The following is a 144,179-nucleotide window of genomic DNA, read 5'->3' as shown; positions in this document are numbered from 1 at the left end:
AACCCCAAAGCATTCTTGACCAAGAGTCTAAACCTGATGGCTTATTAGTGAGACTCACATTATTGCCATGACTGCTGTGTCAAGAACCCTCACTAAAGAACACCTTGGGCTTATCTCGAAAACACCAAAGGCAAGATGGCAATGTTTTGCACCCCAGAAAATGGCGAGTGTCTCCTGGTACATGCATTTGTCCATGTACCAGTGGAAGTTGTGGGTGAGTGGGGCAGGGCTTGTTTGCAGAAGTGAGTGCAGGTAGGATGCATGTAAGCTGTGTGTGGAGTAAGGTGGGGACCAGTTTGTATGGTCACAGAGCAGAGTACAGTAGATTTAATGAGATAAAAGTGTGGAATTAAATCTATACTGTAAGACTTTTTAAAGCTGAAGTGTCTTTTTTTCACTTTAAAAAATGTAAATACGCAAATCTGATGAAAGAACGGAGACAAAGTGAGAAGTTATATCAGAGCTACAGTGTGACTGCTTTCTTTCTTCCTTTGGATGAGTCATTACCACCGTGGATGGTTTGTTTTTAGTGTCACTTGGATTGTGTTATCTAAGATATTAGCAACACTGAGCTGACCCATGACTAATTAGTCTGCACTGGTCTTATGCATGCATGCTTTGCACCCATATTTATCAGGAACGTCATGCCTGATGTATTCCTGACAACAATATGTTTATGTGATCTTGCTGCACTGACACAGCAGGGGCAGATAGACTGTGCCAGTCACTCATTATGCCACCCGATCTTAATATACAAGCTTTATAATAATATGGGTGAATGTTGCCTTGGATATGGGGGAGGCTCTCTTGCGGAGACGTTCACGTTGTGCTTTAAACTAGGGGGCAGTGTTACTCTTCTGAAACAGAGAAGCAGTGTCTTTGTATAGCAAGTGCAAAGTTGTGATTGATGTGTTCACGGACACAATTTAAGATGCAGGCTTGGTAAAGATACAGTACTAGTAATTTGATAAGGTGGAAACTTTTAACGTTTTGCCGATGCACTGTTAAGGAGCGATCCAGTGCTGTATAATAATAGTTGTGTTGTGATTAAGATGCACTTGCCGCCTTTGTTACATGGCCTCCAGGTTCAGATGTCTATTTACGCATTTGTGACAAAGTTTAAAGATTCACATGGTTCTTTTTTTGGGAAAAAGCTGCCACATTAATACCTGTGCCGGCTTTTATAATCAGATTATGGTCCATAAAGCCAAGCTGTACTTTCTGAGGAGGAAAGTGGGGCAATGTTAAAGTAAGATAAAAGCAGAATGGGATATGACTGCTTCTCCCACACACATATTCTCTCTCTCTCTCTCTCTCTCTCTCTCTTTTTGAAGACTAGTGCAGTGGCACTGTCACAGTCATGTTAGCATCCGCAGAGGTGGATGTCATGGCTTTATTTAGAAAGTATGTTTCTGAACTGTGATCATACTAGGGTGCAAGTACCAATGGAAGAAGGACCTTAGCTTATGCTAACATACCTGCGACAGTAGGAACTGCATTGTGTCCTAAAACAACAGTTAACCTGGTATTGCCAAGTGTAAGATTACTTGATAAATGAGACTTCAGCATCATTAGTGTGATATAGCATACATCAAACTGATAAATATGATGTATCTGTGAAGGTTTCAGTCATCCAGGTCGTTGTAGTCTAAGGAGCTTGGAAGAAAAAGTGTTTGGACTTCTTTAAGTTTCCATGAAGACGTTTCACCTCCCATCCGAGAAGCTTCTTCAGATCTAAGAGCACCTGGTGGAGAGTCCCAGATTTTAAGACCTATGGGAGTGTCCCCAAGAGGGTCATGGACCCCCTATTGATCCTCTACCTAATCACATGAGCCAAGGGGTGAAAACGGGTGTGGGTCACAATCAGTCAGGGTTTCGGGTGAGCTCATTGTGAAACCTGGCCCCACCCTATCATCTGATTTCCTGAGGTCAGATGGCCCAGGATGTGAGTGGGTGTTAAGGCGTCTGGGAAGGGATCTCAAAACTGGATTATAGATGGCAGAGAGTTGGTGTCGTAAACCCCCGCCTCTGTTCAAAGACGGTCGCTCACAGTGGACATAGATGGCTTCTTTCACTCCTCTTTTAAACCATCTGTCTTCTCTGTCCAAAATGTGAACACTGGCATCCTCGAAAGAGTGACCTTTGCCCTTTAGATGCAGATGGACAGCCAAATCTTGTCCCATCGAGGAGGTTCTTTTATGTCATCACCCAAAACCATGGCTGATTGTGACCCACACCCGTTTTCTCACCTTGGCTCATGTGATAAGGTAGAGGATCAGTAGGAGGGTCCATGACCCTCTTGGGGACACTCCCATAGGGCTTAAAATCTGGGACTCTCCACCAATTGCTTTTAGATCAGAAGTAGCTTCTCCAATGAAATGTCTTCAAGAAACTTAAAGAAGTCCAGATGCTTTTCTTTCAAAGCTCCTTAGACGATAAAAATGATGAATACTCATATATACAATGTTAATAATATTTCATTTCTTTTTTGGTGATATGTCAGAATCTGTCACTTATTTTAAGCTGCAGAGTTTCCTGTGGTGGGCGGGTATTTGTCACATCTTTTCTTCACTTTTAAAATGTTCATTTATTGCCTGGTATAAATGCAGATACCAGTGTATTGGCAAATACAGTGGGGCAAAAAAGTATTTAGTCAGCCACCGATTGTGCAAGTTCCCCCACCTAAAATGATGACAGAGGTCAGTAATTTGCACCAGAGGTACACTTCAACTGTGAGAGACAGAATGTGAAAACAAAATCCATGAATCCACATGGTAGGATTTGTAAAGAATTTATTCGTAAATCAGGGTGGAAAATAAGTATTTGGTCAATAACAAAAATACAACTCAATACTTTGTAACATAACCTTTGTTGGCAATAACAGAGGTCAAACGTTTACTATAGGTCTTTACCAGGTTTGCACACACAGTAGCTGGTATTTTGGCCCATTCCTCCATGCAGATCTTCTCGAGAGCAGTGATGTTTTGGGGCTGTCGCCGAGCAACACGGACTTCCAACTCCCGCCACAGATTTTCTATGGGGTTGAGGTCTGGAGACTGGCTAGGCCACTCCAGGACTTTCAAATGCTTCTTACGGAGCCACTCCTTTGTTGCCCGGGCGGTGTGTTTTGGATCATTGTCATGTTGGAAGACCCAGCCTCGTTTCATCTTCAAAGTTCTCACTGATGGAAGGAGGTTTTGGCTCAAAATCTCACGATACATGGCCCCATTCATTCTGTCCTTAACACGGATCAGTCGTCCTGTCCCCTTGGCAGAAAAACAGCCCCATAGCATGATGTTTCCACCCCCATGCTTCACAGTAGGTATGGTGTTCTTGGGATGCAACTCAGTATTCTTCTTCCTCCAAACACGACGAGTTAAGTTTATACCAAAAAGTTCTACTTTGGTTTCATCTGACCACATGACATTGTCCCAATCCTCTGCTGTATCATCCATGTGCTCTCTGGCAAACTTCAGACGGGCCTGGACATGCACTGGCTTCAGCAGCGGAACACGTCTGGCACTGCGGGATTTGATTCCCTGCCGTTGTAGTGTGTTACTGATGGTGACCTTTGTTACTTTGGTCCCAGCTCTCTGCAGGTCATTCACCAGGTCCCCCCGTGTGGTTCTGGGATCTTTGCTCACCGTTCTCATGATCATTTTGACCCCACGGGATGAGATCTTGCGTGGAGCCCCAGATCGAGGGAGATTATCAGTGGTCTTGTATGTCTTCCATTTTCTGATGATTGCTCCCACAGTTGATTTTTTCACACCAAGCTGCTTGCCTATTGTAGATTCACTCTTCCCAGTCTGGTGCAGGTCTACAATACTTTTCCTGGTGTCCTTCGAAAGCTCTTTGGTCTTGGCCATGGCGGAGTTTGGAGTCTGACTGTTTGAGGCTGTGGACAGGTGTCTTTTATACAGATGATGAGTTCAAACAGGTGCCATTCATACAGGTAACGAGTGGGGGACAGAAAAGCTTCTTACAGAAGACGTTACAGGTCTGTGAGAGCCAGAGATTTTCCTTGTTTGAGGTGACCAAATACTTATTTTCCACCCTAATTTACGAATAAATTCTTTACAAATCCTACCATGTGAATTCATGGATTTTGTTTTCACATTCTGTCTCTCACAGTTGAAGTGTACCTCTGGTGCAAATTACTGACCTCTGTCATCATTTTAAGTGGGGGAACTTGCACAATCGGTGGCTGACTAAATACTTTTTTGCCCCACTGTAACTAATACTGGCTGATGTAACTTTAATGCTGATATATTAATCAGATGCTACATAAATAAATAAAAACACATCTTGACCTGGGCCCTGGCTGTTATCTACATCTTTCTGTGAATGCAGATGTACTTTTAAAAAATCTGAAAAACTTTAATTTGACTATAAATGAAGGGTAGCATGAGCCAGAACCCAATACCTTGTATGTTACCTGCAGATTCTGCACATTCATATACAGGCATCTGCATAAGATAAGACACATGTGATCTAAAATGATAAAACAAGACTTAAATAGGGCTGCACAGAGAGCTGGCACAATTTTAGCAATGTTACAATAATCATGTAGAGCAATAAACAAACCGTTGTTTAGTTCGTGTAACATGTAATGTTGCCAAATTCACCAGATTGGTGCTCTTTTCTCTCTGTGTGAAATTTGAAAAGCAAGGCTCATTATATCTGCCATATGACTGCAATACTTTAGTGGACGTTCACTCTCCAATTATTGACTGAACAAACGCCTGCCTGGACATAAATGCACAAACTCCACCCGAGCCGAGCCATCTTTGATCACAGTAAGCATTCAAAAGACACAAGATTACTCTAAAGGAATTCATAGAACTACTCAGCAAACTATCAGTTAGTTGTCAAAGCTCGTCATGCAGACCACTGGGACTTAAAGAAGGGGTTGAAATTGAGCCCCGGTGATACTCAATTATAGCAGGACAAAAGCATGCAGGGCAGCGACATATCGTAGGGAGGAGAAATGCAATAGACCAAAGCTTTAGTGACATAAAGGACACAACAGTGCAAAAAACCCCCCAGTGATTCTGTTTTTGGCGTGCTGGTAAGCTTTTTTGAATGAAATTCACATGAGGGTGGGCATCGCCTGGTCTGTTCTTTTCTTTTTCTCTCTCTGAGAGGAAAAAAAATCCTCATTATGGCAGTTAATAGAAAGCTGTTAGGCCTGCAGCAGGAGCGACACTTCCATGTGGTCAGTTTTCCAACTTTCCCCATCATTAAAATTTAATCTGCTAAACTCCCATAAGAACTGGGAACCAGCTTGCGCATTAACAATCTTATCTAAATGCATCATTATGAAAGAACCCAACTTAGCTGTGGGAAATAAAAGCGATGACAGAAATGTTTTCACTGAATGATCAAAGGCAACACATTCACAGTCTGCTCCTGGCTGGATGATGACTCACTCCGCTAGATTGTGTCTTTCTGCCTTGCAAACTTTTCTCTTTGAAGTGGACACAGATGAGATGCTAATTAGTGGATGTGACTATTATTACAGTATGCATGCCTTTTCATTATCGCTTTCTATATTATTATAGAATATTATACATCCTCCAAAGATGGCTCCATCACCCCATGACCCTGACCAGGATAAGTGTTTCTTTATAAGCTCCAAAGCAGTTTCTCTTCTTGTGTTAATATCAACTTTATCTGCTTTTGCTAAGCGAATTTGCCTTTACAACAAAACCCTACTCTTTTCTCAGACTTTGTAAACAAGTCAAGCTGAATTATAAGGCTCGAGGAAACACACACAGACAATTGCATGTAGCTGTGTAAACACCGCGTGCGAGATCCTGGAGCTGGAGCAGCTCATTTACCTTTATTGATGGAGCCCACACTATGGGTGTGCTGTGTGATATATATATATTGTGTTTTGTTGGAGTTATGGATCCGGCTGAAATAAGTGAGAGCGGTAAAAGAAACAGACGAGGACGTAACAAGCATGTATTCCACACGCACACATGGAGAGATTAAAGTAGGACACATTCACTGAGGGAGAAAGCCTTGCAATGCTTTCTCCAGTTAGTTATTAAAGCCGTACTTTATAAACCTGTTTTTTCTCTGAATGGTAACTAAAAGCAGGCTGATGGATGGTTCGTCCTGCTAACTTGCTTGAAAGCTCCTTAATGGCGAAAAAGAAAACTGACGAAAATATAAAAGTAAAATAACAGCACGTATTTGAAGCAATGGATCTCTTAACAAAACACTCATGTAGTTGCCAAAATACGCATTCCTCACCAGCAAGCTCCTATTTTATAAAAACACCTATATATTATATACTCTCGTGTTATAACTGGTTATAACTGGTACTGATTTATTTATTTATTTTTTGAATGAAACCACAACTCTGTTGCGGCAAATCTCGAAAGCCAGCAATACACGGGACTGTTATAACAGTCTATGTGTTTAAGACAGCTGGAGGCATCGCACCAAAACATTTCCTGAGAATAAAATTTTGTTATGTCTATAAATGTTTCCAAAACACTGGAAGGGTTTGTCAAGATCGCTTTTAAAATGCAAACATCCTGCAAGGAATGTTTCCCCGAATAAAGGAAAAAAACATGGCACGACAGTCATCCTTCACAACGGACCACTGACTATAACCGAATCATATTATTACAATATTATACTGTCCAACTTCAACTGCTTAAAAAAAATCAAGTATTTTCAGTTGCATCCATTCATTTTATTGAGACATTTTTTTCTAACCTTGATTTCATATGAACCCAGGCCAGTGGGGCGATTTTTAGGAATGGCAACGTTGGTGTGGCAGACCTTGACAGGATGAATAATGAAAAAGCCCATATAAATAAATCCAATAATGCAATATATGACACTATATCTTATCTTTCAGTGCGCTTTCAGCTAAATATTCATGTTAGTTTTGTGGGACCTCTGGATGGTTTGTGCCCCAGAGAAAGAGAAAAAAAGAAGTCATATTACTAATACATCTGCAATAGTTCCTGTGTGAATATGAATGTAGTTGTATTTAGCTATCTTTTACATCTGCACTACAGAAATCAGGATCAAACTTAATAATAGTCCAAACTAAGAAGGCATTTGAGCATTAATTTCCACCAGGTGTCGATTCGCTTAAAGTCCGTTACATCATGTCTTTGAGGTAAACAACCTGCAGAGGGCTTTATTGAATCCTCCTGCATCTGTGTGGCTAAAGTTTAAGTCAGTGTGTTCAGCAAAGCAGTCGGTGGCCACAAACATTTATCTAGAAGTGATATGGCCTCAAAATGTTCTCAGGAGTAAAGATGTGCAGTAAACAGGTGATACTGAATTGGAACAGCTTGTAAAACACCGCAAACTGTCCTGCAAGTCAATATTGACCTCTATATTTTAATGAAAATGTTCCAGACTCATTTAGCTTGAGAGTAATGATTTTCCATAAAAGTTCTCTTACATAACGTGTCATATAGAGATTCATAATTCATAATTTGCAGCTAGTCATTCTTTTTTTTAACTGATTAATTAAAGCCCAAGCATGGTGCAAAGACTCTATTAAAAGTGCTCTGTTTGTCATTTAGCCTAATCCTGCAGTAACAGCAATGAAAACAGTGCCCAGTATCTCACATGGCTTGACCAAGGGGGCAACCAGAGGCTACAAAAGTAAGCGAGTAAAATACAAAAATGTAAGAGAAAGGACTCAAACCTCTGTTGTGTCCTTTCTCTTTCTGGTTGAAGGTTGTGTTGTTCTTCCTTGAGGAAATAAATGCTAAATGTGCGTCTCATTGCACTGCAGAACAAAGCTGAGGGGGTATCCACTGAGCTCAGAATGAAGAGTCAGGATGTGATGAGCTTGAAGCAGAAATTTTAAACTAACGCATTCTTGAAATATGTTGTAGCTTTATTGCTCCAAAGCACAAACATCAGTTTAAAACTGAAGCCTCTAAAATTGTGAGATATTTATCTTTTCCTCTTGTTTTTTGAGCATTGCTCCAAAAGACTAGGCTTTGTATCCTGTCTGGTACCCTTAAGCTTTTTTATATTATTTATATTGCTTGGCATTATTTTGGGGAGTTTGTTTCCTTTTCAGCAGGTGATGGATTAAAGTAAAGGAGTAAAGTTTTCTTGGTTAAAAAAGGGTTAGGGTTAACTTTTTTTTTTTTTAAAAGCTCAGTTTCCAAATCAAGAACATCATTTGGTTTTATCATCACAAAGTTTTATCAGAAACCTTTAAACCTTTCAAGCTATTGTATTTATGAACAGAGAGAATGAGACACGTGCACACAAGCCCTAGAAAAGCATAACCTCCTTGGCAGAAGTAATATTTTCAACATATCAACGATTTTGCTCCATTAAAGATAACAATTTGAATACAAGCCACAATTATAGCTAAATATTTTTTTTGTGTGTGTGTCACTGTAGTTTTCTGCAACACCAGCTTTATCTATCAGCCGGCGCACATTCATCACAATGAAAACATACAGCTGAGGACTGTCTGTGGATGGAGATGAATAAAAGTTGGACCAACAGAGGTGTCGTCTGAACTAGAAAGAATAAAAAGCAAAGCATGCGTTATCTTCAGTTCAAGGGGTACTTAGGAAAGCAGTAATGTAATTTGCAATCACGAGCACTTCAAATGGCACCTTTTAGAAGGTCAGCGGCGAGAGAGGACTAAACAGTCCCGTGTGGCACAATCAGACTGAGGAAAAAAGGCCTCTTGAGACTAGTGGCCTTTTAGGTTAACGGCATGTTTGCGAATCAATATCTCAATTCAACTGTAAATGGCATCACATCACCCTTTTCATGAAAATTAGTGATGGCGTCGATCAGTGCCCAGACCTCAATGGGAAAAGAAAGAAACAGCTCATGTGTTTTGGGGCGTTTTTCTGCAGTTTTGCGGGTCATGAGGTGCAGGCAAAGACAACCTGCAAACATACTGGGACACAGATGAGATGAGTTAATAACAGAATGGGGACAATGGGGCGACAACCTACTTTAGTTTGAGTAATAGGCTTGCTCATTAGGAGTGACAAGGGTTCCCCTGCAAGAATTCAGAAACATGGGATAGTCATGAAGCTTAAAGATCAGCTTTTAAAGGATGATTCTGAAAAAAGTCTCTGCATCCCTTCACCTCTCCACCCACCCACCCACTCTATTTGAAATTTCAATTTTCCCCCCTTGAATGGTTGGATGCCTTTCCTGCAAGGAAACTGTGATGAAACAGAATACTAATAAGATGACAAAATGCAATGCATGCAACCTATACAACTGATAGAAACGATACACTGAAATCACACATGCAGATCTGCATCTGTGCACGAGGGTATGTCGAAACGAGGCAGAAAGCAGTCGGGAGACAGCCGTGTTCTCGCTCGTATGATGGCAGATGTCATTCTGTGTCTAGAGACAGCTTCTCCCTGCAGTTTTTTCATTTAGAAGGTTATGCAAGCTGGCATTTAGAATATGGCAGGATATCATGTTTTATGTGCTTATCACACAGATTTATTTATTTAGTTAGTTAGTTATCAGAGTCCCAGAGGTCACCAGGCTTCCAGATCTAATGAAAGTCAAGAAGCCTTCTCTGATCACTGCCCAGAGTCATCTGTAACCTCATATCAACCAGATTTGTCTTTTCAGTAACTTTTTCTTGGCTTTTAAATGTGACTGTTTTATTCGCTGGTAGAAACTCGTAAATGTCAATGTCAGTAACTTTGTATTTATATAATTATTACCTGAAAGAAGGAAAGTAACACCTTATAATAATATCTTTAAAATATAATATTAACAAAATGTTTGTGTCGGGTTAGATGGAGTGTTGGGTTTGGTATTGAAATGCAGATGATAAGAGGCCGACCAATTAACAGGAGGTGAACCAGGGCTCTACAGGCCTCAGTTAACATGTTAAATGTTAAAGTTTGTGACAGTACAGTTAGAACATGACTGAACTGGCTCGTTTGAAAGGGTTGGCAGAACAAAGCCCCTCTCCTCTCTCTGAAAAGAACTTGGCAGCACAGCTTAGGTCTGCAAAGTTGCATCTGAACAAACCACAAACCAGCTGAACGTAATAACCACAGATGACAACACTCAGGACAGAAAAGTAGCCTTTAAATGAAATGAACAGAGAAGACATGAATACTAATACATGGCAAGACATATGACACAACAGACAAGGAAACATAAAGGAACCAAAGGAACCACAGAGGGAGGAAGAGATAGAGAAAGAGTAAGGGAACTAAACACAATTAACAAACTGAAAGTGGGAACTAAGGCTAATTCAGAGCTAATGCTGCAACGAGTAGAACTCAGAGGCTACAATAAAACTGAAACGCCATTGTGCTAACAAAGCAAACATGAACCAGAACACAGAAGCAAAGCGCTACAAAACCACAAAGTTAACAACAGAAATTGACGAATAGCAAACTCAAAACAAAAAAAGTTCAATAACAGAAAAGTTATTGAATGACAGAAAAGCTCAAACACAAATCCCAAACTCAAAGAATTCACCAAGAAATGATCACATGCAGAAAACTCCCAGGACCACGATGGTTCACTTCGTTACAGATGGTTTATTTTAAATCCAAAATAAAAACAACAACTGGTGAAGTAATTCATTACAAACTACACGTGGCAACAGTGCAAAATTACTATTCATTCTATTTGGCTTAAAGGAGACCCTTTATGCTCACTTCATATGTTTATCCTCTACAGTAGCTTTGCATAATTCATAATTCAAAATAATCCTTCTTATTCTTGGGCTTGGTGGAGCCCATCAGTTCATCTGCTGTTATGGCTCCTCTCTCTGTGAGCCAGATTTCCTCATTTTTCCCCTCATTTTGGCTCCTCCTTGAAACTAAAGGTTTGATCAGTGAGTGGGCGGGGCTTCTGGGCTCTCAATTACATTATGCAAGCCAAGAGTAGAAAAAACTTTTTGAAACTGACCATTCAGAGCAGTCAATCATAGGGATTTCTGGTGCATACAGTGACCTCATAAATAAAGACTTTCATTATGTATAATAAGAGCATCAACCACACCGTTGTAACAGTGTGCATATATAACCCAAAATAAGGAAACTCATAATAGGCCACTCTTAACTTGATTATGCTAATAAAGAGGTAGTTAAGCTGAAAGAAACCCATTAAAACACATCCTTATTTACTGTAAATGGCATGAGTATTCCTTTTTAAACGTTTTATTGTATAATTCATCTAACAGTAAATAGTCAGGCCACCATAATTTGTAATGAGCTGACTTTTATATTCTGGCATAAATCGCCCTCATTTTCTCTCTGCATTTGTCTATTCTGTCCTAGTCCCTTATCCAAATCTCACAGTCTCTCACATCTTATTAAAACACTCTTAATTATGAATAAAAGGATTTAGGCTCACCCTGAACGGCATGACCATTTATTGCTCATGTTAAGCCTGATATAATCAAAATTTACAAGGCAGTCAAAGCTAAAAGAGCAGCAGAGTTCTTTTAACTGTGGTTCAAAGCAATATTAAGTATGGGAATCAAAATTGTTTCTCCTGAGACTAACATCAGGAAGCACAATATCATCCTCTTGATCTTTCCTAAGGCATGTATTCCTCTACATTTCTCCCCACCATCATCTGACTCATCTATCGCTCCGTTCTCCTGAGAAATCATGCTAATCAGGGCAAGCGAGATATTGTTAAGCCTCAGCAGCATCCAGAGAGGTGGAGTGCAGAGATAGGTTAGCACTTCTCATTTTCAGCTAATTATAGCCTTGTCTCATCAAATGGCATGCATACTTAGGTGACTGGGGATTATCCTCAATAGTTAACATAGGTGGGTTCAGGGAATATGTTTTTTCCATATATGCAGAGCAGCCATTGCATAATTTATCCAACTACCATTTATCCTTTTTTACCTAAATGTTGACAAGAAAAGCTGGTAGCGTGAACTAACTTGGGATACTGGGAATTTTCACACTAAAACACTGTTATAACACCGTTATAAAACAATAATGCACAAATAAATTTAGAAATGTGTCAAAACTCTGTTTAAAACTAAAAATACAAGATGCTGGTTTAGCTCAGTGGGTGAGCAGGCGACCACTGTCGAATAAAGTGAAATGCCAAAAAATAAAACAAAAATGAAACAAAGAAACAAAGAGCCGACACGCTGGAGTTCTCTGCGAAAGAGTCTGAAAATCATTCTGTCACTGCTAATGAACATTAACATAATATTCAAATAACTGTGATTTGGCATCTTACTTCTACCACTACTGCTGCTAATAACATTAAAGATAAAGTATGCTCATCATAAAGACTCATAGTCAATCATACAGTCAGACATTCATTCCAACATACACGGTACATGCAAACTATGTCCCAAACAATGGCAGAAAGAATTAGGGAAAAACTAACCAATCAAAATGAGTTTTCAGCTGTTGTTTAAAGATTCAGCCGACCTGACAGGCTGAGGCTCAAATATGTGTTTTAAAGTAAGAGCACAGAACAATAAAGAGAGCTTGATCAGATGATCTGAGAAGTCAGTCGCAGTGATCAGGTCTCAGTAGCTTTGATTTTTAAGCAGGAACCTGTCCTGCTTATAAAAATGCGCTTTAATATTAACATTTTTGACTGCTTTTTTCTTCTTCTTTTTTTTGTAAAACAGGGAATTTATTAGAAATAATTAGCGGTCAGAAATGAATCAAGCTAACATTTAACCACCAAACTAATTGTTCTTATCACAAAGAAAACATCTAGCTGTAGCATTTAACATCAGTGGTGTTCTTGAAAGTACCAGCACCTGGATAGTTCCCACAAAATACACCAGAAAAAGCTCAAATTGACATTTTTTCCACACTTTAACTATGAGATATGCCACTTTAGCCATTTGTACCTATGCTATCGAGCAGTGTATTTATCTTCACCGTAAGTAATGACTTTGTATGCAGTATTCAGACTAGAAAACAGTACCCACTGTACCAACAAAAATAGCACTTTCTATAAAATGTTAACAATTTCTTCTAATTATTACAGATACTATATAATAAGTTCTTAAGAATCTTAGAGTCTGTTAAATTGGGAGCTATAAATGTCCTCACTGCAGTACTGTTTACCACAGCACGTTCAAATCTGTTGTGGAGATTTCAAGCACCATTTGAAAACTCTTAGATATCTCAAGAGGATGAAAAGACATCTGTGCAAAGTGCAAACTGTACTGTTTGTGAAGAACGGCTCAGGGACTGTGCATGCTGATCAGTGCAGCCAGGCTGTTCTGCATCCACGCAATTCACTGAAGATGAATGCCAGTTTCTAGACATCCAGAAGCCTTTCTCCACTCTAAAGATCTTTTTAATAAATCTAATCCTCTCAGATACACAAAGACACCTGAGACTGGTGCACACAGTTCAATCAATATCCTCCCTTTCTTTGACTCATGTCAAGGTCATGCATACAGCAAAGCCGTTGGCTGAAACATAAAAAAATGACTGCTGGGGCATTGAAATGCATTATGGCAGAGGGGAGCTTAAAGTTTTATGTATTTATAAGATATTGGATTGGAATAAATTAACGTCACGAAAGTCATTCTAATCTCTTATATCATATTAGCTGTCTCCTACGATATTGGCACAGAGCTAGGTGAGCGATGATGTATGAGGGGATAAGAAAAGCTCATCACTGCTAAACAGCACCTCTAGGATTTTGCAAATATTGAGAAACTCTTTTCTGTCCCATGCAGCGCAGATGGATGTGTCAGTAAGCCCGTGTTATTCAACCCACAAAGAAGATTTCTTTCCATTTTATGGTGATTGCGTTAAAAACTCTTCAAAGGAAAACATCTGTCTGTGTTTGCCTGCTGACGTGTACCACTTTTAGGCTGGCAGTGTTTAAAAGATGGTCATGAGATGCAAAAAAGAATCAGCGGTTTTCTTCTTTTAGACTGTTTTCCTATATTTAGTATGTCTTTGTGTCGAAGCGTGCGAATCCCATGAGCTTGGCAACCAAAAGCATGAATGATGACTGTTGTTTTTATGTTATGAGAAGAGATCCAGAGCACATACAGATGAACACGCAAGAAAAGTTTCAAACAACATTGAATTTCATTAAAGCTAGTGCAGTCTCGACATAATATGAGTCCCTGTAGAATATTTTTAATTATGATAGCTGAGCCCACCTCAGCTATCATAGAGAGAACAGAAGGACACCCCCTGTACAGGCTGCCAGTCTTTTGTAGGACTAACACAGGTAAAAACAACCATTCACACTGATACTCGCACCTGTCCTGAATTTTTAATAACCAGTTAACCTATGACCTGCCTCAACCCACTACACTATTCTCCCTTGCTAGGTTTGTTTCCTCCATAAAATCCACAACCTGCACACAAGACACTGTGTACTTGTTGGTCCAAGCAGCCTCTCCATCATCAACAGTTCTATGTCCACGGGGTCCAGTGAGTCTTTTAAAATTAGACTTAAAACTAATCAGTCATTTGAGTCCATCTGATTGCTCTTTGTGTTTCCTGTGACTTATTTGGACACAACTGTATATGTTTAGCACCCACTGACACACATTTATTTATTTCTTTTCTATTCCCTTGGTGGTTTTTTGTATTTTTTTTCCCATTCTACCTTTTTTTTTTTATAACACTTTGATTAATGTGAGTTGTTTTTTTTAATGTGCTTTATCCATCCTCCTTCCCTGAAGGAGGAATACTAAAACAAGAGACACAAGAAACTGACACAGATTCATATTCATAATGTAAAGGAAAAAATCAGTCATATAAAACACCCTACATTTATCACAGCTTCAGACCCATTGCATGAGAATCAGGCACTCAGATTAGAACCTCTGACATCCAGAGCCTGTGACTCTCTTTGCTAACAAAGTCTTTTGATGTCAGTGTGGCAAGATATGAAGAAATCTCTAAAGTTGTCAGGAAAAAATGGTAGGGGTCTGGCATTCGGGGATCTAAAAATTATTTGAAATGAATGAGTCGCTGTAGGGAAAAGTGACATTTCTGCTGCTCTGTAGTCTGAGTGCAGATTTGACCCCTTTAATGCAAAGAGAAGTTTTCAAGCACTCTCAGATATTATCACAGGATCTGCAGGTCACTGCTGCTGTTGGTGTCTAAGTTTCAGAAAGAGACTGCACAAATTGGATGGTTTTATTGTCTGAAAATAATATTAAGCTTGCTATTGAACATACAGGCGAAGACTGCTTACAATAATGTTGTCTAGACATAATAAAAGATATACTTTTGTGGTTACAATAACAGAGGATCTGTTGGGCATGGACAAAAACAGCTTTTCCAGGGAAGATGTTTGTGAAGCATGTTGGAGGAATTGTTGGTTTGGGGTTACTTTGTTGTGGGTAATGTGTAGATTGCAGTCACTTTGATTCAGTTTCACATCAAAGAGCTTTCAGATCTTTTGAGCCGATCTGTCTGAAAGTTTAAGGTGAAGAGGAAGTGGACCTTTTACCAGCATCATAATCCTAGGCACTGTAGCAAATCCACCATGAAATGGTTGAAAAAAAGGACAAATGGAGAGTGATGGAATGGCTTATAGTGGTCAAAGCCAAGATTTAGATCCCAGTGAAATTTTGTGGGATGTTTGTGCATCTGACTGCTTTCAGTCGTGAGAAGTAAGAGAAGGAATTCTGCTTGGAAGAGAGGTCAAAAATTACAGTGATCTGAAGTCAGAGACTGGTGGACAGTTATGCAAAATTCCTGCAGGTTTTTTTCCTGCAATTCAGGGACAACATAAGCTTTATATTGCATTAAAAAAAAGAAAAAAGCCGAGTTACTTTGGCTTCTTTCGATATATGACTATAACTCTTTAAATACTGTCACCTCACAACGGGCTTGAGGCACACAGACTAAAGCCTGATGTGGATATACTTACTTATGAGAAAAGCTTCCCTTTGTTAGTGGGTTTGTCAAATTTTAAAGTGAGTTACATAGCCTTTGAAAATTTCCCTGCAGGGATACACACTTGACGATATGCTTTAGAGCACCGCGTCAAATATGTGACTCGGACGGCAGTACTAGCCTTCCAAAGGCTCCAATTTGTCCCACTGGGTGTCTTTGGAAATTGTGAAAACTGCAGTGAAATAATTACATTTTTAAATAAAATACACTGCTTTTCGTTTTATTTTGTCAGCTTTACTACACACGAGTAAAGAAAGTCCACATGTTAAAGTTTTGTGCTCTTCAAATCAATCTTGTATACGGAACGAGAACAGAAAAAATAACATGTTTTTTTGGAAATCGCAATTATTTTTAATGAAGATTTCTCAAATTGTTCATCCGTTAAATGAAAAGAATAATTTAACAAAGAAAACCCAAAACAATACCTTCTGTCGTCTGGAAAATATCAAGGGGAATTGAGTAAGTGGTGTCTTTCTCTGATGCTTATGCTTTCTTAAGTACTTCTTGACAGCTAAAGAATGGAAACAGTTTAGATGGGTGTTGTTTTATGCAGAGGTTTTACTGGTCTGGCCCACGTGAGATCAAACTGGGCTGTATGGTATGGCCCATGACATAAAGTAAGTTTGACAACCCCACTGTGGACACACTGTAGGGTACACAGACAAATTAACATCAGACTATTTTTGTGTGGGCCTTTCAAGTTGTATTCTATAACATATGTGCAACCCTGTTACTGAAACCTATTCAGTGTGGAAAATAAAAAGACAAAACAGGGAATTACTTGACAATAAAAACATTATAAAAAAAATAAGTGACATGATTTAGGCAATTACTAACACCATGTATAGTATAAAGGTCAGACCTCTATGACATATTTTGTATTTTTCCAATGTTTTCTTATAAGATTGAGTGTCACTCTAACAATTACACTACATTTACTACATTTATATTCCATTTCAACTGCCAACTAACAGTGATTTGCAACACTGTACATAAAAGAAATGTATAGAAAAAAACATCACAAACATATAAATATTATTAAACAACATGTTATTTTTCCTGAGTATTTATTTGTCACACCTTGAAAAGTTAAGGTAGATTTTGAAAGTTGCATAAATTAATCTAAATTAATTATTATTGTAATGTATTGAAACTGAATGGATATTCAGTATGACAGTAACAGGGTTGCACAAGGCATACATACATTACATAATGAGCAATTTATATATATTTTTTTGAAACTGATTTAATAGTAATTATATTTGAAGCTCATATACAAGCTCACATACGGTTTTCCTTTTTACTCGTTTTTCTCCATTTGTCCTCGTCGGCCGCCGTAGGGTGTCGTGGCGTTTGTGTTGTGAGCAGACGTGCTACAGTTACCGGATCAATCAGAAGTCGAACTTCCTTCTTATTTTGTCTTTTAACATAAACCATTGGACAGTGTTAGCTTCGGTCGGGTCAAAATGAGGCGCGCCGGACTGGGTAAGAAACAAACAATTAAACCAAAGCTTCTCTTTTCTCATACGTAGCATTTGTTGCTAACTAAAGCTAGCTTATGTTAACAAATGTTTGTTGTTTGGTACTCTGAGTACTCTGTTGTTCATGAACGCTTCATTAATGCTTAATGTATTTTAACACAGGTGAAGGAGGCTCTGGGAACTATGTGGCTAGTGGATATAGTGTATACGAGGAAGAAAATGAACACCTACAGGAGGGACTCAGGGCTAAAGTCAACGCTTTAAAAAGTGTAAGTAACTGCTGATTACGAGCGTTTTGTTGTTATGTTTAACAGTCAGTAAATATTGCAGCAAAGAGTTTAATATAAATGACTCAACGGTTTCTGTATGTACTCAAAATGTAACCTAATTTCTTCAATTACTGTGTTTTACAAGTCACGTAATCATAATGAATTGATTTTTACAGCTCTCCATTGACATTGGCACAGAAGTCAAATACCAGAACACAATGCTGGACGATATGGTGAGTTTTACTTTGGAGTACGCTGGACCACTTGCTGCTACAGCAAAAAATAAATAAAAAAGAAGCAACATTTAGTGTTGTCTGAGGTTGGTAGGGAGCTATTTTTTTCTGCTTTATGTGTTGTTTTATGTTGTCAAATCAAATCAAATCACTTTTATTATCACATCACATGTGCAGGTACATTGGTACAGCACATGTGAGTGAAATTCTTGTGTGCGAGCTTCACAAGCAACAGAGTTGTGCAAAATACAATAATGTAAACAAGCAAAATGCAAGAATGGCTACATCAAACTAATAAATATATGTACAATATATAATAGTATATGTATTCCTGGATGTGTATACTAAATATTTTTCTACGTGTGTGTGTGTGTGTGTGTGTGTGTACACATATTTTACAAATTAAATAGAGTAAACAATAAATAAAATATATAAAAATATACAAAGTTGAGACATGTGCAAAAATGTGGCATTACTGTACAGTATGGAGTGCATAATGTTAAAGTTCCAGTAGTGAAGGTGAGGTGTCTATGACATGTTCAGCAGTCTGATGGCCTGGTGGAAGAAGCTGTCTCTCAGTCTGCTGGTACGGGACCGGATGCTGCAGAACCTCCTTCCTGATGGAAGTAGTCTGAACAGTTTATGGCTGGGGTGACTGGAGTCCTTGATGATCCTCCCCGCTTTCCTCAGGCAGCGCTTCCTGTAGATGTCTTGGAGGGAGGGAAGCTCACCTCCAATTATCTGTTCAGAGCACCGCACTACTCGGTTTGACTTATTGGTCAGAAGTCACTAAGAAACCCCTCAAAACTAAAGAATTTGAGTAAATGATTCAGATACCATCACTGTAAACTTCAGAAATGTCTCCTAGCACTTGGATATTGTTCTCCACTGGACTTCTGTAATCATGTAGTCAGGGTGGCTGTAGCTCAGGAGGTGGAGCAGGTCATCTACTAATCAGAAGGTTGGTGGCTTGATCCCTGGCTCCCCCTGGTCAGCATGCCAAATATCCTTGGACAAGATATTAACCCTAAGTTAATGCATCATTCTGACCCATCCATTGGAGTATGAATGTTTGTGAATGTTGGTTTGTAAGCACTTGAAATCATAGAAGAAAGTGCTTGTGTGAATGGGTGGATTTCGCATATTGTGTTAGATGGCAGAAAATGTCGATAACAAATCGACTAACCCTACCTGGCGTTGAATACTCAAGAGTAGAAAGGTGCTATATAAGAATCAGTCTATTTACCACTTTTCTTCTCTGCATCTCACTTTAGGACACAGACTTTGACTCCACGGGCGGCCTGCTTGGTGCCACCATCGGCAGAGTCAAGAAGCTGTCCCGGGGCAGTCAGACCAAACTGCTGTGCTACATGCTGCTCTTCTGCTTTTTCGTCTTCTTTGTCCTGTACTGGTTTATTAGGTTGAGGTGATAGGAGGATCTTATTGGACTTTGCTCTTCCAGTTTGTGCTTCAATGACACATCTGAACCAGACCAGGATAATAAAGAGAAAAGGCAGGGATGTTTTTTTTTTTTGTTTTTTTTAAAGTCATTACACTTTAATATGTGCCACAGTGTCAGGCTTTCAAACAATGACTCGAGAAAAAGTGTAGAAAGGCCTACCAATGCTTTTTAAAGGAGTACTAAAAAGTATAAGTGGTTTAGGACAATGTCTGAGAAAATCAATAATCACAGGAAATGTAGTGCATACTGTATGCATAGATGAAGCAGACAATATCAGTATTTACGGTGTTTATACTTAATATCTGACCAGTTAACCTGGATTGAGAAGAGCATGATTTATGACTATAGACGATACGGCAGTGTCGAGAACTGTAATCCTCAGCAATCAGCTGAGTTCAACTTGAACAAGTTATAGAATGATCTGCATAATCTAGTGTATGCGCTAGATTATGACATTCTATTGTCATAAGACGACCACACGTGCGACAGTAGTGTACGTCATTGTTTCATCTTTATTGTAAAAATATTAATGTAAATAAACAAATTTTATGCTCTGGATTAGCTGGTGTAACTTCATGCTGTTGGATGTGCTGAAATGTCTTCAGTGCGAAAATCTCAAACATAAAACAATTTTTATTAAAGAACATTATTTTTCTTAATTCTAAACAATAATTACATAAGTAACAAATTACATACAACCAAAACTGCATTGTTGCACGTGTGTACAGACAAGGAAGGGGGGGGCTTCATTATTCTGTGTGATTGACCGTATGAGGATGTCTTTATGACCACATACAGTATTGTTAAAAAGGCAAAATCTCCTCATCTGAGTAACTGATCAAAGTGCACAAATCAGAAGTGATTTTCCCACTGGGGTTAGCGTTGATTACATCACTTGCCAGGTAGTGTGTCCATGTACTTGCAGATGATTCCCAGCATTACCTCATCAGCTCCTGCACCAATTGACATTAACCTGGAATCCCTGCAGAGAAGGAAAATTTCTTGTTTGTTTTTTTCTGTCACAATTACAAACAGGAAGCTGCATGTAAGTCATTTAAATGACCCAAAGTTCAGTCACTTTTGGTTACACAATCCGGTTGCATTATTTGCCCTGTCACTAGATGTCAGCATCGTGCAAAACAAAGACTTAGGAATCTGAAACTAAGTGTTACTTGATTAAGCACTAAATAACTGAACGGGGCCTCAGAAGTTTTCAAACATTCCGTAAAAGTTGCTTCTGTTCATCTGGTTGTAGCGTTTTCAGTGGGAGAAATGTTTCGTGACTCATTCAAGGGACTTCTTCAGTCTCCGCTGACTGCAGGTTTCCCCGACCTTATAAACAGAACATTTGCATAATGATTTAATATCATTTTTGGGATGTCCTTACCTGGATGATTGAGCATGCATCGAGAATTTTCAAGCATTATTAATAAAGTGAAGCCAATCATGTTTGCAATTTTAACATTAATTATTAAGAAATCACATTAAATCATAAATGATATACATTAACTATTATATTTAAACAATAAACAATAATATACATTAATCAGAAGGCTTAATTAAAGACCTGCAACAAAACTGAATGCTGGTGCCATAGAAATAATATATCCTAACAAAGTGCATACAGTAGCTGCTGAGTCATGGATTTGGGTTAGATATAATATTTTTTTTCTGTTTTGCAGAGAGTAGTAACTTGTGGCTACCTGGTTACGTTGCATTTTTATCATTTTCAGATATGACAATAAGGAAATCCAGATTAGTTACGTTAGAGTGAGCGTGTCTCATGCCTCATTTCATCTTACCTGTAAAATCGGCTGACTAGCACATCACTGGTGTAGCCCATCCCTCCCCAGTACTGGAGACAGCTGTCGCCCACTTCTCTGGCAAGGCGTCCCCCCTTTAATTTGGCCATGGATGCCAGCTTGGTGACATCGTTGCCTTTAATATACAGCGCTGCAGAGGGAAAACAAAGGATAGCCACGAGCCGGGAAGAGTGTAAAAAATGTCCAGGTGGACAGAATGAAAAGAGGAAAACAGACAATAAAACAAATGTGTTTCAGTTTCAGATGCGTCTGGCTCTGATTCAATGTTTTGCCCCATTCAGGCCTTTTCCCAGTGCAACTGATCAGTGCCTCTATTGTAGGAACCCTCTAGAGGAACATGTGTGAGCCGCATGATTTCTCCTGTTTCAGCGTCTAAAAAAAAAAGGATTTGTGTGTCTGTGTGTGCGCTTAAACACCTGCACCAAACAGTCGCAGGGAGCTCTGCTTTCTGGGCAAGCAAATTTTGACTTGAACTGTTCCCAGTCTGATGAATTCACCCAAAGCTACTGGCCACTGAGGGGGTTTTAAACTGAGAGACAAATCACAAGAGCTTGGACAGCGACCCCACGGATGCAGACATGCATTCGTATTATAAAGATGGCCATGTGAAGCACTTGGACTGCATTCTGGCAGAGCTGGGCACGTGCCAGAATGCAGCCACTGCTGTCCACTAAGCTTCATGCACTCTCAACCTGCTATTATACAAACACAATTCCAAAAAAAGTTGAGAAACTTTTTTGGAATTGGGTTTGTCTGGTTCGTTCCAAGGCGGAGGCACAAATCTCTCGGGGGGTTGCATCACAAAGGACATCCGGGGTAAAAACCTGCCAAATCAAGTATGTGGAGCTCTGGGTTCTGTGGTGAGCCCTTGTAGGGAGCAGATGAAAGTAGCTTTCTTTCATTAAAAAAAAGATGGCAGGATCTGACTGTGACATCACGTACTTGTCTTTCAGAAATGCATAAAGAAACATTTAAAAAAATCAGTTAAGAAAATACAAAACAGAAAATACTACTTAGCATATTAAAATTGGAAATAAGCACGTTAATAAACAGAATGCAAAATTAAGCTAAAACGCAAATGAATAGGAAAACGTCACATCATATCTGTGCTTACATTTATTAAAATCTTTAATAATACTGTGATACCTTTAATGGTATATTATTATATATCATATCGTTTAAGCACTTCTATAGAAAATGCCATTAATCATATTCTTTCCTGCTGGTAAGCTGATCATTTTCCAGTGGACATCCATGGGGATTCACTCACTCTTGGAGTTGGCTGCTTGAAGCCAAACATAATAAAGCTCCTTTGCACAGTACTTTATGCTTTCAGAGTGCAGTTTCTAAAATAAAATAATAATAAAATGTCATTGTGGTACACTAGTCCAAGGTTTTCTTATTAGTAATGCAAACATACAGCTATCACATTTCCTGCGTCTTCCATATATCCTACTGCTCTGAACTTAGGACTAATTAAAAGTCACCCAGGTGCCTACATTACTGAGCTAATATTAGCATGTAGCTTTATGTTGTCTATTAAGTGAAACTACCTGTAGCACGGTAGAGGAGAGAGCGGAGCAGCTCGACCTCTGTCTGCAGCTCAGCCAACCTGAAGTGAACTGCCTGGTGATGAAGGACGGGATGCTTGAAGATCTTCCTCTGCCGTGTGTACTGGATGGTCTCCTGAATGACGTTGTCCATAGTGGTCAAGACTGGAGGTGACACGGGATTATTTTTAACACCTCCGCTAAAATGTGTTATCTACCTTTGCTGAAGACACTCTGGTTTGGATCAACCAAGCCAGACAGGCTAACATGAGCATCAGATCCAGTAAAAACAGCACAAATAGTTTCTTACGCATTCTGCCCAAGGCAACATTGATTCAAATCAAAAGCAAACAACTGCTTTACAAATTACTAGAACTATGTGTCCTGAGCTCCTCATTTATCTGAAAACTAAACGTGAAACTGAAATAGAGCATAAACTGCGCAAACTTCCAGTAAAATCCGTAGGAGGCTGATGTGGGGGAGAATGGGTGAAAGTAAACTTTAGATGACATCATATCCTTGGAGTAATAAGTAAGATAAGCTTCACTGAGTAAAGTCCACTTACTATTGGCCACTGCCCAAAGCCTCTCTTCCTGGAACTGAAGCATCTGATAGGTAAAGCCCATGCCTTCTTGGCCGATAACATTCTTACAGGGCACGTGAACGTCATCGAAAAACACTTCGGCTGTGTCAGATGACCACATACCCAGTTTATCAATCTTTCGGGCGATGTGCACTCCTACGGTGGAACAGACAGGAAACAGAAAGAACGTCAACATGCAATACAATATAATAAGTTGTTTTAGGGCGCAAAATTAAACAATCTATGTGCTTTCCAAAAACAGGCGCAATCGTGAACTTGGAAATGAATCACAGATAGTGGATTTCTGCAGAAAATGTCTTTTGCCAACTAAAACAAATCAACTAACCCTACCTGGCAAGTTCATGGGTAGACATATGAGTGATTTGTTCTTATGTGGGGGCCCGTCACTGGTGTTGGCGAGGAGACACATCCAGTCAGCCTGGGTACCGTTGGTGGTCCACATCTTTCCCCCATTGATCACATACTCATCACCTTTCCTCACTGCCTTGGTCTTGATACCTGAAAAGTGGTTGAGTGTTCAGAAAACTGGGGTTTAAATGGAAACCTCAGATTAAAAGACTAGACATGAACCCTTAGTGGAAATTAAAGATACTGGAGAAGAAGAAGATATAATATTAAACGCACTCGAAACATCAGAGCCAGCTCCAACCTCACTCACTCCAAGGCAGGCCACTTTGTCCCCACTGATGGAGGGAAGGAGGAACTCCTTCTTAAGCTCATCCGAACCAAACCTGCAAACACAAACACACAATGACTATGTGACGCCGTCTCTTTGTTTTTCCATCCGTTGTTTTATTTTCTACCAGTATTTTTAGGACAGTGTCAAATGAGAGTTTCGTCAAACTCGTGTAACTGTGGCAGATCGTGTGCTTTAAAAAAAACACTGCCATGTTTGAGGCAATTACAGCTCCAGTGGGAGTGAGCTCACACGGTATCACTCCCACTCATCTGCAGCTCTTTTATACTACTTAAACCTCATCGCAGGCGAGAGTAGATCCTCTAATTAAGCTCCCGAGACTCTGACTGTCTGTTTCACTGAATTTTTGTCTTGTGTCACCAAGAGTTAAAGTAAAGGGATATCACGTAACAAGCCAAGGTCCTGTATGCTTGGTAACAGTTTGCTTCACACCAAATGGGCAAAACAAAGTATTACCAAGCATATTAATTAACATACAGCTTAGGGAGTGTAACTCTGATCAATGGCTGCTCACTAGAGGTATTTACTAGTTTAATAATAGTAAAAATATAAGAAAACTGTTTTACATGTTACATAAAAGAAGGAACGATTGACTAAAAGAAATAAAAAAAAATAATGCCGTTCACACAGTTCATGTACTTTTCCATAAATCTAAGTGTTTTCTATCTTTGATCTAAAGATTATTGACAAAAAGTTACTACGATATTATCCACAGTTTTGACAGGAGTTTTATTTTCTCTGTTCCCGTGTGACCATCCTCCCCACTGCAGGGAATTAGTTACAAAAGCAAGCAAAGCACCAACGTTCGTTGTAAGAATGGATTCAGAGAATGTGACGCTAGGTTTGCAGGCTTGTACCTGGCCAGTGCCGGAGTCGTCATGTCAGTTTGTACCCCGATGGCCATGGGGATTCCTCCACAGCGGATGTTGCCCAGCTCCTCTGCCACTGCTGCACTGAAGCTGAAGTCGAGGCCCAAGCCTCCATATTCTGCACAAGACAAAACACATTTAACGCTTCAGCGCATTGTGTGTATTCATGAGTATCACTATTTTAGTCATTTAAACTTAAGAAAAACAAATGTGGATCCTTACTGCGAAGCACAAAGAGGCAGAAAGAATGGCTTACAAATCCTTTCCTGTGTCACTTCCATCTATCCTCTATCTCTAAAATCACCACGCTCACACATGCACGCGCAATATACGCCGGTATACATACATAACATTGTGATCTGTTGGCACTGGAGCATGCACTCAGATTAATTAAAGGGTGTTATGATTAACGGTGTTATCTGTAATTATGTGTAAAAAGCACTGCTGGGGGATCAGTAGCTCATGTGTTCTACTACCATCTCTAATCGGATCTTGATCTCTTCAACAACCCATTTGCAAAAAAGAAGTAAAGAAACCAAAAACTGATGTCTATTTTCTTCCATTGTGGCAGTGGGGATACTTCCAAAGAGCAAAGGTCTGTAATCGAGCTGAATGCTGTATAATAAACGTGTTTAAAACACACATTTATGTCAGTTGTCCTCACCAAGACCCATCCCTTATCTTTATTTTGCCTTTTATCCTCAATTAAAATGAAGCACCTGGTGTTATATTACATATTTAATGCGAAAGGACCAATTTCTATCTGTTACTCATGGAAGCAGGAAGCTGATGTACCCGCATTTATAATGAATTTTCTCTCAGCTTGGTTTGGCAAACAAATCCTGTCAAAAGAAAAAACACAATGAAGATAAACTGTCATTCTGCAGTACAAAAATATATATAAATAATTAAAAAAATCCCTCAATTATCATGCTGGTCAAGCAGATTTAACCTGACAGTTATTCGTTTAGGACAAATGTCCTGATGATAATGACCAGACAGTCAAATGTAAGAAGACTAAGCATTCGTGAATGTTCGATGCTGTTTTCTCATTACTAAATACAGCACAGCAGCCGCTGAATGATGGATACCAGCACTGACTGACAATGAATAATTATGAGTGAATTTACCACACAGAGGCTGGCAACTCAAGAAAAGTGGTTTCATATCACCTGCCAGACTAGTTGGGGAATAATGGAAAGCGCAGTCTGTCAGAACGTCGAAGATGGACAGCGAATAACAGAAAGAGTCAAATAAATTGGGACAGAGAAAAGGGAAAATATATAGGGACAAGCAAACAAGGGAGTGGGGGAGCCAAAAATAAGAGGAAACAGGTGCAGCTGTGCAGAGATAAGTCCCTGAGCCCTGGAAACCCTGCAGCGGTTAATGTGAACGAAGGGAAGCACCGAGGTTTATCCCACTTTAAACAAAACAGCAGGCTGTCTGGTTGAACAAGCAAGCAGAAGAAAAACAAAGCAAAATCCTGTCACAAATGTCAAACCCATACACATATGTCTGCTCAGGGAAGCAGATGTTCCTCGCTATAGGCTCCCATAGGGTGGAGCGCCACGTGAAGGAGAAACACAAGGATGAAGAATCTGGGGATTGAAGGTGCAGCACAGAGACACTGCAGCGATGATGGGTGTAACACACTGTTATTTCTTTTATTTCTCTGAACTTAATATTGATATGAGGAACCCGATAATAAAACAGGTCACTTGTCCCTGGATAGGAAAGATGAATCACCATCATAAGCCCTTCTGCAATACTGTCCTGTAATAACTATTACAATGGACACAGGTGCCACTGTGCTGCTTTGTCGAGTCGCGAACGCGTGCATCATTATCGTCCTCATTACAGTGTCACGTCATATTAAAACCACTATGCTAATGTTTCTGGACAGAAAAACCTTCTGTAAGGTATTCATCAAAGTATAGGCGAAGAGAAAAAGTGAGAGAAAAGTAACACCCTGGAGTCTCACCGAAAGGTTACTCCTTTCAAATCCTGCACGAAAAACACTCAGTGGAAGGGGAAAACGCACGGGCTGCCAGGTTCTATCTGTCAGGCAGGACACAAGGCCATTTCCACTGTACGGTCAGCAGATACCTCTCTGTCAGGGAAAAGGAAAATAGTCAGTGAGCCAAGGGTCATCCTCTTCTTCTTCCTCAACGTGGCTGCCTTGGGAAAACTTCCTGTTCTCGTGTTTTGAAAGGTTAAAATGTCTTTCCTTGTGCAGGGAGAAAGAGCAGAAAGTAAGTCTTCTGACTGCACACGGGGGGATTTTCTTTATGGCTTTTATTGATTCCTATTTTTAAAAAAACTGAGAATATGAGATTCAAGCCCTGCCTTAGATCTATTTAGTCAACAGTGTGTAATGCTTCTTAAATGTTAAGCTACCACTGTCACTACTGCATTTAAATAATATTCTTTAATTCCTATTTTAGGCTTCCTGTTAGAGTGATTTGACATTTTCCTGCACAGCCCTTTAAAACCTACAGTTTGTAATGTCAACACCAACTGCGGAAAACTAACGAAAATGGTGTCACAACATTTCAACAGTTCATGCAAATCTTTTAGTGACTGCTTTATATTTACTACGCATAAGATACCTTTCAGTTGTTTGCTGTGCAGAGTTTTGTTCCCGTGCATTGAGGAACAAGCTGCCCGATCGCAACACACTTTCACATTTTTACTACAAATATATGTTTTTGCAATGACTGACTCTTTGCTATGTACTTCTGAAGAGTTGTATTGCACTGTATTTAGCTTAAGCGCTTTTCTCATCAAGGGCAAACACGTCTCTCTTTCACTTGATGAATAACATCTAAATTAAACAGACTCCTAAATCCCTTTTTCCCATTCCTGTAATCCAAGCGTCGGAATCAATTAACACAATACAGAACTGTGTGAGAGTCTGCTTCATTAGTCGGCAGCTTATTGTAGTTTTTCTGACAGCATGCATTTTCACAGAGTGGAATCGTTGATCTTTTTTCCGTTATTATTAAAAGATATTCAGCAAGACGAATGAGTAAAGGTGTAAAATGCATTGTTTGTGCAGAAAACAGATGTCAGCCATGTTTCCTGGGGGATTTTAAAGAGATGCACACTCCACAGACTGAAAACAATTATATGATACGTCATGATGTCTGTGCAAATGAGGAGCTAATACCCCTTACATGACACAAAAGCAGAAAATCACTGCGTTGTGGTGACAGTGTGCGTAGTTAAGCATGCTTTTTCAGTTTTAATCATTTCTGAATTTAATTAACTCTCTGCAGCACCTCGAGGAGTCATGAAGCAGTCACTGTGGTAAGACAAACTGGGCAGGAGTATCCTTTTCTCTTTATTGCAGGAGAAAGCAATATTGATGTTAGCACCACTCCAACTATATGCTGCACAGCAAGAATACATTTTCGACCATGCCAGTTTGATGCCCTTAACAACTGTCATTTAATGACTGTTGCTGACGCTGTAGTTTCAAATGGCATCTCTTAAGCATGTTTCTTGCACCATACGTGATTGCAGTTAATCTACAACCTGATCATACAGTGTGTCTTCTCACTGCGAGGATTCTCCGCTCTAATCTTGTCAACTAATGCTTAATGCTTGTGTAGTCAGCACATTTTAATTCCCTCACCCTCCCTTCTCTCTGACCTACAGGCTTGTGGTGCAAACGTCTCACTGTCCAACAATGTTGCTCACATGCTTTTCTTCTATTCGCCGTCAAATGTCAGAAAACGAACGAGATCTCGAATATGCCAAAAAAGACCAGACGTGGCTAATTAATTTAGAGAAACTGACCTTATACTGTGGGAGTAATGCAATACACTAGACATAAAACATCTGCTTTTGATTATCAAACACTTCCCATAAGTCTCGCTTCATATTCATAATGGATTACACATAGAACCGCACACATTTCGTGGTCCTGTACTGTAAATTTCTCACTGCCTCCCACCATCTCAGCGACGACCCAGCTGGATATACATCTGGAAAAAAGGATAGTCAGTTTCAGACAGCTGTAGTGGGATGCTGCTGTGACACCAGCACCCATCATCACAGTGGGAACGTTTGTAAGCCCGACTCATAATGAATGGCTGTCAGAAGCAGAGAAAGGCAAACGGACCATGAATTCAGCTGTGAAAGAGATGTGCTGCATGTTTGCTGAAGCAGAAATGGTCAAAATGGGCAGACGGCGGAGGATTCCTCGGTTTGGAGTGCACTGTGGGATAATGTTAGCTATGTTACAAATTCATCATGGGGTTTTTGCAATGGCAAGATAAACAGCTTGACCAAGCAGCATTTATCATGTAGACTGAGGCCTGGATGATTAATCAGTCTTCACGTCTGCATGGATTACCAACGGGAAAGAGCAAGAAATATAAATGGACAAAAGTCTGCGTCGCGACATGCCCTCTAATACTGCCAAAGTCATTCTTGTGTAATAAATACACATATTGCAAACATAAGCCGAGCACCGATTGCCTTTATACTTTTAAGGTCAATATAAAGAAAATAGGAAGCAAGTAAAAACCACGCCAGTTTGTTTTTTTTAGCACTTTGCATGCTTAGAGAAAGTCATTCTTTCATCTTTTTATTATTATTCATTTCCTAAAAATACCCTTGTGTGTAGGACGCAACAAAAAAGCAAAATGCTCGCCGTAGAAAACAAGCTTTCTCCAAAATAAAGGCTTCTGAGGCTTTTGATGAAACAAAGCCTTTCCTTATCCCTCTCCTCCTAACAATGCATGAACCCCACCAGATAATTAAACTCGTCGTTTATCAAAATCACAGGTGTTGGAACCCATCCCAGCATACACTGCAAGTCTCTAAGAGATCTAACAACAATGCAGATGGTTTCATTTCACTCATGTGCCATTCCATGCCAAACCTCACAAAAAACACGAGTGAGGACTGGACACTATCCTAGAAACTGATATTAGAAGGGTTTACTGCATTACCCGAAAGATAATATTAGGTGTCTTACCAACTGGTTTGTTGACTCCTAGAAATCCTGCATTTCCTAAGATCTTGAAGAGCTTGTGGGCTGGAAACTTCCCTTCTGCTTCCCATTGATCGACGTAAGGGTTGATCTCCTGGTCGATGAGCTATGGCACAAACACCACAGAAGAGAGGTATGATGTTGTATCTGTACTTCTACTTTACGGTGCACATGAAATCTTTATATCTGTTTCTTTGAATTTTAAGCATTTGTTTTGTTTTGCATTCATTTCTTCCTTGTTGTTGTAACCATCATGTGATTCTAACAACAGCTGACAGCCCTGCTCTTTTGTCTCCTGTGTCATAAGACCTAAAGGACATGAGAGTGGGAAAGCACTTAAAATGATTTTTATATATAGTCGGCTTCCTGCTGTGTAGTGCACATATATTCTAAAATCTACGTAACCTACTTCAAGCAGACAGAAACAGAAGGTATCACATATCAATGAATAGAAAAAGTATTATATGGTTGGCCCACAATCATGATGAATATGGCGACAGCATGAAAGGCATGCTATTCTCAACATGTATATGCTATCAGTGCACGCTTGCGTTTTGAGGGCTTATGCTGAGCACTTTTGTACTGATGCAGCTGGAAGCTAATATTGTGCAGATCTTTAGTATGCACTGAATGCCAATATTTTAATGACTCAGTGTTCTCCCCCATCATTTTGTTCTTGGCACTGCAGGAAAAACCTCCAAAGTAATATTTAGATCAGCATGCAAAACTAAATCTCAGTGCTGAAACCCATACCAATGGCATTCTTTTTGGGTTAGCAGCCACTCCATGTACTCAGCCACAAAGCCCGGGATACAGCTGCCTCAAAATGAAGGATGACTGTGGCATGGTTTTATGATTCTAGAGTGGAACGAAAAAGCTGTAAAGCTTGCATCTGTGGTCAAGGGACAACTTTCATAATCTAAGAGGTAAAATGATGACTTGTTGAGGTACATGCTAACATATCATATATATACATACATACACACACACAAAAGTGAGCCTAGCTTCATGCTATTTTTTTAAACTAAACTTAACTAAATAATGATTTATATGCGAAGAACAAATGTTTTGTGGTCATCTTGAAACTCAAATTTACATAATATCCATCAACACTGAGAGCAGCTTTTGCTTTTGTCTCCTGAATCCAAATGAAAGCTGCAGTGTCCTCTAACAGTGTTTTCTGAGTCATCAAAGTGTCTGTAGTGAGTATAGACCAGGTTGCACCCTAGTTTTTCAAGCAGACTGTGAAATCATTGAACTCTGGTGCCATGATTCATTTCAAGCACCTGGAAGTGGTCCCCAGATGGTGAAGCACCAATGAACTCAAATACTTCCCAGAGAATAGCTACATCCATAGTGTGGGTTACAGTTCATCTGGTACCATGTTTGTCAGTTTCTAAAACAATTCTCCCTCACACAGCAGGTCTAACAGAACATCAACATCTTCTGCAAAATAACCTCAGCATCAAGTGCTGCCAGGCAAGCGAATCAATTAACACGTAAACACAGAAAATAAAAACTTATGTGGTGTAACTGTACCCGTCCATTTTTTAATGTTTCTAAAAATCCACTGAGGCATCTTCACTTGCTATTTGTTAACAAGCTTTCTTTAATGGGCCATGTTTTCAACAGAGCCATGACTATTTGCTCCTTCACTGTTTCTCTGCTATGTACTGTATGGTGGAAAAAGCCAATAAAAAGTAATGATTAACAAAAAAGACATATTAGGTAGAAATGGGAATAATTAGATTCAAGTCTCGGCCAATAAAACTGAGCTCTGAGAAGTCAAAACTATTGGATTATTTCTTTGTGTTTCTTTGATTAAATGTTCAGTATTAAAGCGTTCAGAAGTTGTTGTTTTTTTCAGGATTGGAAAAAGTCACGCACACGGTCATTCTCAGCTGCCAAAACACCCAAACCCAAACCTGCCAACTACTGAACAAGCCAAAAGCAACATTCTGGGTGAGAAATAAAGAAAACACGACCATCATCATTTCACCGTACAGAACAGAAAACAGACGATACCTTTGACACTGATACAGTGCGCATACCTGGGCTGTACTCTTTTAAAAAAGGCTCACTTACAGAACTTTTCAACACAAGAACCAACATTTAAAAAAAGGAAGCACTAGTTCTTTTTAACGTTCAGAACCTGCGGAGGGAAAGGGAGTGTCCATTTGTCGCTGGAAAGGGAAACATAAATGTCATCTGGGAGCAACCCAATTCTTACGAAGGTTATTGTGTAGTCCCTTTGCAACATAACAGAAGAATTTCACATCACTGACCTGACATGTAGTTAGGTCAGGTCACAAACATTGCAACAAAAAGTCTTACTAAATGTCCAATTTGGAGAAAAAGTCTTGAAAGAGTCTAAAGTCAATGGAAGTTTAAAAAAAAACGAGGTGAAGGTGCATGAAAATCCCTGACTCATTATTAAATGGGAACAAAAATAATAATAACAGATGACTCATTCTTGCTTTTGACCTTCTGAAGGGGTATTTTTTCTTCTTGCGCCTTGACATACATCATAATTGAATGTCATACAATTGGGGCTGCCACAAACGATTTTTTTGATAGTCGACTAGTCACCAATTATTTTTGCGATTAGTCGACTAATCAGATCATGCATCCATTGGACATAAAACGTATAGATTATTGCACCAGCATGCATCTGCTCTTATATAACCATCATTAGCTTACAGCTTGAAGTGTTTAAGGTATGTGCTAACTAAAAATAAAGACAAGATGATAGTTTATTAAATTTTAATGACATCTGCAGATTGTTTCGGTGAAGTTTAATAAACTCAGCCGTCTGCTCCTTGCTATCTAAAATATAACGGGACACCGGAGTATATTCTCGAGCATCTCACACTTCTGATAATCAGTTGTCTGCTTGACGTTTATTCAGCTGTGTAAAAAATATAACTTTAATATCAGCCAAACCGATTTACTCAGGTACAAATGAAATACTAAAAAAAAGCCAAACAATAACATTTTTAAGTTATCTAAGTGACTTATATATCATGTTTAACCTGAGTAGCGAAAGATGGCGGTGGGTTGAAAACATTTGCCGGGAGTCCGGTCTTCTCACGGGCTCTAGTGAGCCTTGCCCCCGGCTAGCTATCGAGCTAGTGGGTAACAGACGTCTCCGAAAACGTCAGAGCTCTTTTGAAAATATGTGGCTTGATAAACTGAGCAGATATTTGAGGTTTACACAGCTACATTCTCGCCTGAAAATATGCTAAACTTTATTTTGTGACCCAGAAAGAATAATAAGAGTAATATTAAAACAACTATCTGCCGCCATTGTTGACAACTGCGCTGGGCCGCGCTATGAATTCTGGGACACAGCTTCTTCTTCTTCGGGGTTTAACGGCAGCTGGCATCCTTGTACATGCAGTGCTGCCATCTTCTGTTTCAGTCCGTTATTACACTCTTAAATACTACTACTTATCCCTGTGTCTTTTGGGATCTTACAAAGCTTCAAACGACGCGTCGACTACTAAAACAGTCGTCGACGATTTTAATAGTCGACTAATCGTGACTAGTCGACTAATCGTGGCAGCCCTACATACAATGCAGCCCATATCAAAAAATCATTGTATTTTCATAATACTGTTATTGTTGATCATAATGAATTCAAAACTTATCAATACATCCGGCAAATTACTTTGATTAAGTGTGACAAACCTTGAAGCCTATGAGCAATCTGTCTATCTTTCTGCTGCTTAATTAATATTCAGAGTGCAAAATGTAAAATTATCCTCTATGCAAAACATCAAATATATTAATAACAGACTACGTATCACGGGCTTTTAAGGTAACTGTAAGTAAACATTTTTCTTCAACCAGCTGTATCAGCTAATTATAATGCCATTTCTATCCTTCATTTTTTTCAAATGCTTATTATTATTATTAGAAGACATTGAATATATGTTCATTGCTATGCAGATGACACTCTATATTTGACTCTATATGAAGCCAGATGACACAAATCAAATCCAAATTCCAAATTCAGACAAAAAAGGGTTTTTATAATGGGTCCTAAAGACATCCTAAACATGGTGACTAACCTGATACTAACTCTCGATGACATCACCTTGGCCTCCAGTAGAACTTTAAGAAATTAGTCATTTTTTCACCAGGATATGTCTGTCAGAGCACATGTTAAACAAATATGAAGGACTTGCCTTCTTTTATTAGATCACAGAGACCATATTTCTCCCATACTGACATTCTCATTGGCTCCCTGTTAAATCCAGAATTCAATTTAAAATCTTTCTCCTTACATACAAGGTCTTGAATAAACAGGCCCTATATTAGTGTGCCTTTTGTCCCATCTCTCTCCCAGTAGGTCTCAACAGACACTGCCCCTCCCTGAGCCTGCCAGGGTTTCTTCCTGTTAAAAGGGTGTTTTTCCTCCACACTTTTGCCATGATCTTGCTTATAGTAGGCTATCTGATTGTTTGTGTTTCTGTTTAATATTGTATTAATATTACCTTACAATATAAAGTACCACGTAGATAGGAAATAAATGTAAAAATTGACCAATTTTACAAGACAAAAATAGAAAATAAAAAAGCCTTACTTCTTACATAAAACAATAAAAGACATTACAGGCCAATCACCTTCATTGTTGTTGTGTAATATCTCAGAAATATTTGTATTTGTTGACCTGTCAGAAATTCCCGTCTGACAGGTCAATGTGAGTAGTCTCTTCCTATAATTTTTTGCTAATTTTATCTGTTAAAGCACTTGAACTTCCAGGCACTGAAGATGTAGTCATTCTAATTCTGAAAACTAATTTCCCGGCAAGATTCTAAGATGTAAACGAACCCACTCGTATTAAATTAGTTGTGGAAACATTGGCGTTGTGAGCGTCTAACCTTCAGCAGTAACAAAAGGATTTCCTAAAACCCCGTTTGACACCTCTAAACAAAGACAGTACGGCTCTTTTAATAAACTGCTCCCCCTTGAGTTCCCTTTCCAGCACTTCCAACTTATTGTCCTGTATTTCCTTTTAATTTTTATAAACCCTTCCCAGTTTTCCCAGTACTATTTTATTTTTGACCTTCTGGCATCCTTAAAAGGTTTAGTCAGACAATAAACTTCCTTCTATTTACTACAACAGCTTTGCCTTAAATTAAGCTCTTATTGTTATTTTTTCAGACTTTGTTGCCAATGTCACTATAGTAATAGAAATTCTAAATGAGTCAGACTAATTACTAATGGTTCCTATCATTTTTTTTAATACCATCATTTGGAGCTACTAATATTTAGGCCCTTAAAAACCCAAAGCTTTGAATGCAGGAAGCACAAACTGTAACAAAGGGACAAAAAACCCAGAAATCTCTGATAAGGAAGGCCAATACATAATTGTATTGGCATCAAAATGAATCCAAGACACCCGAGGCCCTTTAAATTATCTCAGTTAAAATGTAAAACCCTCACTTAATGTGTCTTTACAACCTACCCTTGCTTAAGCAAAGAGCAAAACAGTCCATCTCACCTTCTCTGCCTGGCCTTTTAGACAAACTTAGCAAATAGAAACAAACTAAATCAAATCAACAATCCAAAGTTCAGGTCTTCTGTACAAGAGAATATTTCAGGGGCTTGTCACTGAAAATATAAAACTGGACTAACAAACAGATTCTCCCCCATCACACAGCTGTGACTGTTAGTTTTCAACAACCTCAATAATAATTCTGAAAATGCCAGTGTTGGGTTTATCTAGGCACAAACCCCGCTGGAACACGAGACCAACTAACTGCACAACAAAACAAGGCAAGACAGAGCTCTTTGTCTTTGTGGCTCGCGAGGTTAGTCAGTCAAAGTTGAGGAAAAGATTCCTTCACCTGAACTCAACCAACTTCAACTGATTCCTTTGGCTACTAGGGGTGGGGGAAAAAATCGATACTATTTAGTATCGTGATATTTTGTTTGCTAATAATGTATCGATACAGGGACAGCAGAAATCAATATTTTGTTACAAAAAAGGTTTTTGTGCTCAGAGCATGTTGATCCTTTTTCTGAGCAAGAATCCTGACATTCCTTCACTGTCCAAATGTGTTTAACTTGTTTTTTGGCAGCAATAAACATGACAGTTTACTTCTTTTAATTTAAGACATGTTTTATTTTAATTAAGTTTAAAACTTTTTTATTTAATGTAAAATTATATTTTGTTTTAATTTACTTTCAAATTCTTCAGTTGCTGAAGGGGCTGCATAGTTTTCATATTGCATAGTTCAGAATAGCTATAATTGTACCAGATGGTTGCATTCAGTTAAATTGGGACTAAACTGTAATACAAACCGTTCAGTTTGTCAACAATAAAACTGACTGAAATGAGAGAAAGACTGAGTGTGAGACTTTGATATTAGATAAAATGAATATTGATAAAGTTTACCTTTATGTACAGAATCTGAATATCGCAAAATATTTTAAAAAATTGCAATAATATCGCATCGTGCGTTAAGTATTGTGATAATATCGTATCGTGGGATGTATGGTGATTCCCACCTCTATTGGCTACATCACTTTTTATTGTCAGCAAGCAATCATTCTTGAATATGCAATTACAAATACTTTCTTAAGTATTCTTAAGCAACATCACTGTCTGTGGTGTGTGTGTGTGTGTGTGTGTGTGTGTGTGTGTGTGTGTGTGTGTTTCCAGCCATACATAGACATACGAATTTCAATGAACTTAAACTGTATGCAGAAGTAAGCGTCTTGCTAAACTATAAGACATGACCTGTTGCAGGTCATGTCTTATAGTTTAGCAAGACGCTTACTTCTGCATACAGTTTAAGTTCATTGAAATTCGTATGTCTATGTATGGCTGGAAACACACACACACACACACACTCAAAGACATATTTAAAGGTGTGAACTCTCGAACTTTTAAGAAAATGGAACAGTGTGGTTTCAAAAGCTATAATGGAACTATAACGTCGAGACTGCTTCCGCTCATCTCATGGTACACAACTGCACACAGACTCTTATCAGACCTAATAAGGATAGGATACTTTATCAGCATACAAATGATTAAATAAGCATAAATGACAATCTTAAATGATTAATTCTGACAGCCAGCCTCTATAGCCAGAGGAAGAACACCAGCTCTGGCTCCTAGATAAGTGATACGCACTATTTGATTCCCAGCCAACTATTTATTTGATACAAACAAAAATGTGGTCTGTTTAGGCTAAAGTACATTGGCCTGATTACCTGTTTAATGTGAAGGCCATGACCCACTCATTACTCCAATCACCATCAGTATTTATCTAGACACAAAAATAAACCACCAACAAACCAACTGATATCAGGCATTTGGGGACTTGTCCCCTCAAACAATGGTTTCATTGTGACCCCAAATGTGACTTAAGTCAGAGCACAGTCATAACTGTCCTTCAAAATTGCAAAAAGTACAACATAACATTTCTATAAAGATATTTCAAGTGGCCAAAAAGGACTGTATTGCTTGCACTAGAACACTAAGTAGGTACATTAACGCGGTCTCTTGCAAAAGAACGTGGCTTATTGCAAAAACAGTTATTTCTTTATAACACATATAACCTATTAGTAGTTCCTGTTAACTACAACCTATTTACCAACATGAGCAAAGATATTAGACATTAAAAAAAAAACACATGGAAACACCGGAAATCACCTTTTGACACAACCCCGGCGGCTGTGTTCGTCACTGTAAACAGAGTAGCCTTAGCCAACCTGGCGTTCTGTCTTGTTCTTCTTCTGTCCTTCAAAACATGCATTATTTGCGGACACATAAAATAAAACTACTTTTCAAATGTAGCGGTAACAAGCACTAAAAAGCTGGACCTAAACACTGGCGCCTGATTCCTTTGTGTGGGCATGAAGAGCAGACAGGAGACGTCAACGCAGCTTAGCGGAGGAGCAAGCTAGCACTGACCTCTCACCTACTTTTACTTTACTGCCCCCCGCGCTCATTTTAGGGTCATGTTAGGGAGAATAACACTGCTGTTGCAACTGTCTCTTCGCTAAAAACATGCTGTGTTTTCGTTGTTGTCTCAAAACTTCCTGGTGTTAGCAGTCCTGCATACCTTTCTGAGGGACTCCTTTAATGCAAAGTGCTCTTGTGTGTAGATTAAGTGGTCGGCCGCAGTCTCTGGGGCACTGGACTTTACTTGTTTAGATGACACTTTCTCAGTCAACGAGCGGGCACCAACACCCAGTGAAGTTAACTTGTAAAAATGACGGCTTCTGACCAGCACGTTTAAACGCAGGGCTCCTTCGCGCAGCGCCATCTCTGTTGACAACAATATGTACGTGTGTACGCATGCGCTGGTAGGAAGTTCTCACTGGGTCAAATATTAACCCAGTGGGAAAGTAAAATATTAGCAGAGCTTGACTTCCCACCATTATTGGGGGGAAATTTTGTCATAAAATATATCGTAAATTGGGTACCCTGGTGTGTAAATAATTACTCTATCACCAGCAAGCATTGAAAGTAGCCATGTAAGTTATCTAACGTTGTTACATTGTTACTATCATCAATGTAATAGCAAGATTTACTATCGCTTTTGGCTGTGGGTTTTGTTTTTAAAGTATTTTGAGCCCAAATGCAATTGATTTTTATTTTCATTATGGATTAATTTTACTAATAATTATGCTGTCTGACAGAAAGCGTGTTAAAGCATGTTGCAGAATAGGAAAGAAATGAAACATATTATGATACTCATTTTATATCCTGGAGGGCTTTATAGCAGAAATAATCTGCAAATTGAAAGCGGCTTTGGAGAAAGTCCTATTTTCCACAGGATTGGTTTTAGATAGACACAACATTTTCTTTTTCTATCAGTGCTGCATCTAGTCTGCTGTGTTCAGTTCAAGTACTTGTATTAATAAAGCCTTAAAACTTTTTGGAGTCTGCCTGAAACTACAGAAAGAAGATTTAAAATAAATTCAATCTACAATGAAATGAGCAAAAAAAAAAAAAATAAGGAGAAGACTCGCAAACCCGTCGTACTTTAAGGAATAAAATCTCAAATTTGATGTTCACCATCATTATTGGAACAAAATAGCAATGATCACATAAAGGCTTGGAGAGAAAAAAACCCTCTGTATGTATGCAAATGAAGTTATGAAGATTTATCTGTTTCTCTACTTTCTCTACAACCCTTCAGTGAATCACAGAGACAGGCTGAATTATAAATGTGCACATTTAATGACAGTTGCTTCTGTGAATGAAACAACATATGGGCCCATGTGCTCAGACTATATACACCACATGAGAGAGAAGCATTATGTAACACTTGCCAAATACAACTTTTAATTAGTGCATCTTTCCCAAAACAAAACAAAAGAAAAAATTTTAAAAAAGAATTAGAAGGCTACAAATCTGGCCCCAAGATGAAGAATTGTTTTACTCGGGAAATCATAAATGTTTTCTTTATTGTGTCCTTCTAGTCATCTCAGTCTGCAAATCCATTTTACAAGGGCTGGGTGAACGTCCTTGGGTACTAATCTGAGATATGAAAAGCTCCTTAGGTCCAGTCTAGCAGATGACACAGCCACCTTTCTCCTTGAAGGGGTTCTTCTCCTCTGATATGCCTTTAACGAGGGTGTCCTCCTCCACTAGAGCCTGAATATAGTCCTTGATTTCCTCACAGCATTTAGATGTCTGAAAGCAGCAGACAGAAAGCGTATTTCAGTTTTGAATAGCCTTTGTGATGTAATTAGTTTGACTAAATAAATTGAAGCTGTCTGATATTTACTTTTGGATATAATCAAAAATGCATACTGAGCACACAAATCACCACAGTGTGGAGAACTTACCAACCACCTCTCGAGTTTGACTTCAAGTTTAAGCTGGTTTACTTCCATCACAGCCTTGTCCTTATCTGTCAGATCCTCCACATTTATGACCGGCATTTTCTGTCAAAAAAAAAGGAAACATTTAACCTTTTTGTTAATGCTTACTTCCACATGATAAATAAATAATCTTAAATAAAATGTTCACAATTCGTAAGACTTAGCAGAAGGGATATGAATGCACTTACGAACGCTTACAGGAAGCAGTCCTTCACCCCTGAAATCCTGCTGAAGAATCCCTCTCCTCTCTCTCAATCTGGGTTATAAAGTAATCAGCATAAACAATTCTAATCCCCTAATCTGATTAAAACAAGGCCCCACTGAATGATCATACCAGCAGCTCAAGTACACAAAGGAAGGGGTGGGCAACTCACACAGGTGTCCATTTGAGCTCCCTTGATGTAAAAAACAAAACAAAACATGGTGATGTATCTTTTTGTCTTTTATAGATTCAATTTGTAACTTTTGTTCTATTTTAACTCTGAGATTTCTTGCAGGCTCATTTGGATATGGGTTAATCAGGTTAATTTTGATAAGACGGCTAATCTGTGTTTAGCCTCCACCTGTCAAGGTGGAGACACGTCGTTCTTCTAAACGTGAATGCACGGCAGTTTTCCAGTTAATATGCTTCATAAAGGTAAAACCAAAGCAGTGGGATGGAATTAAGCTGCTGTGTTAAACCAATACAAATACAAATGTTAATGTGAGTTTTAACTTAACTTTTAACTTAACAGATAAGGCTGATTTCTCATGGTAGGACATCGTGGAAAGAAGCGCTTTTATCATGAAATAACATGAGCCACAGTACTATTAATGTGACTCTGAGTGGAAGTACGTGTGTGTGTGTGTGTGTGTGTGTGTGTGTGTGTGTGTGTGTGTGTGTGTGTGTGTGTGTATTCGGATCCGGTCAGACGGGTATTCTGGTGGGGACTTGCCTGTGTGGCTCAGACAAGAAAGATGTGTTAATGTTTCACAAGCGTGTGTGTCCCTAGATACAACGCAATATTGGCTCTGTGGAAATTTTACAAGGATGCTGTGTGTGTTACTGGATTGGTGCACATTCCCATCATCATCATCATCATCACTAGAACCAGTGGCCTGTGGCAGTGAAAATATCTGACTCTCTCAAGCAGAGCAAGTTCCTCCTCATATTTTATTAAGACTTAGTCACATGATTTAGCGCTCCTCCAAGTAATTCAGAATTTGACGTCATTAATCAACTGCAATAATTTCTTTTCTTTGGCGCGCTGACTCAGTACATGCCCGTCCCTCTTCCCGACTGTGCTATAAAACAAGGTCTGAGTGGGGATGGTAGACAGAGCGGAAAAGTCTGGATCTCGACCAAAACTTTGCACAATGGAGCTTTGCGCATTTGCTCTGTTTACAATAATTTCCTCGTTTTACTGCGTTTTGGCGCTGCCACCTAAAGGTAACTCCACATCATGTTTTGTTTTTTAATTACTTCTTCGCGCTTCTTCAATGTTTTCATCAACTTTTTTAAAACAGCAGTTCTGAGCTTGTTGGTTATCACATGACCTCGGGCGTATTACAGATCCAGTTTGGCGCATGTTGTTAAGCACTGCTTAAACTTTCTTTTCCGTGTCCTTGCAACGGTCCTCGGGTATTTCAATAAAAATCTGCTTGGTGCTTTTCAGGCGTGTGCCTTCTTCAAGTGGACGAGGGACCTTGCAGAGGCAATATCCAGAGGTATTACTACAACACCATCACCCAGAGGTGCGAGGATTTCGAATATGGAGGCTGCCAAGGGAATGACAATAACTTCAAGAGTTTTCAGGAGTGCCACAAGACATGCTACAAAATTCCCAGTAAGTAGCCTGACCCGTGAGTTATTAGAGGTGGGAGTCAGACAACACGTGACATAATATTATCACAATACTTCCCTAAACATGTGATATTTTTGCGATTTTTACGATATTGTCATATGCTGAGTATTGCATTAACATATATTGCTGTTTACTTACATTTCCAACAGCCATCTATGTCCTCAAAATGAAACTTTGTCAAAATCAGTTTTGTCCAATAAGATAAAGTTATCTCACTTCACTTTTTTTTTTTACTTCTAAAACCTAAAGGATAAAGCCAAAGTCAGTGTAATATATCAGTTTGTCATTGAATGAGGTCAAATTGGGAATTACAGTGGGAGAAATAATGTTAGTAAAGTATGTCAAGTTTGCTTAGAAAGAAATGAACAGACTCTGTTCATTTCAATGGAGAGTGAGACAGAATATCAATCAAAACTCCAGAAATAACACATTACACAAAAGGTATAAACTGATTTGCATGTCACTGAGTGAAATAAGTATTTAATTCCCTACAAACCAGCCAAAATGTGTGCTGGATGGGTTTCCAGTTGAGCTGATTTAATGCAGGTTTGTAACGTTAAAGTCAACTAACATTATCTCAGAATGGGGATGAATGAAGTGAGCCTACTTGTTCAGATTATTTGAATTTATTTACTTACATATCTATATACCTATATACATATCTATATACATGGTATTCCTGTATCGATATGATACATGGATCATTAGGGATGAAATTCTGGGCCAGTACGCATGTTTTAAGTAACAATTTAGCTGATCTTTAGCTTTTGATTTTCCTACTAAGCCTGCCTTCTCTTCCAGGAGAAAAAATATTGTCATTAAACACGAAATTATTTATGTTATTCTAAAATTTTTCAGCTCTTCTTTACATCATCTTTGAACATTTAGCCAGCCCACAACACATAAGTATTGGGCATTGACACAGATAAATTACATTTTCTTTCAGTATCAACTGACATTCGGCAGATACATCAGTGATGGTGACCTTAGGCATGTCCATTTTATTTCATTTTTAGGAAACTAGCCAGTGCCTCTCTGGTTGTTAACCTGTTCATATGAATTAATTAGTGTTGTTTCACCAGATTTCACTGTTAAATGTTGATTTTTTTCCCATTCTTCTCCACAGAGGTTCCCCCAATCTGCAGATTTCCTAAAGAAGAGGGACCCTGCCGGGGTCTCATCTCCCGCTACTTCTTCAACATGACCACCATGCAGTGTGAGCCATTTAATTACGGTGGCTGCCAGGGGAATTCAAACCGCTTCCTTAATCTAGCCTCTTGCATGGAGTACTGCAGTCCAAAAAAAGGTGAGCAGATTACCCCCCTGAGTCATCCCTGTGAGGATACACAATAGACAAAGTCATTGCATTCACAAGGAAATGATTAAACAATAACTGGCGAGCTCTTCCTTGTGTTGTGTTCCTTGTGTTACAGCAATCCCCGTGCTCTGCCGGGATCCTCTGGACAAAGGGAAGTGTTCAGCCACCATACCTCGCTATTACTATAACACAGCCACCAAGACGTGTGAGGAGTTTGTCTACTCAGGCTGCGGTGGGAGCAACAACAACTTTGTCTCGCGGCAAGCCTGCATGGACGTGTGTGCAAAAGGTGTGCAAACCTGAGCCGGGCGGGAAGGGTGCATGGGCGTATGTTTCACAGCTCATTGTGAAGTCTTTATCTGAAGATGATAATTTCAGGAGAATTTTCTGACTGCTTAATTCAATAATGGCAGCATTCGAATTGCCACTCAGACCCACTTAGTGGATGGAAATAGGAGAAAATTCAGAAAGTCTGGGGGGAATTGGAAAGAGACCAAATTATGCTCAGTTGATTTATTGTCAGGCATAAAAATGCTTGGTATCTTGAAAAATTAAAACTACTGCTTTGACTCAGGCTGGATGATGCTTTCCAAAGCATTCATCCACTGCTGCCAATCGCTGTGCTATGATCTGGAGGAAACCAAGCAAAATCTGTTCCTAGAAAGCCAGTTTGGTTAAATGTGAGACTAAAAAGTGCACAATTGTTAGTGTTATATGTTATGCTAATCAGCTGTTATGCTTTTTTTTTTTCTTTTTGTTTTTGTTCCAGGATGGAAAAAGCATCCAGGCCAAGGAAAAATTCTGCGAATGAGAAAAAATAGAAAACCCATCACTTCCTTGCAGGTGTAAATGTTTGACACTTGTACTAAGGAATTCGCTCTTGGAGAATTTCCACATGGAAGCTAATGTGTGTTTGTTTATGCTGAAATATCGACCAGGCTGCCTATGCCCTTTTGTGACAAATTTTGACCACATTTGTAATGTCATTAGAGCATTTTTCTGCATTTTTTATTGACTGTATGCTGTCAGTAAAGTTCAAGAGGATGGATTGCTGCTGCTGATGCTGTTGATTCATGTCCAACATTCCTGATTATGTATTTTAATACCGTATGAATGTAATGTATGCTTTTCTTTTGTTCAGTTACACTTTTTTACATGAAATATCCTGAATTTGTTCAGGAATTCTGCCTTTTCTGTATTTTGATAACACTGTGTTAAGCAAATTACTGTACTGTGCGGTATTTTCATAAAAGTAAAAACTAAAATTATGCGGATTTCGTCTTCTTCAACCATTACCACGCACATAAACCCACAGAGTGTCTGCTTTTACCCTAAAAACTTGGCTGGTTTCTTCACTTTCCCTCAGTCACTTGCACTTTATCTCCAGGCTGCTCTTCCGTTCCTTACTAATGTTGCTGTCTTCCCTCCTTATCTGGTAATACTTTTCAAGGCGCTCGAGCCTATCTCATTCGTTTCAGCGCAGCCTTGAATCGGGAAGGAAGCAATCATGGGGCAGGGAAACACTGCTGTGGCAGGTTCATTAGAACAGCACTGCATATTTAGAGGAGAGCAAGCTGCAGGTTTACAACACATGAGTCATGAGCGTTCAGAAATATTGTCTGCAAATGTTTTAGCAATTATAATGTAATTATAGTGGAATACACACAATAACACGCCCCATAGCAGAAAGCATCCATGCAGGAAAATGAATGCACATGTATATTTTCCTCCCAACCTCAGTTATTAAAAAAGAGTTTTAACAATTGTGTTTTGGTCAGTAGTTTTTCAGATAATATACTCTCTTTATCGTGAAGATAAATCACAATGGTCTATAATGTCATTAAGGAAAGCAGGCTGTTAGTATGAACATCCTGACTGCCTTAAATCTGTGCTCTGCTCCATCTCTTGTAATACAATAAGAAAGTGCTGTGTGATTCTTCAGACAATAAATATTTATTGAAGATATAAATGGAAACTACTCATCCATCTGGCTCAAATATAAATAGTAATAAAAGGGAATGCATTTGGCTCGGGATATTGCTTTGAGTACCAAAGCTAAATCATCTATTGAAAGTATGCAAGGGAGCAGTCATCCTAACAGTATGCAGCCGTTAAAAAGCCACACTGAATCATCACTGCTGATCATTATGAAACTGGTGGGGGAATTGCTGTTGATAATATTTCAACTTCCTGCTCTTTAGGATAAAAATTTATGGATACAAAATTTCAGGAATGACAGAAAATTTGATCCTAAGGGGCTATATACATATATTAAAGGCATTTGTATGAGGCCTATATATATATATATGGAAACATGTTTACCTTCTGACTGTTAAATCATAATTGCACCTTGCAGCAGCATATTCTTCTGTGGTGCCTTTAAATCAACAAATGATGTGACAAATCTTTGAAACGGCAAAACAAGAAGAAAAATGGACTCAGTTATGAACTTTAAATCACAACAAAGCTCAGTCTACGACTATTAGCAAGTGTCAGTATCACACTGATTGCTGATTTTGTGCAGTTCAGGTGAACTGAGATGAATTGATCATGCTCGGTTATTTCATTAGCTGCAGTACATTAGATAATGTAAGTAATTTTGCTCCTCATTCTCAATAGTGATTAATGAATACTTACATTGAAACATGATCATCATTTAAAAGTGCATCAATTCAATATAGAAGGCTTCTTTTCACCATGTGTCAAACAGCAATGTTGCTCTGTGCCAAGATGCCTGAGTGTACTGGAGGTGTAGGTGAACGCCAAGGGGAGAAGCTTCTCAGACGCCACCTGGTGGCTGATTCACAAATCTAAGAAGAACCAAACACTTAGTATAAATATACTTAATACTACTATATTACTCTATTTACTTCTACTAAATGAGCAAATCAATATTTAATGAACAATGTGAAAGCCACTGGGTATATCTTGGTGCTTTAATCTAAGCTTTAAACTTTAGGTACAACAGTAGCTATCCGTATATTGGAGGAACCCGTGCCAAGCATCTTAGAGTGTTGACTCAGCAGCATTTATTCTTTTAGAGCCTGTTTCTGTAAGTGCATCAAGTTTCTCGGGGTGAGGGGAAGCTTTATGGTTTATAAATGTTTTATAAATTTCTTTTTGGGCACCAAACCAAATCATTTTGTGTTCTAGGAAGTCTGACACTGGTGGATGGTGAAGCAATGTAATTTGACAAGCACGGCCTCTCAAAATGGGAACACTGTCCTAAGCTGATTAATCTTGTCCACCGTGCAAGTGTTCCCAAACCCCGAAGAGGTAATCCATTATAGCTATTTGTGATATTATCAACAAACAAAACAGCCTTCTCTGTGGATTGATCGCTAACTTTGTTGTTGCTCATGCGAACTCCCGAGCTAACATAACAGGATGTGAGCACAGCTCTTGATACTGAATAGAAAAAGGCATCAGTGGATGTTATTTTTCCTTTTTCCGTAACTTAAGTAGTTAGCCTTTGTGATGTGGGCCTTCAATAGGGAAACAGTATCACATCACAATTAGCATATATCAACTTAAATCTGTTCACATTTATTTATTTACGAGCAAATCACACCAACATTCACCTCAAGGTGCTTTATATTGTTAGGAAAAAACCCTCCAATGATACAAAGAAAACCCCAAAAGTTCAACGACAGCCTTATTAGCATGCCCTTGGTGACAGTGGGAAGGAAAAACTCCTTTTAACAGGAAGTCATCTGTCACAACCATTTAAAGTTGAAGTCACCTTGATAAGATTGCTGCAAAGAGTTGCAACAAGTCTAAATTTGTATTAGTTTTGTGTTGTCCTTTTCTGACTTACCTCATGACCTCTTGGAAATATCCTCAAAGCCTTTGTTGAGGAGCCCTAACTTCCAGTAGCGCAAGTGTGTTATTATGTTTAGAACCGTGACTACAGGAGTAATGTACGTCACACGCGTTTTCTATTTTAAGAGTCGCCATTTCTTTTGCTGTCACATCACAGAGTTGGTCTGTTTCAAGCGTAGACCAAACATGCCAGCTGCCCTCTGTCTCCCGACATGTCATCAGAGTTTCCCCGGCATTCATCACCGTCTGCTGCATAAAGTGAGACGTCTCTGTCCCTCTCCCCTCACATACTGAAGATTGATGTGTCTGTTGAGGAGAATCTGGACTGTTCTTCAAGGTCCATCTGGCTTCCAAACACATGTATCTGTTGTACAATTAAACAAGTCAGGCAACTCCTTGTGCTTCTGACATGTTTTGGAAGATTTTGAGGTACAAATTCTGAATCAATTCCCAGAGATAATGCCAACAGAAATAGACGGAAAAGAGCTGTGTGTGCAGTGATCTGCACACCTCACTACTCCTGTTCATCGTGCTGTGGCTTGGGTAGTGGTGCGGTAATTAGTTTTTGAGGTGAATATTAACTTCTACAGTTTCCATGACAGATTTTAGTTTTAGTAGTAACTGTAAGAGTTAATCATTGTTTAATAGACTTTAAGCATGCCCACCATCCACAGGTCCTTGCAGTAACATCTTCCTCTTGTTGTTTGAGAATTGCATCTCTTTTGCAGCAGATGACTCACAGCTGTGAATAAATCATTTTCTTCCACCTACCTGCAAATGTGCTACACTCCTTTTTTATTAAGAAAGATTAAAAATGATTTGAGCATAACGAACAAATAGAGAGGATGAAGTATTAAAATCGAATAAATAAAAATTACGATTTCAACCTGTGAAGGAGCCTTTCTTTTTCCCCTTTTCCTTTTGTGTTTCAATTATCAGCTTCCCTGAGGTCAAAGACTTTATATTAAGCCAGTGTTCAGCAGTTCTCTGAAGACAAGCCGACTCAACACATCGGCACAGCTGAATTTGCTCCCTGATAATGATATTTTTTGCTTTATATATATATATGTGTGTATTGCTTATGCTCACCACTTTGAGGGCTGAACAGCTGCAAAACCTACAAATAAGCTGTGAAGTGAAGATCTGAAAAAATGGATGCAATTATGACATATTCATAGAAAAAGTGCAGGCTAAAGAGCATAGTCATCAATCAATAATTATGAACACTGGGAAGTAAAACTATTTGGATGGTATCAAAATAAACTAACTTATAAAATTGCAGTACAGATTTATGTTATTATCTCCCACTAGTTCATCACTAAATGCAGCGTGTTAGTGTTGTGAATTTTTCACAGCACACATTTTGACTTTTCACAACAGGAAAAGCAAAAGCATTACTAAAAGCATTAATGATGCTTCTGTTCTGCTCGTGTACCTTGGTAAAACCGTGAAATTTGAAATATTAAAAGCACATACACACACACAAACACACACACACACACACACACACAATCTGTTATCTGTCAGACATTTGTGAGAGATCTGGTAACTCAGGTGTGCGCCGAAAAGAAGGATGCTGAGGTAAGTAGAGGTTCAGTAAGACCGTGGCAATAAGAAGAAGCAAACTGGTATACATGTGAAAAGCTAAATAGAAGCTAGCTGTAGATGGCAAACACATAACAAATAAGGCAGATGGCAAGGTTGGGAAGCAGCAGCTGAAATGGACTGGATGAGCTGATGAAGAGAACAAGTGAGTGGACTCCTATATACAGTGAGTAGGGGGAGACCGGCGATAATAGCAACACATTCGGTTCCTCATAACAAAAACAAGCTAAAGTGATAACAATTATTCTGCACACACTCATTAGGATTCACTCTGTGACTGTGGAAGAAGTGCAGAGTAACGAGGACAAAACTGATTTCGACATAAAGAAGTCACTTTTTGGATGTTGACTATTTTCTTCTGCAATCTAAAGTTTAGATGACTGTGAATTTTGAAGTTATATCAGCTTTACCCCCTAGACTATCTGTTAAAACTATACATAAACAACCCATGCTAATATAGGTCCTGCTAGCTAGAATACAAGATTGTAACATGGGGCATTTCCCTGCAAATAGTAACAGTTAGAATCTGGTCTTTAAGTGATGACATATGAACCCTGCTTCCGGGTCCAAACTCTGCGTTTATTAAGGTTGTTGTGTATCTGTTAATGCTTTGTATCTTGTTCTATTTAACCTGAACAAGCCCCTAAAAAAAGTCAGTCATCAATGTTGCCTCCCTTGGTTTTTATTACCAAAAGCTCAGTTTTTAACAACAGCCCAGCCCATGCTGGTAAGTTTACCATTTAGTTTACCTGCCATGCGATTGCATTTGTCCCTAAACATTGGGAACCCTTGCATTAACTTTTATCGAGTGGAAAAAAATCAGCGTTCATCCTCCAGCTTCACTACATTTATATTATGCTAACATAGCTGTGTCGCTAGTGAGCACATAGCAAATCATTATATACCAGCTAGTGCGACTTCAGTAACCCTACAAAAGTCACTGTTGTTTAGTTTTCTGTCTTCATTTATGTGATAAATAGCAGTGATAGCAGAGCTGTACATTTTTTCTTTCAGAAATGGTTTTGTAAATGGTATGTTATGTTTAGGTGGAAACTAGCGAGCTAACTCCCTGCTAACTTCTAACTCCGGTAAACCATCATGGATGCCTGGATGTCAAACTTAATTGTTACACCTGGTAGAACAGTCACACTGATCATTTTATTAAAGATGAAAGAATTTAGAGAGTTTTTAACTCTCAGTGATGCCGCAGTGTTCGTTTGACTTTGAGACCTGAAGCAGAGTTTGGACCCGGAAATGGCTAATGATGTCAGGCTTAAAGACCAGATTGCAGGCATCTTATTTCTCTATCTTATTGCCATAAAGGTAACTCTAAAACTCTGACTTCTTGCATTAAGATGAATATTAAAGCCTTGTCCTTGGTAGTGAAAATATATTAGTTGTAGTATTAGTGCACAAAAAATGGTGCTTTTCTCAAAAGATGAGTAGTGTAACTCGAGTAGTCTTATGAAGTAAACTGTAAAAAAAAAAAAAAAAGGTTGCCCCGGGTCTCACCAGCTATTTTTGTGATTTAAATACAATGTTTTTTAATGATTACATTCTGAAAGTATAGTTAGCACTCAGGGAAAAGACATCATTGCGCAGCCTATGGCGAGAGCACAGCGAATGAAAGTCTGTCCTTGATGCTGAACCTGTGGCAAAGGTGGTACTGAGGGATAGGTGCAGGATTTTCTACTTAATGCAGTACTCACACATTGATGTGAATGCTGAGATATTTGTCACTGTACGTGCACCAAGTAACGCCTGCATAAAACCATTCAGATGCAGGAAAAAATGCTCAACCTCTAAACATCCGAAACCACTATGTGAATTTGGTAGATCAAATGAATACATTAAATTAAATGAAGCTTTAAAAAAGAGAACACATCATGAATGGAAGTCTGATATCCGTTGTCTTAATGTTTTAGCTTTTTGCCAGCAATGTCAGGTGGATGAGTGATATATTTTGCTTTTAGTTGCTTAGTGCCCAAGTATGCTCACAAGAGTGCTGCTTACTGTTTGGTGCTGGGAATTTAGTGTGCAGAAAACAGTATCCTGCTCTCACAGCAGACAAGCTTCTTTAGTGTGAACCTGGACTGTCACATAGGAATATTGATTTGATTAAAACCTTATGTATATCCCATGTATATCTCATGCACACATCTTTCTACGTAGCACTTTTAATTCTTATCCCTACTTTTATTTTTTTTCATGTCTATTTAAGTGCTATTTATGACACTATGTTTGCACTGAAGCACCGCAGCAATTTCCTAATGTTGTAAACCTGCTCAACATTTGGCAATAAACCCCTTTCTGATTCTGATTCTGATGTAAAAACAAATAATGACTGTATTTATTCAGGGTCATCTTAGGTTTAAGCACAGATAGACACAAAAGTCATTATGTCATCAAGAAACAACCCTTGAAGAGGCTTTGGTAGTGTATAATTTTATTGATATTTTATTTTGTGATTCACAGCTAGCTGGAAGCTGGATTAAAACCAACATATTTATAGATTTAATAAAGTGTCTCCATAGTGTAGTCCTGTACATAGGGCGGTCACAAAGGGCATCTGGTATACAAATCAGCCATATCAGGAATATGCAATGCTACCTGCAGTACCTGAAAGTTGCCTTTATTTCTTTATTAATTCCAGTGAAAAACTAAGTACACCCTTACCCTTGCCAGGTGCCACTAATCAATCCAGTTGATTACATGATCATCAATAAGTGAGCCCCTCTGTAAAAGCACAAGCACTACAGTCTTCCCGGGAGTCAAGATCCCACTAAATTCAGTGTGAGGCCATCTGCGTGACAACTAAAGTTTGTTTGAAACTGGGTCATGCAACAGGACAATGATCCCAAGCACAGCAGCAAAACAACTGAAAAAAAAATGGCCCAATCAAAGTCTAGACCTCAACCCAACTGAAATGCTGAGGCAAGACCTTAAGATAGCTGTGCATAAATCAAGCAACACTGCAAAGACAAGCGGGACAGATTTCCTCCACAATGATGTGAGACTGATGAAATCCTACAGAAAAGAATCACTTTATGTTATTGCTGCTAAAGTAGGTTCTAAAAACGATTGAATCGTGGCGTGTACTGTCCTTTACACTTAACTGTATATGAAAGAAAGGGACTCTAACACACGCATCTACTTTTCTTCTATTGTGTGTAATTATTCCTTGCAGTCTTTAACTTGCAACGCTGATGAACATTCAGTTTCCAATGCGTCGAAGACAAAAAATTATTGCATTTGTTCATGGTGGGATGGGATGCGGTGGCGTCACGTTAAATGCAGCACACAGATGTCGCCAACACTGGCGTCCAAACTTGTATGTTCTTTGGTGTGGCACCATTATCCTCTAGGTTTACATCACAGTGGATTCCATGAAACGGGCTTCACTCCAGCTTCGTTTTCATCATCCGTCCTCCAGCGTCCATCATCACCACAGCTGACCATAATGAGGGATTCTCTGAAGAGGGCTTGCTTTTTCATGGAAGTGTCCTCTAGCCGCAGCACCATCAGCCAGCACGACTTCAAATGCTACCAGGGAACGAGGGTATTCTGCCAGGAGGGATTTCTTGTATAACTATGGCGTTGTACATATGGAATGACATTTATCTAGGGGTGGCCAGAGGAGACAGTCATTTGAAATAGAGAGATGAAGAAAAAAAACAATAGCCTTCTTTCTTTTTCTATTTAGAGATTTTCCTTTGTGTTTTTTTCCCCATGTAGGATGATTTAAAGTTAATCTGATGTATGCAGGTGTGCATATGTGCATGTAAAAATGTAGCTGACAATGCAACGTGTTTTTTTTCCAGCGTTGGAGGATTACAAACATTCCCAAGTAGATTGTGTTTGTCCACTCCTCTCTTTCTCCCGAGTGGATGTTCTGCCATTACTGCTGGTTTGAAGGCAGCGCCGCTCACTTGCAGATTGCATGGCTTTAGCGATGACAGGCTGATCATGTCTGACACTGTCGTAATGTGTTATAAATATGCAGCTGCATGTTCATCACCGCTTACTGTTTGCGGTTGTCTGTGTGCATGTTGGCGAGATGAAGAGAGATGAATGTCAAATCTGCGATGACAGCAATTGCACGCAAACATCTGTTTGTGCTTGTAATTAAGTGCAAGGAGAAAGTTGTGGTTCAACAAAACGAAAATGAGAAGACACTGGTTTTTTCAAGCACTTTCGTTACGCTGGTTCCACAGGTGTTTCTCTGCTTTATACACCGGTGGTGATTTAAAAGCCAAGCCAGGCTACCAAACACCAAACACTGTGTCTTAAATAGGGAAATCATTTGCTAGGTGAGTACTTTATGCTCAAAGTGATTTGCATTTTCTTTTTTTAATTTGCCTCAGATATATTCCTTTAAAAATACAACAAAACAAAAAAAAACCTGATGAATAACAGACGGGATAAATAGAATACATACATGGCAGTCGGATAATGGACTCAATCCACCAATAACTCATCAGCCGTCCTGGGGAAAATCAGCTTGACGTGAAGAGTGTATTCTAATTCCCATGCTGATTGTTATTACCGTGATCTCGGTGACTGCAGAATGGAAGCCTTCTCTGTCATTAAAGATGATCACACTGTTAACAGTAAGTTGTGTGGTGGCGTTTCCATCCTGCCTGGATTGTGATGACATTATTTTGAAGGGTTCACCACAGATTCCAAGTCTGAACAACAAAGATCCTTTTTTAGAGGTCACCTATTCAGTCTCTTTAATACTTTACTAGTCTTTACTCTCTCTCTTGCTCTAGTGTAGTAGTCTCATTACTGCTGCACTATTGTGCGTGTAGTAAAGAGATGCGTGCAGAGCGTGGGCTTGGGTTTTGTTTGAACATTGGGGGAGGTCTGGTAGTCCTACAGGAATCACCAAACACTTAGTTTCCTGCTTTCTGGTGAATCTATATGCACCAGTTTTGCCCTTGGCATCTATTTAAAGTGAAACTTATTATGTTTCAGGAACCAGGTAATAAATAAATGATGCTATAATGCTTCTTGGTATTCTGCACTACTTTCAATATCCATCTCTAGATCGACTTTTCTTATCATCCACGCTACCTCGGCAGGCACACAGGCACGATTTATCCTTTTGTCCCTATTGTAGGATCTTTACCTTACAATACAAAGCGCCCTGAGTTGACTGTTGCCTGGATTTGGCGCTATATAAATCCAATTAAAGTGAACTGAATTGAACTGAATTGGTTGTGTTGACGTAAATAACCTTTCCCCACCTGTTCGCATCAGTGACAAATGCTACTTTTTTGATTGTGTGACTTACTGCACATTGGAAACATAAAAAAAGTTTTGGGTTGTCTTGTTTTTTTATTCATATCTGTCTGTAAAAAGATACCTCTATGGTCCAGTGCCCCTAATGTACCCTTTGAATTGATTTTCCAGTGAAATCAGCAGCAAAGCTTAACATAATGAATAGCATGTATAAAAAAAGAATTACACATTTTAGTCTAAAAAAGGATGTAAATGAGACAAAATCGAAATTTAAAGCATGAATTTATTCCCGATGACGTGTCTGGAAGGGCTCCTAAGTAGATATATGAAACGATGTATCCCCCTTCACTGTATATTACACGATCTGTCACAAATGGCATGATGGTTGGTCACATATCATGCCACGAGTACCTATTATAAGAGATTTGTGACAGAAAAAAGTATATTGACAGCTCAATACTGTCTTTATGAGGTTAGATTACAGAGTTAAAAGGGGGAGCAGAGAAAATACTATAACTCCAACAAGGCGTTTCAACTGCAACTGCCACAGACTGGACGCGTTCTGGCATATCGCCATCATTTTTCTTTATAGTGTCTGTTTCTTTCGATTTGAGTGTCCAGAGGAGTGTCCGAGCCCGGCGCACACACGCTGTGCAGAGGCTTCTCCTGTGTCTTTAACGCAGAGACGGAGGTAAGCAGGCAAGGAGGAGCTCCCACCACACGCTCGTCCGCGTAAGCGGGAGGCTGTTAGACGCACTTGGATTACCGGGCAGTCAACTGTCACCGCATCAGACCGGCGTCCTGCTCCACACTCCTCTCCCGCGCGCACCGCAGATCATTAATTCTTCTCATAATTAAAAGGTAGACATGTGGGGAAAGCTGTAGAAGCATTTGATTGATTTTATAATGGCATTTATATCCGTGGATCTGAAAAAAAAAGTTTTTATTGGCGCTGCGTTAAATAGGAGCGCAAAAAGCTGGGAGTCATTCTCGGTGGAAGGACTTCTCTGAGAAAGACGTTTGTGATTCTCCTCAGCATCTTATTGTGTCACTCGGGCTGCAGCCTCAAGTCAGTTGAAGTGAGGTAAGTCACGGACAGATTTTTTTCTTCTATAACTTTTTTGTTTTTCTCAACTTGTTCTCCAAAAAAAGCGCAAAGGTTGGTGAGGATAATAGAGGATGGTGCTTGGGTTTAGTCACTCAGTTTACCCGCGGGGTTTGGGGACTAATTTAAGCCCCATTTTAATTGTACTGATGAGGAATCTTTGCTTGGCGGTTTATGTCATATGAACTGGATTTGCATTGCGTGCTCCTAAGGTTAATGTTATAAATGCATTTTTAGCATATTGGCTGTGGGGGAAATGTTTACATCTTAATAATAATAATAATAATAATAATAATAATAATAATAAATAAATAAAAAGATTAGATGAGAATAATTTTAATGAGTGAATAAATAAAAATATTGCAAAATGTTTTGCGCACTTGCTCCTTTCTCTATTAAACGGTTGAAAAATTCAATAAAAGAGAGAAAAGAGTCTTTATCAGCTATGATAGCCTCTTGTAAGGATTTCATGCATTTCCCATGAAGAAAAGCCTGGGCTTCCCCAGCTTAAATCCTAAATTAATATGCCACAAAAATACCACAACAAACTTCTTCAGATTGTACGCTCTCTGGTGACTCATTGGAAATATGTAAATGGATTTTCATTGCTTAACTACAAACTGCGTACATAAGGCAGCTCCTCCCGACGTGTCTTCCTATTTGCAGCCAGATATATGTGACGAAGTGTTTTGCAGACGGATCTTTTTACGTCAGACACGCACTTTTATACATCCACACTCGCGCGACACCGCCGTGTATCCATACAGGATCCCGCTTCTCTTCAGAGAAATTAACTGAGCCAAAATGGTGAGGCATCTGGTACGTTCCCCACAGCAGCACAATGAACCCACTTGTGAATATACACTGTAACGAGCATTAAAAAGTAACACTTATCCGAAGAGGAAATAAGAAACACTTGGTGCATTAACCGCACCAAGAGACCACAGTGTCTATATTTTTACTTTCAGACAGGACTGCTGACTGTGAGTTATATTTTCATGAAGCAATTCCACCCAAGGCTTCCTTCTTCTCATCTGTCCTCCTGTGAAAATGTTACACGCTACTAAAAACCCCCAAAAACATTTCCCTTCATATTGATTATATTAGCACATTCATGAAGGGGGCAAAATAGGCATTCCTTCACGGACCCAACAGGCCACAAGTCCCGTTCAAAAATGAAGTCGAAGTCGCTACTGAACGCTTCCAACAGTGGCAGCAAAAGCGCAGAAACTCAAGTGGCTGTGTGAGGATGTCTGCAGTTATATTGAGAGTCTTCTTCTGGGGATTCCTTTCTGTTTTCGTAACCGTGATTGAAGAAAAAGCGTGGGTTTTTATTAGAGGCGATGCTGAGTGGCTTCAATGAGTTGATGTGTGAGTTTCTCAGCATATACAACTGTGACACACACACGCACACACACGCACACTGCGCAGTACAGAGGAAGACAAGAATAGCAACAAACACAGTGTCAGGCTGTCAAAGAGAGAGAGAGAGAGACGGCCCGAATGAGAGAGACAGCAGTGAAGAGATACGTGCAGACAGGCAGGCTGAGATATGTGGTGCCCTGCAGTGAATTAGGCTGGGTTGGAAATGTGTCTGGCTTCTTTCTGAGCAACTGAGATAAGTTATTTATTCATCATTCCGCACGCTGCCTGTCTGTCCCGTCTATCTGTCCTGTCTGTGTGGTTGGAGACAGACAGGCAGGCAAGCAAGCGCCAAATTTGCTTGTTTGTGCGGCCCCGTTTGAAGGGACTGAAGTAAAAGGTCTGGAAGCAAGAGCGAGGTGCTGTGCATGAAAGGATGAAAACGCAAGGATGGCCTTTGGAAGGACTGTGGATTCAGTGCTTTATTTTAGTGATCTTAAACTTTTTTTTTTGGCTACAGGTTTGTAAAGATTTACACCTAAACGTAAACGGATGGATGCACGGAGACTGTGCACATTTTTCAGTTTTTCTGCTTTTGAGGGGAAAACAACGAGTAGCTGTGCTTTCTCTCTCACCTGTTGGTACTTATTAATGTTAATCAACCTAATGCTAACCAAATGCAATTCAATCACCTTGTCTCCCCATCTGAGCATCAATAGACTTGATTGTGAACAGCCAAACACTCAGTTAGGGCTCAGAGTGAGTTACAATTATTCTAGTCCAGAGCTGTTAGGATGAATCTCCCTCCTCCGCTGCCGCCCCTGTGACCCCGTGCTTTAACCAGTTGGAAGTTGTGGACAATTTTGCTGTCATGCAATTAACTACTTAATCAGGTGATGCTCAGAGAAACTGCATAATTGGGATGAAGTGTCACCCATTACAATTTAGACTTCCCATCAAAGTCGATCCAAGGGTGTGGTTTAACCTTTTAATGACACAAGTGTAACTTGTGTGTAATGCTGCTGGGGTTTCATTTTTCAGCACATGGCTGGCTCTGTGCAAAATGATTAAGGCATTTGAGGTACTAAAGTTGACTTAGGTGAACCATTGGCAAAGCTGGACGGGTTGTGTGATGTGATTAAAGTTAAGTGTCACAATATGTGCTGCACAGCTGCAGCTCTTCCCATTTTTCATGTTGCTCCACACTCAGCTCTCTGTATGAGTCTGATATGAACTTTATTCAGGCAAATGTTGTTGATCTGCTGTTGTAAAATTTAATTTTGCAGTCATCTGTTTCAGTTATCTCCACCCCATTAAGCTGTTTATAAGTCCAGGTGGCTGGATCAGTAGTTTTAGCATAACAAAAGCTCAGAGCATTTGCATGCATGTGATTTGAGAATGAACTCAGTGAAATTCCAAGAAAAGTGATGGGCATGAGAGAGGAAAAGGTTTATGCTTCAGCTCGGTTTTTGACGAAATATGAACCATGCAATAGTGTCGCTTCTACAACACTTCATGTGCTGAACAGCTGAAGTAGAATCAATAGGTGGTGCTAGAATAGAGCAAATAGCTGATGACTTAGTAAACAGAGGTTTGTACATGGCAAGTGTAGTGTGTGCGTGTGTATTTGTGACAAAGACAGATACATGGTTATATCCACTTATGGAGGCTTTTGTGTCTTCTCTGGCCAGTGATGTGTTCTGCTCCTATAACACCTGAATTCAATTTGCAGCACTGCCACTCAAGACTACAAGACTACAGCTGGATGGCTGGTGTCAAATGTGCTCCATTATTACCTAAACCGATGGACTGTCCCTTAACTGAAATCATAAAAGTATGTTTAGCAAAGCCAAAGGGTTTGCAGTTCACACACACACACACACACACACACACACACACACACACACACACACATATATAAGAGGCCATTTAACTTGCAGACAGCTCTTAAATGGTACGGTAGCTCATTATCAAATAGCTGTTAGCTGGTGCTAATGACTGGTTAAAGCGCCTTACAGCTATTAATTTGGGCTTGCAGATGCAAATTCAGTGCTCAAAAAGGCGTCCAAGTTTCCTCCATGCTGCCTGTGACCAGTAAATACCTCCAAACAACAATTAACAATGCTGAAAGCTTCTAGGGAACTCATTTGATCTGAACTTTGTTATTAATAACTGAACACAAAGCTTTTATTCTGAGGGAAACCATAAGGTCAGACAGTACAGTGTATAAACAGTGTATGATGTGATTAAGTATTTTACATGAAAATGAGCTTGACCCTTCTCTGTGTTTCTGGATCAGTTTGACAATAAATGGATCAAATATGACTTTTCATATATAATTAGTATGCTAATATCCATAATCTTTTGTTTTCTACTGTCTTCAGAAAAAAAATGACACACTGTCCTCTATCCTCTTATCAAACTGGTGTCTGCTGTTCACTTGCTAAAATGCCATCATTATGCTTGTAACGTCATCTTTTCTCTCCTCCACTTATGTGCTGTCATTTTTGTTCGTGCGTACTTCGAGCTCATTTTATCATCTTTGCCTCAAACCTCCTGTTTCATTTCATTCTTCTCTTTTGCCTTTTCCCATCTTTATCAGAGGCTACGCTGACACGCCAGCCTGCCCCGACTTATTTGATTTCTTTCTTGTCCGTTCTTCATCTCTGTCCTCTCTTGCTGCTCTGTCCTTTAACTCTTTGTCCTTCAAAATTAATTGCATTCTCAAGTCTCCCTTGTCTTTTTCCCATCTCTGCACTCCAACGTCCAAAACCTTTTCTCTCTACCCTTTTACCTTCTCACTTCTGTGTTTGCTTGGAAAATGCATCCTGAGAATTTTCATCGCCTTACTATCAGCCTCTGATATAGTTGAGGAGAAGTAAAGCCACCAAGTGCAAACAAGTAGCCATTACTGACACACTCAACACAGTTGGTTTGTCTCTGAGACATAAGACACACTTACTTTTTGCAATCTTTCAAGTCGAACAGAACTCTTCATGATGCGATTTTTGTTTTGTTTTCCTTCACTGGAGATCTTTCTGTCTGTTTACAAGGGAAATGGGTATCCAGATTATCACTCCAGATATGCTCATGCGTTCATTTTTCACAAACACTGACATTTAAAGTGACGCAGTTGAATATTTTTGGGTGCTCTCTAGGGGTGCAACGATACACAAAATTCACGGTTCGGTTCGGTTCGATACTTTGGTGTCACGGTTCGATATTTTTTCGATACAAAAAAATGTTCATGCCTTTTTAATTTGTCATTTATTAAAATTATAAATATATATTTTAACTCAAAAGTACAGTTTTTAAATTTAACCCTAACCCTTGTGCGTGTTTTTTATTTTGACAGCGAATGCGCACCTGCGGACCACTTATGTGCAACCCTGGTTATTTAGCTCGTCATATTGCAGCCACAGAAATTCTTTTGTCCATGAAACCATAAAGCTGCACTTTCTTTTTGCCTTATAGTCTGATTTGTCATAACTTCTCCGTTTTGTGGTAAGCTTTTCTTTGGCTGTCACTTCTTCACCCTGACCTGTCTTATTTGGCTCAGCAGAACTGAAATGCTTTTACACACGTACTCACATAAGCTCAGCGATTCTCTGCGCGATCAACCTCTCACATGTTTAAGCTGCGGGAGATTTCACTTGTCATGTTTGCATAGTAAGCTAACGATTAATAAGACGATGTCAGAGGAATTGGTGCACAAATTATCATCACTCACAGATCAGTACTGTCGCTCTCTATACACAGTTCGCACGATTGCAAAGTGAAAGCAAAAAAACGAGCGCAAATTCAAACGCGACTTCAATATGTCACATATTGACAGTGGCTCACCGATGCCAATGACATAATTACCCAGCTACATTTCTGAAAGAATGCAAAAGCATTGACATATATTTTTCCTACAATAGCCCGACGGGCAGGGCAGAGATAGATTTTGGTAGCCCGACTGAAAAAATCGCTAGCTCCGGGACGTCGGGCTAGCGATATTGCAAGCCCTGTATCTGATTGAGGAATCACTCATCTTTGGAAAAGAGAGTTTATTACAGAGAGATGGCTCTTTCCAAAATAAAAGCTATACTATCCGCTTCTTCTGGGCTATATTCTCAGCAGCATAAGGAGAATCATGTGCTAACAGCTGTCTAAATGACTCGGCTAAAGTTAGTAGCATGCTTGCTTTTTTTGTCTGCTTCCACTTGTCTTTGCACTAGGATGATGTCGGTGTAAATGTGCAGTCATATTCGTTGTGTTCCCACTAGTGCTTTCAGGTTAATCTCGTTGAAATGACCTTAACGCCACAACACGGCAAATCTCCGTTAACGAGCTACCGCCGATCGCTCCGTGCATGGGGCTAGACGGCCAACACGTTAACGAGCTAACTGCGCTAGCACACTAGTTCACACCAATGTAATTGAGCATTGCATGGCACATCCAACATACTGTTTTACTTTAGTCCATGACTCGCTTACCTTCAGGGTCATACGTCACATGAAAACCAAAATAATTCCAAACGCCAGATCTGAATGAGGGTGGGGGAGGTGCCCTGCGCTCTTCCTTCTGACTATGCTGTCTGTGTTGAGCGCTCAGTGGATCTGCGCTGGACAGTGCAGCCTAGGCGGAGTAGTCGAACACAGATTCACTGAGCGCTCAACACAGACAGCATCGTCAGAAGGAAAATTGATAAAATAAATTACAAATGTTGTATTGTTCGATACATATGCGTACCGAACCGAAAGCACTGTATCGAACGGTTCAATATCGATACGAATATCGTTGCACCCCTAGTGCTCTCATGTAGCAGTGCTGCATCTGCCTGCATATGTGGCTGCAATCTGTCAAGAAAGTGCCATAGACAGCAAGCTTTTTATTAATGAGAATTTGCCCTACATAAAAAGCCTTGAGAAAACATGATAAGGTCATTAAGAAAACAAGCTTGACATTTTAGAAAATATGCATATTAGTAATCTCTTCTAAGGCGGAGATTTATACCACGCTCGAGTTTGAAAAATCAATATGCAGCTAGAACAAGGAGACCTTGAACTTGGATGAAACAGCTAGCATGGGCCTGTGTCAAGATGTAAAAGCGATAACAATCAACCCAGAAACACAGATTTCTTTTTTACTCAAGCATTTGTTAGGTTCAACATTTAGTACAGGATATAACATATTCATTAGCTTTAGAGGTCCTAATAAGGCAGTTTTCCACCTTTGGACAAACCCAAGTTAGCTATTTCCCCCTGTTTCTTGTCTTTTTGGCTATGCTTAGCTCAAAAACGTACATAAATGGTTGTAGCTTAGGGTTAAAATAAGGTTCCAGTTATGACGCAAGCTATGACGCAAGCTATGACGCAAGCTATGACGTAGATCTGACGCAGAAGTATAATTGACGTGTTAGTGTCAGCAGATTAGACATGTGACCTTCACAATTCCAGATAACTGACAACAAGCCAGCTAAACAGCAACAGCTGGCTGTAAGTTAATGTTATGCTAGTTAATGTTAAACTTGAGTATCCTTCAAAAAACACTTTGTCTCTTATAAAAATTACATTTCCACATTGCTTCACTACTGCCTGCTAAAAGCAACTAAGAGGCTAACAGCGGCTATCGGAGCCTAACAGCAGCTACCAGAGGCTAACAGCTAACAGCAGTGAAAACAAACAAGAGGTAAGGTTTCAATGACAAGAGGACTCACATTGGACTCCTTTTATAAAGTTTTATAGCCTCCTCCCCAGTAAATAGATGTGGACACATACTGACATCTGAGGTAAACTGCACCCTGATAGCCTACGCTGCTTCAGCAGCTGTCCACTCAGCGCAGCATCAGCACCGCGGGAATCACGGATACATCCGCAGACTCAAGACAGATCGAACCAGAAATCTTTAAATAACTTCATTTTTGAAAAGCCTAAAGTCTAAGGTGTGATCTCGTACTCTGTTTTTATTTTTTGTGTGTTCACTTTAAAATGCAGTTTGAAGTAAAATTACACAAACAGAAAAACATCCCCCTTCGGCGCTTTACAGTCAGTTCAGAGTGAAGAAAGATGGTGACAGATGGGCTGAGCCCAGGATCGCTCTGTCATCTAGGTGACTTACAGTGCTCTGTATTCCCTCCCTCCATCTGCAGCTCATAATTCACATCTTTAAAGATAACTTTGTGTTTTCATTCCAGCAAAATAAATAAAAATCATGTGTGCATTCCTCCACAGCACGCTCATGAAGTGAGGACCGTTCACAGGAGGTGTCTCCCTCTCGACCCTTGCTTTCCATAAATGTGTTTTTAAAAGAGTTTTTTATTGTTTTACATTTTTATCAACTGTGTCGGGATCAAACTTTAATGGTTACTCACTTCTTACTACTTCTCACCTACTAGTTATTTTTAATGTTACATTCTTTCACACAATTCTGCTCAAATCTTTGATTAAAATCTGGAGATGATGTTAAATTCAATATTTTTGCTAAAGCGGTCCCTTTTTTTCCTTATTCACTATCCTTTACTTAAATATTTAAATCAGCATAGACTCAGATCTATAAGTAGTCAATAACTGAATATCGCAAACTTTGAAAGCCTCATAACCACATTCAGTACAGATCTCCGTAGGATAACTATGCCTTTTGTTCTACGTTGCCACTTGTACCAGTGTGCACAGTGAGGAAACACACAGCAGCTGAGGGCTATGGGAAAGCAATTAAAGAAGTATTTTGCTGCTGGACTTCAGCTGAAAGGCATTAACAACAATTCCCTTCTGGGCAGAGTGTTCCTATTACAGTCTGTTGGGTCAGAGAGTGGGCTGTATCTGGGTGCTACAAACCGTAAGCAGACAGAGAGAGACAATGTGAGAGGGATGGGTGCTGTTATTGTGAGTGCACAATTTAGTCAGCAGGATTTTTAAAATAGAAGCGGCGGCTCTCCAATGGTCCTTCAATATTTTGACCTGAGGGTAAAAATGTAAAAGAAATGAAAAGAGGAGGTAATAAAAGGAGTAATGGGAGAGAGATGAGTAGGGTAAATGAGCAACCATTACAGTACAAATTCAATTAACGTTAGGAGCAATGAGAGACTAAATGAAAGAGCCCAATGACAAAGAAGACAAAGTATGAAGCAGCGAGTGTGATCAGAGAGGTTTTGAAGATCAGAGCGATTGCGCTGCAAATCGCTTCCTCTTTACACAACAAGTCCCTAAAGCCTCATCCTGAAGCCCTCTCAGGCCCCAAAAGAGTCAGCCAGGACTACTTCTCCACCTTGCTATTACTGTACGAGCACCAAGAGTTCTTCATGGCAATATAATCATAGTGTGCGGCTTCTAGCCTATCAGTGGAGTTTGTGAATGTCACACATGGAGGTCAAGGAGGCAGAGAGGACAGCAGTGTGCGATAACGGAGAGAACATCACTTCTGAAGCTGAAAACAGAGGCAGGGAATAGTATGTGCAACTTAAGAAACATCGTTCTGCTTCTGAACAACACCAAACTTGAATTCAACTTAAAACTGCAGCACCACCAAGATTTCCACAGAAAATTGCCGCACAGACCAAAAGAAGAAATGCGTTAGGGGAAAAGAGAAAATCGTTGGCTACAGCCTCCAAAGTGTGCATAACTGCTGTCTCTTGGTGCCACCAATCAATCACAGAAGCCTTAATAGAGGGTGATTACACCTAGCATTATAGCCAGTCCTGAGAGTCATAGAGCGCGTGAGCCAAAATGAGAAAGAAAAAGAGTTGAATAGCAAAGGAAATTACTGAATGGTCTGGTAGTCTAGGGATATTGTAATAAGTCAGAATTACCAGTGTCTCACAGCACACATAGAGCAGCCCAAGGAAGGAAAAAACAAGCTACATTAATAGCTGCCAACCCCATTTGGCTTTGCTTTCAGTCTAGATATTTCTTTGGGCCTTGAAATTATTTTTTTTTATCATTTATTATCTTGTTGTTTACAATGACTGGAGGTTTTTTTTTATAGTTGTTGTTTTATATGTATACTGCATATACTGTACAAATAACACTTAAAGTAACTACTTATTCATCCCTAAAGCTTTGCACTATGCACGATTGCACCATAAATATAAATATGTTATATTGTTGTTATGTTGCAATTGTGTGTGTCATGTCAGTCAGTGTCTGTTGTCTATTCTGTTACATACAGTGAGCTTAATTCCTTATAAGTCTACACATACTTGGACAATAAAGCTCCTTCTTGAGCCTTCTCTCCATTAATGAGTGGGCTTTAAACATGTCACTTAATTAATCGTAAAAACAACAACAACAAAAAAACCCATCCTCATTATCTTTGTAATGCTCAGTAAATAGTATTAAAGTTACAGTGTGGGATTGGCCTAACTAAGTTCTGTTTTCTTACCCCTCAAGTGCATAAATGCTGTAGGGCAGGGCTCGGCAACTTTTCTGATGACGAGTGCCATCTAAAATTTCCTCAGAAGTCAATGTGCCATATAATTGCATTAGCAATACATTTAATAACGCTCTATATTAACAGTTACACACTATGTAGAACAACTTTATACAATCATATTTGTTTGCAGATGTTGGCAGGAATCAGCGAATAGTTATCAGCTATTTTGAAATAAAAAAGACCCTTTTTATCCATAACAAGAACTCCATAACAGCAAATGGACTGTACAACAGAAAATGCAGATGCTATCTATGGTCTCCTTACAACAATGATAAGAAAAATAAGCTGTGCCAACATGGCATGTTTGTTAATACAGAGATACACATGTTAACGTGATCTCTGGTCTCCCACTCAGAGACACAGGTCTACGAGTGTCCAGCATTCAGACGGCTACCTGAGGACACTCTTCGTGTGAGAGAAAATCTGCTCAGACAGATATGTAGAGCCAAATACTCTCAATAAGGCCTCTGCAATGTTCTGAAGACAGTTAAACTTGTCAGGTAGTGATGTCCAGCAGGTGAAAATGCAAGCGCCATGAACACGCACAGCTGTGGATTCCAGCAGCGTTCGTAGTTCTGCAAACTTTGACCCCCACAAAGTCGAGGTTTTCAGTTCAATCAGCTGCATTTTGTTGTCGCATTAACTGGCATTAACTCAGCCAGTTAATGCGAGACAAATCCAGCTGCTCATTAATAACAAGAGTTGGAGGGGAAAATTCCTGCATCCCAGCGAGGCCTAGTTTTTATGGCGTAAAGATGGAATGCGTTCACTAATCTTTAGAAGACTGCATGGGATAATAATTCAACAAGTATAAAAACCAAATGTGTCTCCATATAAAAATGTAGGGGAGTTTGTCATCTGCTGTACATTATTTAAATGTAAAACATTCATAAAAGCACCAAAAATGTAACCAAAAGCATTGAATCGCCGTCGTGTGTAGGTGGCACTGCTATAGACATGATTTTGCTGTTGAAATCACTGCAGGGGTTTGGGGAGAACATCCACAAATGCGAGAGGGGCTTGGATCTAAATGTCAGCCACATATACATTTTTTGTTGCACATTTAAAATGTACAGTTGTATGTGTGTATGCTTCACGACAAGCTATTCATGTGATTGAAATATTTCTATGCTATCTTTCCCAGTCCTACTTTTGACCTAATATTTCATGATAGTATTATAAAAAATATATTTTGATTTTACTGGAATGATTTAGCTCGATTACTAACCAGAGCAGTATAATAAGGTTATTTTGCATTTTAAGTAACAACTCTTTTGTTTGTTTGTAACATTTATGTAAAATCTTTTTACCCTTGTATTTATACAGTGTATTATATTTTCCATGAATGCATAAATGTTAAAACAAACAAACAACGTTTTAATATATGCAGCTTAACAAGAACAAGACTCTAGCTAAAAGGGTAAAATTAAATTTAAGGAATAATGTGCAACTTGTTAAACATTTATATGTCAGCTAAGATGAAATTAACCAACTGGGAAACCTTTCACTGAAGATAAATTACTCAAGTAATTATAAAATGTCCATCAATTTGATTTCAATTAAGGTGAAGATTCTGCAGATTGAGTAGCGCGGTGGAAGCACTTTGCACAAGCGCATCTACATAATGAAACTTCATTTGGATGGTGCTAATGGACTATTATGATACTGACTGTAATAGTAACAGAGCACAACACCGGGCATCTCAATGTACATTCATCCACGGATTAGTTAATAGCAGGCCAATTTGCAGTGTTCTTTGCTGGCCGTACTCTTCCTGGGCTCTAAATGGTTGCCACGAGCATGGCACAGATAATGATAATGGTATCAGAGAGAGGAAATGGGAGACCGGGTGACTCTCTTCACCTCTGCAAACGCATGCAAGGTTTTTTGGGGGTTTTGTGTGTGTGTGTGTGTCTATGGATGAGTGAGTGAGTTAATGCATGAAGCCAGGAGGACATGTGCAGAAGAATACCTTCAGCCGCTGCAGACAAAGAACTTACGCTGTGATAAAACACTCCGACCATTCGCCATTTGAATGCACATGCAGACCAGACAAAAAGAAAAGTCAGAGCTTTTCCACAGAAGCTTTAAAAGATCCTTAGAAGAAAAATGAAAGACAGCTTTAAATAATTACATCGCATTAGTTATTTTTAGAGCAGTGACTTGGAATTAGCCTAGTTTTTAATGTGCACATTTTGCGGCAACCTCTTTTGCACGACAACAGGTTTCCATGATGTATTTATGCTTCTGTTTGTCGAGACAGTGCTCGCATCCATCACTTTGAAGAAACTGTACTCTGATCTCGAGGCATTTTTTCACTCTTTGATACTGTGCACACCTGACAAGATGTCCTCAAAGCAACATGATTGATATATTTGCACCAAGTCCCCCCCACGCACGTCTTCTCTTTTCCACTATCATAGAAATCTGGAAAAATCAAAGCTTTTCAGGCAGCTGAAAACACAGATTCTGAATAGATAACTGTGCTTATCTAGGAACACGAAGTTAAACACAACACAGTTTTAAGAGGCGCTCTGATCTAAGGTTGTATTTTTTTTTTTAAATATTGAGATTATTATAACTATTAGTGGATTATTTTGAAGTCAGTTTTCCTGCTTCTGAAGAAGGACACAGAAGTGTCAGTTTTTCCCTCGGCTCTCTGTTTTTTGATCATTTCTGCAAGTAAAAATATTCCCAGAGGGTGAGGAAGAGAAGTGGACCTGGCTATTTGCACATGCAATAGAAGAGTTTAGTGATGAGTGATTCTCTGAGCTGCAGTTACATACAAAAAATTTAATAAAAAACAATCAGCTAAAGTGAGCCTAATGTGGTCCTGCAGTCAGGGCATGACCAATCATAGAGTGCCACTAGATTACTCCCCCATTTCACATTACAGTTAGCAGCAAGCCTTTGTGCATTTGGTCTGCAAATGCAGTAGGAAACATGGCACCACATTGGAAGTAAAGGTGCAGTCCAACGATTTCCTTTAATCACTCTTGCAGAGTCAGTGAACTTTACAACAAGAGATTCTGCATGCGGTGCGTGACCTACCTGCCGCTCAAACTTGGGTCACACAGAAGATTTAAAAGGTGTCATGCTGACGTACGAAGCCACCTGCAGGATGTGGAAATATGCTTAAGGGAAGCAAATCTTGAGAGTATATGATTTAAAATATCGTGAAAGATGCGTGTGTAGCGAGGCCGCCTCCTTTCCATTCTCTGTAACGTAATTAGATCTGTTATTCAGGCACAATAAAAATCCTCTCGCCCATGTATGCGCATGATTTGGGAACCTTCTGTGGGCTTGGTTTCATTCCAGACATTTCTGCTCAGGCAGCAGCACTCGGGTCTTTCATTATCTGCTGCCTCCAATCAAGGTTGATTTTTTTACCATCTCTCAAAACTTTCAACATTTTCTTTGAACTTTGTGAAGTAGCTTTCCTCGTTCGGCATATGTTAGTGAAATTGATGTAATTGCGGGAGACATTCATATTCATAGCGAGCGGAGCAGATGGCTAAAGCTAGTGGAAGTGGATGTTTGTGTGCATGAGTGTGCGGCTCAGGTTGAGGCTGCACTGATGAACAATGGGAAAGGAGTTTGGAGAACCTTTCTGGTCTTCAGCATGCTATTAGTTTCAGATAAAGATAACTTAAACAGAAGTACACTTTATATGCCAGTATAAATAAAACCATTTTTTTTTCTGTCACTGTGACATTTGTCTTTGGTCTTTGTGTTCGCTAACAGGACTTGACATTTCATAATGCCATTTCCCCCCCTCTGCATTAAAATGAACAGATTGAATGCGTTGATGGACTCTGTGTACTTATGCAATTAACCCAGAACAAAACAATAATCAGAGATCTGGGCTGAAAAACTGAATTTTCTCTTGATATCCTGCAGGGGCAGGATCAGAGATCAAGATCATACTGCCATAAAAAAATATGCCCTCTTTGTGGCAAGTGGTAGTTTGCTATGCTGCAGAGAACACGTTAAGAACAAGGCTAAATAAAGTGCTTTACAGAGAAATGTATTTATATTTTATATGGAACGAGATAGCGTGTCTCCTCTTGGTCCAGCGAGGAAACTCGGGTTGCATTTTCCTGCAAGGAGAAACACGGATGGCTGATTGTCAGTCTCATATAAAGAGAAAAGCATGCGGGCTGTGTCCAGATCTCCAAAAAGGATGAAGAAGTTTCACTTTAGCTATTTGTAGCGATTTGCAATTCTCCAGAGAGGTTAAATGGGATAATGTGCATCACCGTTACAGCTGTGTGTTGTCAGTGCAGCAGTGATAAGTTATGTTGTTACTTGGTGACAGTGACAGTAAAAGCAGGAAAGCATTTACTGGGAAGAACACAGAGATCAAAAGAGAGATTCTTTTGTCTGTTTTTTATTTTTTACAGTGCATAGATTTATTAATTGGAGAGCCAGCATTTAGTTGACTTAACTAAGACATCTGGAGATTGTTTAGTTAGTTGCTGTAGTCATTATAGGTGAAATATTTTAGCTGTTGCTCATATATTTATTGCCTAGTTGCCTTTATAGTAAATATTCCTCTGTAGAACACACAGACATGTAACAGCACAGTTAAATGTATTGCAGTGTAGCACTGTCTGTCCTCAGAGGACACTACAGTGACTTACTTTGATGTCCTGAGCAATCTCACTCGAATCTCGACCTTAAAACATGCCATCAACCTAAAACATACTTGCTTTTTGTCCCCTTAAGGAAAAAAAAACACCCTCCATAAACACTTTTATGTGAGTCGTACCTGGACCACACACACTCACGCACTCCAACCACACTCTGGGATCCGCATACGTGCAGCAGTGGTGTGTTTACACGAGTGTTAAGTAGGTTGTAACACTTTGGAATGCAATCACACAGTTGCACCTCGCCATAAATTTAGTAGAAGGTAATTATAGATCCACTCACGCTGTTTCCTCACACGCGCGTGAGCAGACACGGAAAGTGTGCAATACTGTAATCCCTCTCATTCACACTCACTCGTACAGCCCGGAGAAGAAATCTTTGATAACAGTTTATCCTCCTCTCCCATTTTTCTGCAGCTTTTGTATCATCTGATATCATTTGCATATAGTTTACTCCTTAATAGGGCTTAGCAAAAAAGGCTATTGTGCCGCAGTGCCCTGCAGGCACGAGCACTGCGATTGGCTTTTTTTTTCTCTTTTCCTTCCCGTATTTATGTTGCACATACAATTTTTGCGCAGTTGCTCATCTGACAGGCCATTTTAAACGGTCGTCCTTGGCATTGTGGATTTCTTCTCTCCAGGCGAAACGCGTCAATAACAGTGATATAGTAGAGTACGGGATTTATGTGTATACTGTGTATTGCCTGAGAGAAATGATTGGTTTCTTGGAAATGTGTTTCCATATCTGTTAAAGATTTTGCTCTGATGGCTGTAAAAGGGCTACAGACATAACTATAGTATTTTGCATCCATTAAAAGTGAGCGTTTTTCAGTGTGTGCGTGCGAATGCCGCTGCGTGTCGCGCTATCTTCAATTTGAAGACTTATTGGATTATACGATGTAGCAGGGATATTTCTGTCAACCTATTTTTTTTTTATTTCCTCCCACCTAGCCTGATTTATCATTGAGAATGTTTGTTCCATTTACTCAGTGTACATCCCAGAGCTATTAGCTGTTCCAACAGGCGCCTATCGTTTTCCATCCGAATAAGCCCTCTCTTTCTGCTGCTTTTTAAACTGTCTTGTTTGAGTTCAAGATTGAGTAGCAGGATTAAGTTAGATGTCTGCCCCTGGGTCTTCTGATCTTGCCCTCTGGGATCCATTTTAGGTCTGATTGTGATCCCTGGTCCAGAGGGGGCTTATCTTTCATCTTTGATTTGTAGCAACTCTTCTCTGCTCTGCACAAAAGGCACAATATTGGTGCACAGCTTCATTTTGTTCTCTTTTATTTAGTAATGCCTTCAATGTGGCACTTTAGAGTAAAGATACAGTCTTTGTAAGTAAAGACTCAGCTTGCAGAAACCAAGCTCGGGCTTCTGACACCGACAGGAAAACGTGGGGGAAAAAATAGCCCAAGAATCTGCAGATGGGTAACACGCAGAGGTTATCCAGTTATTCACTTAGATAGACATTTCAGCTGTCTTTGACATTTTGAGAAGTAGTGATGCCATTCTCACGTCTGTGGCTAAAGCCAGATGGTTAATTTATAGCATCTTAGCATAGCTGAAAAGACTAGCCATGCTGTGTCCAAATATATCTGCCTGCCAGCACATCTGAAATGGACAATTTATTACAGATTATGTTTTAAGTGTAAAAATAGTCATTTGTATGTCTTTGGCAATCTTTCTTTCTTCTCTGCAGGCAGAAAATGTCAGTAACAGTGCCGTTTGGTGCAGTAGCTTCACAATTTCCAGCTTTCCAGCTAGCGTAATATTTAACACATAGACACGAGAATGTTTTTTTTATTTATTTATTATTTTACTAAGGGCAAAAATAAAAATAAATGTATTCCCCATGATGTCAAACTATCTGGCAAATATTTCAGTGAACTTTTGAAGTGAAGTTCTGTAACACTGAACCCAAACTTGGAAGCGACTGTACTGCATTTGCCATCTGTCCTCTACGCTCTGCTTTTGGGAAATGAGACAAACAAATGTCATTGACTTGTTTGACAGATGAGATATGTGCTCAGTGGAAAGTCAAGAGGAAATGAAGGGGCTGGGGGAAAGGAAAGGTTGACAGATAAAAGGACTTTCATCCCCTGGAAATACCCTCCGTTCAGTGGCAGATGTCTGTAAACACCTGAACCTCAGAGAAGCTGAAAGTATAAGGTGACACTTAATCATTGCAGGAAATAAACAAAACCTTAATGGGGAGGTGTCAGTGTCAGGGAGGGCGCTGCTCATCTGACAGAACAAAGCTTGCCTTCATAAACAAACTTCTTTGTTAACTGGTATTAGGAGGAGAAAATTTAATTCGGGTGGATTATATAACTGGGTGAATATTCAGTAAACACAGCTGAGTGGTCTCTGGACTTGCTGGAAATCCTGACATGTTTATTGACATGAGTGCAGCGTCTTGTATGTGCAGTTTTACGGTGGTACTGGTTAATACCGGTTGCAAATGGGCGACCCATTACACAAGGTGTCTTGTAAATTTGTTACTTTTTGTTTAATGGTCATACAACACGATGATTTCAGTTGCTATAAGCCAGTGTCTCTGCAAGTTTGCAAGAGTTTGTAGCGTAGCACAATTCTGTTCGAGGAACTGAGAGATCATATCGCCATGAAAGTAGGTCTTTAACTAAACACCATTTCAGCAGCGGCCCTCGGGATCCGATGACATTGGTAGGAATTAATCACCCGTATGCAAATGAGTGAAAGCTTTGAAAGCACTAATCACACCAGTGTTCATCTTTTGTTGACTGGGCTGTTTGCATGACTAGCAGTGTTTAACATCTGTTTATTATTCTGTAATGATTTTGTTCTCTTGATTGACTGATTTGCTGCTTCAGCATCAAAGAAGGTGACTGTGTTCTGCCAAAAAAAAAAGAAAAATAGATCAGAAGGATGCTTTTCCAAAGCATCTGAAGAGAACTGGATATTTATTATCTAAAAATAATTAGATATCTTTGTTGCAGCAAAAACACAACAAAGACAAAAAAAAAAAAAAAAATCCTGCAGAAACTGGTTGGTCAGACAGACCCAGTGACATCTTAATCCTGCATGCTTCCTAAATGCCAGCTTATATATTAAACCTTTAAACTCCAGTTTCTAATCCAGGCTTTCTGAAAAAAAGAACAAAAAAAATGAAAGTGAAATGAACCCAATAAAATCATGACTGGATTTTATTTTTAACTTCAAAAAGATGACTTAATAAAAGTAATAGGAAATTGATGCTTATTTGTGAAGTTTACATATCAGCCTTTTTTTTAAGCTGAAGGAAACTGCGAGACAGCATCGCACCCCAATCGCACATCCACAGGTGCGATCTGACCAGTCAGCCGGCAAAATTTGCCACCTTATCAATGCTGGCGACTTTTCCATGTTTAGCCTATAAGCATAATGCTGAGTGATGGTCCATTTTTTGTAAACCCACAGTAGTAGAGTTTCCATCAGAAAATAATCACTTGTGAACGTGAAGGGAATATTTATCTATTTGCATACTTGGAAAGAAAAGACACAGCTTGACAAACCTCAAGTTGAAAATTCATAGAAAATACAAAGCGATAAAAAAAAGAAAATCAATTTTTGTTCTTTTTTATTTGAGAAGTTTTGAAATTTTAGGAAACATAAAATGTACAAATAAATAAATAAGTTTGTGCATGATGCATCGCAGAAGTGCAATACTAAATGTCACTAAAGGCAATTCATCAGGTAAAACTTTCATTATTAGATATGTGGCATACGTATCCATACAAGGATGATACTTATATTATTTGAGGCATGTAGAATCATATATTTTTGTAAGGAAAGAGCCATTACTTCATGACATTGTGGGCAGAAAGAATAAAGAGCGCCGGCTTTCCAAGCGGCCGGTTGGTTCAGCTGCAAAACAGACAGAGACGCGTGGGGAATTTTGAGTCCTGGTGGTCCCTCCACACATTAATGCAAAGACAACCATGACCTTGATAGACAAACAGAGACGGTGGAAAAAAAGAGCTGAAGAGCGAGAAGTAGAAGGAAGTTGTGGGCGAAGTTTGCAAAAATCAAAGCTAAATGGCTGCCAGGATACATACAGGACATGTAACTCAATACGTGGGAGAAGTTTGCTTTTCAAGCTCAGTTGCACTTCCTTCCGAATTTATTCCAAGAGGAAAACAAGTAGTTTTGTATTCATAAACAATCCCCGATTAGCATGTGCAAGAATGATCACCCATCTGTTCCTATCTCCTCTGCAGAGCGTTTAATTTCTTCTGGTTAATTCTCAGTGCTGTGGAAGTGTCACAGCTGCAACTTTAGAGTCAGTAGAGAAGCTTCTTAGTTTAGGAGCTTAGGAGGCAAATCATTTCCTCAGAGGTGGTGGAGAACAAAACAGAGCAAAAAAGGAAATTTAAGGAGATTGCATGTGCTCGCCAGGAAAACAAGCCAGACATTCAGCTGTAAAGAAACTGCATTTATGGATGCACAACTGTTGAATGTATGAATAGATACTGATTAGGTTGCTAAAGTTATAACATTTGTATATTGTCAGTGTTGTGTTTGATGCTGGAAAAATCCAACTAGAGACGTCTCTGGTTAAACGAGTTGCAGATACTTAGCATTCTTCAGCCAGAAGGGTTGATTTTATCGGGCCAAGCATTTGCACTGCCTTCCACGGCTCTTGTGATACTCTGCTCTGACCTACATTTTCTTTGATCTGAGATTTCCAAGAACAGGTTGCAGGTGTAAATAATTTGTTGTTTTTGCAGAGACACAGAGCTCAGAAGCAAAGATCCACACTGCATTTTATTTATAGTGGCGGACATACAATAAGTGAAAAAGCCTTCCAACGCATGGTCTGGGCAGACTGCTGGACCCCACTGTAAAGCCCAATTTAGGCTAGTTTAGGCATGTGACAAAAATGGAGGGGAAAAAAAAGCATTTTCACTTTGGGATGGAGGGAAAAAGAAAAGTTGTCCTTAAGATGCACAGGCACACCTTTGCCTGCTCATTACAGTTGAGTTATTAGCTGTTGGAGCTGAAGAGTGGCTTGGGAGCCTCCAACCTGTTCCATGTAGTCACAGTTAAACCCTGTGCGGGAAATGCTGAGATGGCTCCCCATCTGCCTGGCAAACACCAGTTAACTCCAATAAACATGTGATGTATGCTTCTGGTGCTTTAAAAGAGACCATTTTAGTTAGAAGAAACTGAAACAGTGGAATCATGGGCAGCGGTTTAAGTAACTGTATCTGGAAGTCTAGAGTATGATAGACTGTTCCCAAAAGAGGCCTGTTCCTTGTATTCATGTCTCCCTTCTTTACCTGCCTTTATAATTCTTCGTCTCTCTCTACTGTCTCCCTATTTAATTTCTTTCTAGTCTAGGAGAGGAAGTGTGTGGGACGTCATGGAGTTAAAGATCAGGTATAAATCAACTGTTTACACAGAGCCAGGGAGAGTCTTTCTATTACAGGAGACTTGTCCCGACCAGCTGGAACACAGACCAAACAATGCTTCCTTGCTTCATCCCCCTCTTACCATATTCTTGCCACTTCGCTGCTAAATAACAGGCCTGGTTTCAGAAAGGCACTTGAGTGCAGACAACAGGGCTTTTAATAGAAGGGGGTGGGGGGAGGTGGGGTGAAGAGAGGGATTTTAAATGAAGATCTCTTTTGTGCACTCACTGAAAGGTAATCAGAGAACTACTGTAGAATGCCTAAAATGCATGAGACATGCAGGAAATCCTGAAGATGAGACACATTGTGCTGGAGGAGCTAACTGTACAATCACTTTTGCTTTGTGTATTCAGTTGCAGCTTGATTTGTTTGCTCATCATGGAGATGAGTCCCCCTGTCAAAACGTTTTTGGTCTTCCATTGGTCATCCACAGTTCGCACCACAGAATCAGCAGCGGCCTTGGTTTTGCTCGAGGAGACAGTCCCGCTGGATGGTCTGTGTGGGTGGTGTAGACTCAGTGGCACATGATGATCCTATGAAACAGCGATTCTCGACTTATTTTTGTTTGTTTGTCTGACAGCAATTTAGATAAGTTCAAGTGCGTTTTCATGTAAAATCAGCTCCCATCTTTCAGCCCCTGAATAATCTTAATATGTACAATTCATTTTCTCTGGGCTCAGCAGAGTGTTGCCTTCATGAAAAACCGGGACTGTTGTGGAGGGCCGCCACAATAAGCTGCCCTCAAAACTCTGCAGACTTTACACACCAGACATGTAAAATCTGTGCAAATATTTTGTGCGTTAATATTTACGTGAGTCTGCCCGTGTAATTTCACTGGATGAATTTGTAAAATTTATTTTATTGAACTGAGCTTGATTTTTTTTCCCCGTCCTGAATAAACAGATGTGACCAATCAGACCACTGCACATGGCAACAAGTGCACTTCTAGCTCAAAACATGCACACATCAAGCTCATTTGAACCATGAAAAACCATGAAATTTCCTCTGCTGCTGCCTTCTCCTGTGAATTGGATGAACCAGGAATCTCAGTTTCTTCCTTTTCTTGTTTAGAAACATCAGGACTAAAGCACTGCCTGATGTCGACTTCATTTTCTTCTAAATGCTGAAGCAGTTTCCGCAAAAACACAATGTGTAGAGTGTGTCTATACGTTACAGAACAAACTTATATCTGAATTTTGTGTTGCTTTTTGCAGTCTGTAATGTTTGCAAATTCAAAGTCTTCACAACGGATCAAGTTTTGCTCTGTAATATTTCTTGAGTTTAAATAAGAAAAATTTGTATGCCCAAATACATATATATGTTTTTTAAGGTTTTTCATTGCAAGAGAAGAAAATGGTGCAACACTAATAGTGTTGTGGTGTGGCCCTCCACAACAGTCCCAGTTTCTCATGTGGTCCCTTGGGAAAAGTTAATTGCTCCTGCCTGTTAGTTAATAGCCATTCTATGGTGACAGGTAAAGTGAAATTAGTGACACTAATGAATGTCTGTCATTATGCATCATTACTGGCAGGTGCATGGTCACACAACTGTAATTTCTCATGTCTCTAAAATATTTAACCTTTCCACTGTGTGATATTCAGCAGCATAATCCGGTCTGTATACTGGAAAAGAGCTTAAAGTATTTATACTGAGATAACACACATGTGGAATAATTGCCTGCTTTAGACATCATTTTGCCTGTAATATCAATCTAGTTAACCGAACGCTGGTATTTATTTTAGTACCGTATTAAAATCTCTACACCCCAAGCCGGAGCCATTAACTTCCACTTGTGCTCTAACTGCATTTTATCCCCCATACACTGAAAAACAGTCTCATTTGTCTAAGCTACAGAAACTATGGTAAATAATACATTTTTTTTATTTATAGGCACCTTTCAGACCCTCATGGTCACCTTACAGTGGACTTCTATTTATGTAGCGTTTTTATACTCTGAGCACTCAGAGGACTTTACACAACAGGCTCCATCTGTACACTAAAACACACGTGTTCATACATGCACTTTTTAAGCATCATGCCCACTCCTGAGAAACGACTATAATATTAATCCAGTATAAACAGTAGTGCGCTGCTTCACCGGAGTATATATTTTAGCTGATGTGTGTGCTCTCTGATCTCTCTGTGAAATATGCTGCGGAACAACAATTAGCAATAGCACTGTTCTAAAATGCAACCAAATGAGATGAAAAAAAAAATTCTATAACAGGAAGCTGTTTAATGTTTTAACCACTTTTTTAGCTGACATATATTTTAGGCTTGCCTTGGGAGTGAGAGAAAAAAGCTTTGAAAAAGAAGCTGGAAAGGCAGACCTTTTTTAAAGCAGGAGATTGTAAGAGAAAGGAAGGAGGGCAAGGAGAAGGGGGAGCCGGAGTGAAGACAGGGGGAGGCGGACAAGAGAGCGATAGAGAAAGGAGGTGATAGGGGGAAAAGATTAAAGGAGCTGGAGATATATGGAAACGAAAATAAAGGCCAGAGAGGAAATCAGAACGCTGAGAAAAGTGGGATATGGAGGCGGTGGAGGAGGTAAATGCATGGAGAGGAAACAACTCTAGCTGTTCTTTTTACTTTAATTGGAGAAACATTTGGTATATTTTTAGACAGAGGATAAACCTAAAAAACACGAACAAGTCTTTTCACATTTTTCCAACTTTAAAACGTGACTCATAGCAAAGTGTTGGAAGTGACTGATCAGTCCACACGGGCAAAGCAGCGCAAAGGTTTTTATCTTCACTGGATTTTTCTCTACTTGTTCTTATTTGTTGGCATGCTTTGTCTTGTTAAAGTTTATTATAGTTTGAAAGTAAACTTGCAGAGACTTTAAATAGCTGGCGATATATGTACTTATTCATCACAAGGCGTTTTTTTAATTTATTTATTTTCGCCCAGGGCGATGCAATTTATTGGAGGAAATGGTTGTGAAAACTCTGCTGGTAAACATTCAATCTGTGAAATTGAATTCTGTGCTTTGAATGATATAAACAGGCTTTTATAGTGACGGACTTAAGCTGCGTTGAATCCACAAAGTTTGCTTACTGTTGCAGGAAAAAAAGAGATTTCACATAAATGTAGGAATATATTGATATATTGTGGTTTAAGAGACAGACCTCATTGTGCTATATAACACAGTAACATTACTTCATCAGCTTCATAGATTACCTTTAAGAAAATGGGTTATTTTATCCCAGTGTGCTTTATTTTATGAGGCGCTTTAAGGATTATATATGAATATTTATGTATTGTTGCACGTGTGTTTAGTTTTTCTACGGTAGCCCTAAGAGGCCAAACGGACTGCAACTTAAGAAAACACCAGCAATAAAAAAAAAACGCTGCAAAAGCAGCAAAACACAACAGAAATAAGAAAAAAAGAAAACAGAAATAGAAAAAAACTGATTTCCAAAAGCATAAGGGAAGTGTTTCTGGGGAGACAATAACCCTACGGACCAGTTGCAGGAACCAAAATATGCTAAGAATTGAGCTGGGAGACACTTAAAAGAAGTGGAGGATCTATCGGTTTTGTGAGGGAAAAAAAGATGAGAGGTAAGTGTGTTAGCTTAATTATTAGCCTAAAAATCCATCATCAGTATTATATGAATCATGAGAAACAAACACACTTACCTAGCATGTTTTGGTTCCTGCAACTGGTCCGTCGAGTTATTGTCTCCCCAGAAACACTTCCCTTGTGCTTTTGGAAATCAGTTTTTTCCTATTTCTGTTTTCTTTTTTTCCTATTTCCGTTTTTCCTGTTTCCGTTGTGATTTGTGTGCTTTTGTGGCGTTTTTCTTATTGCTGTTGTTTTCTTAAGTTGCAGTCCGTTTGGCCTCTCAGGGCCACTGTATTTTTCCACCAATACCAAAATACTGGATATACACTGATTCTATTGTTAACTCTTAATGAGTGAACATTGTCTCTTATTTAATGCGTATATGTACGATATATCATCCACACGCTATTTCTAATCTTTATCACTCTCTTTGACAGCACAGGAGGCCGTCACATAGTATACATAAAACTTCCTGGGAAGTGCGGTTATGGATGTGTTGTAAACTTGAGTAGCAGTAAGGAAATTCCTCAGCTTGTAGATCATGCAGTTTATAAATCAGTTCAAATATTTTGCTCTTTAAGCAAGAATTATACAACGGCCTTGCGGGTAACATTCACAATCTGTCAGTTTATCAGACTAATCCACCTGAGCTCGCATCATGATCCGGCTCATTTATCGCTACCTGGCAACGGCATGCCAGAGCACGTCTGTGTGCCTGCTCCCTTCAGCCTGAGCGATGGGGTCTGAAACGGTGAGTCAGGAGACGCTGCATCGGGCCGCCGCATCCTCCATCACCGATGTGATGTCAGCACAAATCTGTGTTGTCACAGTGCCTGTGACCGCTCGCTGCATGAGGAAAGAGAAGAGATGAGTGGCTCTGTCTGCTGCTGTCAGTTTGATATAGGGACGACATAAAGAGAGGCAGAAAAGGGGAGAGGAGGAGAAGGAAAAACGGAGGGAAAACACATAAATTTCCAATAAGAAGCAGCACACACAAAGTTGACATTGCGCCCTTTACACGTTTGCAGTTTGTTTAAATAAAAAAGGCACAAATCTAGATTCTAAGCTTAAAAGAAATCTGCTGTTGGAATCACCAATCAAAGACAAAAGACATAATAGAAGCAGCTGATGTCATCATTTTGAATTCATTTAATATATAAAAGCTAAAGACATACTGCTTTTAACAGTCATTTAGTCTCTAGCTTACCCTTAAAGTGAAAATAAATGGTTTTCATTGTATTTTATTGTATTTTATTTAGAGTATAACTAATGTTGCACCTAACCTGCTGCAGCTACGCTCGCTCTGCATCAGCTTCCAGTCCTAAACAGCGCTGTTATACTGTTTACGTTCTCCTCTGTGCCCCCTCATCCTGTTTGAGCGCTCGCTCTCATCTTCTCTACGGGGAGTGTGCGGAGCTTCATGCCTCACTGTTCTTATCACATTGGACCCATCCGCCTACAAAATGCTCTGGGGTCTATTTTTAGACACGTACATGGAGCTAATGGGAAAGGATAGCCTAACCTCTTCCCTGATGAAAGTCGAATATAGCCTGGAGATTTGAGTTTGAGTCCTGTCACGTGTGAAGCAGAGCTGTTAAGATTTGAAACGTGCAAATTTATTATTGATGGGCAGAGAGTGTGTTATAATGTTGAAATGCTCCAGGGGTTATTGATGTCTCAAACAGTCCCAACTACCTACCCGGCACCGAGTACACACCCAGTTCCCATAATCTTTATAACAATGCCTACATAGCAGCTCTCCTACTACTTCAATTATGCAATAGGTGCCTTAAAAACCTGTCCATAGGTGTATTTTCTGATTTTGTTTGAATTCTTGTTACCATCTAAAAAAAATAAAAATTAACTTTTTTTGGTTTGTTTTTTTACTTTGGACTATACCCAATGTTTCCAGTGTTTATGCTAGCCTAAAAACCTTCTGTAGCTCTATCTATCAGAGTAATATTGATATTCACAGAGCCATTAAAAGTGGCATTTAAAATTTAAAGTGCTTTCCTATTTTACATACATAAAATATATGAAATAATTGAAATAATTCAGTACCATTATTTCCTGCCTGACAGTTTCAGTCGTTCTCAGTGATGCCTTTTCTACTTGGCATGAAGTGAGTAATGTCATTTGTCCTAACAGCGTTTAACTGTTATTTGACTCGTTGTGGAAAGTCTCTGCCTCACAGAATATGCAATTAATCCGCTTTTAGATAAATTCACATGCGCGTGATCACCCAGTGGTGATTAGCAGGATACGTGACTGATGTGGAACCTCTGTGCTGCAGTAATAGTAGTGTTCATGGATCTTCTGCTCCTAGAGGCAATTTTGGGATCCATACTTCTCCCTCGCCTGTCATGTCTCATCTCTTTCCTAATGATCGCTATATTTGTGCGCTTCTTTGTTTTCCTTCCCCGCTTCTTTTCAAAGCAGCGGTGAAAACTGCTTTGTCGTTATGATCTTCAGCTTTTAGACACTGAGGTGGACCCAGAAAAATAGTCCAGTAAATTCTGGTCTATTTTTGGGAAAATATAGAGCAGTATTTAGGCTTGGACTGAAAATGTTTGGTGATTAGGAGTGGGCTAATTACAGTCATTCTCTAACTCATTATTATTATTATTTATAATTGTTATTTAACCCTTTAAGACCTACCATAGAACCCAAATCCGCCAGAGCTTATATTATATTTTTACATGCTGTAGTGCCATTTTTGGGAGCATTTCAAGCTGATATACATCAATACAACCATTATAGCCCACATTTTAATAATATGTATGCATTAAGTGCATAGTAATTACATAAATTGCAAAAAAGTGCAATAAACTACAAAAAAATTGAAAATCTTTTGTTTTTTTTAACATATATTTCTAGTTAGAGAAATTTAAGAGGCTTATCTCTCAAAACTGTAAATACAAAAAAGTTGCACAAAATAGTTTACAACCACAGGAAATTTATTCTGAGTGTCTTCATAGTTTTATTTTTGAAATACACCAATTTTCATATACTGCAGGAAAAACGAAAATAAATATTATATTGCAAATTTGCCAAAAAAAACAGCATATGCATCAAAATAAGCTAAACTATATATAACAGCAGTGCAATATGAGTCCTAAGCATCCCAGAAATGACACAGAATGTCATAAAGTCAAACATAACTTTTAAAAACACCAGTATAGGCTCATAAGGCCCTGATGGTAAAACCGTGTTTCTGGAATATTATGTTTTTGTTGCTGCAAGTGCTTCTATGCAATTTTTGCAAAGCTGTATGTGGAACGAAACTGTGACCGAGGACAAGCTGATGGCATAAGATGTAAGTACAACTCCTCCAGTTTCATATGCAAAAAAAATTATTGCGCTAACTTACGTGGTTGCAGTGCTACTGGGATTTAAAAATAGTTACGCAAAACCTCCAACCGGCTTTAAAGGGTTAAACCTAATTCGTGGGATTTTAGCAGTTTTTCAGCCCAAGTTGTACATTTAAGATCACCTCTGTGGGCTCTAGATTTTTGTATTTTTAAAACCCCAAATTTCAAATGGATCAGTGTATCTGTGACAGTCTTATTGTGTTGTGTCATTTGTGTTTACTGAGCTTTGGTTTACACTCGATTTGCATTATCAAAAAATCTGTGGCCATGAGCATAAAACTTACTTTATATATATACATATATATATATACATATAACTAGTCAGTAAATGTCAGCATGTATTTCCACAAAGGGACTGGTAGAAAACATTTCCTGTTTTCTCAATCACAAACTGTAAGCTGTAAAATTTTGCAAAATACTTTTATTTAGAGTTAGAGTTAAAAACAATTCAACATAACTTAAAAATCAAAAGAAAAAGAAGGATACAGTCTTTGGGTCTTAAAAGTGAAAAAGATTTGATAAAGCAATGAGCAGCTATAGAAAACTGAATGATAAACCGTGTGATTCAAAAAGAGATTTACAGAAAGAAAAAGTTTGGTTTCCCATTGTCTTAATGAAAGCCTTTGGAACCGTTAACAAAGGCCCGGTCAGAAGATGTCAAGCAGCGGCCCGGATCATATGAAGTTAACATCTCATAGGTATAGACAGGAGTCAGACCATGAAGGGCTTTAAAAGCCAGCAATAAAATGTTCAAATGAAGTCTAACACTAACAGGTCACATCAAAGGAAACCAGTGAAACGTCGAAACATAAGAACTGGAAAAGATTCAAGGGATTCCTGTTCAGACATCAGCATCGCTAGACTTACACTCTTGGCAGATCCAGGTATATTTGTCATCCTAAAGCTAAGTAGCCTACCATCCGTGTGCGTCTGAAGCCAAACAAATACTATAAATTGTCCTTTCATGGTGATTTATTGGACTGGCTCATGCATGCGTATCGTACCCCCTGGGCCACTGTGGGGTGTGGAGAACAACCAGTGGGTCATTGTAACTGTTCAAACTGCAGAATGATGGGTTTTCAACAGGGACTCTGTTAGCCTGAGAAAAGAGACCTGAAGAGAATTTTAATCTCACATGCACTCGGTTACTGAACCGTCCGCCCAGCTCCTGTCGTCCTGCGGAGCTAGATGCTCAGCGCAAAATGATTAATGAGCATCAACTATTTCGGTCCGAATGTGTTTCTGCTTTTCATCATTCTTTTTGCTCTCCCAATGTAAAGTTACTCCTTTTATGCCATTGTTTCGCATCCTGACAGACACGCCGTCTCACCATCTCCCAGGCACGCGCACAAAGGCGAGGAGTGTGGAATGTCACAAACTGCAGCGCTGCTGCAGTGTTTTGCATTTCAGATGACTGATTGCTGTGACTGTTTTCTCCTGAGAAGCTGTAATCCTGATTTGAAACAGCACACTGTTTGTTTAGTCAGTCACCTTCACGGTAGACAATTTATTTTTCTGATAGGTTTAACATGTTGTTCTCCTCCCTCTCTCTAGAGATCTCCCTGTGAGAGGAAGATATGAGGTTAATGGGCTCCATTTGGATCCTTTGGTTTCTCCTGGTGGTAAGCTCACTTTTTACACAAGGATGTACAATGGCATATATTTCTGAAGGCCCTATCTCTCACTTTGCCAATTTTGTATGCTGTACATGTTTCCTGAACAAGATTCAATTCTCATTAAAGGGATGTATAATATGTTGTGGTCTAGTGGTTTTCTTTAACCAGCAAATTCACTCACCCTGTAAAATTAACTGTAGAACTACCCCAGTTTAAATATCCCCCAATATAAATGAGCCAAGTATATATATGTATAGATGTGCATTTTCTATTCTATTCAAAATATAGCTGATCCTTGCCCTTTATGCAGAAGATCACAACAGTTTTAATGTAAAATGACATCTTCAGATGCAAAAAGACACATTGGACAAGTCATTTCTTAAACTTATGAATATTTTAGTGGATTTCCAATCAAAAGATCAAAAAGGTGTGATTTAAGCGTGACTTTCAGCTTTAGTGCAAGAGGTTTAATTTATTATTTGTGTTACATTAAATCTTCATACATAGCACACCATTTTCAGAGGCTCAAAAATAATTGGACAAATTAGGATTCCTCCCTTGAGATGCTCTGCCAGGCCTTTACTGCAGTAGCCGTCACTTGCTTTTTCATGGTTGGTGCAACAGGCTGGAAAAAGTTCAAAGGCTTTGATTAACACTCTTGAATTCACAGCAGGTAAGTATTTACAGCGTTTCGCAACACTACTAAAGTTGATATTGAAACACTGGGTTTCAAATCTTTCTCTTTTTGTAGGTTCAAATCCAGTTACCACTTGTTCACTGTTCTCTCAGCTTGCAGGCAGAGCTTGGTTTTGGTTGCTTTCACGAGTAGAACTGCAGGTAAAATTTTGTTTTCCACAGCTGTGTTTACTGCGACATATTCTCCACACACGCTAGTGCAGGTAAGTTCCCTCCAAACCCACAGATAAGTATTTTTTGTGAGAAAAAGAGTAAGTCAGGCAGGCACACCAGGACACAATCTGCAAAAAAAGGAGGACAGGTCAGGTAAGTATGGCGCACTGGTCACCAAGTTAACAAGCAAATAAGGTAAGAGGTCTAAATTAGTCATTCCTACAAGAAACAGAGAGGAGAACAAGGGTTATATACTGCTGCTGGTAGCAGATGAGGATCTACTTGTGGGAGGAGTAAACAAAGTTAATACTCAAGCCCACACACACGATAGAGAGAAGAGAGATGGAGCAAATGGAGAAGATCGTTTGTTTATACTCTTTTGTAAAGCGTCCTTGGGTTTCTTGAAAGGTGCTGTACAAATCTAAGCTGTTATAATTATTAAAAGAATGAAAGAAACTTAGAACCTGAGAGGACAGGGGGACCATGACATACTGTGGGTCTTTCTGTTTTCAGTTTTCATAAGTGGAGGCAGAGATTCAGGTGAATGATTTGGCCATTGAAGAATACTCCTTTTCTTTGCCTTGAGAAATTCTTGGGTTGCTTTTGCAGTAAGCTTTGGGTCATTATCCACGTCCACTGTGATGCACTGTTGGATCGGTTTTGCAGCATTTGGTTAAATCTGAGTAGAGAATATAGCCCTGTCCACTTCACAATTCATCCTGCTGCTTCCATCAGCAGTCACGCCATCAGTAAACACCAGTGACCCAGCTCCACTGGCAGCCATTCATGCCCATGCAATAACATTTCCTCCACTGTGTTTGACAGATGATGCAATACACTCAAGCTGTTTTTCTCCTCAATATCTTTGTTTTCATCCGTCCATCTGCTCAATGGGATCTTTAAGGTATTTTCTAGCAGAGTTGGGACTTCTTTTTCTTGAGCGTTAACCAGTGTTTTTCACCTTGTTGTATTGGATGCTGTTGTTAACCATGGAAATTATTTTGTGATCATCCACATCATTGTGGTCTTTCAGGCCGCTTGGTGTTGCTGAGCTGGCCTCTGCGCTCCTTCTGTTTAAGAATCACCAGATTGCTGATTTGGTCACTTCTAAAGTTTTTTCTCTCTCTCTGTGAAGTTTATTTTGGTTTTTCAATCCTAATGATGATCTTTGTCTTTATATCGACATCTCTTTTTTCCTCTTTGGAGAGCTAAAGTGAACAGCTACCAAATTAAAGTTCAACGCTTTGAATTAATTCCAGATGTTTTATCTCCTTAATTTGTGATAAAAAAAATAATGAGGGAAGATGGAACTGCTTGCCAGTCAACTGTCCAATTACTCTGAGCCTCTGAAGCCTGGGGGCGATGTATAGACATGTCTGTGATTTTTAAACAGTTAATACAATACTTTTGTAAAACCTTGATTTAAAAGTCTGCACTTCAATCACATCTTGTTTGTTTGATTTAAAATCCATTGTGTTGGTGCTCAGAGTCAAAATAACAAAAACGGTCTCATTGTCTAAAGCACTTAACCGCACGATTGCATTCTGGAACAGGATTGGGGAAGTCAGTCACAAGGTTACTTTTAATGACGAGGCTCTGCCCGATTTTATTTGAGCTTTAATTAGCTTTAAATTGTCTTTTTATTTCTTACGTTTGTTACTCTGGATTTATTCTGTTGCTCTTGTAACACACTTTGTAATGGCAATTTTGAAAAGTGCTATGTTAATAAAGTTATTTGTCATTTTGATAACAGCACATCCTTTCATCAGCCACAGAAAGAAGTCACTTTTTTAGTTTTGGTTTTATTTTTGTACCACTTTTGTGCCGCTATGTACATGGCCTCAAAATAAAGGCTATACCCGTATAGCAAAAAATAATGAAAGGCAGTGGAGAGTAGAAATTGTGATCTTTATCAAAGAAAAATGGATTAAAGATTCACTATGCATAAAACACCAGGAGGTAAACTTCCTGTTAGAGGTTAATAGAGGCAATAAAGGAAATAAAACCTAATGCAATAATCTCGTATTAATAACCAATCTCTGGACATTATATGAATGTCCAATAGCAGTGCCATATAAACAACAGCCTACAGCAGAAAGCTCTTAATGGAGATCTTGACCTCAAATCTTGAGCTTGGGCTCTTCTGAACACCAGGATCAGATATTTAATGCACCTTGGAGAGCTATGACATTTCCCCAGCCCCAGCTTTTGAGGAATGTCATCAATTAGCTTAATGGGGCTGTTGTAATCATCGGTCACAGAGCGTAACACAAACTGTATGTCATATAGGGATGACATGTTTTGGCATGGTGTTCTATCATGTAATGATGTCCCCTATTAAGGTATTACAATCAAAAGTCAAACTTTGAAGTGGAGCTTGTACAAATTATGGTTAGTTGAATAATTAAGGTCTTAATAAAATGATCTTCAACACCAACTGGGTGAAAAATTTTGAACTTTTTACAGATTTTTTTGAGTCAACGGGCTTCATGGAAAATCATTTGGTATTCTTCAATGTCGCAGGGAGATGGAAGTTTACTTTCCTAGCCTGCGTTTCTGCTTGAGTTGAGGACGAGGTCTTCCAGCTAAATATGTATGCCTGATGTACCTGTGCAGGTCTGCCACGTGTTTCTGTGTTGTGTGGTTTTGTCATGTTGAATACAAAAGACTTGTGTAGGTGATGAAGCTGTTAGACCATGACATGCGAAGTTGTTTTATTTTTTCTCATTCAGCTCAGCTGTTGATACTGGTGGTGGCCTGGTGGTCGTATGTATGACGTCATTTACTTCAATGCTTGGAGTGACATCATATGTACGGCTGCTAAACTGCTACATGGGACATCAGCTCTCAAACAAAAGCCACTTTTTAAAAACCTGCTTTGTATTTTTCTTTTTTTTTACAAACTTTTTATCGTACAGGTAAGGACGACACTTTGATCTAGTCACAATTTGTATTTCCTCCACAGACAACCAGGGGATTGTGGGTTTGCATCTCATTTGTGATATGTAGACACAATCTCCCAAGCAAAGTACTAAATTTCCACAAAGAATTTGGAAAATGCAAGTGCACGAGCCTTCGAGAGGCTTAATTTTCAGCCAAAAAAAGAAGGAAGATAAGTCACAGCAAGATGGGCTCTTTATCCTTCAGTGAACAGCATTATCAGAATCAGCATTTCACACAGCGGGCTCTCCATTTTAATGTTACCTCCAAACACAAACAATAGAGCAGAGAAAAGATTCATTGGGAGAAAGTCAGCTGCTTAACGTCCTTTGTGAGCTTGCAAACATTTTAATGAGTTACACAAATGGAGCGTGAGTAGAATTTCAAAGCAGAGTGAAATCCTCATCAGAAAAGCTTTGAAGATGCTTCAAAAACTTTCCATGCTGACTTTTTTCATTTTTTTCTATCCTTTATCCAAATGCACATCTTTATCCAAGTATAATAAAACTCTGAGATATTATAATTGAAACCTACATCACCATTCAAGATGATATTTACCTTTTTTTTGGACGATCAAAGAAATGTAGATCAGAGCAGAAACCGCAAACAACACAATGATGCTTCCCTGGCCACGGCACGTATTGCACTTAGTGTAGTGCATGTCCTCCTCTCAACTCTAATTCATGTTGTCTCCACAGTGCAGGACAGCGGAAGGCACTGACTCAATCTCAGACCCATCGCTCAGTCCTCAGCAGAGCATTGTAGAGGGACAAAGTGTGCAGGCGCTGAGCCAGGGTCAATACAAATGTCTCGAGCTGTCCCGCAAAGGCCGCCAAGAAAGCAGAACTGGTGAGAGGTCCCAAATTAATTTCAGGCTTCTTGAGACCAAATCCATTAACTCTGGGAGGGCTTTGCAGGTGGAGTGATGTAAAACTATTGAATGGGACCAGAACAATGTTTGTGTTCTTGTTAAAGATGATAGTGGTACTGCTGCAAGCTAACTGGCCCAATAGGGCTTTTAAAGTTTAGGCCGCAAGACGTAATCACATCTGTAGAGACATTATTTTACATTATATTACTCTGACTAAATAAATGAATAATACAAAAAAAATTTTAAATTGTAACGTAATGTAGAAAAGACAAGGACATTTTCCCTTTTTAAGTTTTTTCTTTAATAGTATACTTATGTAAGAAAAATAAGTGTTTATGATAGTAATTACACCCCCCCCACACTTTTTTTTTTCTTTTTTTCCTTCTTCGAGGGGTGCGCTGTGATTACATGTGGGATGGTTTGTTGTGCTGGGATGAGACACCAGCCGGGACATCAGTAACACAAAATTGTCCGCATCATCCTCAACTCTACCCGACTGGTAAGAACGTTTTTCGCATCTCTCACTAGATTTACAGCAACAGGCAGTCTGAAGTGAGACCTGCTGGGTAACATCGGGAAAATGGCTAATCGTGTCTCACAGAGGCCAGATAGCTTGCTTAACTTTGTTCTGTAAGGACTTAAAATTTCACAGCTGCGGAGTTCTGCTTAGTTTTAGTGTATGGTTTTATGAATTTTATGCATAACAGAATTATTTTTAGACATATGTCTTAAACTTAATGGCTGATGCATGGAAACCACGCATCAGCCATTAAGTATCATCAGTTTTATTCATAAAGCAATAGAGTGATTGATGTGAAACTTAGCTGAGGCAGATTATCTATTATGTATTACGTAAATCCCCTCGTCAGGTCAAAGGTTAATGCTTTTGTTTATCACACAGCCTCAGCTTAGTAATACGATCTTAAGACGGTAACCATCTTCATTCAAGCACAACTGTGCAACTGGTTTCGGTGTAACCTGCAGATATCCAAGCCAATAATTCAATCCCATTCATTGTTTATTAATGTTGATACATTTTAACTTAGTACTAACTATTTGCTTGAATGCTCAAATTTGATTGGCCAATCTTCTGGACACTACAAATTTAAAACCAGAAAGATTCCAATAGCAAAAATGTTGTTGCTTGCCTACAGATTATGTGCACTTATATAAAGATAATAGTCTGTAGAGATTAAGCATAACCTTGCATAACTACTTGGTTGCAGATTCATGAAAAAGCCCAATCATATTTGCTTCTGTATGACATGCTAGAGAAAAGATTAATACACTGTAAACAAGGTAAAACACGATCCTACTGTACTCTTTGAGTCAGGCAGGATAGAAAAACAGATTTATTCATATTGAATTTGACTGTGATTATATAAGTACAATTGATGTTGGGATTGCAGCATTAAGCGTTTCCAAAGAATGTGCAGTTTTTACATTGTGAGTAATACAAGGTTCAATAATGTCTAGTTGAATAACTCCAGACTCAAGTCATGTCTGATTTAGGAGATGCAATATGACGAAGAGAGCAGAGGTGAAGGAGAGGACAGAGAGATGAATGAGGAATATGTAAGGGTAAAAAAAGACAAGCAAAAGAAAAGAAAAGAAAGGGAGGAATTATAAAAATATATAGGGACGCTCGATTCCTGACAGATGGATAGGGAGCGAGAACATGAATGTGGGAACAGAGAAGCCATTTTTGTAAGAGACGGCTCATGAAGGATCTTCCCAAAATGCCTGGGTACCCACATGACTCCTTGAAAGCTGACGCTGCTGATACGAGGTCTTTGGGAAGACGTACAGTAGGAAGTGGTTGCTGAACAGTTAATGAGCTGCCAGAGAGGACTAGGCAGTCGGACTGCAGTTGTTGATGTCAAGAACAAAGTGATCTCACTGATAGGTCCAGCCATGGATCTCCACTACATGTGGTTTAAAACCTGACGTATATGAAATGACCGTACAATTATTCCAAATGTGGACATTTCTATGTGACTTCTGATGATATTTTTCGAGCTAAGTTAAATGCATTTGTTTCATAATGCCAAGGTTCGGGTTTAGATTTATGTGTTTGGGCTATGCCAATGTTTTACTGTTGAAAAACACTGAAAGACGCAGCCAAAGCATACAAAGAATCTCTACTGAACTCTCTGCTAAACAAACAGGAGCAGTAGACTGTGCCTGTAAGCCGTTTAATATAGTATATGAGGCTTTTAGGAAAATTATTGATGGATAATGTTGTTGTAGCACTGCCAGTGAGGCTTTTTCCCTTTTTTTCCACAGAAAAAATGACCAAATATTGTGATGAATCAGGTAACTGGATCCAGACTGGCTCTACCTGTCAACAAACTTTAAAGGACAAATTAGAGGTAATTGATCATTGTTTTGTTTTTTCTCTGAAAGTGATTGAACAAGACAAAGCTTGCATCAGTTTCTATATGCAGCAGACTAATATTTTTCTTTCCCAGAAGGAAATCCCTGATTTTCAAAGGGATGCAGCAGCAGAGCCAACCACGGAGGCTCCAGGGGTTAGCACAGAGAAAATTATCCTTGACAATGAAAAGAAATGCCAAGAGAAAATGAAGAATGATCCACCTTATAGAAAACCAGGTCAATATATCACATTCATCAGCATCTGCATTACAGGCTTGCAAATTTATGAATAATGGGCCTGTAAACATTTCTTTGCTTTTTTTTCCTGGTGTAGGGCGGTATTGTAGTCGTACCTGGGATGGGTGGTTGTGTTGGGATGACACTCCAGCGGACACGTACGCCTCCCGAAACTGCCCTGATTATTTCGGTGACTTCGACCCCACAGGTGAGCAAAGACATTCAAGAGGATTTGCTCATCTGATAAACTGTTACAATATCTAAACATCTAAGTAAGAAGAGGAAGCGTTACACTGTTTCCACACAGTAAGGTCCTCGGTTTGAATCCATGAGCAGAAGAAAATGAATGAATGGATGGATAGTAAAAAGCGCCTGTATTTAGTGATGGAATTATTCTTTACAGAAAAGGCAACTAAGTACTGTGGAGCAGATGGGAAGTGGTTTCAACATCCAGACAGCAACAGGACTTGGACCAACTATACGCTCTGTGCAACCACCCATGAGAAAAGGCAGAGGGTAACATGTGCTGAATGTAATAAACTGTTTGATGTGTGTTTATTTGACAGGTCCCTGCACATGGTCCTCAGTTTGTCTGTTCAGTACTGTTTAAAGCTGAAATTTTCATTCTTTCCGCATAGAAACTGAAGTTGCTTGAGATTGAATATAGATGTCTCCTCAAAATAAAACAAGAGCCACCGTCTACAAAAACAGGTAAACTGATTCTTTCTTCTACACAGTGCTGAGCTTTTACACTACCTGGCCAAAGAAATTCAGTGCCTGGACTTCACAAAATAATTGGATAAGAACCTTCCATTGGATAATTTCTGATGATGATGATTAATGTTTTGGTTTACAGAAAGTTATTTAACCTCAAGGGATGCAGTGAGTAGCTTCCAAGTTCGTAAACAGCCATGTCTGGTGATGCATCCCATGGTTGTGAATAAGATGTTACTCTGTTTCAGAAGTCGAATTATTCACCTGCATTAAGCAAAAAAAAAACAATGAGGATATTGCGGAAATTACTAAAGCTGGATTAGGAACTTCCCGATGCATTATTTAAACCTGGGAGGACTGCTACGAGGAAGAAATGTAATCGGGGAAAAAATTCTGAATATGGTGAAGTGATCAGAGGTTATGTAAATGTTTGGTGACATCAAATCATTAAAAAAAAATTTAAATAATCCACCAGCACAACTCACAGCTATGTTTACTGGTGAAAGTAAGAGCATTCCCAACAAAAGAGAACAGTTGTGCAGCTTTAAGAAAAAATACTTATCAGTGAAGCGAATCGCAAAAAAGCCTCATTTTCCCAGGTAGCATAAAGATCGGACTTTGGAGCAACAGAAAAGTCTTGTGGTCTGATGAGTCCAGATTAACCCTGTTCAAAACTGATGGACAAGAAAGGTAAAAAAAGAAAGGTGGATGAGGTGCTCGTGCCTAATGCCTACCGTAGAACCCAGTGGGGGAGGTGTTGTGATCTCCGGTTGCTTCAGTTGTACAGAGCTCAAATGACCACCTGAATATTCACCAGATGGCAACGTCATCATTCAACAGGCTCAAACTGTGAAACAGTGGTTCATGGACCACAAGACATTAAAACCACTGAGAATCTTCGGGATGCAGTGGAGAAGACTGTACCCAGCAGGCTAACGCTCCCTTTGTCAGTACAAGATCTTGTCTAAAACACAATGCAACTCAAGATGGAAATAAATGTGACGTTGCACAAAACAATGCCAAAGTGACTGCATCAAACCTAAAGATAGTCCAAGTAAATATTACTGTGTCTTGTTTTTAGCCAGTGAGATTTCCCTGTAATTATAAGTTTCACGTTTATCCATGTGAATTTGAGACCTATACACATTTGCTATCATGTTTTGTGGGTCCTACAGGACCGTACTGCAACCGTGACTGGGATGGCTGGTTGTGCTGGGACGACACTCCGGCAGGAACCACTGTCTCTCAGAGCTGCCCTGATTATTTTTCTGACCTTGACCCCACTGGTAGGTGGTAAAATTCAACACGGTTGCTTGTTTAAAGATTTGCTGCTTTCCTGCTAACCTTTTTTCGTCTTCTATGAATTATATTTTTAAAGAAAGAACTCAATGAGTGTTAAATTGTGTACAGCGATATATTTATACATAAGCATTCTTTTTAGAAAGGGCATCCAGGTACTGCAGAGAGGATGGGCAGTGGTTTCGCCACCCAGAGAGCAACAAGACATGGACCAACTATACACTCTGTGCCATCAACACTAAAGACAAGTTAAAGGTAATGTAACAATAAAGTGCAATTATTCCATACCGTTTTTCTCCTTGGGTCATTGTTTAGTTTAACTGAGCATGACTCTGTGTGTGTATGTGTGATATTAAACTTCACTAAAATCAAGGCAGCCGCCCAGTTTTCCAGGGACACTGAGGTCAACGGTGCCGACGAGGCCACGGTCAGTCCCACAGCTAATCGGGAGCAGCAGGAAATAGTGAGGAAAAAAATCCTCGACAACCAGTACAAATGCTTCGAGAAAATGAATCGAGATCCGCCTTATAACAAATCAGGTAACAAGAATATCAAATGAAATGAAAATCTGGGGTTCTCTACTCCCCTCTTAATGTTTAAGTGTCATCACACTGCGTCGATGTTATAGGTTTGTACTGCAGTCGGAACTGGGATGGCTGGCTGTGCTGGGACGACACTCCAGCGGGAACTTACACTTTCCAAAACTGCCCTAATTATTTTCATGACTTCGACCCTACGGGTAAGCAGCGAGACTGAAGCATTGAGCTCCTTTCAAGTTCTTTTGATTTGAAGCGATTAACTTAGTTCATGACCGATATGTTCAGAAAAAGCAACAAAGTATTGTGGAGAGGACGGGCAGTGGTTTCGTCACCCGGACACCAACAGAACTTGGTCTAACTACACACTCTGCAATGAAAACACCAATGCCAAGCTGAAGGTAATTTATTTCAAATTTAAAACTATTCTGCTATCATTAATCTGCTGCATTGTGGCCACAGTGTGATGGGTCAGCATAATAGTTTCCTTTGTGCCAGGGGCTCTGCACTACCAAGATTCATAACTCTCCCATACTGGTGTGATACTGATCTAAAATAGCATAGCTGACATTTCAGACCACGCATGAGTTTGATGCATTTGTTTACATGACAGGCAGGAAGGCTTAAAATTACATTATTACCTGCTTACAGTTAGAATTTGTACATGTAATGGTCTTATCTCATGGGGCCAAGTCCAGACAAAGTAGGTTTTGTTTGACTGAACAAATAGAGTTTGCATTTATTGGAAGCTTGCTTCCAATAAATGCTTCCCAATAGCCTGTGCCACAGGCTATACAGTCATAGGAAGTCTCCTTAGTAATAGTGTTACGACGACATCTTCACATATTAACAACCTTCTCATCACCAACAGCCCACGGCTACAAAATGAAGCCTTTAACAACATTTTCCACATGAAAACCAGACCAGAGCATCACAGAACTCTCACTGGGAATACAAACACCCAGATGGACTGTTTGAACTTTAGTAAAACATTTTGGAAATGTTTTAATTAGTAGTGACTGTGCCTCTTTTATGGGCAAGCATGTTATTATCAACTCTTATGCCAAACCATTTGTGTTTGTGCAAAAATGTTCAGCAGCTGGCTTTAAATTTGGATCTGGAATCTTTCTGGATTTGTTGACCTTGACCATTCATAATCTCCCAAAAGCCGTTTCAATTTTGTTGTCATTGCAATTTGTTTTGTTTACTAATGGATATTTTGGCTATACAGTGAACAGAAGGTGTTAGAGTTAGACCTGGGGATTAAATTGTGCCAGAGATAGAAAATGTTTGCAGCACTAATCATAACTGACTGATTGATACCTCTACCTGCTTCGGTCATTCAAATAATATTTTATCTTGATTCAAACATTCCTCTGTCAGCTCCAGTTAATTTCTTACTTGAATTTTTTTTTTAAAGATTCATATTTGTGGGAAAAGTAGAAAAGTCAGGTTTTGTTTATCTCTGTTACATGTGTGTTTGATCGAATCGAATTTGGAATCGAATGGTGTAAAGTTACCTCTTCCCACACGGCGCTTAACAAATGTATCAGACCCAATGTAAGGTCTATGTATTAGCTGCCCTAAATTAAGAGTACTAGTAATTAGAAAGTCATTTTTATGCTTTTGGTAATTGCTAATCCACCAGTATACGTAAGCTCCTTAATTGGAATTATGCTGCAAATGCTAAATTATAATTATTGTTTTACAAAAAAGCAGACTAAATAGTAAAGCACATTATTATTTTTAAATTAAGGTGCCAAATTTCATTTACTTGCATTCCTGAACACAAACATATTGAACGTTATGCTTGATTAACTTCTGACTTCTCGGAGAAGTAGATTGCGCCCTCTCAAATTTGGTCACTAGGCGTTCCCCGACTAGTTGGAAGGTGGTTACTGGAGGCTGCGGTGTGAAATCGCTTGCAAAGAGTTTGCTGCCCCAGAGTCTTACCTACAAACGACAGGCAGCTGTTGCAGTCTTCTAGTGACCAAAGCAATTACAAGGGATCCCTTTGAGACTACTTTCACTTAGCAACAGAAAACAACCACCGAAAACCGATTGCCAGCTATTTGGGGAATATTCACTTATAGGCAAGTGATTGGCAGGCAGTTGCTAACCCATCTCTAAGCCTGTGTGAGAAAGTTATAATGAATAAACATGAATAAACTTCAAAGCTAACAGCATTAGTTTGGAAAATAATGAGAATGGTTTTCCTTCTCCTGTTTGCCTTTTTACTCAAACTAACTAAAGTTATCATTGAAAATATCAGTATTGGAAATCGGGTTCAGGATTGTGAAAGTGCAACAACATTTCTTGTTGAGCGTTTTGTCCTAAAAGTAAAAACCATCAAATTAATTCAGCTGAATTTTGTGGTAGACCTGAAAGTTAGCTTGTCGATAATAAAACATGTTCTTTTTGTCTAGTAATACACAGTATCTCTATCTTTGTGTTTTTTTGTTTTGCTTTACAGTCCGCCTACATCCTGTTTTACATGGCCATCGTGGGCCATGCTTTATCCATAGCCTCCCTGCTTATTTCTCTGGCCATCTTCTTCTACTTCAGGTAAAAGATTCAATGTGATGAATCTTTCCTACATGTGAGACTGCAGCACTGTGAGAATGCAACTGTAGTTTGATGACGCAATGATGATTAATAGGTGGTGTTGTCATCCTTAATGACTCATCATCTTTACCTGACATGATCTGACAGGCACAGTGATGTTGTCCTTACTCATTATTAGCACGATTCTTGTCTTTGCCTTATTTGGAGTCAGCAAAATATGAGACAGACTGTAATAAAAATATTATTCCCTGTCATAAATTAATGCAAAGTATCAATCTGACACTGCAGTTTCTCTTACACTATAGTCATACTAGGAAAAACAGTGGCTGGAGATGTGTCATAACCACAATTATTAGAACTATCTATAATGAACTTGTTGTCTTTGAGGACCACTCACAGTCAGTTGCCATCTTCAAAGGGACTTTGCTGCATCAAAATGGTGAAAAAGTGGCATTAAAACAGAGTCAGTATGCTATCAGTTTGTGATTGAGTAGCGTCAAATTGGCAATTAAATGCAATTTGTTTGGGATAATATGGTGATTCACCGTGATAAACTGGCAGAAATTGTAAATTTACATTAGCTACTTAAGGGTCCACCCAGAACCTCATAAATCTGAAACAGATTAGGGACATAGTTGCTACAGGATGGTGATTTAACAGCAAAATGATGCCGTCACTCAGGATCTACATAGGAACATAACCCGAATAAAAACAACTGGCAGCTGGATAGCAAAGACACACAGATGTCACAGATGAGTTGCACTCCTCAGCACAGACTGACTCAGACTCATTACGACATGTTGGCAATCTGTCTGTGTTTTTAAATCAGCATTTTTTTTGCAGCAACTCACCAATCTGAGAGTGTTGCACTTGGTCTGAGTCAGACTCCCACCAGGAGACCTGGCAACCCTGATGACTCTGGCAATCCCATTGTGATCCAAGGTGGTTGCCCAGGGGTTGAGAGTCTCAGCCTCTAGACAACTAGTTGGTCAGTGCAACTATTTGCAGCTTGTTTCTGGCCTAAAAAAAAGTCTGTGCAATCACCAGAAAACCAATATTTCAATTCAATTCAGTTTTATTTTTATAGCCTCATGTGGATTTATATTGTAAGGTAAAGTAATACTAGTCTACTAAGTTGTCCTATTTCTTAGTTTGTCTGAGTCATTAAAGTTACTTCTAGAATATGTAAATAATTTCTTTACTTTCTCACACATCTTCAGATTTTTGTGCATAGTTAAAATTCTGAGCAGAATGTGTTAGTGCTTTGCACCTGAGTTTATTGCTCATTATAGATGTTCATCCATACGGATGCTTAATCCCAGCGGAAGAGAATACAAAGTTAAGCAGTGTGCTTCAGCTGAAATTCAATTAGATAAGAGTTAAGAATAACAAACCAGATTAGCGGGAAAGAAATTGAATATTCAGTGAATAATCTATAATATTTTAATGATTGTGCCACAAAATAGTTGTGAAACTTTACGTTTCTCTGGGAAGTGAGGAATTTATCAGTGTTATTTCAAAAGAACTGAGGCTTTCCATTTAACTGAAGCAGCGACAAATAAAAAAAGACGCTTTTTACATTCTGAAACAATATTTAGAAACACTGGCTTGTTGGCCCTGTGGTTGGCGATTGTTGCAGTTATAAATTTTGATGTGCTGAAGTCTGCTGACCTCCTAAACACAGCTGTTATCCAGAACAGTTCTTGTAAGAGACCGTTATTGTGCAGCAAAGTTTTATACGCACTCATAAATCTAGAGGCCGAGTTTGGGGCAGGTGCATAATCACAAAACCCGCTGACCCACCGAGAGTCAAACTCTTCAGCTGCAGAGCAATTCAGTGGCCAGTCAAGGTTCATCAAGTCCTAACAAATTAAGATTTCAATAAAATAACAAGGTGTTTGGCTGAAACCGTCTTATCTTTTTTTTTTCCTCTCTTTGCAGCCATTACTTAATATATTCACTGCCAAAACATTTAAATTACTGGATTTTGTATTATAAGATCCAGATGTGAAGCTCACAGTGGTATGTGATGCTGTATAGTCGCTACTCTGTTATTTACAACTCTACATCAACGCTGTCAGGATTCCCAGATAAAAATACTCCAGTTTTCTGTGGAAAAATGGGGGCTGGTGGAAATTCTGACAGATACATTGGGACCTGTGACAGTTGAACGATGCTGCCATGGCCCCATTTTTGATAAGTCCTCCCTATATAAACTACATAGTTTTAAAAAAAAATTTTATGGGAAGAAAATTGGGTTTACGTGTAATGAAATGGGCTGTACTGTATAAATAAAACTTACATAAATAATGAACAATTCCTACATTTCCTTTTTTGTCAGGAACTGGAGAAAGAAAAATGCCTGAATATTTGTACATGGCCGCTGTGAAAATGTGCTGCCCTATGCTATTTTTCAGGACATTTAGTGCTTTCATTGGTCTCAGGGGGATTTATGAATAATCAAAGATAAAATTGGCCATGAGAGGTATATGGATACAACTTATTTAACTGTAAAATGGGTATTTAATGGAGGGTATGTTCTGTAAAAAAGCAATTTGCTACAGGACTCCATTCAGCTCTGAAATGCAGTCTGTTTGATTGCTGTCAAGAAAAAAAACCCATCAAAAGCAATAATAATAATACTGATATGAGTGACTGTGATTCTAATAGTTGTTTTCACTTTGCCCGTAATGCATTTTATTACGCTATTAATCCTGAGTGGCCAGTCAAGCTAATGCGAATGCACCCTTGGGATCCATTATGCATTATTTAACAGCACTTCTAGCTTGTTCAGGCCATTTAGAGACAATCCAGCTCATTGATCCACACTTTTTTTTCTTTGACAGCTGCAAAAAAAATCCGTTTGAGATGAAAGATAACAATTATGTGACACTTCACATCTCATTAAACTATCAGCCTGCTAGTCACTTCTCTTTCCTGTGCGTGTCATCGGTTGCACCAAGTTTTTGTGTTCTTTGATGTTGTGTGTGACTGAAAAGGTTTTATTCCACATTTGTGAACAGTATTATCAGCATTTTAATTAATCCTTGCACGCAGGAGTCTGAGCTGCCAAAGGATCACCCTCCACAAGAACCTCTTCTGCTCCTTCGTGCTCAATTCTGCCCTTACCCTCATCCACCTCATTGCCGTTGTCAACAATCCTGAAGTGGTGGCCAGAAATCCGGTGAGTAGATCCTCTCTTACGTATTTACCGCGACTTCCATGTAAACTACTGGTAGCTGTCACCTGCTAGTGACCAAAGCAATGACAAGGTTTTTGGTGCAGCACCTTCTTTGTGACTGAGTTCATCAGGCAATGGCCAGTAACCAACTGGTTTTATAATTCACCTTTTCCCTAATGACCGGAGGTTGCCCCAGGTTGCCAACTGGTCTTTAAACCTGTACGACAGGACCTTATTCCTCAGATAGCTATACTTACAGCACAAAGTCACCTGAACACCTTCAACATTTATTTCAGAAGATTTCCCCAACACACAAAATCATAAAAGAGTGACTATTAGAGTGGTTTGCATGAGAGGGTCATGATTTCCCAGGCTTCAACTTTGATGACCAACATCCTGTAACAGTGACACATTTATTACCTGAACTCTACCTGTAAAGTGAATCATTTACTCTTTCAGTCTGAAAAGGGAAGGAAAAGCCTGTCTTATGTCTTAATGCAGGGACTCCTCTGGTTGCAGACTGTGCAGAAGTTTATTGGAAACGCCCCTGTTGCTCACTTGACTTATGACTGCAATGAAAAGTTTCCCTGATGAGTTTATGGTCATGATCACTATTCTCAATACTTATTTAAATCAGCATGGTGTTCCCTCTGTAAATCGTGCTCCCATTAGAGTAAAAAAGAATGATAAAGCAGGTTAAGCCTACCTTGGTTTACAGGCTGCTACTGTGTGCTCTACCAGTGCAGACTCAGATCCACCCCAATTTCAAAACTACATAATGCCAACATGCTTAAAGATATAATTCTATTAACGAATCTATGACGTAAGGACCATGATGGAAAATCATTTATGTACAGTATGAATGCACTGCACAGTGAACATCAACCCTGAGTCATAGTGAATGGCTCTAACTCAAGGAAAACAATTTCAGTTCCTGTAACCAGCAGCTCATTCAATATTTTTTGGACACGCTTCAGTTCAGTAAGTGCTAAGTACTTTTAAATAAACTGATTCTTGTGAATTAGGACATCTGGAGGTCCTAGAAGCAGCTACGTGACATTTGCTAAATGCTAACGGTAGCACACTCAAATCCTCAGTTCCAGTGCTAGGCCCCTCCTGCTAGATTTAACATTGACTGCCTTGTCTTTAGTTTAGCGTGTTAAGATAATAATAATAAGTCTTTAGCTATAATCGAAAAATACTTTTGAATACTTTATATAGCATTATTAGATTTTTGTTTTCCATGTATTTCATTGTCCATATAACCAAGATCACATGGCTGACTGACCCACTGACAAACCTGAACTATAAGACACTAGTGCTTGTTAGGAAAAGGAAAAAAAAAACACCATGCAGGAGGGACAAGTTGGTTACAAAACATGCAAATGTATGTATTTGTATTTAATTTATAGCATATTCATATGTTATAAATTATATAATTATTAAGTAATTAGTTTACAATTATAATAATGTATATAATTATAATTCATTCATTTATAATAATCTATAGTTTCATTCAATTTATGCAAAGCCAAATAAAAATGTGAACACTGTGGTAGCATTTTTTTTTATTTTAATTGTAGTTGATGTGCAGGACACACAAAGTGAGATCTGGTCTCTTTCTTGATATTGAGTTTTTCTAAAACAGATCCTGCTCTGCAACATCCTGGAATTGCTACACAATCAACGTACAGTTTTTGTTTCTCTATTTTTATCCCTGTGTAGGTTCTCAGTGATCCAGGTCGTGGGAATCCAAAATAGCTTGGGAAAAAAAGTGACTGGACTTCTTTAAGTTTCTTGAAGACGTTTCACTTCTTCAGAAGCTTCTCAGATGAGAGCTGAAATGTCTTCAAGAAGAAATCTAGTTGCTTTTCTTTCCAAGTGCCTTAGATTCTCTTTTTATTCCATTTAACTTTTTGCCTTTTTTGAATTGTTTGAAATTCTGAGGTCAGCTTAGGTAGAGGTAATAAATCTGTCTTGTGGGAATGCCTTGATATCAAGACTGAGCATAAATTTGTATGTTACTTGTGGAAATCAAAATAACAAACGCTTGTTAAACTGCTGCTTGCTGCTTCTTAAAAGCTGTTATTGCAGAGATTCAGTAAATCCAGAAAAGGATCATATTTTTTGTTTTACTGCCACATAAAATCAAACGCATTCAGTCCCTCCAAGTCAATAAATACTGACAACATGTTGTTTAAAAAACGTACAAAAGATTGTAAAAATAAACACCCTCCTTGCAATCTGTAATATTTTTAAAACGGTCCTAAATAATTTTAAAAAAGAACTTTAGATGATCAAAGTGCCATACAGCAAAAAACCCAGCAGATAGGACTGTAGAGTTTGGCTCGCATTGCGCACAATCGCATCAGCCATATCCTGCTTTCAGCTGGAGTATCGCTTGCCTGACAAAGCACTGGAAACATCAAGGACGCAGCAGAGGCTTCAGCTGGGTTTTAGTTTGTTTCTAAGTCCTGCTTTCCCCCCGTTCAATGAATCTGTCTGGCTCAGGCTGAGCTGAACGTATCCAAGATGCAGACAGAAATGACAGCCGTCATAATCAACGTGAGGAAACGTGTATTTGTGCGGTGGCCCCCTTTCAAATCTCCCCCTTGTCATCATTTGTCAAAAGGTTTGTGTTGAATCTGTTACTTTCTGATGTAGTACGGTCAAGTTGTGCTAACTTGCTGCAGCATGTCAAAATAAAATTAGTTACCGTGGCCTTGGTTCTCGAGGCGGGAGCAGACAGAGAGCGCACAAGCGCCTCTGGTTGGGACCCGTGCGCGTCTGTGAGGAAACATTTCTGAAATTTACTGATGCCAGAGTGAAACTTATGAGCATGTTTTCAGTGCTGGTGATTTAGGAATGGTGGATTGCAGTAGAGATTTGCACTCTAGGAGAAAACAAGCTCTTTGTTGTCTCTCTGGAGTAGTAATAGAGTCTGGTTTGGCCTGCCAGCATTATGTGGGAGTGAATCCCCAAAGCTTATGTCAAACCAAGGAGGAGGCTGAAAACATGACAAACACGTACATGATCTATAGCAGCTTGATTTGTTAACCAGAACATTGTTAGTAACTTAAGACAAACCTTGGTTAACTGCAGACCTGAATTAGTGAAAACTATGCGCCCTTAACTCGCAGATACTGACAGCAGCGGCTGTCTGTTATAGTGAAGTGGAAAGGGAAACGTATGAAAGGAAGGGAGAAAAAATATGGCGAAGAGTTTCAAAGTGAACAACTGTTGTGTGTTTTGAGCTAAGAGGACCTCAGAGAGCAGTTAATAGCAATGCCAGCATCTCTGAATTATACTGCGGCTGCACACATGCTCTTTCACCACAGGACTACAAACCAGAAACCCCAATGTGAATATTAAAATAAATATATATTCCTAGGAAGGAATTCATCTGTCTAGGTTTTTCCATACAAATCTTTCAGGGATTTCAGGATATGAGAGCATAATGAAAACACAGCTTTGCTGATGCCAGTGATAACCAACCAACCTTTTTATATAATTTACAGAGAAACGCTTCAGCAAGTGGCCTGAAGAGCAGAGCAATCGTCTGGCTGATTAATTTGAAACAATCTGCAACTGTAATTATTACACAGTGAAAAACAACTTTTTATTAAACATCTGTCTTCATCCCTGTTTGTTTGCAGTTAGAGATCGCACATACATATTCAAGTCATGGACAGCATAAGAGGTGGACATAGATACTAGGGGTGCAACGATACACAAAATTCACGGTTCGGTATCGGTTCGATACTTTTTCGATACAAAAAAATGTTCATGTCTTTTTAATTTGTCATTTATTAAAATTATAAATATATATTTTAATTCAAAAGTACAGTTTTTAAATTTAATGTTGCTGAAACAACAAAGTAATAAAAAAATGAATCTGATTGAGGAATCACTCATCTTTGGAAAAGAGAGTTTATTACAGAGAAATGTCTCTTTCCAAAATAAAAGCTATACTATACGCTTCTTCTGGGCTATATTCTCAGCAGCATATTAAACATATCAGGTCCCCATAAGGAGAATCATGTGCTAACGGCTGTCTAAATGACTCGGGTAAAGTTTGTAGCATGCGTGCTTGTTGTTTTTGTCTGCTTCCACTTGTCTTTGCACTAGAATGATGTCAGAGTAAATGTGCAGTCATATTCGTTGTGTTCCCACTAGTGCTGTCGGCGTTAATCTCATTGAAATTATGTTAACGCCACAACACGGCAAATCTCCGTTAACGAGCTACCGCGGATCGCCCCGTGTGTGGGGCTGGACGGCCAACACGTTAACGAGCTAACTGCGCTAACACACTAGTTCCTACCAATGTAATTGAGCATTGCGTGGCACATCCGACATACTGTTTTACTTTTGTCCATGACGCACTTACCTTCAGGGTCATACGTCACATGAAAACCAAAATAGTTCCAAACGCCAGACCTGAATGAGGGTGGGGGAGGTTCAATTTACCATTTTGCAACAAGAGCTTAACTTCTGTCTCGCTAGCTTGCCCTGCGCTCAGTGAATCTGCGTTCGACTACTCCGACTAGGCTGCACTGTCGAGCGCAGATCCACTGAGCGTTCAACACAGACAGCATCGTCAGAAGAAAAGTTGATAAAATAAATTAAAAATTGTTCGATACATATGCGTACCGAACCGAAAGCACTGTATCGAACGGTTCAATATCGATACGAGTATCGTTGCACCCCTAATAGATACGGTGGTTTCCTGCTTTAAGCCTCGAGATTAGTGTTTTTGCTTTTGTCAGCTTTATTACTATTGTAATTCTTTATTTTCTTGTTGTCTAAAGGAAATATTAATCCGCTCCAAGATGTAAAAAAGACAAAAAGTTTTTAACTCACTCTCATTACTTATTATTCTTATTATTATTACCTTTATTATACCATAACGTCTCACTGAGATCACAGTCTCTTTTACAAAAGACACAAACAATACACATTAAAATTAAAACTTTAACTGGATTTTTGTAAGACACATCCACAGGTCTCCTTCACTGCATTCATTATCATGTTTTTAAATTCACCGACAGATAGAGGCCTGTTTAAACTTGGGTCAGTCTGTTAATTATTCCATGTTCAAGGGGCTTTGTGAGAAAATGCTATTTTCCTTTCCAGTTAGGTTTAGGTATCAGTTTAAAATCTTGGTTCTTTATGAGGTGAAGCCCTCAATTATCATCAGTGTGCTTCACCCCAATTCTCCAAGCTGGATCCTTAGGCCTGCAGATGGAGGTCTTCTTGTGATTCCACGTATTTGTCTGGAAACAAGTGGGGAGACTGTGCATTCCCAACGTTACCACACCAAAACTGTGGAACAGCTCACCACCCTCTCTTCGCACCCTTGACTTTGTGGCATCCTTTAAAAAAACAGTTTAAAACTCATCTGTTTTTGTTGGTTCTTGTGTCTTCATTTGGAGCTTGTTTTTGGTGTCTCTGTAAAGCACTTTGTGACTAGTTTCTTGTTGTTAAAACTGTATAAATACATTTTTACATCTTGGTTTTAAAAAAAATAGATGTGACGAGGAGCGGTGGGTCTGACCGTAAAACTGTTCACTCATTGGCTAATGACTTGTCAATCACAAGTTGTTAGTCAGGGAGCATACCGCTGATAATCCTGCTTTAAGAAGCATGAATGTGAAGAAAAAAGAAATTTTTATGCCATATGAAATGAGTGACTGAACCCATAAACCCATAAAGGACCCCCACTCTCTCCCCCAAACAGCACAGAATAGGATAAGTGGAAGAAAATAGGTAGATGCTCAATAGTTTTTATAAATAGTATCTTAGACTGTAGAGAAGCACTAATATATTGCATTGGTAGTTGCAATTTGTGAAATTACCCATTACCCTCTGGATGAATGCACAATTGGTGCCATTTTGGCTTTTGCTAGAACCACATAATCCAAACTTGGGCGCAAGGGAAGTGGAAGCAATCTGTGTTTGGATGAGTGGGGAAAAGCCATGAAAGCTGATGTGACTGGCAGAGATTCCCATCCAAAAACATGCTTCCTTAACGAATCTCCTGAGATTCGGTAATGACAAATGTTGTGGAAGTTAACTTATTTTAGGAGAAAAGTTTGTGAGATTTTTTTCTTTTCTTTTTTTAGTAGATTCTGAACACAGGCAGGTTTATTGGTGCCTGTCTGGCATTAATTAGAGGAATTATAACTGATGGCACTGCACCAGATACTCTTGATAATTATGGCATTAATCAACTGTTTTGTTTCTTTTTTTAAACGGACATACCAAGAATGTGTCATCAAGTCATCATCTCTTATCATAACGTCTCAATTCTCAATAAAAGGAACTGAAAAAATAACGAGACATGATGTCGCTTTATGGTGGATGCATAAATAGAAAATTGCACAGCTCTTTATAAAACACTAATGTGGAGCGGGGCTTTGATCCCACTGCTTTGTGAGACGAACACAATCAAAGAGGGCTCCAAATACAAAGAGAAATCATGATTCCCAGCTTAACCCACCACCGACGGGGGTAAATGAATAAACATCCTCTCAGTATGAAAAAGAATAATACTGGCTAATGATTTTGTGCCACGAGTGCTGAAACATCCCATTAAATCTTTTTTATGTCTCCTGCTGAGATGATGTCACGACTGTTTCAACTGGATCATCTTATTCAAAAAAAAAGACTGCAAAGCAGAAAAAAGGTTGATATGATTGATTTTGTTCTCCCTGCAGGTTGGCTGTAAGGTGTTGCAGTTCTTTCACATGTACATGTTGGGCTGTAATTACTTCTGGATGCTCTGTGAAGGCATCTACCTGCACACGCTCATCGTGGTGGCGGTGTTTGCAGAGGAGCAGCACCTGCACTGGTACTACCTCCTGGGCTGGGGTGAGTCATTTTTACCACGTCCCGTTTTGTTGTTTTGTTTCTTTGCTGTAGTGTGTCTGTAAAAACGTATTCTTGCAGCTTGAAAAATCCCAGAGAAGCAGTTCAACAAGATTGGGTAGAATCTAACAATTTTCTTGTGACTGAGGTTATTTTAATATCAAGCGTGCGGTCATTCAGTTTAAGAGCATCATTTGTACGTTTCCTGTTCAGACAATGCTCTCCCTTAAACATCTGCACTCAGTTTAATAGTCTTCTGAACTCAAATGCTTGCAAACATTTCCATCCTTGCACCCGAGTTTCTTTTGTTCACTTGCTCTTGGACCTCCAGTCCTGCTCATGCATCTTTATGTATGAGCTGATAACCCTGCGGTGGTGGTGGTGGGGATTCCAAAAAGGAGACAGTTCGCCGTATGCCGTTCCCCAGCTCTTTGTTCTCACATTTCCTACTTACATCTACTGTCCTTTCAAGTCTTAGATATGGTGTTGACCAATGACATTGTACTTTCCCCCATTTATGAGTACATGTGCTTTAATTCTGTGAGAGTCCTTTAGGAACAGATATTTTCAGATATTTTCTGACTTAGAAATTTGTGCCTTCCTTTTGTACAGTCACGATTTTATATACATGCATGCACCATATGTTTTAGAAGAGCGGTCCCCAACCGCCGGGTCATGGACTGGTTCTGGGCCGCAAGAGTTGAGGCTTGGGTGTGAAATTTATGGTTTCATGGTTTTTATCGTCAACTTGGTGTTTGTAGTTGTCTGTCTTATTTTGAAATAAATATTTACACGTTAAGCGTTAAGGGGCAGAGAGGAGGACGTTACTCTCAATGTTGTTGGCGCATTTCAGGAGGACGCTGTTAACAAAGTTATACAATTACACACTGAATTCGCGTTTATTATTATATTTACAAAATACCACCGTTTTTGTCTTGGTCGTATCATTTTATTTTGTTGTATTTATCCGCGACACATCCGTGAAAATATTGTCTGACATTAAACCGGTGCATAGCGCAAAAAAGGCTGGGGACCGCTGATTTAGAAGAACACACTATAGTAGGCTTATTGTATGTACTAAATCAAGCTTTTCATTAGATGAGCAAGACTGCTAGTGACAAATGAATAAAACAATGAACTGACTCGCAGGCTGGCTGATTTATTTTTCCCTTAAGCTGGCTGTCACTTTATTAAATTTACAAAGTGAGCAGAGGTAGTGACTGGGACCCAGAAGTTTGATAAACAAACAAGCACCTTTCATCAGAATCAGAATCAGAATCAGAATACTTTATTGATCCCTGGGGGAAATTATTTTTTGTTACAGTGCTCCATTTTAAACCAACATTAAGACAAGACAGACAATACGCTAACTAAGAATAGTACAATATATACATATATATACATACATACATACATAAGTCACTTATAAATAAATATTTGGAAAAGAAACATGTGTAGTTGTAGCAGCAAACAGTGTGTTAAGTGGATGCGTTGTACAGGGAGATGGCCACAGGCAGGAATGATTTCCTGTGTCGTTCAGTGGTGCTTTTCGGTAATCTCAGTCTCTCACTGAACGAGCTCCTGTGACTGACCAACATGTCATGGAGTGGGTGGGAGGTGTTATCCAACATTGTCTTTATCTTGGACAGCATCCGCCTCTCCGACACCACCTTGAGGGAGTCCAGCTCCATCCCCACAACATTGCTGGCCTTACGGATCAGTTTATTAAGTCTGTTGGCATCTGCGACCCTCAGCCTGCTCCCCCAGCATGCAACAGCATAGAGGATCGCACTGGCCACAACAGACTCATAGAAAATCCTCAGCATTTTCTGGCAGATGTTGAAGGACCTCAGTCGCCTCAAAAAATAGAGACGACTCTGGCCCTTCCTGTAAAGTGCTGTGGTGTTTTTAGCTTTCATGCAAGAAGGTGGATTAGACTGGATCACAGGAAATCTGTGCAAGCAGCAGTATATCGTAGATCTGAGCAAGCGCAGAGCAAATATGCTCGCGAGCAGTCGTCTGTTTGATCAGAGGGCAGAGTTTGCATTGTAATATCTGAATGTGAAAGCAAGAAATCATGGTCTTGGATAAAGGTGTTTCATTGTGGACATGCTGACAGCTTTATTGGCCCTCCTGTCGCTTGGTGCTGCTCCTGTCTTGTTTTCCACACTGCTCCAAACAGGAATAACACAGTCTGTCAAAAAAAAAAAAAAAAAAAAAAAAAAGCAGGCAATGGAACTGGATGGATGATCATCATTAAAAATGTTGGGATAACCTTGAGTAGAGTCTTTGCTGTGTGTGTGTGTGTGTGTGTGTGTGTGTGTGTGTGTGTGTGTGTGTGTGTGTGTGTGTGTGTGTGTGTGTGTGTGTGTGGATGGATGGAGGGAGGCCAGCTTGTCAGATCCATCTGTGGCCAGCACACTGCAGGGCCTCATTGAAAATGGACCCTACATGGAGTTTTGTGTTTATATCCAGAGGAAAAGATGAAAAATCTGTGCCCAGTGTCTAGTGGGTGTTTACCTACACAATGTCAAATTAGAGGGAAAAGTAACAGAAAATTAACCGTGTGGTAGTGTTGTCTTTGTTGTTAGCGGTGCAACAATAAAGCTGTCGCAGGAGAGTTTGCAGAAATAAGGAGGACCCAGCTTTCCAAGGAAAGTTTCATTAGACCAACAAACAAAGCTAAACCACGCTTTCACAGTTGTGTTAATGACAAATGCAATTTCACAAAACTCACTCAAGACCTCATATGTCTCCCATCTTTTCCTCTCCAAGGTTTTCCTCTAGTGCCTGTATCCATCCACGCCGTGGCAAGGAAAAAGTATTTTGACGACAAGTGAGTAATGTTCCAGAAACCTCGGCAAATAAACAGAAGATGTTTACATTTGCGCTGGGCTGTGTGCGGTAGAGTGAGAGCGTGCAGGCGCGCGTGTTTTCATATGTGTGTGCACGCATGTGTATTTTGGGAGGCTGACAGCACTGACTGATATGTTTTTCCTTCTGTAGCTGTTGGATGAGTGTGGAGACCCATCTGCTCTACGCCATCCACGGCCCTATAGTGGCAGCACTTCTTGTAAGTCTGCTAATCCACTGTTTCCGCACAGAAAAAGCACGAAAAACTAATTTTACATGATGAGTCTTTATATTTTTGTATTCATTTAGAGTTTAATTCATGATTTGTTTTTTCTTTTTCTGTAGGTCAATCTCTTTTTCCTGCTAAATATTATCAGAGTTTTGGTTACCAAGTTGCGAGATACGCACCGGGCAGAGTCCAACATGTACATGAAGGCAGTGAGAGCCACCCTGATCCTGGTTCCCCTGCTGGGAATACAGTTTGTCATCATTCCCTGGAGGCCGGAGAACCGGCTGGCTGGTGAAGTCTACGAGTACATAATGCACATACTCATGCATTACCAGGTAGGCACGAGCTGCAGCAAACACACAGGAGCTCAGTTCAGAGTAATCTAACAACGACTTGAAAAAGGAGGCTAGTGCAGCTTCACTGCCCTGGGGATTCAGCCGTTTTGCACCTCGGGCTTAAATCATAATGACCTTGGAAAAAAGCAATTAAATTATTGCAATAAATATGCTTAGCATGAGCTTTACTTTATACGGAAACCTTAGTGCAAAACTGAGACAGTGTACAACCTAGATTTGTCCGTACCCTTGGGCTCCCCAGGCTCACGATGCTGATTTTTAATTTTGCATGACTGAACTTTTACACCCTTAAAAACATCGTTCTCTGCCCTGTGGTTGTTATTATCTATTCATGTGACTCCCTTAAAAAAACATTTGGGTTCAACCATAGCTTTGTTTTATGTTTTAGAAGATTCTTAATTTACTCCTTCCCCCATAAAGACGACATTTGAAGGAGGTGGGCGTGAAATACGACAGAAGCCGCTCAGTTCAGGAAAAAGAAATGAGGGTTGACCCTGGTAGGCATTCACAGGGGAAAGAGTTAAACAATCCATGAAATATTTATGGCCCATTAGATAATTCTGTTGTTGCCCCAATATTTCTTTGTATTCTCTCTTTAAAAGTTGCTTTCCCGTCTCACTTCTATAAAGTCACACCCTGTAAAAAATAAATAAATAAATAAATCATGTGTCTAAGCAATTCCTTCCTCCAATGGTTCGGCAGATGGCTGCACTGTCTGAGACTACTTCTGTTGTGATTTTTTTTTAGATGTAAAAAAGCAAACTGAATTTACTAGAAAAGAAATGATTATCTCCTTTTTCCATCTTTGTTTCAGGGTTTGCTGGTGTCAACCATATTCTGCTTCTTCAATGGGGAGGTAAGGGCTGTCATTTAGTTAGCTCATTAGCTAACATTAGCGCTGCTCGCGTGTCATTTGTTGCTAGGTGTAAGAAGGCAGTAAGGGGAGCTTACGATGCTCATTTCCAATTCCATATTTCTATTTTTGGATCCTACTAGAGTAGTGTTGCAAGATTTACAGTTCAAAATCATTTTTATTTATTTTATACTCGCCTATTTTACTGCTCTCTGGGTTTCCCAGTATCTGAAACAAGCTGCGTTAGCTCCTTTCTTCCCTCTCTCTCTGAGCCAGTTTTCTTCTTATATGCTAGCCCTTCCAAAAACAAGTTTTGAAAAGGTGGTGGGGCTGCTGTGCTCGCAACCCGCTGTGTGTCTGACACAATTGGTTCACTTTAATCAGTAAGTAATTAATAAATTAGCTTTAGCGGAAACAAAGGGAAATTAGCCCCAGGACGAAGCTTGTCTTAGTCTTTAGTCGCTACGTGTAGCTAAGCTAACATGCCTGATTATGAGTATCATATTTTTATTTAAGCGTGGTATCAATCATAGCGGTTTACTTCTGGCAAGAAAGTGAATAATCCCCCAAATATCTGAGAGTTCCTTTAAAAAATATTGTACCCCTGTGCCATGTTTGACATCATAATAGCGTAGTTTTGATTGAACAATTGGCCTTTTGGAAAGGTCAACCTGCACATGTTACTCTGGGAGCTTTTCAGTGATTGTGTAATAAAACCGCTCATCCCTTATGACATTATGCATGACACATCAGACTGCATCAGGTAAAACATTTTCAAAATTTGTTTTCAGGTCAGATCTCTTCCATCTGTATCGAGAAGTGACCCATGAATACCAAACACAGACTCATAGTTTTGGTTTTGGCCTTGAGTACGTGGGTAAAATAGCTGTAGCTTCGCAGAGATCTCTCCAAATTCCAAATGTAGCAGGTTATAAAACATTCCTCCGCTTTTTCCTCTTCTGAGACCAGTCTGGTGCTACAACAGTAAAAGCAGAAGGGTCATGTCAGGCGAGGAGTAAGACACACTTTATAAATGACTGTGTGGTTTCCAAGCTCAGCTGAATATTGACTCTTCTTTCTTCGTTCTCCTGTCAGCCTTTCTAAGCCTGTCTGCAGCTGTCTGACAGCAGCATCCTTAACTTGATTCAAATGCTTCACCAAACCGATGAGCTGGAGTTGCATTAAACGCAGACCTCAGGTTAATAATTCTGTGAAGACCTCACAGCTCTCCAGACTCAATGTGTGAAAGATGCTTTCAAGCTCAAGTCTCCACAAGGGTTGTAACATTAGAGGACACATTTCAGGCATTTTGCTAGTCCACACCAGTGTGTAAATGGCGCGTAGACATCAAGCAATTAAACAACTATTTAATTGCTATTATCTGTAATATTTAATTAAGGCGTTTAATTAAGAAATATTTATGCTGTAAATTGTGTTCCCCAAACAAATATTGATGCTTTTTTATGAGGTGTTTTGTTGCAATAGTGGAAAATACTGCAGAGATGCACAAACTATGGAAAACATTAAAGCCAAGTGAAATAAATTTGTATGGATTGGTCTCCTGTGCTTATCACTTCACACCATGAAAATAGTTTTGGCCAGGGTCCTATTTCTAGCCAGAACCTACTGTACGGTCCCATACTGTGAGGGATGTCATTAAGAGCAACCATTTGCTGTGCAGGCTCTGCCCTCATGCAGTCCTTCAGAATGCAAAGCAAATGATGTCTGTGTGCAGAAGCACTAAGAATTTTACTGTACAATTCTTCTTCTTCTCCATTTCACAATGAAAAAAATACTCCACCCACAGTACACAGACATCCAATTAGTGGGGTCAGGTTAATTGTTGAATATAATTTACCCATAGGTCTGAATGTGAGAGCGAACGGTTGACTGCCAACCTGTTCAGGGTATTCCCTGACCCTCGCCCTATGGTAGCTGGGATAGGCTCCAGCATTCCCCCGCGACCCTGATAAGGATAAATGGAAAATACTATGGGAATTTAGGATCTTGATATTTCTTAAAATAATTGTTTTCATCTCCAACAAAATCTGATTTTTACAATGATGACTTTAGCTACAAGAGGCTTTGGTGTCCCAGAGAAAGGTGCTTTTCCAGAGTTGCTTGAGTTTGTATAACAAGCAACAACCCTGAGAAGGCAAAAAAACAAAACTCTCATCGTGGTGTTTTTGTGACTCACGCAGCCCTACGCCAACCGCACGCATTCCACAGCACAATGTCCACGCTAAGTGTTAGAGCACTTAGCATGAGGTGTTTGGCAAAGAGGACCTAGCAACCCACTGTCAAGCTCTGTTTTATGCATCCAGCTTGGAAAATATGTCACTTATTAACTCGTACATGAGCAGACAGAAAGCAGTCTCATCACCGTAAAGGATGCAAACAATTTGTCAAACACAATCAATGCATAGGGCATACATGTAAAGGGTGAACACACGAACTGTCACAAGGGAATGCAGTGGTTTGTTTGCTTCACCGGCATAATGGCCAATTCATGCTCTCTTAATCAGGACACGGGTTTCCTGGGCTGAGTTCAATTCTTTCTTTTTTTTTTATTTCAAGGCCAAACTACAAAGACCTGCCTTGTTTGTTCAATAGCCCCATTGTGAGGTTAGGTCAGTGAGACAAACAGCTTTCAAACTGTATTTGTGACACCAAGCACGACGTTCAGCATGAAGCTGTAAGACTCAGATGCTCATTTGTCTCAGAATGACAATTAGTGCCATAATTTATATCATTAGATCATTCTGTGTTAATGTACCCACAGTAATTACAGTGGTATTAAGACATGACTGAATAAAATGATTACCTTTGCACCGTTAGTAGTTTGTGTTTTGGGAAGAAGAAAGATTTCTACCATATGCTGTAGACAACTTAGCATTCATGTAGTGTGACGCTAATATTGGTTTCCACGAAGAGTGTCACGGCTGGCGGGGTGAGCCGTGTGGTGTTGGAGGAAAAGGAGGACCCAAAATGCGGCAGTGACTGATGATTTGAGTGACGTTTATTTACAAGTGGTGGAGTGGCAAAAACAGGCAGTGAGGCATGACAAAACAACTGAAGAAACCTAAACTGGGAGAACTAAATGACAAACCTGAGAGCATACAAAAGGGGTGCGGGGCAGAGAGACGCAGAGACAGGAACGAAACACCATAGAACGCAGACGAGCCGACAACGAACACAGACCGACACCCACTAAATATACACACACAAGGTAATCGGGTAATCACACACACAGGAGGGAAGAACAGCTGAACCCAATACACATGATGACCGGAGGAGACAAGCTGAACACAATGACAACAGACAGAGACCTTCAGAACAAAACAGGAAATCTAGAACCCGAACCGGACACAAGGGGGGAGGACACAGAATAACTAGAACAGAGGAAAATAATCAGAAAACACAAAACGCTGGGTCAACGACCCAGCACCATGACAAAGAGTTGCTGTTGTTTGTTCAGATGCAGCGCCAGCGGCCAGTCTGCAGGGCTGCTGCCTGAAAAGTTTGAATTATTTGTGATTGTTATTGTAAAGGAACACGCAGGAAGACTCTATTGACAAAAAAATAGTTCCATATTTCCTTGTTATTTCAATGACCTCATAGTTTCTAAGACATATCAGACACACGATTCTCAAGCAAGCTGACAGGGAAAAGCACTGCTGAATTTTGGACTGGGGCGAGATTGATTGAAGTTTCTGCATGTAACGCTGTGACTAATGATCGCATTAAGGCTTAAATAGAAGGATTATGAAGGGTTACGTGCTATACGTCACGAGGGTAGTAATGGATTTTGTGATGACACAAATGGATTTGGTTCACAGTAAATTAATGTGTTTAATGCGTCAAATGGTTGCAGCAAGATAACAATGGTTGTCAACATGCCTATTCAAAAAGTGCTGGAAGATTTGTTGCTTATATAATCACTACAGTCATATTCTGATCATTTAATTGGTGCAAAGCCTGAAGAGAAAGAAGTTGTGCACTTTGTTTTTTAGTCAGGATGCCAGAAAGAGAAAATTGTATGTACCCTTTGGGATAATCATGGTCATGTTTTCATACCTTTGAATGGCATCGGTGGAAAGATGCCATTTGACTGTTGTTAGATTTAGTAGGTGAAATGTGTGGAAGTAAGTTTATTTATAACATGGTTATAGATCACTTCATTATGTACACCTGTTCAGCTGCTTGTTGCTGCATATATCTAATCAGTATTTAGACACGGTCTAGACAACCTCCCAAATTTTAAATTGAGCATCAGAATGGGGAAAAACGTAATTTAAGTGGCTTTTAATGTGGCATCATTGTCACTGCATCATCATTGCTTGTCTACTAGGAGTTTCCTACAAACCATCTCTAGGTTTATAGAGAATGGGCCTGAAATGAGGAAATACCCGGCGAACACATGCCTTGTTGATGTCAGATTAGAGGAGACTGGTCAGAGTTACAACCAAGGTATGCATAAGAGCATCTCTGAAAGCACAAAATGCTGATACTTGAGGTAGATGTGCTTCAATGACCAAAGTAGAACATGCAAGATGTCTTAGCTAGACCATGCTCCTGTCAGATAGGAAGAAGAAACCAATGCTACAATTTGTGCAAGATCACCAAAATTGGAAACATGTTGGCTGAGTGTCGATTTTTGCTGCAGTATTTGGATAGTAAGCTCAGACTTTGGTGTAAACAACAATGATGCATTGATCATGCCTTGTATCAATAGTTCAGGCTGCTAGGCCCCCTTACTACCAGCTGAGCACTGTTTAAATGCCACCGCCTTTCTGAGTAGTGTTGCTGACCATGTCAGCAGCGTACCCCATCTTCTGATGGTTGTTAAGGATAATGTACCATGTCACAAATGTCAGTTAATCACAAACTGGTATCTTGAACATGACAATAAGTTCACTCACTCATCAAAAAAGCTCAGAGGAATGTTCCCAGCCCCAGGTTGACTGTATGCCACGACAAATTAAGGCAGTTCTGAAGCAAATGGGGTTCCTGCCCAGTACTAGAAAGATAAACCTTGTGTATTTATCTCTTTTTATAGTGAGATGATCTGGCCACATGCACAACCTGGCCACCCCCGCCCCCCAAAAATGGATATTTACATTTTATAGCTGTCATCTGCTAATGTGATTGAAATTTGAGTGGCCCACACATGCTGCAGTAATAACATGCACATCAGTTAAGATCATTGTCAGTTGGATCAGTGTTGTCACAAACTTCTCCGACTCAAAACACAAAAACAAAGCTAGCAGTGAAGTCAAATAATTAAATTAGATGTAAAATATTATTATTAAGGCTGCATTTGTAGATATGAGACACTAAACTACCTTTTTTATGTGCTTGTGTGACATCCAGGTGCAGGCAGCTGTGAAGAGACAGTGGATGCAGTATAAAACCCAGTGGGGTCAGAGACGAAAGGACCACTGCTCGATGCGCTCCACGTCCTACACAGCTACCTCCATCACCGAGGTACCCGCCTTCATGTACCATCACGACTGTAACACCGAACACTTGAACGGGAGCCACACGGAGGACTCTGAGCTGGTGGCGCTAAAGTCGGGAGACACGTACGCTTGAGTAACGCCGAGGATAAAATGCGTAGCGGTGGAAAAAGCCGAGGACGAGCAACAAAGTAAACGTACAGCAAAAAGAAGAAAATGAATTCAGTTCACCTGCCATATCTCAGCGATTAAATCTCCGGGGTTTGCTCAGCTCAGGAGGATGATAGAGGCCTGAAAACAAAAAGCTCATTGACGTGGATTAGCTACAAGGCTGACACTTTACTTTACATTGCTGTTGCAGCTGCTTTTTCAGAACTTTGATGTTGAGAACTTGTGACGTAAGGAGAGCTGCTTTTGACATGTGTCAACTTCCTAAAGCTGCTAAACTGCGTGTGCCCGCTCGCAGTGATGGAGGCTTGCACTAGTGTGGAAATAACTGTGACTGTGTGAGGGTAGCAAAGTTTTCTTTCTTTTCCTGACGGTGCTGAAGGTGACAGCGATGATGTAGAGGTGAATAATGACTGCAATGGTGTTGATGATGACTATCAAAGAGAAGTAGACGAACCAATCATTCCTAACCTCACCTATACCAAAGGGTACTGTTTGGTGGTCACGACCGCGGGGGGGCGTACTATGTCCAGCTAAGCACAGGTGCCATAAAGCAAAAGACACGGACGCAAACACACACGCAAACGTCAGCAAACCTCATCGACCTGATCAAATGTGCCATGAAAGAGGTCAACTTTCAGAAGACCCTCTCCGCTCCAACCTCTGGAATTGTGTACATAATGTATGTTCACCATGTTTCATTTAAAAAAAAAGTGTTTTAAATGTTTTAAAAAGATTTTTGTTTTCCCCCCACCCACACTTTCTATCAATGTTTTATCCTTGCCGATTCCCTAGTACGTGCTCAGTAAATGTCCCGTGATGCTGCATTCCTGACTGCTTTGTTGTTATGCAGTTGCTGTATTTGTGCCGATGCTGAAGCTCACAGGGCTGTGACGCAAAAATGCACACACACGAAATACTTCAAAGCTAAAAATAAAACCGTTCTGTTGAGGCCGAAGAGCCACCGGAGTTGATCCACTGTGTTCTGAGTTATGATTCAGTCAGCTCTGCCAATGATTCTAATTTATCCTCAGCCATCCTTTGTGAGCTCATGATGTCTCTAATCTGTCACCTGCTCTTATCTGGGAAAAGAGAAAGGCTCGCTAAAGATCAAATCCAAACTGTATGCGCACACTAAACCTACCGATGTCTTAAATGCATGTTCGCGTCTTTGTCACGGTCTTGCACAAACATGATGTTTAAACTCATCCATCAGTGGTCCTAAACACGTTCCTATTACTCCTCTGCCTTTTCTTTATTAGGCTTGGTTAAGGGTTTGTTGAAACCTTAGTAAATGCTGTGTCTTGCATTTATCTGTGCAAGGTCCTTCAAATCTGGTCATTTTTTAAACTGCATGTCCAATAAGAGACATTTCAGTTCCACCAGATCAAAACATTTATATTTCTAGAGCATGTAGCCAATGGCTATTAAATCCTCTGGCTGCTCACATTACTGTGATTTGTTTTTGCCTCCTTAGCAGCAACTTCTCTTTGCTTACATTGTCAAAATGGAAAAGCGTTCCAAGTTGAGCTAAATTCTTGGTAAAAGGCATGTAGAAGTAACATCTTATATAATAAAGCTGGTGATACTCGGTATCTTTTGCACTTTTAGTAAGCAGAAATTCAGCAGTGCGTCAGCGTGAGTTGTTCTCGCTGGCGCTCGTGCTGATTTCTCCAAAATAAAGATGTACATCTTTTAACATGTAAACACATTTACTTATCTAGTACTTTAAACTAAAGGCTGAGTACTTGGAGGAGGGGGAGACCTCGAACCTTTTTAAAAAAATATTACTCAAACAGAGGTTTGCTCAAGAGTTGTCTGCCATATTGGACGTGATACAACCACCGATTGTGAAGTGTGTGTTCCCCAAGTGCTTAGCAAGTGATTGGCTGTCACTTGGTGAAATCAAATGCAAAGAGCACCTGAGCACCTTATGATTGCTGTGGTGGTGATCAAACTGTTGTGGTCACCTGTAAATTTGCAGACTGTGTTGTCTACAAACACTCACTTTTAAACCACCAACTAGTAGTAATGTAATAAGACTTGACAAAGTGGATGGAGAGCAGAGAATGTTCCGCTCAGTCAATTATCTTTATTTTTCTGACAAAAACAAGGTGATAACTAAATAAAAACTAATGTACGAGGGCAAAAACTATGTTGAAACATGTTGACATTTTGCCAACGAATAGAAATAGAATAGAAAAAAAAAAATCTGAAACGAGATCCAATCAAAACTAATTACATTTCTTTTCTTCGGGAGGGAGACTAGATAGTGACGAGGAAGAGAAGCGTAGACTTATGGACACTTTTTGTATTTCATGTCAAGGAAGATCAGACGTTTTGTAAACCGTGTGGAGCAACTCAACAAACTTTTAGACTTTTTATTTTAGTCCAGCTTAGATTTAGTCTACTATAATCTTATAACATTTAGTTAACTACGACTAGACTAAAACTAAATTATGTTTTAGTCAAAAGACTGTGACTAAAATGAAATCAAAATTTGATGTTGAAGGTTGACCTTCAAAGTAAATGTTAGCGATCCACCCAACATGTTTCTGAAGGCTTTTACTGTGAAGGAAAACGGTCTTTGCTGCCAGGTTGTGTCGCACTCTTTGCACTTTCACTGCTGCTCAGAGAGTTGTGAGTGTTTGTGGGCAAGTCAGTGTGTTGCATGTAACTACAGGCAACCAAAACACAAGTTTGTTGCCATGGAGTCACTGACCAGGCTGTAGGCCTGTGTGACTGGAGCCTTTATCACTTGACTCTGCACTGTCATCATGTTCGTCGCACGCCTAAGGTGGCAGACAAGTTAAAATCCCAACCTCAATACATGATGCCTTTGATCATTTTAGAGATTAGTTTCAACTGTGAACAAAGAATCACTATTAATAATTCTGAAATCACAAAAATCAATTCAAAGGTGTTTAAAAACTAAATTGGCTACACACATATTTATATAATGAGAAAACATTTTTACTGTCATTTTATGTGTACGTGGTGCATTTGTTGAATGTGTGCTCAATTTTTATTTGCCTTTTCATTGTCAACTGTCGGGCACCACCTGTGAGAGATTAGAATAAGAAAAAGCTCTAAATATATCTAATCTTCATAGACATTGTGAGATCACTGTCACTATGGATAAGAGATGCTCCACAGGTATCCATGCAGAATAAGTTTGTACATTGTAATGATTGTAAGAATTGGCTTGTTGATATTCATTAATCTGTAAGTATTTGCTTTCTTTAATCAGAGGAAAATCATATGAATGCAGACTATTTAAAAAAAATATTTTCATAGCTATATAGGAGATTTATCTGAGTACATCTGAGCACTCACCACTGAGAGCGAATCACACAGAGTCACTCATGAATCAGTTCAGAAAATCAAATCATTTTGATGAAATTACTCAAATCAGGGATGCCACTATTTACTAGTTGTAATGGCGCAGCTTCTCTACAGTACATAAACCGCACGCTGCACAAGCTGAATGCATTCAGTCCCTTTTCATGGCTTCACCTGTCAAATCCTCTTACAGCCCCCACCCCTTTGCATAAAACAGACATTGGGATATGTTTCATATTTCAGTGACTTTTATGTTACCAGCTGGCTGTAAGGAACTAGGAAGGACCGTAGAGAGACAATCATGATGGCAGAATAGGTTTTACTGATTCAAATGTTTTAGTATGAGAGAAAAATTATTTATTTTAGTATGAAATACATCTTCCTCTTCATTTTTATTATGGTGATGTTTCCTGGATCTTGTGCACACTGTAAGACATATTATTAGTGTTGTGGATTCTGGATTCTATATATTTTGTATGTCTGTTCATGCCCATGTAAATACAAGCAAACACTGTGTACATAATAGATTTTTGCACTGTGAAATTCTATGATGATTATTTTTGTTACCCCCCTCCCTTCTCATTTATTTTTGGCTTGTGTTTGTCTCTTTCTCCTTCTCAGCTTGGACTAGCATCATCTCAGAGCTGATAAAAAATGTATTTTGTAAAAGCCACAACGATTGGTGTTGTTTTTTTTAAATCTTCCACCCATTTAGCACAACAACAGAGACATATCATTTGGTGTCGCTCTCTATTTCTTGAGCAATCAGCAAAAACAGAAAGCTGTGGCGTGAATGTAAAAGGTAGAAAAAGATGAAAGCTAACAATCGGAAAGTGGACAATTTTCAGAGTCTGATGACTTAATGATTAAAAAGCGTGCTTTGTTTTGTTATTTTCGTAAATAATTCGGTAAGATTATCGAGTTTAAAACCTTTCTGAAACAAACTTTGTTTTCCAGCAATTCTGCGAAATTCTGTGTTGATTTAGCAGCTTACTCGCCAACACTTTCTCCTGTCAACATTTCAGGGTTGAGAGAATTTGTTTAATGAGTGTGCAGGGAAAACAGGGGAAGTCTAGCTCCATGTGGTGTCTTGCCTTGTGATTCCTCAAGGCAGTGCTGGCAGCGCTTTACAGCCCTGTTTTATTTTAAAGGTTCTGCCTGAATTACATAAAAGCATCTGATGTCTGTAACAGGAAAAAATCCACTGACATGGATCTGCTACAAGATGAATGTCCGCGTACACTCCATAACATATTAAAGTAACTACGATATGTTGCTCACAGTGGTGAAGGCTTCATAAGTCAGCAGTTCAGTGATACTTGATATGCTGTATCCAGGAGACATCTAATCATCTGTGTAACTAAAAGAGATCTGACCAAAGCAGTTTCTGAGATGAATAATCTACAGTTCACCCAACATTTTAAGGAGAAATGCAGTCTTGGACATTGGTCAGAATCAGTGTTTGGCCCAGGATATACAGTAATATAATTGGTTTACAGAACTACTTTTAAAAACCCCAAAGCGCTTGCAAACTCAAAGAGCGACTCAACATTTTTACAATGTCTATTAAAGGAGAATCTACAAGAAGCCAGAAGTTGATGAGAGGATATTTAAAAGGCTGACTGCTAAACAACCAGCTTCTGTATAGTTTCAGAGTACAGGTAAGATGAAGCAAAGGCTTTTCACAACACAGCAATAATCCTAGCCTTCAGGCTAACATTAGCTAGCAGACTACTTTTAGTGCTTCGCAAAGACTTTATTGGGGAGGTTTGCCAGATTATTAATGGCCCCCCAAAGTATATCTCATCTTAGACTATTATTACTTTTTAAAAATTCATCCAAAGTACTTGTAGACAGTCCCCTTACTCATAGTTTGACAGTTTAGCTATTGGTCCTTTCCATCTCATGTTTTTTTTGGGATTGATCACTGATGCTTCGTCGCTCATTATCATTCAGGTTCCTCTTGGTTGAGTCGCTCAATCTGTGGTCAAATTTTAACTCTACAGTCTTGAGCTTCATTAAGACTTCTGTGGTGAATCTATGTAGAACCTACGATACAGCGTACGCCGGTGGCTGACACCATGGCCACATTCATACTTGTTAACGTTAGCGGTGACATGCAGTTACATTTCTAGACAGCAACATGTCTGGTTTCGCCGTAGGTTATGGTTTAGGGTTTTGTTACGAAGTTCCACAGTAACCACAGAAGTATAATTTTACTTTTAGGCCTTTTTTCTTTCTGTATCCGAAAATCCACTAGAGTCCACTTAAGCCTGAGTGATGGAAAGTTGGCCATCAGACGCTGCGACTGTGCTGACTCGTCTGTGGAGAATTTGCATTACAGTTAGATACTACGCATGCGCTCCAGGTGCCAGATTGCTAGCAGACCTCTACAGGCTGTATCAAAAAGGATAATCCTATTTCAAAGCACTTTAATTCTGCAGCCATTCACCAGTAATTATCAAATCATGTACTGTTAGAAAGAGGGGATTTGTGAGTTTCACCCTGTTGCTGGTAGATAGCATAACAAAAGCAGCGGCTGGAGTGACTCCAGACATGCTCACAAAAGTATGGAGCGAGCTGGACTATCAAATAGACATAAGCTGTGCTTCACGAGGGGAACACATTCATTCAAACAATTATGAAGATTGGAAGTTTTGTATGTAAAACTATTCAACCATATTTTTCAAATTTACCGCAAGCTTCTATGTCTATTACTGAAAAAAATACTCCTTTGAAATCAGGTGATTCTTTTTGTGTATTACAGGATGTGGAGTCTCCAGCTGTCTCTTTCCATGTCCACAGTGGAGTATAATAAGGCTTTAGACTGCATCTGATAAAACCTGAGTCTGCCAGAGCGCGCTCGGGTCAGTGAGACATACATTTAGTCAATAACGACGCTGAGAATCTGCGTGGACGTCTGCGTACCTGCTTGTTTTTTCTGACTTGTCGTAGAAGAATTTGCATTAAAATTCACATACTGCTCACACACCCAAGGGAGGTGGATTTCAAGAAGACTTCAGCAAAATATTACAGGAATGACTGCTGTGTTGTATTGTCTCCAGTTGTCTGTGTCCATGTCAGCAACAGAGTACAATCAAGACTTTAGACTGCAGCTGATGAGGGACTGCAGTCCTTCATCTCCATCTCTGGAGATCCTCTGTGAAGATCCTCTCTGACCTGGGAAGCCGCTCTAAGCTGCTGAAGGTGAAGCGCTTGTTCCTATGCTGCTATGCTGAGTTCACGGCGGCTGCAGAGCAGAATAGCGACTACCTTCACCATAAAACAAGACCATAAAAACTGGGAGTCCATCTGCAGCACAAGCTATGAACTGGACATGCAGCCAGATTTGTTGCTCAAATATTTGTCACAAAGAAACTCGCAATTAAATTTCTGCCAAGCAACCCACCTGCAGACTGTCGTTAAATAATTACCTGAACAGTCAATGCAAGTCTGAAACTGTATGCATACTGTACTGATTATGAAGACACAATAAGCTTTAAGTCTCCTAAATTCTCTAAAACCCCTCGTTAGACCCGCACAGTGCAAGAATGTCAGCAAACTGCTGCGAGACGCTTCCGTCTGGAGAAAAGGTTAACGTGGAGCCTTTCAGAAAAATGTCAGCAGCTGCTTATTTCAAGCCATTCATTCCCTGACAGCAACAATCTCACAGTACACTGGACCAATCCCAAAATATGTGGTGTGCGCCCATTAATCGTAGATAAAAGTGATCATGTGGAGCGTTTTGCTCAGCTGTGTTAAAAGATGAAATGACACTGGTCCACATCTAAATCTCCAGCCGTGCTTTTTGAAAAGTGCTTCCAGTTTGCTTCAAGGTCGCCTAAAACCGTCATGTAGCTAAAACTGCTCCGATCACTGTTGTCAAGGATTTTTACTTTTCTTCCCTGCCTGCGCGTTGGACCTCTTAATGTCCACCCATTCCGGCTCAAGTGTACTGACTGAGTATGCTGAACCACTCTTTCACCCAGGGTTTGGGGTATTTTCTGCTTTCATGGCCAGAAATTCAGCTGAGCAACTGAGCAGAAGGCACAAGGATATCCAAGAAATGGTGCCTTTTTTTTACTCTAGCTCAGCTGGGTTACACACAAAGACTCAGAGGGCCATTTCATTTATCTACAGTGGGGCAAAAAAGTATTTAGTCAGCCACCGATTGTGCAAGTTCCCCCACCTAAAATGATGACAGAGGTCAGTAATTTGCACCAGAGGTACACTTCAACTGTGAGAGACAGAATGTGAAAAAAAAATCCATGAATCCACATGGTAGGATTTGTAAAGAATTTATTCGTAAATCAGGGTGGAAAATAAGTATTTGGTCAATAACAAAAATACAACTCAATACTTTGTAACATAACCTTTGTTGGCAATAACAGAGGTCAAACGTTTACTATAGGTCTTTACCAGGTTTGCACACACAGTAGCTGGTATTTTGGCCCATTCCTCCATGCAGATCTTCTCGAGAGCAGTGATGTTTTGGGGCTGTCGCCGAGCAACACGGACTTTCAACTCCCGCCACAGATTTTCTATGGGGTTGGGGTCTGGAGACTGGCTAGGCCACTCCAGGACTTTCAAATGCTTCTTATGGAGCCACTCCTTTGTTGCCCGGGCGGTGTGTTTTGGATCATTGTCATGTTGGAAGACCCAGCCTCGTTTCATCTTCAAAGTTCTCACTGATGGAAGGAGGTTTTGGCTCAAAATCTCTCGATACATGGCCCCATTCATTCTGTCCTTAACACGGATCAGTCGTCCTGTCTCCTTGGCAGAAAAACAGCCCCATAGCATGATGTTTCCACCCCCATGCTTCACAGTAGGTATGGTGTTCTTGGGATGCAACTCAGTATTCTTCTTCCTCCAAACACGACGAGTTGAGTTTATACCAAAAAGTTCTACTTTGGTTTCATCTGACCACATGACATTCTCCCAATCCTCTGCTGTATCATCCATGTGCTCTCTGGCAAACTTCAGACGGGCCTGGACATGCACTGGCTTCAGCAGCGGAACACGTCTGGCACTGCGGGATTTGATTCCCTGCCGTTGTAGTGTGTTACTGATGGTGACCTTTGTTACTTTGGTCCCAGCTCTCTGCAGGTCATTCACCAGGTCCCCCCGTGTGGTTCTGGGATCTTTGCTCACCGTTCTCATGATCATTTTGACCCCACGGGATGAGATCTTGCGTGGAGCCCCAGATCGAGGGAGATTATCAGTGGTCTTGTATGTCTTCCATTTTCTGATGATTGCTCCCACAGTTGATTTTTTCACACCAAGCTGCTTGCCTATTGTAGATTCACTCTTCCCAGTCTTGTGCAGGTCTACAATACTTTTCCTGGTGTCCTTCGAAAGCTCTTTGGTCTTGGCCATGGCGGAGTTTGGAGTCTGACTGTTTGAGGCTGTGGACAGGTGTCTTTTATACAGATGATGAGTTCAAACAGGTGCCATTCATACAGGTAACGAGTGGGGGACAGAAAAGCTTCTTACAGAAGACGTTACAGGTCTGTGAGAGCCAGAGATTTTCCTTGTTTGAGGTGACCAAATACTTATTTTCCACCCTAATTTACGAATAAATTCTTTACAAATCCTACCATGTGAATTCATGGATTTTTTTTTCACATTCTGTCTCTCACAGTTGAAGTGTACCTCTGGTGCAAATTACTGACCTCTGTCATCATTTTAAGTGGGGGAACTTGCACAATCGGTGGCTGACTAAATACTTTTTTGCCCCACTGTACCTCTCAAAGCTCACACTCCTGTTTCTGGTTTCATACTGTGCTGCTCTCAACCCAGCAGCAACACCAACCCTCCAACCAACCTCAATGTCACATTAAATGACCAAACTCGCCTGGAGGACTTGAAGGTCAAACTTTTACCAACAGATTCTGGTGTTTGACCGGTTGGTCATGAACACAGTAAAACATTAGCTTTGATAAAAAAAAATAAATGATAGGTAACTGGTGCACACAAATGAGTGAATTTTATCTCATTCTGTAAATTTAGTTTAATCGATTTCCACCTCCCAGTCAACTGTAAGGAGGTAAATCTTTATTTTTAAGTCGCCTCTTTACATTTATTGATGCTCAAACATGCCTTTTTAGGGGTATGCTTAGAGGCTGATTTTATGTTATTGCACCAGACCTCTGGAAGGCTTTGGACCATTTTTTTTAATTCTGACAAATAATATGGCTTTGCTGTGTAGTTTATTGGACTCTCTTCTACTATATTGTGCTGGAGTTTGCTTTCTGTGTGTGTATGTGTGACAAATTAGTCGGTATTATCAGATCTCTAGTTCAAATTTGTTCCGTTCCACCCAAACTCTATTTACAACTTGTAGACCTACAGTTCTATCTAAACTGAGTGACCAGTTGTTTCTTTATTGTTTGCTAGAAAAATCGGACACAGCTGTATTGATTTATTGAAGTGTGCACAAATAAATAGAAATAAAATATGTAATGCAATAACAGAGTTTGAACAGGTCTAACTACCCTGGTAGTCAATATTTAGTATGACTCGTTTTATTCTTCAACACAGCCTGAACTCTCTTAGCCGAGGTTTCTTATCATTTCTTTAAGTAGACTTCAGGAATAGTTCTCCAGGCTTCTTGAAGGCTATTCAAACTCTTCTTTGGATGTTGGCTGATTTTGTTCCATTTTCTGTGTGTGTTTCATTGTGCCTTCTCTCCAGGTGTGCTTTTACTGCACTGCCAATGTGTTTGGGATCTTTGACATGCTGAAAAAAATGAAGCTGTTACTAATCACACCCTTTTTAGATGAGCTTGTGTGGCACTTGAAAATCCGGTGGCACTTTTCTGGGTTCATAATTCCATCAATTTTGACAAAATCCGCATCAACACTGGCTGAAGTAAAACTCCTGACCACCTCTGCATATTTTGATGGCCATTTGAACTAAAAATTTAAAAGCTGGGTTAATCACATGCACTTAGTTTCAGTCCAGTTGTTGTGTAATTTGGCAAGAATTAAGAATGGTTTCGCGACAGCCATCCTTCCACAGAGACCATTTCTGATGATGCGACTCTCATGTCCTGTATCAGATCTTTGCTGGATTTTTTCCCTTATTTTTGAAGACATGACTTTCAGATACTGTTCAAGTTATCATGTTCACAAACTTCAGTATCTATGCTGCCTACCCGCAGGGTGACGACAACACCCCATCAGCCTGTTACAGCTGAGGAGTAACAAATGGTGGAGAGTCCCAAACATTTAACCCTTAGTAGGAGTTGTCCCCTTTGGAGGTGATCCTGATGTTGTTGACTGACATGTGAGTCGTCACATGAGTAAAGGTGTGAAAAAAGGCTCAGGACCAGCTCCAAAGCACACAGCCCCCACTAAGTTTTTTTGTTTTTGTTTTGTTTTTTTTTGTGTCCCGTTTGGATCTTTAGCCATCAGAATTGTTGTCTTAAGGCCAAGAAAGATGCCAAGCGGATTTATTTTACCAAGTGGATCATCATGGCCTTGCCATATTGGTCCATTTGATTGACCTTTATTATAATTATGTATTTATTTTATTTTCAGTTGCTACAAACGGGACAGACATGACTGGGGGATAGGACAGGGAGAAAGAATGAAAGAAAGAGAGGGAGAGAGAGAAAACCAGAGGGGAGAAGAGACGGTGAGAAAGTGGGGAAGAAAGAAAGAAAAACAAACAAAACACCTGGATCACCTGTATGGAGAAAAAGAAAAACAGAAGAGAAAGCAAACAAAAAAAGAGGAACATAATAAAAAACAGCACCATCACAATAAACTAGCTAGCAGTAGATAACAGTAGATACTAAACATTAAACGATATTGTGCAGCACGCAAGATAGACAACGCACAATGTGCTTTGAGGAAGCAGCCAAGAAAGGTGTAGTCCGCATCTGTGAACACCCGTGTGTACACCTGTGTGCACACCTGTGTGGATCAGCATGCTTGTATTCCAAAGGTTTCTCCATGTAACGATCTGCTAGGGAGTGTGGGGAGCCATAGCCCCGTCCCCCAGGGTATGAAGCAGGTATGGAGGAAATCCAGGCCCCAGATGTCCAGAGGCCCCAGAATTCGAGGACCCGAGGAGGACCACCAAAAGGGGGGGAACCGTGCCACCCTCCTGGGAAGAGCTGAGTAGAGCCCCAAACGAGAGGTCACCCAGCAGCTACGGAGCAGAGGCCAGAGGGGGTTGCAGTGGCATGCCCGCGGGCTCTGCCGGCAGCCAGCTGTGCCAGAGAGGACAGAGCTTCAGGCCCAGAGGCCTGAGGGCACCCCACCCCCCGGAAGGGGCCCAGCCGGGCCACAGGCGCCAGGCCCCGCCAATCGGCCACCAGGAGTGAGCCGGTACATACATGAGCGCCCAGCCCCAGTCGACAAGGACCACCAACACACCCAAGTCTGAGGGCATCAGCCACCAGCAGGGAGTGTGGTGAGGGGAGATAGGCCTCCGTACTTTAGAGGGCCTGAGATGTACCCAGAGAGGTTGAGTCTAAGACCCAACCTGACATATAGACACAGACGAACAGGCACACGCGGACACAGACGTGCATTCCCACCCCATATGCACAACCAAATATTCGGCACTCACCCAACGTGTAGACAGACACAAATAGACACTGCACAGACAGTCACACTCCTCAAACATACTCTATATTCAAGGTCCAGGTACACCCGCCCCCAGAGGGGCAAGCCGCACCTAGACCCAGGAGATGTAACCCTTCTCTCTGGGGTGGACGCAAGCGGACCACCTCCTTATCTGCAGTAGCAGGGAGGTCCCGCATCCCAGCCCCCAATCTGACGGCCAGCACCTCCTCCCAGCCCCCCAGCCCTGACGGCTAACAGAACCGGGGTGAGTGAAGACTCCAAACCTCCCAATGCTCGCTCATATGTAGTGTTGCTGTGTGCTGTTCTAAAGTGCATTTAAAACACAGGAGAGCATGGTTCCTGCTTCCTCTCAGAGAGCAGCACGGCTGCTCCTGAAAACCCTTAGTGTCTATGTGCATTTAAAGTTGAGGGTAGGGCACCAGCGCCAGAGGTGGGTTGGAGTACACTGACCATCCTCTGGATGCTGTAGAACGTGCCCACCCCCAAGGCCCAATATGTATGTGTTATGTGAGAGTGTGAATAATATGGGTGTCTAGGTTGCAGAATAAAATTGAGGCACAGGCGGCCAGAAGGGGAGAGAGGGGGAGTGCCTCCCCTGCACCCTGGTGACATACCTGCACCCCAAGCCCTGCGTGTGTGGGTGGGTGTGGTAGAGCGGGAATAGGGAGGCAGCTGAGGATGGGGAGGGAAGAAAGAGAGGGGCAAGCGGCCCCTCCCTGGGGCCAGCTCCCCCGCTGACCCCAGTAGGCACCCCCACACTCTGGAACCCACCAGGGCAAAGGGGCCCAGGCCCATCCGGACCGGGGCCCGCAGCTGCAGCATCGCCCAGCCCCACAGAGTCCGGGGCAGCCCACCCAACTCCACCCCAGAGAAAACTGCACCCACCCCATCATCCAATCATCTCCCAAACTACACTAGACAATAGACACCCAGGTTGAGTTCATTCTCTACCTCTCCTATATCTCTCCCCCCACCTGCAGAGTGAGCTCCTGTAGAAAGGAGACCACCTGCAAAGATATAACAACCTCCCCACCAGTTAGAGAGTCCCCTAGTTGGGCCGATGCACCAGAGGTCCCCTGCACTGGGGCTGAGCCCCCCTGCACCCACCCGCCCACAGCTCCAGCGACACAACAGCCAGGACCCAAGGCCTGAATGATAATGAGCGATGAAGCATCAGTGATCAATCCCAAAAGAAACACGAGATGGAAAAGACCAAGCCAATTTTACTCAGAAAACCCAGAACAATTAAGATGCTATTGGATTTTTATTTATCCACTTGATGCCGTTTGCCTCGTCAACAAGTGAGCAGATATCTAAACAGACAGAGGAAGAGATTACCTGATAAAATAACTCCTCATTCATGATTACAATGAAACACTTTTAAATCATAATCTCAAATGAGCTTTGGTTTTTCAATTTCTTTCTGTGTTATTTTAAGACAATGCGTGTTGCACGACAGTATCTAGGCCGTTTTGATTAAATCCTCTGGTATTAAGAACGTAAGTAAAGAAAGCACTGCCCTACAGCAGATCACTTCCCTGATTCACTTGTGTAACAATGTTTACTGCCACATCTCTCGTAGTGTCTTATTTGCCAGGGTATGAGAAACTGGAGGCGTTGTAGTAGCTGCAGTTTGTAGAGCTGCAGAAATGAGGAGGGCTGTAACAGCCTTTGCAAAAAGTATATTTTTCGAACCGTCCAGGGAGCAGAGGATTTGTTTGGATGTGCTCAAAGCTGCTGCACATTTTTACCATACAGGCACTGACCTTCCTAAACAACTGAGTCATCCTGTCTCAAAAGAAACCCAGATGAGAACCAACAAATATCTGTTCAGTCATAAAAGCCAAAATGTTTGAAGTCGATATCATCCCCCGAGTGCATCAAACAACATAAAAACAAGATTTCTGTTTGCAACATGTTTGTCCTAAAAGCGCGGCGGAGTCTGTCAGTCTGCCCACGGCTTACAATATGTCTTAGAAGATAACCGTCTCCGTTATGTCTTTCTAATAGCACTTGTTCCCTCATTATGCTCTAATGAGATTTGTGAGGCAAGTTATTAATTATCAGGGCACTCGACAGAGAACATGCTGTGGCGCTGGAGAGGTTTTCCACCAAACAACAATTTATTTCCGCTCCTGTGTTTTTGTTCTCCGTGCTGGTTCATTCCCGCTTTAGAAGAAGTGACAGAAAAATGCAACGACTCAAAAAAGGACCCGGACAAAAACAACACCGTTCCCCCCATCGCAGGGAGGCAGAATAACTCTTTGAACCTTGCACTTTTGTAGCGACTACAGTTGAACAATTGAATGTATTCTTTTCTGACATTGCTCAGAGTCACAGAGTCTCTACACTCAAATGGTCTTAAAAAGCTGGAGGTGTCAGTGATGTGGAATGCCCGTCTTGTACAAACCTCAGCGTGCATGTCGGGGGCAGCCCATGAGGAGAGTTTTTCAAGGATTGTGAACATGTTGATGTAGAGTCAAACTGAAGGACATTGTTAACTGTAATCACACCTCCTGCAGAGCACTTCAAAAAGGTCATTTGCCTCTCAGACCAGGTTGTCATCCAAATTCTATCCTTATATGGCTGACTGAAGCTACATTATACAACAGAGTGTAACAATTAGGCTGCGTGTGTAGAGAGAAATATGGAAAAAAGAAAGAAAGAAATTTGCAAGGCTGTTTTCTCAGTCAGCCCGATCCCACATGACTAACATGCAAACATCAACTACCGCTGAGCCACAAATTTCAACATCTACTGCGCAGGAAAACGGATGTACACCACTGTTGTAATTCTCTGACACAAAAACCTTATGATTATGCAGCCAAAGATCCAAAGTACTTAAAGTTAAGGGACCGCAGGGCCTTAAATGCAGGGTTAGCAGCCAAAGTTCCTCGTTCATGCACAGCCTGTGCTTCGGATTTTCCACGGTACTCACAGCATTTTATGAGTGGTCTCGGCACAGCAGGGGCAGCACTAACTTATTTCTGTTTTGCTATCCCTGCAGTGAGAATTTAAAGAAGGTTTGAAAAGATACAGAGGTGTTTTCAAAGCACGCAAAAGTTGATTGATATGCTCATAAATGTCGTAACCATATTGCTAACACTCATACTCGTCACAGAAAGCAAAAGGAAATTGTTGCACTTTTGGGTTGCATGTGGCTCGCAGGATAATGTAAGACTAGGAATAGCCAAACAAGATACCTCCCCAAAAAGATAGCCAGCTGTTTTGATAGTCACAAGCTTTAATGCTTGTTTCTTTTATTCTGAGCCAAAAGTTGTCATTTGAACTCTCGTAAGAGATCACTTGCTTCTTGTTGATCTCTGGTGCATTACATTTGTAAAAAGGATAGTTTAATACTGGTGAATCCAATTGAAATAATAAATTCATAATTTACGAAAAAGAATGAAAGTGGGTGGAGGCGAGACAGAATACATGTGTGCAGATGAGATGGAGGCAGGTGTAACAGTGCACATGAAAGTGGATGAGTCTAAATACCAGGGTTCAATATGCAAAGCTACATGCTGTGCACAAGAGAGAGGAAGAAGGGAGCCTATGCAGGGTGGAATAGGTGGAGATAAGTGTTAGGGGTGATAGTAGCAAGAGTGAAAGATGCTAGTGAGACGTGCAGTGATGTATGGTTTGGAGGTTTGGCTCTTACAAAAGTACAGGAGGTCGAGCTGGAGGTGGCAGAGCTGAAAATGTTAAGATTTTCATTGGGAGTGACCAGTTAGAAAGGTGCACATCAGAGGGACAGCTCAGGTCAAGCGATCTGGAGACAAAGTTTGAGAAGCAAGGGTGAGATGGTTTGGGCATGTGCAGAGGAGAGAGTGGACACACTGCCAAGCAGGAGAAACGAGGACGACCACATGCAGAGGGCCGGTGTCACACAGGGTGAGATGCAGGCTTGTTTCTTCCTGTTAGTGATGTTTTTGTTAATATTACAACAAGCTCCCATGTTAGACGATGAAACCTGTGAAACCACAGATGTATTAAGGAGACCTGGATACTGGCAGCCACTCGTTTAAATAAAAATTGCTTCTCTGGTGCATGAGCAAAAAATGACTTTATAACTTGTGTGATTTCCTCTGCACTGCACAGCCCACTACATATTCTCAGAATGCTGCGTAGCCGACAGCATGCAGTGGGCATGCAGTGACATTGGGAGCTGAACTGAAAACCAGACGTTTCTTGTCTCTGGGGAAGCAATGCATATCTATATAGTATCGACTGCCTACAGTTTTATAGTTACCTCATTTGCAATAATGGTCCAAAGGGAAAAAGCTTATTTTGGCTGCAGGGCTTTTGCTTTGTTATAATACTGCAAGTGGCAACTGGGGAAATGCCAGTGGCTGTTGATGCACTATCCAGCTGTGTTAAGACTGTATGTAAAAGATGGGAATGTCACTGAGTTATCACCCGCTGCTTTGTGGAGCACATTTTTGAAGACTCGGGTTTCGGATGTTGGCCATTGTTATCTTGTTCTCTTACATCCAGCCTATAAATGATGACACTGGATGCAGCGTGTTCGGGTGATGTTTTCCAACTTTACTCGTAACCCCGGAAGCTCCCCCCACACACAGCCTTGTGAGAACAGTAGTCTACCGCTACACCTCCTCCTTTTAGCTAAAGACATACTTCATAACGTCTCAAACAGCTCACTAGAACAGAAATGGGGAACATCATGAAACGTGGAAATTATACACATCCCTCATTTGTTCACTTACATTTAAACAAAACACATTATTGTAAACATCTCTGACAGCTTAACCCAGCTTTGAATAGGGCATGAATGGATAACTTCAGAGAATTACACATCCAGTCTTTCAGGAGGTCTCACCACTCGACCAGATCTGGTAATAGTTCCTGTTGGTCTGAGGTGGCTCCTATTTCTCCTCAGAAAACCCCTGTCTGTTTCTACCACATAGGATCTGGGAGCACTGGCAGGTCCAACTACTGCTCCGGTAGTTCCTTCAGTGGTAATCCACACTTTCTGTCCTGACGATAGTTCCGGAAGCGGTCTGACTCTATGTCTGCGGCTGTAGTGTTTTGCCTGCTCACGCCTCCCCTCCTCATCTTTTTTGCGAAAAGCCTGTAGGTCAGGCCACTTTGGCACCAGCTTTGCCACAGCTTGTGGCAGCGTGGTCCGCAGGAGTCTCCCCATAAGCAACTGCGCTGTAGTGATGGGATTTCCGGCTCTTTTTAGAGATCCGGCTCTTTCGGTTCGGCTCACTAAAAAGAGCCGGCTCTTTCGGCTCCGAACCGGCTCTTCAGGTTGTTTTGTTGCTTTAATTAATTTATTATTAACAATAATATAAAATTATGCACAAAAGGAATTACTAACGTAAAAACAAGTGGTTTTATTTATATATGTTTATATATAAATATATGCGGTGGCCCCTAGAGACAAAACACGTACAAACTCCAAAACACATTTCTAGCATGAACTGAACTTCCAAAGCAGAGCTACTAGATCACTTAAATTACACAATTGAAAGCATGTGTGTATTGTTTGTGTATTTATACACAGGCACTCATATATATATTCAAATAATTTTAAAAAAAAGTTCATTTACCTGTTATTACCACACACCAAATCCGGTCGTTGGTACTTGCTGGCTTGTGTAGCCACAAGATAACAAAGGCTCAACACTGCGCCCAGCATCCTGGAGCACTTCTGTTCTCTTTTGTACGTGTTTTGAGTTTTTATGTGCTTCTGAGTTTTTATATGCTTCTGAGTTTTTACGTGCTTCGGAGTTTGTACGTGTTTTTACATGTTTTGGAGTTTTTACGTGTTTTGGAGTTTGTACGTGTTTTTACGTGTTTTGGAGTTTGTACATGCTTCAGAGTTCGTACGTGATTTGAAGTTTGTATGTGCTTTGTCTCTAGGGGCCACCGTAAATATACTTTTATTTATTCACTCCACATAAAATGTAATAAATAAATCATATAATACAAAAATCAACTATTCACATTTCAAGTTTTAACTATTTAAATTTTCAGCTTTTTCCTTTCACAAATTTAAAGTGAAAAGAACACAAAACACTGCAAACCACAACACAATTAAATATAAATTATAATATGAAAACTAAAAGAACATGCATATTCTCTGTCATATGGACCTGCATGAATAAACTTTCTCAATCCTTTATCATCTGCAACCGAAAATAGTTGTGGATGATTACTATACCTTTCTAATGTTGTTGTCCCTGCCTCTCTTTCTCTCTCTCTGGCTCTGTTCCTGTGCTACTGAGTGTAACTACCGCCCCTCCCCCCTCTGCCCAGCGTAAAGCACAAGGCCCGCGTGCAGAGTGAAGCGGGAAAAAAGTGCGAGAGAGAGGCTGAGAGAAAGAAAAAAAAAAAAAAAAAAACCCACGTGACGGCTCGCGATAAGGAGCCGGCTCGCGTCGTTCACGTCAAAGAGCCGGCTCTAAGAGCCATTTCGTTCGCGAACGACCCATCACTACCGGTCACAGCCTCGGCCGCGCTTCACCTGCATGCCGGTCTTGTTCGAGTTACTGATGCGAAAACTTCTCTCGCAGTTAACTGCACCGTACTGTACTCGAAAAAGAAAGAAAAAAAAACAGTGGAGATCGCCGTTCGCACTTCTGACACCACGTATAAATGATGACACTGGACGCAGCGTGTTCGGGTGATGTTTTCCAACTTTACTCGTAACCCCGGAAGCTCCCCCCACACACAGCCTTATGGGAACAGTAGTCTATCGCTACATCCAGAAAAGACCATATATGAAGAATGTGGACTACTACTTTATCAGCTAATGCTAGCAAGCTGTCCTGCAAGATCCATCAAAACAGTATGAGTCTCCCTCACTGGTGTGGATACTGGGAACTACTATATATATATATATTTCTCTGCCAAACATGCTTATTTATTTTCTCACACCCTCACGAGGTAAAATAAGAGGCCAGCCACCCCAGTTTAGCTTGAGCGTGCTCTTCTTCCTCAAAGCCAATAAATACACCTTACAGGATTTGTGTGTGTGCTTTACACCCAAATAGATCACTAAAACATAAACAGCTTGCTGGCACTTCATGTACTCAGGTTGTAAGTCACACACTTGAAAAGTGTCTCTTCCACTCCCCTCCAGAGTAATATACCACTTATACCGAGGAGGAAGCAGGCAGCCACTCTCCACTCATGATAAGCTATTGTTTACTGTCATTCAATCCTGCCTGTGGCACCTTAATTAACCGATATTCACTCCATATCACCCATCAGGCTTAAATCACACCTAGATAGCACCAATATGTCTCATTCCAAAGGTCCTAAGATGTGTGTTGAGGTGGAAAACTGCTCACTACGGCACACTAAGCCAAGAAAAATGAGAGATGGTGGACCAGAGCATCCCAGAGGATTATTCCAGACACAGTTACGCAGGATCAGATATTTCTTGGCTTGATAAAATGCTTCTTTTGCTTTGGTTAAAAGTACAGTGTTTAAAATCTCACCACTAGATGTCAGTAGATTGCAGATTGAAGTCAAATGAATTCTGTTTTTTTACCCCTCCTTATTCAAGTGCTTAGCCGTGGCTAGCTACGGTGGCTGCTGTAGGACAAACACGTTTCAGTCATCGAAGAGTGCTCAAAAACATTAAATCTACACTAAGTCCAGCCACTTAGCATTTTCCTATGATGGCTGTGGGTGGCCATTCTTTGACTGTTTGTGTATAAGATCACTTTTTGTGCACAACATATTTTAGTATATTTGAATAATATCAAGAATAAATTCTGCAATAAATCAGAAATAAAAAATGGATATGTGTCAATCAAACATTTTGCTGTATTTTAGGTTTTTAACCACGAGTGACATTAAAAATGTCTGACCGCCATTTATCTTTATTCCGTGTACGCTGTATAGCTCAGCTGTCAATGTCAGGTGAGAGCGTCCACATCTGTTTACTCTGGAGGAGGCTGTGAAACCTTGTGAGAGGAGTCTAACACAGATTGATGAGTCAGTGAAGCTCACGTCTCTCTGACAACAGCGATATTGAGGTTTATAATCAGAACCTGTGGCAATACCTGGAATAATTATGTGCGATTTTGTGTGTTAGAGCTCTAATTTAGGCTGAGAAGATGAAGCTTGGGCTGAGGAGGAAGAGCGTGAGTTTTTATTGCGATTCTAGTCAGGTAGCATTTTCTCTTTGCTTTGCATTTTTCCGTCTTTGGTGAAAGGGACAATAAAACATCAGTATGATCCTTCATATCTTGAGTCTAGATGTGCAGACACAAATTAAAATTTGCATCCACAGCATAAGCGTACCACCTACGTGGCTGGTTCCTATCCATATACATAAAACATGATTAGGTGGAACGGTCACTGTATTGAAGATGGCAGGTCGAACCAGAACCCGCTGCTATGTATTTTTAATGGATTAATTAATTGTTTATGAGAATGAACCCATTTTTTGGGAAGATATAATCACACAGTAATATTGAATATATGAAAACTACATTTTTTCTGTTAAATAACCTCAAAATAACCACTGATTGTACCTTTTATGTATCCACCATCTCTCCTCTGCACATTTCCATAACAGTGCATCCTTGCCGCTCAAACTTTGTCTCCAAACCGCTCAACCTGAGCCGTCGCTCTGATGCGATGTACTCATTTCCAGTCCTCTCAATGCTGCTCACTCCTACTGAAAATCTTTGCTGTCCTCATATACACAGCGCATCACCCTTGCATACCTCTGTGCCACCTCTGACTTCCTCATTCAGTGCCAGAGTTCCTCTCGTGACACCCTATCACATACTTTCTGTATACCCACTGAGACATAATGCAACTCCTTCTGACCTTCTCTGTACTTCTCCATCATCGCTCTCAAAGCAAACATCACATCTGCGGTGCTCTTTCTCAGCATGAAGCCGCGCTGCTGCTCACTCTTCTTAACGGAGCGCCAGCAACTCTTTCCCATTTCTTCATATCTTCTTTCATAGTATGGCTCATCAGCTTTATCCCTCTGTAGTTACTGCTGTTCCACACATCACCCATTGTTCTTGAAAATTTCTAAAAAAATATTCACATTTTTTGCGAGGACTCGAAGCATGGTAACTAAAACAAATTCTTGTTAGTTAAATTAAAAAGAGAAACCCCTCAAAAAAACAAGAGTCTCTAAACCTGTAGGTGGTTACGAGTCCTTAAATAGTTCCTGCAGAGTTTGTTTTCCCCTTTCTCTTCAGCATTTTGTTCTCACGCCCACGCTCCTTTCTTCATTACCATGGATGTTGCTTGTTTTAGGGCAAACTGCCAAAAGCTTGCTGAAAAACAAACAACTTCTCAACGGCTTACCATGTGCAATTTCCCTCTTTCCCTCTTTTCTGTAAACTCTAAAGCTACTGTAGGTTGCCACTTAATGTTAGTATTTTAATTTAGGAAAATCTAAGCCCGTGCATGTGACCGATGCATAATGCATTTTCTTCAGTGAGTTCAAATTAATCCCTGGGATCATTTGAATATGTAAATAATAGTGGCTCAGGCCCAAGTGGGATTGAGAGGGGTGTTTTATTAGAAGCAGGCCTGTGAGTGCTCTGTCTGTAGTTTCTCTCATCCATGCATATCCAGGGAGAGATCTTGGAAAAAGACAAACCTGTCAGAGCTGAGATCTCCCCACAGCCTGCCTATAAGCCTCGGTCCACAGGTACACACCTAAACCCTCTGGATTACCAGTGGCAAGATCAAAAGTGCCAAATCTTGAATGCTACATTTTTTTTAAAAAGCAATCAAGATGGTTTATGGTCATCTTCTTCAAAGCGCTTCAAGGATTAAGCGCGACAAGGGAGGGTGATTGAAGTCCTGTGGGCCACATATTCCTGCATATCTGTCCAAATCGGCCAGGAGGCTGATGTTTGCCAAACGCAATGTCAACAGACTGTTCAAGAGGTCTTTGACTATCGTTAAGTGTGATGCTGTCAGATTTCCATGTATGAAGGAAAGCACAAATAAAAAAAAAACCCACAAGTGTTCAGAAAGATGAGCTTAACGTATATATTGAAAGAGAAAATAAAGTCAAATCAGGTCAATGTCAAGTTTTGTTTTTTTTAATGAAAGCAAACTTCTGTAGCTGGTCACACAACCTTTTGGTTCAGTGAGGGATTTAGAAGACCGGTGTGGAAATCTATACCTGAATTAACTACTGCTCTTCCCTTCCCACTTGACCCTCCCTCGTCGTCTCCTTGAAAAGTGCTGTATCGCTCGCAGTGCTCCTATTTTTTCTGATTGATTGATTTTATTCGATTTTTTTAAGGTCCTGTTCTGACAAGACTTCAAACACGGAGAGAACGCTCCAAAAAAATGTACGCCAAAAATGCTGACTTTAATTTGATTACATGTAAATCTCCCATGTAGTGTTGTTACATAACTACAATGTCAAACATTACATTTAATGTTAATGCAATGAACTTGATTGGTATACATTCAGTTTATCAAACACTGTCTCCTTATTAATTATTAGAATGTTTGATTTTATGTATCTTTTAGTTACATTTTACTCAAAATTATTACCTTTTTTTTTTTTGAGTGAATGAAGATTTTGAAAAGCTGATACAACCATGTGATCTCCCTGGATAGTGACTCAGACACCAAAAAAAAAAGTTTTTTAGTTAAGGTGTCGGCATTGCACATCAGAAGTAATACTAAGGCCGTGGTAATTATTGTTTTTTTAACCATTACAACAAATTTGTACAGGCTAATAGTGCCAATGCAGATCCTCTTGTGCTGCAGATACACAATGAATACGATTAAAATGGGGCTTTGTGGTAGGACTTGAACGGAGCAGCAGTGATGGATCATAAACACCGATACACAGGAAGATACTCCTGAGTGATAGCCGAATTCAAACAGGTATGTTTTTGTTTGTTTGTTTGTCCTTTTCATGTGTAAAGTTGGTTTACTTTGAAACAAGTATATCCTCTAACAGTTAATCATGCAAATTTTTAATTTTATATAATTACAATTACAATAAACCTAATTAATGTATTGAATGAGGGAGTATAAAGTTAGGAAGCCTCTCCCTGAGCCTGGTCCTGCCGGAGGTTTCTTCCTGTTAAAATTCAGTATTTCCTTCCCAGTGTCGCTAAATGTTTGCTTGCAGGGGGTCATATGATAATGTGCTGATCTGTGTGTGTCATATATATGTTGTGTACTACGATCATAGAAATTGTGTATTACTTCTATAACATGTGCTATAAATATCCCTCTCACTGAATGTCTCTAACCACACACACTGTCATGAAGACAGCTGGGCAAAGACTGTGTGTAATTGCCAGTAGAAGAAAAGCTGTCACAGTTTGAGGTTAGCTCACGTCCTGTTAAATCTTCATTTAGCGTCGCCTTCCCTCTGACTTCTTTAAACCCCCTGATCTGTAAGCCCCAGCTTTCCTCTGAGTAATGAGAAACAGGGAAAGCCCAAGGGGAGCATGCTGGTTCTCATGATAACCCAGTGATTGAAATGGAAGGCACTGTATACATATTGTATTACTAGAACTAATGTTAAGGAGCTTTGGACAAATTGGCGTGTGAAATATTGGTCTATATGGTAATGGTGGCTGTGAGATACATTTTCCTTCAGAAAACAGAGTGTAAGCAGGCTTGCTTTCTGCTGTATGATGTATTGCTTTCATTATTTTGCCACCCAGAGCAAATGAAAATCCTGTAATCATTTCTGAGTTTGGACTGTTGGAAGTCCTTTCACCTTCACAGGCAACAGTGGAGAGAATCAAACAAGCTGAACATTTTTGTGGCGACTTCCCCGCTTTGATTTTCTCCTACGATACATCGGCATCACGAAAAAGGGCTTGCTATTAGCAAAAGAAACACAGTGCAGGTGGTTACATTACCACTGACCTTTAGTAACACTGTGCAGTCCTAGCAAAGGACAAACAAAAAGTTAAGTGGGTCCAACTTAATGATTGCCCCAGTTTCTAATGAGGCACCACAAAGGAGCATCTCTAGTGGGCATACATAGGCCAGGCCACCTAGCAAAAGTCTAGAGACTGTGTACAAAATGTGTAAAGATGTACTATGTTTGTATATTTTCAGTGAATCAGGTGGAAAATGTTTAAAAGTTGACCTTGGTGTAAGGTTAAATCCACAGGGTTATTGAGAATATGGTGATTATTTTGCGTGTTATGTATTTTTATTGTGTAGTGGTGTAGATTAACCATGAAACTCGCTATTAGCAGCTAAAGCTAATTCACCGTTCCATGTGGAGAGACCACGTGACTCTGTGGTAATTGTTTATATGTACCTAACTGTAACCACAATAGCTTTTACTCATTTTGATTTCATGTATTTGTTGTTTTGAGATCACAACAGGCCACTGACTGTAACGCAGTGCACCTAGAATAAGTCAGGAGACTGTGCAATGACGTGCCATGTCTGTATATTTCCAGATCATGGAGTAAAGACAGACTCATAAAGCCACACTGGTTTTATTTAATTTTAATCCAAATGTGCAGCACTTACAATGCAATCACATAAAGTCAGTCAGTTCAAAATCATCCCAGCGCTCTTATTGCACTCTCAGTCGATGGCACGAGTACGCTCATTGAAAATATCTGCATATTATTCAATTTGAAGCATTCTCAAAGATGACAATAGGAGAGGCCGCGAGCCGTGAAATGAATGAGCAATCGCTTCTGTTGTCACTATTTGTTTACTAGTTTCAATATTTAGCCCGTCCAAGTGACTCATGCTCATCTACTGTATCACCATGGACTTCATTTATAGCTCACTCATTAGGCACGGTGGAAATGAATCAGGGCCACAATTTTAAAATCAAGCGACTCTTCTGTGCTGTGCAAAGCAGCCTCGGGGCACCGATATAGCAGTTCCTTGAACTGGAAGGCCATTAGGTACATACACGAGGAGCAGGGACAACAAGGACACAGTGTCACTGAAATGCAAAGCAACTGAAAGCATTATGTAAGTGGAGAGTGTCATGAAGGTCATCCCAGCTTATTTACCTGTGCCATTAATGAGCTCACAAGGTAACAGGTTCTGTAATACTGACGTTTGTTTCAGCCGTAGGCAGCGAGTCCGACGGTTTTCACCTACAGCAGAGCAACGACTCAGAGGCTGTCATGCCTTTCGTCCAAGACTGAAACCTCTCAGCTGCTATAACTTGGATTGTAAAGACATTCACGGTCCACTAAATGGGGCAAAATTACATGTGACTGCAATACTGCAATAACCAAATAATGCTCATAGGTGTGGTAGGGTTTATGGGTGATTTACAAAAGCTAAACTGTTTTGTAGTCAGTTCATTTCGATATCAAGCACAGAAAATAGGACTTTTTTGCACTAAATGTTGGCTTAATTATCACGCAATTACATGTCATAAAGGAAATCACAGAAATACACATGCAACAGGGTGAGTTGCAGAAGATTTCCCATCTCTTACATGCATGTTTATCACTGTACACTCTCTATAAACACAACCCAGTTTGGTTCAATGAACAGTAATAATGTTGCTAATCTTGTCCTGCAGTGCTGCTGTGACACTCACATTTTTAGGTTTTGAATGACTTTAACGACTTTTAGAATTACTGCCTGGATTCTGGTCCAGACATCAGTCCCCTAATTATGATTTTTTGAAGCATTTCAGATGCTTGGCATGATGATGCAGTGGTTAGCACTTGCACTTCTTAGCGAGAAGGTTCTGGGCTTGAACCTCCTGGAAAGCTGATGTCTTCCTGTTTGGAGCTGCGTCTCCTCTCTGTACCTGCATTGGTTTCTCTCCACAATCCAAAGACAATGGTCCTTTCATTCACGTTCTTCTGCTGCCCATCTTCTGCTGTGTTGTGTCATTGTTTAGAGCTTAGTTCATATACTTCCACTGCAATCCAAAGGATTTATTAGCATGTGTGGTCAGAGGCTGAAAACGTTGTGAACATTCACAAAAAGCAGAAGCTAGAAATGGAAACCACAGCAGCGATGCTGCTTCTGTTATTTCTAGTAGTACATGTCCTGTTTGTGAAACTAGAACTACTTGCAAAGGTAAATGTTTGGCACATTAACAAATGAAACAATCACTTTATGAGTTCAGGCAAAAATCAGCATCTGAATATAAAATTGTAAATGTAAAAAAATACATTTCCCACATGTTTGAAAGGACCTCTCATGTCCAACACCAAGCCCGAGCTCGATGGTGCTGCACGCTCCACCTGTGGAAGTCAGAAAAAATTCAATGTAATCACTCGCCAGCCACCAGTTTTTCCTGGTCAGATGAGGATTGCCATCCTATTTTTACACTAGTGTGACTGAGGCCCAAGACTTAAAAGTAGTAATTGAAACCATAAACTTGTCTGGAGATTGTTTGCTGAGATCAAAGATCAGGAGAGTCCCACTGATCAATCAGATATCCTTTTTGTTACCACAGGATTGGCAATTACAAAGCATCCTCCATCTTTTACATACAGTCAATACAGGCTACATCTCAGCTTGCACTTTGGGTTAAACGACTTTGTGTAAACACCGTGGAGCCATGATTTCCCATTACTATCCCTCTAAAATTAATCCTCTGGCAAATGTAGGAGCTTGTTAAGATTCCAATGTCAGATATTAGCGGGGAGACAGATCAATACTGGGAGCATGATCTGCACTCTCACACAGACTCGGTCTGCTCTAAGTCAAATCAAATCAAATCAAATCACTTTTTATTGTCACATCACATGTGCAGGCACACTGGCACAGCACATGCGAGTGAAATTCTTGTGTGCGAGCCCCACAAGCAACAGAGATGTGCAAACACAACAACACAAACGAGCAAAATACAAGAATGGCCAACCTGAAACTAATAAATATATGTACAATATATAATAGTGTATGCATTTCTGGATGTGTATACTAAATATTTTCCTACGTGTGTGTGTGTGTGTGTGTGTGTGTGTGTGTGTATACACATTTTTACAAATTAAATAGTAAAAAAATAAAATAAAATAATAATAATAATAATAAAATATATAAAATATACAGAGTTGAATATGTGCAAAACAAGTTTAGGAAGAGAGGAGTATGATCCTATGCATTAAAGGAAAAGCATTGATCTGACATGAACCAAAGGGTGAAGTAGACTTGACCCATTTATTTCTGAGGATGAATCTTGGTAAAAATCGTTCTGTTCAACGCTAAACGCAATGACCATTAAGATATGTTAATTTTCAATGTCCTCTCAAAGAAAATGCCATTAACTGGCACCGCACGGCATTAGAGGCCATTTGGCTGGGGCTAAGATTATGAAACAGATACGCACAGAAACTCATTCCAGCTGCAAGCAAACTAATCCGCTGAGAAAAAAACTTCCCCTTCTTTCAAATGTTTTTTTTTTACATTTTAAGAAAACCACATATAATACTTAGAAATATTAGATGAGAATATTCTGTACCCGTGGTAGAAAGACTGTTGCACATATTGACTTTGTGTTATTTACTGGTTTGTGTTTCCTGATGTGAGCGGTGATGGCGTCCTCCAGAACGTCTCATAACTTTTACCACTTCCACTTCTAGGATCAAACTTCTAGGACAATCATTTTCACCTTTGCAAACCTAAATGTAAATATAAACATGAAAATGTTGCCTTGGATGGCTTTTAAAAAAAATAATAATTCAGAATGAATAATCACAGATCTTCATCTAATTTTCCAAAGTAAGTTCAAGAACAGTTTGTAGAAAATGAGGAGAAAGGCGCACAGCTTTTGTTTTCAGTGTCTTAACCACACGAAGGCAGATAATTTTACTTTATAATTAAAAAGAAAAATTCAGCTACCGCTCCATATATCTGTACAAAATCCAAACAAGTAACACAGATGCGTGAAAAAAACGAGCCCTGATGGTTCTTCAGAGGTTTCCTTGTTTATGTGTACGACCGCACAAAACCATATGGTTTCCACACAAGCACGGCTAGTCAAGCAGGAAATTAGCAGCAGCTAGTGGAGCGAGCTTCTCGGCGGCTCCTCGTTAAAGTTCACGTTTACGCAGCAGAGACTGACATCCATTTAGCCGCTTTAGTCAGTAACGAAAGTCAAAATGATGAGAAGTACTGGCATTATATTAAATACCTCAACCGGTGTGTTTGCGGTATTTCTAAAATATTCATTAATCTTTTTTTATGCTGTTTGCATACAAAAAACCCAAACAGCTCAAACTGTGGGTGATTTAATTTCAGTGGCTTCAGGTTTTGCTTAATTTCAATATCAAGCTGAACAAATTTTAATTTGCGACAAATGAAACAGATACAGTAAACATGTCTAAATTCCTTTTTCTTTAGGGAAGCGGACTATTCCCATTCCCTCTGAGGTTTGTGTTTAGTGATAGGGCTGAATCAATACGAGCGCTGTCATTATGAAAAAGCAGAGGGGTTTGTCTAAACCCAGCACAGTTCCCTAGTTACAGTTTTCGATTTTCTGCTCTTGCAGAGTGAGACGCCGAGATTAAAAAGTCCCCCCCCCCAAAATTGTTTCGTACCGACTCCAGATGAACTCTCACTCTTTTCCCGTCTTCTCTGTCAGACAGGTGACAGGAGACCTGCTGTGAAGGACAAGTTGCAGCGCTCTTTACTCCCACCCATATGGAAAAGAAATAGTAAAAACTTATATGTGATTACTCCACTTTCATGAGTGAATCATATAAGGCTTACATGATTTACTCATGAAAGTGGCCACTTTCTCATTACTTTCATACATTGTTTTAGTAAGTATCCAAAACATACAAGTTTCATTATATAATTTTTCAAGGGATCTTATATCTGTTTTCACTCTTATATGCTTTTCATACAAGTTTCACACAAGACAGATACA

General features: G+C 39.9%; 5 protein-coding genes across 5 annotated transcripts; 3 read left to right on the top strand and 2 right to left on the bottom strand.

Annotated features, from left to right (window-relative positions):
* The first annotated feature begins 17,236 nt into the window (after positions 1-17,236).
* Positions 17,237-19,887, top strand: bet1 (Bet1 golgi vesicular membrane trafficking protein). The gene is made up of 4 exons (XM_085345902.1): positions 17,237-17,369; positions 17,528-17,634; positions 17,811-17,867; positions 19,142-19,887. The coding sequence occupies exons 1-4, from the start codon at positions 17,351-17,353 to the stop codon at positions 19,295-19,297; spliced, it is 339 nt and encodes a 112-aa protein (XP_085202028.1). The 5' UTR covers positions 17,237-17,350; the 3' UTR covers positions 19,298-19,887.
* LOC146609891 (putative acyl-CoA dehydrogenase 6) lies at positions 19,768-38,166 on the bottom strand. The gene is made up of 9 exons (XM_085345900.1): positions 37,956-38,166; positions 29,860-29,980; positions 24,861-24,990; positions 23,931-24,037; positions 23,637-23,804; positions 23,268-23,441; positions 22,706-22,867; positions 21,132-21,282; positions 19,768-20,311 (listed from the first exon to the last, which is right to left on the bottom strand). The coding sequence occupies exons 1-9, from the start codon at positions 38,157-38,159 to the stop codon at positions 20,221-20,223; spliced, it is 1,308 nt and encodes a 435-aa protein (XP_085202026.1). The 5' UTR covers positions 38,160-38,166; the 3' UTR covers positions 19,768-20,220.
* A 1,243-nt stretch (positions 38,167-39,409) lies between these two features.
* gngt1 (guanine nucleotide binding protein (G protein), gamma transducing activity polypeptide 1) lies at positions 39,410-39,786 on the bottom strand. Its single transcript, XM_085345903.1, has 2 exons — positions 39,691-39,786; positions 39,410-39,535 (listed from the first exon to the last, which is right to left on the bottom strand). Exons 1-2 carry the CDS (start codon positions 39,784-39,786, stop codon positions 39,410-39,412), a joined length of 222 nt encoding a protein of 73 aa, XP_085202029.1.
* Positions 39,787-41,019: 1,233 nt separating this feature from the next.
* Positions 41,020-43,938, top strand: tfpi2 (tissue factor pathway inhibitor 2). The gene is made up of 5 exons (XM_085345901.1): positions 41,020-41,155; positions 41,382-41,552; positions 42,697-42,876; positions 43,004-43,177; positions 43,658-43,938. The coding sequence occupies exons 1-5, from the start codon at positions 41,035-41,037 to the stop codon at positions 43,735-43,737; spliced, it is 726 nt and encodes a 241-aa protein (XP_085202027.1). The 5' UTR covers positions 41,020-41,034; the 3' UTR covers positions 43,738-43,938.
* A 10,672-nt stretch (positions 43,939-54,610) lies between these two features.
* calcr (calcitonin receptor) lies at positions 54,611-115,523 on the top strand. Its single transcript, XM_085347053.1, has 22 exons — positions 54,611-54,643; positions 83,010-83,077; positions 87,559-87,709; positions 88,123-88,230; positions 90,018-90,103; positions 90,203-90,344; positions 90,442-90,552; positions 90,748-90,860; positions 90,983-91,055; positions 92,234-92,344; positions 92,500-92,612; positions 92,731-92,896; positions 92,986-93,096; positions 93,182-93,294; positions 95,367-95,458; positions 98,516-98,642; positions 105,356-105,509; positions 108,282-108,342; positions 108,513-108,579; positions 108,705-108,923; positions 109,759-109,800; positions 115,171-115,523. The coding sequence occupies exons 2-22, from the start codon at positions 83,033-83,035 to the stop codon at positions 115,390-115,392; spliced, it is 2,427 nt and encodes an 808-aa protein (XP_085203179.1). The 5' UTR covers positions 54,611-54,643; positions 83,010-83,032; the 3' UTR covers positions 115,393-115,523.
* The last annotated feature ends 28,656 nt before the right edge of the window (positions 115,524-144,179 follow it).

The sequence above is a fragment of the Diplotaxodon limnothrissa genome, linkage group LG22 (genome assembly GCF_057381915.1).
Source record: "Diplotaxodon limnothrissa isolate DT_005_m linkage group LG22, D_limnothrissa_male_GT1.1, whole genome shotgun sequence".
Classification (NCBI taxonomy): Eukaryota; Metazoa; Chordata; class Actinopteri; order Cichliformes; family Cichlidae; genus Diplotaxodon; species Diplotaxodon limnothrissa.
This window is presented reverse-complemented; position numbering and strand designations above follow the sequence as displayed.

Excerpts from the sequence above, each read along its gene's own strand:
- LOC146609891 (XM_085345900.1), bottom strand. The coding sequence starts at position 38,159 with ATGGCGCTGCGCGAAGGAGCCCTGCGTTTAAACGTGCTGGTCAGAAGC. Across the intron at positions 29,981-37,955 it reads TAAAGGAGTCCCTCAGAAAG|CTCATCGACCAGGAGATCAA; the intron begins GTATGCAGGACT and ends TTTGTGCCATAG. Across the intron at positions 23,442-23,636 it reads TCTACCCATGAACTTGCCAG|GAGTGCACATCGCCCGAAAG; the intron begins GTAGGGTTAGTT and ends GTTCCACCGTAG.
- bet1 (XM_085345902.1), top strand. Across the intron at positions 17,635-17,810 it reads AAGTCAACGCTTTAAAAAGT|CTCTCCATTGACATTGGCAC; the intron begins GTAAGTAACTGC and ends TGATTTTTACAG. Across the intron at positions 17,868-19,141 it reads ACACAATGCTGGACGATATG|GACACAGACTTTGACTCCAC; the intron begins GTGAGTTTTACT and ends ATCTCACTTTAG.
- tfpi2 (XM_085345901.1), top strand. The coding sequence starts at position 41,035 with ATGGTAGACAGAGCGGAAAAGTCTGGATCTCGACCAAAACTTTGCACA. Across the intron at positions 42,877-43,003 it reads GTACTGCAGTCCAAAAAAAG|CAATCCCCGTGCTCTGCCGG; the intron begins GTGAGCAGATTA and ends CTTGTGTTACAG. Across the intron at positions 43,178-43,657 it reads CATGGACGTGTGTGCAAAAG|GATGGAAAAAGCATCCAGGC; the intron begins GTGTGCAAACCT and ends TTTTTGTTCCAG.
- gngt1 (XM_085345903.1), bottom strand. The coding sequence starts at position 39,786 with ATGCCGGTCATAAATGTGGAGGATCTGACAGATAAGGACAAGGCTGTG. Across the intron at positions 39,536-39,690 it reads TCAAACTCGAGAGGTGGTTG|ACATCTAAATGCTGTGAGGA; the intron begins GTAAGTTCTCCA and ends TGCTGCTTTCAG.
- calcr (XM_085347053.1), top strand. The coding sequence starts at position 83,033 with ATGAGGTTAATGGGCTCCATTTGGATCCTTTGGTTTCTCCTGGTG. Across the intron at positions 87,710-88,122 it reads CCGCCAAGAAAGCAGAACTG|GGGTGCGCTGTGATTACATG; the intron begins GTGAGAGGTCCC and ends TCCTTCTTCGAG. Across the intron at positions 105,510-108,281 it reads GTACTACCTCCTGGGCTGGG|GTTTTCCTCTAGTGCCTGTA; the intron begins GTGAGTCATTTT and ends TTCCTCTCCAAG.